The sequence below is a fragment of the Triturus cristatus genome, chromosome 6 (assembly GCF_964204655.1).
Source record: "Triturus cristatus chromosome 6, aTriCri1.1, whole genome shotgun sequence".
Lineage (NCBI taxonomy): Eukaryota > Metazoa > Chordata > Amphibia > Caudata > Salamandridae > Triturus > Triturus cristatus.
Genome location: NC_140589.1, coordinates 1,148,059,390 through 1,148,203,568, shown reverse-complemented (window position 1 = coordinate 1,148,203,568; position 144,179 = coordinate 1,148,059,390). Strand labels below are relative to the sequence as shown.

The 144,179-nt window shown below is 46.3% G+C and overlaps 1 protein-coding gene and 1 long non-coding RNA gene across 2 annotated transcripts in view; one reads left to right on the top strand and one right to left on the bottom strand.

The window, feature by feature from the left end:
- Nucleotides 1-5,844, bottom strand: part of LOC146821118 (uncharacterized) — a 22,567-nt gene extending 16,723 nt beyond the window's left edge. Inside the window, exons 1-2 of the long non-coding RNA XR_014963106.1 lie at nucleotides 5,726-5,844; nucleotides 828-872 (exon numbers count right to left, since the gene is read on the bottom strand). This is a non-coding gene — a long non-coding RNA (uncharacterized LOC146821118). The remainder of the gene's footprint in view (nucleotides 1-827; nucleotides 873-5,725) is intronic.
- A 52,375-nt stretch (nucleotides 5,845-58,219) lies between these two features.
- Nucleotides 58,220-135,534, top strand: LOC146821117 (cystatin-like). Its single transcript, XM_085612075.1, has 3 exons — nucleotides 58,220-58,594; nucleotides 127,911-128,024; nucleotides 135,234-135,534. The coding sequence occupies exons 1-3, from the start codon at nucleotides 58,316-58,318 to the stop codon at nucleotides 135,315-135,317; spliced, it is 477 nt and encodes a 158-aa protein (XP_085468201.1). The 5' UTR covers nucleotides 58,220-58,315; the 3' UTR covers nucleotides 135,318-135,534.
- Nucleotides 135,535-144,179: the final 8,645 nt, after the last annotated feature.

Here is a 144,179-nt window from a genome sequence, read left to right as displayed (position 1 = left end):
GGAAATCTAGCCATTGCCATTGAGAGATCAGTAGACCAATATGAAGACAGCAACGGTTACCTTATCATGCCGATCAAAAAAGTTAAACCCAAGAACTTCTTCAGCTCATCCAGATGTGTGGGAGCCCATGGGTAGCTCTAGAGTGGAGCTTAAGTCTGACACTGTTGCCTCTCAAACACTGTTCAGCATACAGATTAGTCTGCTTAAAAATCTCATCCAAAAATACATCATCCTGAAACAACTGAAAAAAATGTATAGGCAAAAATAATTCACAGTTCACTCTATGCCCTGCAACACCACTAAAGGCAGGCAACACTGGTTGCACAATGTTTGGGTCAACCCAGAGATCAGCCCTTCCAATAGGAAGCCTTGCAGCCCCAGGCTGCAATCCAGAAACCTGTTGCTGCACTATTGGCACACCAGTGTCATCCTCTAAAAGCAGCACTTCATCCACACTGAGAGTGGCTTCATCCTCAGATGATTCCTCTCAGACAGACAATTCACTGCTAGAATCCTGGCCGTCCTCCTTTGCCTCAGATGCAGTCAGTCTCATAATCATGGTCAGAAGAAGACTCAAAAAGTAAACCAACAACTTGATGAGTGCTCATCCTGCGGCTCGCCATAATCCTTAGTTAGAACAGTAACTTGACAAACGAGTCAACAACACCCAACACAGTGTAAAAAAAGTAATAAAGTGCGGATTTATAAAACAAAAGAAAAATTACTGCCATATAACAGTTGCAAGGTAAAGTCAATCAATACAAAGCACACAAAGCCCTATATGCTGAAAACAATACCATTCTCTTCCCAGAGACTGCTACACTCACCAGCATCTACTCTGCACAGACACAGGAAGCACCAACAATATGACACTAGAAAAGAAAACAAAAGAAAATTACACACAAGGCAACAAAATACACATTGTGCACACATTTCACACACATTCAAACAGAAGCTAAATAGGCTGCTATTACTATAGCATTTCCAAAAAACACATCTGATAGAGACTACTAGCCGCAGATTCCTTCACGTAGAATTATCCCTAGGCGTGAGACTGGATCCGGAAAACTTTTTGCCCAGCATCCCTGCGCGCCGGGGGGGACGGCATCACGCGACTTCGCCCAGGCGTCGTCTGTGCATGTGACGTCAGCGAGGTCACATAAGTCCCACCCCGGTGCGCCTACGTCAGTGTTTTCCTTTTCCGCGTGCAACGAGGATCCGGTTTGTGCTCTGGGCCTGTTTAGGCCTTTCCCTTCTGCTATTGCTGCGTGTGTGGGAACAGTGTGCGAATGCCTTTGGGCTTTAAAACTTGTTCGTCGTGTGGCCACCTCATGTCAGCAACGGATCCTCACCCCATCTGTATGTGGTGTTTGGGGGAGCACCACGACTACACTGATTGTGAGGCGTGCCAGCAGATGAAGCTTCTTTCAGCTCATGTGTCCAGGTCGACGTTGTCATCTCGCCCGGCCCCTGAGGAGGGTTCTCGGACCCGTGGCTTCCCTCGCCGACTTCAATCTTCTCCCAGGTCGCAAGTGCGCCACTCACCTCTTGGTAAGTGTTGCAGTTTTTCCCCGAGGGTCGGGTTCTGGCCTGTCGGGGGCGTGGGCTCTCAGCGGGTGGTGCGGCCCCGTGTGTCATCCCCTTATCTGCCGTTTCCTGGCATGGGGGTGACCAGAGCCCAGATGGAGACACATGCGGTGGCTTGGCCGGCCTCGCTGGCTTCACATCCTCCTCCTTCCCCTCCTGGGACATCAGCGAATCCCTTGCAGTGTGCACGGGCTCCCCCGAGCCCCTCTCGGTCCTTGGGACGGGCAATGGCCTTGTCTGAGCCCGAGGTGACACCGCCACGGCACCAGCGGTTGCTGGCAGAACCACAGGGGTCGCGGAGGGCCCTTCTCTCCCGAGTCCCCCTTGGTCCTCAGGACAAGCGGTGGCCTTGTCCAAGGCTGAGGTGATGCCGCTATGGCGCAGGCAGCTGCTGGCCCTGGCAGTGCCACAGGGGTCGGCGGAGGGCCCATCTCGCCCTGCCACGAGTCGCAGCTGGCGGGGGTCTCCTCGACCCTCCCCCGGGCCCTTCTCGTCCCTCAGCACAGGCGCCTGCCTCATCGGAGGTCAGGTCGGCGCCACCCCTTCGCCACCTCAGCTCCGGTCCAGCTCCGGTCTCCTGCACCGTGTGCTGTGTCGGAGGTCGTCCCGGCGTCTCCTGCAGCGCCGGTTGGCAACAGTGTCCTGCCTCAGGTTGCGGACTCTTTGGCGCCGGGCCGGCGTCGGGTTGTTGACTCGTCTTCAGACGCCTCCTCTTCTCTAGAGGTTCAGTGGTTGCTGGTGTCATCCTCGTCGGAGACGGGCTGCCGTGTCATGGCTTTTTCCCTCACATTGTCAAAAGGCGGCTCCTCGCCGTCTCCACGACCGCAGTCTTCGCCGGAGGAGCCGCAGATCCCCCACTCCTCGGTCCCTCTTCCTTCCTTCCTTCCGGCCTTGGTCCTTCCTTCCTCCAGTTGGCTTGGGGGATGGCCGCCTTAGCTTGCAGCCGTCACCTAACGAGGAGCTGCTTTCCCCTCCGTGGGGCCCGATGGAGGCAGGTGCGGCTTTTGCCCGTGCTGTTTCCACGGCTGTGGGAATTTTGCGTATGGGGTATCCAGCTACCCATTTCCCCACAGATCATCTTCTGGAGGTTCTCCATCAGGGCTCTGGTGGTAGGGAACTGTTGCTTCCCTTCGAAGGTTCACTCCACTCTTCTCTCTTGGGGACTTAGGGCCGTCCTGCCACGGGGGACCTGGTGCCCCAGCACCTTCTGCACCTCCACCATCCGGCACTGCGTGATCTGGTGTGCCTTTCTCTTCACCCTTCGACCACAGGCCCCCTTTTGCAGTCTGCCTTTCCTGCTTTTCCGCTGCTGTTGTCTCCCCCGTCACGGGAGGCCCGCTGGCTGGACTCCTGGGGGCGCAATATATTTGCCTCGACCAGTGCGGCTCTGCGGGCCCTTAACACACTGTGTGTTTTGGCTAGGGCCACTTCTTGCTTGTGGGATTCGGCCGAGTCCCTTATGTCTACCGCTTCTCAAGAGGGTGCCTGTGTGGATTTGAGGCACCATGTCTTGGATGGTCGGGAGCTGGCGGCGTTTATCCTTTGCTCCGCTCTGGACATCTCGGAGGTGCTGGGCCGTGCCATGGCTTCTTAGGTTGCCCTTCGTCGCCATGCCTGGCTTCGGGACAGTGTGTTCCCGGAGAATGTTCAAGAACGGCTGGTGGACCTTCCCTTCGATGGTGCTCTTTTGTTCAATGCCCCTGCGGACTCAGCCATCCAGAGGTTCTTGGCGGGGCTTCGTTCTCCTCCTCCTCCCCCTCCTTCTTCTCCTCCTCAGTGACCTGCGTGTTGCTCTGGTTCTTGGAGCTGTTCTTCCATTGGGGCGGGTCACCCCGGTTGTCTGACTGAGGTTGTGGCTCTGTTGGCTGCTGGCCAGCCCTTTTTGACTGTGTGTTTTTCCTTTGGGTTTTTTACACCATGCTGGGCCTGAGATTGGGCCTTCTGCGTTTCCTTTCTGGCTGCTTGATAGGCCTCCTGCGGGTTTTTTTGCCGCAGGTCTTTTTATGTTGTCCTCTGCTGCAGAAGTTTCTTCCTAAGAGGTTCCCATGTCTTGGGATATGATATGCCCTATGTGGGGCAGGGCTGGCTGTTATATAGCCCTGGTATGTGCTGGGGAGTTGTGGTCACCTACGGGCTTCTGCTCTTCGTGGCCTTATGGTATGTTGCGGATGCAACCTTCTTCTTCGCCTTTTTGCTTGAGTGTTTCGTTCTGTGGTGTCCCTGGCATCTGGCGGAGCTTGCCAGTGCCGCCCTCTTTTTCTTTCTGCACCGTTGTGCCTTCTTGGGGCTTTAGTGGCACTCTCATCCTGCCTTCTCTGCTGCTTCCAGTGGGCCTTGCACTCGGTTCTCCCTCTTCTCCCTGTGGGGGGGATGGTCCCTGGCTTCTGGACCCTCTTGCGGGCGCAGTTTGTCCCTGCGGGGTGTTGGACGATTCTTCCCGGGTGACCTTGAGTTCCCCTTTTCGGCTTCTGCCTGCTTCTTGCTGCCGGCGCCATCCTGTCTGGGATTGCCTTTGCTCTACCTCTTCTCCTTGGAGTCTCTAGGTTGCTCTTCTCCTTCGGTGCTCCTTTCCTCACCTTGGCCTTGGGCAGAGGTTTTGTTGCCTCACGTGAGCGTGGGGTGTTTGGCCTCTTTGCGCCTTGCCTAGTTTCCTCTGCTGAGTGAGGACAGGCTGTCTTCTTCTCTTCTGCCCCCCCCCCCCTCCTCCCCCCTTGGGGTTGGTGGCCTGCTGCTGTCGGTGGTTTCCCTTTGCCTGGGGGACGGGGCTCCTCGTCCGGATTTCAGACTCGGACCCCATGCAGCCCTTTGTTATGCCCCGGTGGGTGGGGTCCGCTCGCAGACCCTCCTTCCCCTTGGGTACTGCTAGGGTATCTATTCTACGTGAAGGAATCTGCGGCTAGTATTCTCTATCAGATGTATGAGTTACTTACCTTCGATAACGATGCATCTGGTAGAGACGATTCTAGTCGTAGATTCCTTCACGGCCCACCCTTCCTCCCCGTTCTGCGAGGCCTTGTGATTTGGACTTCCGCAACGGTAGCAGTGCAATTGTTGTTTCCTGTAACTGCTATTCTTGCTCTCGCTGCAGGTTTGGCTGGCGGGCTTAGGGGGCTTTCTGTGGTCTGACGAGCGCCGCGTGTCTGCTTGAGAGTGAAGTCAGAAGGCTTGTCCTCATTTTTCGGTCTTTCCAGCTTCCATCTTTTTCGCATGGTCTTCGGCTTGGTCATTTCTTCGCGTCAGCTCTTCAATGTTGTGAAGTGTGTAGTGTTTCTTTAGCTATAATTCGTAGGCGGAGTGCATCTTCCGTGTTGAAGTTGGCAAATTTGCCGTAGCGAGCTAATCGTTTGAGCCGTGTGATGAAGTCACCCATTGGCTCATCTGTTTCTTGTGACGCCAGATTGAAGGTGTACCGTTCATAGTCCAGATTTCGTTTGTGAAGGAATTTTCTGTTCAGTGCCTCTCTCAAGTATTGATAGGAGGTTGCAGTGGCTGGTGGTAGTTCTTTTATGACTTGTCTGACGTCTTTGCCTATCAGATTGCACAGGGCAATGAGTTGCTGTTTGGGGTCAGTGACCTGCGACCCCATCGTGAAGTGTTCGAAGTCTTCTAGCCAGCTTTTCCATCTTGGACCCATGCCACTGCCAGACGTGAGGGCTAGAGGTTCTGGGGGACGTAGAAAGGATAAGCCTAGCATTACTTGACCAGGTTGTGCATTTTTCGATGTGTCTGGTGCCACTGACATGCTGCTATGTAAATGTGGATTGTTGACAATCTCTGGGGTTCAGCGGTTGCTGTAGGGCGTGCGTCCGGAGCTGCAAGGGTGTGTGGAGCTTTGCTTGGTTTTAAGATGGCCGCCGTGGTATTTGCAGGGTTTGTGGCTGTATGGCCTGACTCTAATATGGCCACCGAGTGGGACACATGTGCACGAGGCTGTGGGCCGAGCCAGTACTGGAATTGTAGGCAGGCAGGCAGGCAGTCAGGGACTTGCTCTGGGCGTGATGAGGCAGCATTCACTGAGAAGTAGTATCAGGTTTTTAGGCTTAATGCGACCTCTTCACGGGTGCAATCCCGCTTGCAGCCAGCGTTATATGCCTAAGGGAGCGCACGCACAGGCATCAGCTGGCAGGCCCTGACTCACCGCTGCAGCGATTGTCTCCAGACCGGGATCGGGTCCCAGCCTTCGTCGACAGTTGTCATGTCTTGAGAAGGAAGGAGCCCAGGCAAGAGAAGGTATGGTCACAACCTTCTTTATTCTCGTACTTCTTCAAACTAACTCGCGCCTCCTCGGCGCTCTGCCCTTCCGCTTCCTCCCTCCATAACCTCTCCTCTCGCCTGGTCCTAGCGCCGCGCGCCGGTGCCAGGCAATGACAATATCACTCATGGTAACACAGTTATACCTGATTTATATGCAGACAACGCAGTTTTACTTTGTCCTACCGACCTTTCTGTGCCGAAATTGTTTACGTTCTTCCTTGATTATTGTGATGTGAAACACTTAACAATGAATGTTTCTAAGACTAAACTTATGATACTTGAACCAAGGATTGAGTTAAAATGCCCCTTCTCGGTGAATAGTGATATTTTAGAATAAGTAAGCTATTTTGATTATCTGTGAATTCGGTATGATTCTAAATTGTCTTGGAAGCAGCAAAGGGAAAAAGCAGCTGCAGTTTCAAGGCAGGCAGCAGCCACAGTTATTATAAGTAAACGAAGAATAGGGAGGCAGTCATTGAGTTCATTACTACATTTATAAGGAGCAAAGACCGTTACAGTTGCGAGATATGGAGCTGAAATTTGGGGATACACTGATTCCTCTGTACTATAAATAATTGATAACAGGTTTCTGAAGGCATGGTTGTGGGTTGGGCTGAGTACGCCTTTAATATTTGGAACTGGGTTATAGAAGTATTTCTGACATTATTGTCCTAGCCCCAGTAGTTTACTGTGAACGCCTAAAGAAAAATCATTTTCGGGGCATACATTTGGCCGAAAGAAGGGAGGTAGCCCATTACCCTAGTCTGCTGGAATGCCCTGATGAAAACATGTCTGCAGTACCTAAAAGCAGCTGAAACTCAACATTATCTATGAGAACCCTACAGCAATTTATTGAGAAATTATAACTAAGGTCAAGAAGGCTTGTTGGCAATATAAGAATTTAATGATGCATGAATTAAGTAAGGACAGGATCCTGGTACAGGGGTACCTAAAGCACGGATCTAGTGCTAGCTTTGAACCCTACTTGGATGACATCTACCCTGAGATATGGTGCTCGTACACAACATTTCGTCTGGGGACCTTCCCATTGAAGGCTTATGTTGCCAAATGGAGCAAGACCAAGGGGATTGATGTAGTGTGCGAATGTGCCAGTGGTGAAATTGAAACTATTGCCCACTTTGTGCTATTTTGTTCAAATTCAGTGAGTGTGCGCATAAATTAGCTTGATCCCATATTTTTCACTTAGAATTTTTTTAGGAGACAAATACCTTAGCTCTCTTTCGCAGGAGTGCTCACCCAGGGATCTAGCACATCATTTTTACATTTATTTGGAGTGCTTGGATCATGATTGGAATGTGGAAAACCAACAGATTTTGACTTATACAGTGTTATATCTATCTTGTAAAAAATGTATTTTTATCGTGTTGCACTATTCTTTTAATCATTCTGTGGCAGTTAAAGGCGAATGAAGAGACAGGAAGCATAGGTTCTTCAAGCGCTGTGTTTATTAGCCAGAGCATCCACAGTCCAGAGGCAACTAACGAACATGCAACACAGTAACCCCAAACCAACAACAACATTCTACATTCCAGAGAAACTGTTCTAGTTTGTCAGAAAAATGAGATCACTACAATATCTCCCTCTCTTACACAAAATACAAAAGAAACAAAATAACAAAAGAATAAAGAAAAAAGATAAGGAAGAAAAACAAAATGAACTTCAACTGCAGATACACAGTAACATCACAAGATTAGGTAAAAGTACAACACTACTTTGTGAGAAAAGAGAAACGAAGGGGAAAATTAATCACAAAACCTTACAGGTTTGGTGATAGTACGACCACTACTCCTCTGTATAGGAGGATGAACATAACCAGAAGAAGAACTGGCATCATGATTGGGATCTTTGACACAAACCCAATCTCTCACACGCACATTTGGCTTAGAGAGTCGCACCCTATAGATCGCATCACAGTGACTTTTCATTTTAGCTTGAAACTTCTCAACACTGTGTCTAACAATTTTATCCACACCAACATGCGATCACTTTTGGCTTGACACTCCCTCAACCATGCAGGTCACAACCTGGAAGCAGGGGCGTACCCCCGCATGATTTAAGAAAAGAGAAAAACCAGAAACGGCATTGGGACAGGACATGTGACCATAACATTTCCTCCATAGCATGACACAACTCTACCTTGTTCTGAACAGCCCCCTGTATACATTCCACCAGGGTGCGGTTAATTTTTTCTACAAGACCGTTTGCTTGTGGGTGATATAAAGCAACGCGTTTGTGTTTTATGGCATTGCTGTCTAGAAAACTTTTCATTTCCCTCGATACAAATTGAACACCATTGTCAGAGACAATCTCTTTGAGATGCCCTTCCCTTAAAAACAAATTACTTAGAAACTTGACAACACCAGAGGTGTTTGGTTCTTCCACAAACTTCACTTCCCACCATTTACTGTAATAGTCCACAACTACAATAGCAAATTTAAATTCGTGTGGCAATATACTGAAAGTACCAATGAAATCAATAGCTAGTTTGGACCATACACACTCAGGCAAACTGACAGGTTGGAGGGGAACCGCTTCAGTTTTGAGACCCTAATCACTAGTGGCACACCAGACACAAGCTTGAACACTTGTAATTATGGCAGAATCCATCCCAGGCTACAAATAACTGTCTCTGATCTTCCTCTTGGTGATGGTTTGACCTAAATGCCCCTCATGGCCATACATGATAATTCTATCTCTCAAACCAACAGGAGGAGGGATTTATCACCACATACGAGCATACCATTATTCTCAATAGACAGTTCATCAGAGACCTTAAAATAAGTCTGCAAACCATACAGTAAGGTTTTCTCTTTCGGCCACCCATCCATGACCAATTTCCTAACGCACTCAAGTTCCTCATCTTTCGAAGCTTCATCAACCCACTCTTGTTCTGTAAAGGTTGTATCATGACAAACATCAATGGTAGCAATTGGACATTCTTCATCCTCTTCATCAACATTCTCTGGATAATCAGTTAAACTCAAAGGTGAGCGGGACAAATAATCTACCCTGCTATTCTTTTCTCCAGGAATATATTCAACAGTGAATTTATACTGTAAAAGCTTAGAGCTTAACCTGGCCAATCTGGGTGTGTGATCTTTAGTGGCAGAATCCCCCAAAATGCTGACTAAAGGTTTGTGGTCGGTCCTGAGGGTGAACTTCCTTTCCCAAGTATAGCAATTGCATCGTTCAACCACCCAACAGCAACCCAAACGTTATTTTTTAATAACAGAAAACACTTTTTTGTTTCACCTCAAAGACCTTGAGGCAAAACCAACAGTCAATTCAGAAGAACCCCTCAGTTGGCAATAGTGGCACCTAAACCATCGTTACTCGCATCAACAGTGATAATGCACTCTTTGGAAGAGTCAAACGGTGCAAGGACACCTGCTGACACAATTTCTTTCTTCAAAGCTTAAAATTCATCCTGACAACATTTACCCCACATAAATATTTTTTTTCTTTTCAACAGTTCTCTTAAATTTACAATTTTTCCTGAGAAATTCAGATGAACTTTGAGTAGAATTCACAGAGACCTAGAAAAGACGCAACATGTTCTTCACTCTTGGGAAAAAGCCTTAGTGATTGCATTGACTAAACCCGGTCTGGGCTCAACCCCCGTCTCAGAGATTACAAGGCCCAGATACTCAATGTCTCTTTTTGCAAATTCACATTTGCTAAGGTTAGCAACAACCCCAAACTTCTGTAGGCTCTTCTGCACAGCATGCATGCGTCTATCCTGAGTGATAATATCTTCACCAGCAACTAGTATGTCATCTTGGAAAGTTACAATACCATCAATCCCTTTTAAAACATTCTCAAGTACACGATGAAAAACTGAAGCCGCCCACGCTAAGCCGAAAGGCATTCTCTTGAATTGAAAGTCCCCACTGGTGACACAAAAGCTGTGAGATGACGTGAAGACTCATCAAGAACCAGCTGATGGCAGGCGGACGCCAAGTCAATTTTTGAAATGAACTTTGCACCAGAGAAAGTGCTAATGATGTCATCAATTCTAGGTAAGGGATGTGAATCCACCCAAATGGCTTTGTTAAGACTCCTAAGGTCTATGCAGACTCTCAATTGGCCATTCTTCTTCCTGGCAATAACAAGGGGAGATAAACACAGAGATGACTCAATCGGTTCAATCACACCATCTGAACACATTTTTTTAAGAATGTTGGCTAACTCATCACGAACACTGAAAGGTACAGTTCTCAATTTGTGCTTAACAGGAGTGACATCCCTTTGGACTTTGATCTTGTGCTTGAACCCTTTGATCGTATCCAACATGTCACTGAAAATAGAGCTAAACATCCCAGTCCACTTTGAACTGTGATCAGCAGTGTCCGAAGAACTATCAGTTTGAGCACCATCGGTGACCAAAGAAATGTGGACATTTTTCCCAGTTCTAAGTGTCTTTACAAACAGGCCCTGGTGGTACCACCCAAGGATGTTCAAACCTTTCTTGGCCACGTACACTTTAACAAAAATAGTGCGAGTTTTAAACTTGAGATTACACTCAAAATAGCCAGACAGTTCAATGTTCCTCCCATCATAAGTTACAGGATTCCTGTCAGGTGGGAGTAATTGTCGGTTACCCCAACCCTCTGAGAATAGCTCATCAGTCACCATTATCATCATTGCACCAGAATCAATGAGAAGTCTCAATACTTTACTATCAACCAAAATGTCTTCATAAGGATCAACACAGTTTGGCTCACTACCTTGTAGAGCCATCACTTACCTGCGAGTGACGCTACAGACAGGGCACCATCGCCGCCACCGCCAAGAGTCTTCAGGGCACGACACCGAGCTCCTTCTTCCGCGTCGCCGCCCCGGGACTACAACTCCCGGCAGCCTCAGCGGCGGCGCGACCAATTTGACGCGGTACAAGCGCCAGGAGGCGCCATAAAGCACAGGCAGACCGGCGGAGCGGGGGGACGACCACTAGAGCCATCACTTACCTGCGAGTGACGCTACAGACAGGGCACCATCGCCGCCACCGCCAAGAGTCTTCAGGGCACGACACCGAGCTCCTTCTTCCGCGTCGCCGCCCCGGGACTACAACTCCCGGCAGCCTCAGCGGCGGCGCGACCAATTTGACGCGGTACAAGCGCCAGGAGGCGCCATAAAGCACAGGCAGACCGGCGGAGCGGGGGGACGACCACTAGAGCCATCACTTACCTGCGAGTGACGCTACAGACAGGGCACCATCGCCGCCACCGCCAAGAGTCTTCAGGGCACGACACCGAGCTCCTTCTTCCGCGTCGCCGCCCCGGGACTACAACTCCCGGCAGCCTCAGCGGCGGCGCGACCAATTTGACGCGGTACAAGCGCCAGGAGGCGCCATAAAGCACAGGCAGACCGGCGGAGCGGGGGGACGACCACTAGAGCCATCACTTACCTGCGAGTGACGCTACAGACAGGGCACCATCGCCGCCACCGCCAAGAGTCTTCAGGGCACGACACCGAGCTCCTTCTTCCGCGTCGCCGCCCCGGGACTATAACTCCCGGCAGCCTCAGCGGCGGCGCGACCAATTTGACGCGGTACAAGCGCCAGGAGGCGCCATAAAGCACAGGCAGACCCGCTTCGCGGGACGCGCGCGGGACGGCGCCGGGCTAAGCCCGGGTAAAGGGCGGGCCCTCTGTGGCCCTCCGTGGACCGCCGAGACCGGCCCCGGCGCAGCACCCTGCCCAGACGCAGAACCTTATGAAAACATCTTACTGTGAGTTGCATCTACATTATTACCGTGGCAATTTGAGCATCTGATACAGTTATAACTATGACCACAAGCGTGCCGAGCCCACTTCCTGTCACGGTTGATAGACTGGGATCCGTAATGAACGGTACTTTGGATAATTATTTAATCAAGACTCCATTCATAGGAACAACCGAGTCCTCTTTAGCTGAGCGACGACTCGAGCGCAGACGCTCTATCGAAATCATTAAAACCAGGGCATTGTCTGAGCTCAGTTCCACAGCTACCCCTGTAAATGATTGCATTCCTGTACCAGCCCTTGCTGACGATACCTTAAGCACAGAAGGTATACCACTTTTGTTGAGAGAATGTGTAGCACCCGGTACTCCCTCTATTGGAACAGTTATTATTGATTCGTCACTTGATTTATCCAGTTCTCCAGGAACCTCAAAAATTGTGCCACCTACCTCCCACAAGTCTAAAAAACCAAGGAAAGCTGTACAAGCAGTAAGGCAACTCCCACCACCTGCTAAAAGGAGATGTAAAGGGGTGGAACTTGTAAAACAAAGGATGAGCCATTCAGCTTTTGGGAAGAAGGTGACCTCTTTCAGTTCTAAAGCTATACCCACTGTAACTACTAAGGGCGTGCCCGGACCAGACACTGTTCTTACACCAGTGCCGATCTCGGCACACACGGAGGTGGCACACAGCACTGAACATTGTCCTAAAGATAATGGGCCCAATATCAAAATTACTAGTAACTTTGTGGACACTTTTGAACTGATATTGCGCTCTTATACCCTAGCAATTGTAGAAAGGTTGGAAAAAATCGAGAATCGACTAGGGAAAATTGAAGCAGACCTTGATAGGAAGTCTTGTCCTATTCAATTAAAGGCTCAATCAGAACCTGATCAGGCCCAAGCTCACTCTTCTGGGGTGAATACTGTTGTTAAAAACCGACCTCCACTAATTGACAAGGGGATAGTCGTAAATTTAGTTCCTACTAATTCATCATTAGGCGACCTGTCCCCTGGTAGTAATTTAACAGGAGTGCCAGTCCTGATCTCTAATCTTACTCCAAGTAATGGTATTACTAATCAGCCAAATCCTCCTGTGTGTAATGCACCAGTCAATACTACTTCCCAATCAACATACCCTGAAAATAATATTACTAACGACATGGGTAAATGTTTAGATGGGTTACTGAGACACGAGGAGGGTGGCAGGAGGCAGATTCAAGGGAATCAGCCCAGGGGACCCTTACCGGATCTTCCACCTGAGGCTGTTCCCTATGTTGTGATCCTAACGGGGGTACCTGAGCTTTCAGCAAATAAGAGAGAAGGTTTCTTCCAACTAAAGAATAAAATAGTACATTGGCTGGCACTACATAGGCCGATCACTAGTAACATTAACGGCGAAATAATTCATGTACGCCGGCTTCAATGGTTGGGGGGTAGACCTAAGGACATTAGGGGGGATGTGGTTGTGATAAACTTTAGAGACCAAAATGCAGTACGTCATGTCTTGAGCTGGCCAGGGGTCAACTCAGGTAGCTGCATTATTCCACGTCCCCTGACCTATTTCTATCCACGATCTGCTGTATTTCCCCATCAGACTAGGGGTTTCACATTACCTAGTATTAAACTCCCTGATACGTCGAATCTCAGGAATTTAGCCATAACGTTAGAAGACCCTGAGTGGAATATGGCACCAACTAGGCCAGGTTTCCCTGCACATAGGAGCTGGGATTACCCGGCACCTTTCACCCCACTGGAAGTTTCTAATCGGTTTAATATCCTTAGTGGTTTGGATACCTGCGATTGAAGTTTACAGCCACCCGGGGAGGAGCCAGTGGGCATGGCTGAGACTTTGGATAGGACTTCATCCACTGATTTAGCCATATCCAATAGTGGTTTCACCCTGGCTGGTGTTACTATTAATGTACCAACTAATTTTGCTCGTAGTATACAACTAACTACTCAAGGAGACTGTATTGACGAAACATTTAACCATGGCTTAATTAATTATGAGATTCATGCTGGGGCTACAGGCTCTTCCATGCCAAGCAATCAGAATGATGATGGTTGTAAAATGAGTCTAGTTTCTTGGAACATTGCAGGCTTGGCAGACAAGATATGTGACCCTGCCTGGCTTGCTTTTGTTAAAAAATATGCGATTATATGTCTCCAAGAAACATGGTTAGAAGAAAATACTGCCTTCATCGAAGGGTACCAAAGCTTCCTTAGGCCAGCATCCCCCTCTACTAGTGGCAGAGCAAAAGGGGGCCTGGCCATTTTTATAAACTTGGCCTTGTCCTGTGATATAACCATTCACCAACATGCAAATAGTAACCTTCAAGTGCTTATATTGAAGAGAGGCAAAAATGCTTTGACTTTAATCAATTTTTATAACGCCACATCTAGCCAAGGGGAGTGTAACATTTTATTATTGAAGGAAATGTTGAAAGAAGGAACAGACCTATTACCTTGTAAAATATTGATTGCAGGTGACTTTAACGCACATCCGTGCGGTAACCCAAGAGATACCCCAATGGGATCCCTTGGGTGTAACAACATGGATGGTTTTCACTTTGACCACACTAGACGCGGTTCCCTCCTTAATGATTTACTCAATGAATATAACTTGTTTGTAGCCATGTCTTTGGTGTCAGAATCCAAAGTTTTTGATGTTCCGACTTTTAAAGGGTCACGTTATGGGTCTTTTATTGACCATATATTATTATCTGCTGACCTTGCAAACCAGATCTCCTGCTTTACTATTCACATGAATATTTACAGTGATCATAACCCCATTTCTATCAATTTGAATGGTGGTATATTTGAATTACGTAAACAATGTAAAGACAGGGGAATTCTACAATGTATAAACGGTAAACGTCGTTTGAAATGGCATAGGGTAAATCAAGAAAACTTTTATAATGATATTAATAAGTTATGTGGTGAGGAATTAGCGACCTGTGCCTTAACTTCTATGTCTCCAAAGGAAACTTTAGTCACTTTTGAAGGTGTAGCGTTAATAGTAAGCTCCATGTTACTGGTTCCAGCAAATGGGCAAGTTGATAGTCACCCTAAATGGTTTGATCATGCATGCTCTGTCGCAAATAGAAATTTAAGGATGGCGTTAAAAAACGAACCTAGAGATCTAGGCGAAATTAGGATCCTCCGCTATATCTATAAAAAAGCATTAGACAAGCGGAAAAAGGAAATTAAGGTCAGTACTTGGGAGTCCCTACTTGACCCAGCTGTCCTGGGAAATAGCAGCAAATTTTGGGAGATTGTCAACAAACCTTTGTTTGACAACCCAAATGATACTGCAATAGGCACAAATATCCCAGAGGCAGATTGGGTGTCTCATTTTAGTGCAATTTTTAAAAGTCATGATCAACTCTCAGATCATGAACTCTTAATTTTAGAGGAGAAGCCACCCTGTTTCTCAATTAACGAAGTAGAAAAGGCAATCCAAGGTTTAACTAGCAATAAGGCACCTGGTCCGGATGGTCTCCCTCCGGATCTTTTTAAATCTAGTATTCAGTTATGGGCTCCTATCCTTACAAATGTAATAAATGCAGCTGTAATATCTGGGTGCCCAAAATCCTGGGGACAATCAACTATTGTCCCCGTGTTTAAAAAGGGTGATCGTGGCAGCCCGACATGCTACAGACCAATATCCTTAATCAACTCTGTAGCAAAAGTGGTAGGGGGTGTACTTTTGAACAGACTTACAACATGGGCAAAAGAGAAAAATATTCTATCTTCAATACAATATGGTTTCAGACCAGGCCACTCAACAGTGACCCAGTGTCTGAACCTGTATTTAATTGTAAGTAAATACACTTTGGCCCGCCAGGGAACCATACACATGGCCTTTATGGACCTATCGTCCGCATTTGATTGTGTGGACAGAGGTAAATTATGGGACATTATGTTGAAAATGGGCATTGATCAGAACTTAGTTTATGTTCTGATCGATTTGCACTCAGACACAAGAGCCAACGTCCGTTACTCACAAGACCTGAAGGTGACAGGGGACATTAGAATTAATAGGGGCGTCCGTCAAGGATGTATCCTAGCACCATTTCTCTTCAATTTGTACATAAATGAGCTGGAGGACTGTTTGTTGAGAACAGGTGCAGATTACCCCTACGTAGGCAAAAAAGGTATCCCAGTCTTACTCTATGCGGATGATGCTGTCCTTATTTCAAGGACCGCAATTGGTCTCCAGAAACTTCTAAATTCTTTTTATGAATTTATGGAGTCCAGAGGCTTAAGTATCAATAATTCAAAGTCCTACACTATGAAAATGGGCCAGGGGCCAGGTAAACACAACTCTTTTCATACAAATGGGGAAAGAATTCCAAACTCCAAAACCTTCTCATACCTCGGGGTCCTTCTCGACGACCAACTAGAGTGGGGCCCAGCTATTGCTAAAAAAAAGGGCGAAGTAATACGTGTCAATGCAGCAATACTTGGCTTTGCTAGAAAAATGGGCAATAGTCCGGTGGCCGCTTTGCTCAAACTATATCAAGCCAAAAGTGTCGCCATCGCCTGCTATGGCAGTGAGATATGGGGTTACTGCCAGACACGAGCCCTGGAGGTTACAGAAAACAACTTCCTAAAGAAGGTATTGAGGCTGCCAAGGGGCACCGGAAATTTCTCGGTACACGAGGAATTAGGCGTACCATTCCTGAGTGACAGAATAGCAGCAAATCCCCTGTTATGTTGGCTGAACTCCTGGCTAAATGATGATATACCTCTCACTCATGCTATACTAGAAGAAGCTCTAATTTGGGACGGTAGGTTTAAGGTTCCATGGCTAAGGTATATTAACGACCGCCTCACTGAAATGGGGCGACCGGATTTGTTCTCATCCCCAAATTTTATAACTAAAGCTGATATAATTTTTGTGAAAAAGACATTCATGTCCACTAGGTATCTCGCCCGGGAGGAGGGCGAGTTGACGAAAGATAGTGTAAGGAAACACGCCCTACTTAAGACATGTTTTCAAATGGAACCATATCTATCCTGGCCTATGTCAGGGTATGAACGCTATCTCTTGATAAGGTTCCGTTTTGATTTATTTCATCTCCTGTTGGCAGTACCAAAAGGAGCCCATCGAGGCCAAGTGTTACCTGCTTGCGGCTGCGACGGGAAGTCTCCGCAAGATTTGGCACACTTTTTATTTGTTTGTCCTTATTACCTAGTACCTCGGAGATTGTATTTGAAGCCTTGCTTAAAGGATTTACAATTTACCCAAATTAAACCAGCACTTTATTACCTCCAACTCCTGAATTGTGATTATACTTTGTTTATATGCAGTTTTCTGAAACTTGCTATCACCTTCAGGAAGAGTATGGAAGGTTAATTATGCTGCTACTATTGCTGTATTTTTATCCCTTTTTAACTCTGTATAATTATTTATATTTTTAACTTGTTGTATCATATGTGTTATCCTGGTTTTAGAATACCCTTGGATATTATCTTGCGTTTTATTGATGAAATGGATGGTTTCTCTTTAAATGAAAGGAATATGTTATGTCTGTATGTTTTAAAATGTACTTTTATGGATGTATTGTATTACATTCGAATAAAGATATAAACAAACAAACACTACCTTGTACAACAACCATAATACATCTCCCTGCACTCTGTTCATCTTCAGAGCTGTCACATAAATCACCATCTGGTATAGCATTGTCTTTATCCTTGGATGACTAACAAACTTTCGCAAAATGGCAAACTTTCCCACATAACTTGCATTTCACATTCTTGGCAGGACACGGTCGACCATTGGGACCATGATTGGGATAACCACACCTGAAACAGATGTTTTTCTGGGACAAAACCCTCCCTTTGTATTCTTTTCTTTTAGTGTTTTTTTTTGTAAGTTTTACTTTGTTTACAATTGGTGTTGTCATTAGCAAAAAAAACAATACCATTATTTTCCCTATGTGTACGTTTCTTACAAGCCTTGCATGAGACTTCGATACCTTTCACCACATCAATAGTTTCTATCAAACTGGAATTTCTCATAGTGAGAAGTCTCTCTTGGACCTTTTTATCCCAGCAATATACTACTTTCTGGTCACGAATAAGGTGATCTGTGAAATTTTCAAACTCGCACTCTGCAGCCAACATGCGTAACACTGCTACATATGTGTCAATTGACTTGTCTTGCAATTGCTCTCCAGTGAGAAATGTGTGTCTGTTTACAATTAAACTTGGTTGATCAAATTGTTTTTCCAATTTTTTATCAGCTAATTCATATTCATCTAACTCTACTCCATCCTGCTGAACTTGGTATGCTGGCAAATGCTCATAAAGAGATTGACCCTCAAACCACAGATTGTGTTCCAATAGAAATCTTTTACGTTCGGGTCGACATCTGTTACCTCCAATAGCTCCCAGGTACTTGGTGAAAGCCCTGCACCAATTTCTCCACAAAACAGGTGGATCACCATGTGATTCAAGAAAAGGAGGAGGAGCATTGACATTTTGCATAGTAGCCATGAGGAGAAAAAAAAAGTGAAAATAAAAAAGAATCTAAAAGAAGTAAACAACAGAAATGTCACTGGCCTAGTTCATCCATCTAATGTTTGTGTGTGTGGATCACAGAAGAAAGGTAAAAATACACTGGATTTCTTTGAAAAAAAAATGTTCTGGACTGCGTGTGCACGTCACGAATGCACAATCCAAGGAACTTGTAGACGTGTGCATATAACGGATGCTCAGGATGCGTTCTGTGAAACCTGGCAGAAGATCTGTTTAGATAACTGTGGATGAATCCTAAGATCTGACACATAGGATTGATAAATGTAGACGCAACCGTTCTAAGAAGGCTGTTGACGTGAGGCTTTATTAATGAAAACGCTTCCTAAAATAGCCACTGACAAGATAAAGAAACAAACAGGCTGATGTTTTGGTTTGGTGAAAGTTTATAAACAATATGCCAGTGCCGTGACGTAGGTATTTCTGTTTAGACAAACTTTATTAGATGTTGGCCGCTGGCTGAGCATGACGAAGTGAGCTGTAATATAGGATGCCTGACTTCCCCATGCTTGTGCTTCCCCAGCTACGCGCCACGGCGGAGAGGAGACCTAAGAGAGAGACCTAATGCCATCGGCACAGCTTTGGGGGCAAAAACGTGCACGCGTTGCATTGCTTGCAATGGCAACGCGTGCACATCTGGCGATTTCCTTGCGGGAGCGCGAGGTGCCATATGGTGGCGCCATATGGTCGCACGCTCCCGCAAGGGAATCTCTCAGGCCCCCTCCCCTGCGCAAATATAGCAAAAGTAAATAAGCATTAGCATAGCCAATAGGTCTCGCTTTTGGGACCTTATAAGTGTGCTTACTTTTGCTATAATCGCGGCACGTAATGCGCGGGTGCCGCGATTATAGCAAAAGTAAAGAAATAGATGTTTTTTTCTATTTCTTTACATTTGCTATAATCGTGGCACCCGCGCTTTACATGCCGCGATTATAGCAAAAGTAAATATACTTATAAGGTCTCAAAAGCGAGACCTATTGGCTATGCCAATGCTTGTTTTGTTCATTGATATTTGCCAGTTCGTTTGAGCTGTGGGTGACGATTATCATAAGCCTAATGCACTTATCAAATGATAACTTTGGGCTGCGGTTGTGTCAAGCCTCCCCCTGTTACCTTGCTGCTTGACGTATGGGCGCCATTTTTCTAAAACAACTAGGGTTGCTTCATTGACAAGCGGCAGATGTGGAGAAGTCAGCTTGCCGTTTCTTGGCTGCACAGCTTAAAGAACGGAACCAGCAGGAAATAGGAACACTCTAGAGGCAGACGCGGGTATTTTTAGCTGCTTCATGGCTGTCACTGTCATGCTTTCTAACCGAGCTCATTTCCCTCATGTGTCGGAAAAAGCAAGCAGCATTAAGCTCATTCACAACCGCCAGCCAGCCAGCTCGGATGCCGCTTCATAAGGTAGCTAGGGAGTTCTGCATGCAAATTTCAAGGGATTTGCCCTTCATTTTCCGTTCTTGGTACAGGCTGTTGATACCCTTGATGAAATGGAATATGCGTCTCTGTGTGAGCCCGTGCAGAATACTGCTTCTTGCCACGCAAATGAATCACCCATGCATCAAGTCCAATTCTATGCATGTGTTGCAAACAAAAAAGTAATTTAGGGCCAGAAGTACTAAAAGAAAAGTCTCAAACGGTGGTTGCAAACTGCGCACTGGCTTTTTGTGATCTGTCTTTAACTTTGCAATGTGACCTATGTTCTGATAAGTCGCATTGTGATATTTCCATGCTATGGGCATTAATTTATTGATGTTTTTGTTGTATTTTTATGATTACTGATGGTCATCGAAATAAAGAGCTTATAAATGAATTCATTGATATTTCCAGTCCTGGGGGCCACAGACCGACCTGCCTAATTGATATAATTAGGCAAGCTGCTGCTTCTTATGCCCTGCTGTTGGTTACAAATAGAGCGATGGCGGCCTGCAAGAAACAACAACCAGCATCCACTCGTTTGCATTTCTTTCCATACGGGAACCTTTGTTTTATTTTTTAAAGGAGCACATGTTCCTTAAAAGAATACGTTCTTTTTTTTTTTTTTATAAATCTTTCAACTTGGAAAAAACTAATAGAAAAGCCCCCTAATGTCTTCACGTCTCAGTGTACCCTTTGCAAACATTTAGGAATCGCTTGGCAAAGAGGGCATAAACAGTTGCCACACTTTCCAATGATTTATCATGGCAGGGGCTGCAATAAAAAATGGCGTTCCCAGTGCATTTGGTAGGATTTACAAACAGAATCCTGCCTCATTAGTGTTAGTGAGGCAGAATTCCGCAATTCATACCGAAAGTTAAATTTGCCCTGCAGTGGTTCAGTACAACTGTCACAGCACAAAATAAGCTCTGCGTCAGAACCCAGCCATGGTTCAAATACAGCAACTGCTTTGCATCCCAGGGGTTTGTACATCAGGCTCTTGATGTATAAGATTGCATTGCATAGTAGGGGTCCCTATGTGACCCACTGCTGTGTGGTGAATGGGAGGACTGGAAGTCAGAGTACTCTTCTTTGGGGTAGTGGATGAGAGGTCCAACAGGCAATCCTGAATTTATTGCACCAGCCAGCTGGCTTTGACAGGGTTGTTCATGAGAAGCTCTAGAAGCATACTGGTGACTAGTTTGATACAGAAGAAACTTTTTTGCCAGGCTGCACGGGTTGAAATTAGCCCATTATTTTCACAATCTGATATATTTACCGTCCCTTGGCATGGTCTTTGTTAGAAATGGGGTTTCTGATTGGCTAGGTTATGCACCCAACCCAGGCAGGACCAACCACTCTAGTTAGGGTAAGGGAGTTACATAACCACGATAACCCCTGCTCACTCCTTTGGTAGCTTGGCCAGAGCAGTCAGGCAATGTGGTAATGTGTCACATTGCCCAGAGGCAATGTGTAAAGCGTTTGCTCAACACACTCACACCAGTGACACAATAAATACACCACAAACGAGACTCCACATAGGAATATATAAAAATACATAGTATATTGCACATATCACATCAACCAAAACATCTTGACTCGTTTTACACACCTGTGCATCTAATATGCTCTCTACAATGAGTAAGCACAATTCGTAGGGCACAGAAACCACAGTGGACCTACTACAGCAATTACAGTACTTTCCGTGAGTTCCGACCTGGGAAGTCACCTCAGGCATTACGATTCCCCCAGAGGCACCTTGATTGTAACCCCAGTCCCTGCGTCACTCCAGCGGTCCTCTCCACAGTATTCACCCCCACCGGAATACTGTATAAATGTAGGTAGGCACCATAGGTCGCAAGATTCTCCCTGCACATCTACTCAATGTAATGTGGTAAATTAAGCAATGAGCACTCAAGCACAGAGAAGTATGGCCCCTCGGTACCGGGAAGGCAACTGTGGCACTTGCAGGCAAGGTGGGCCGGGACACCAGTGCTGTGGAAATACAGATCAAGGGTCCTCCAGGTAGATGCAAGCAACAGCCAGAAGTTGCCACGTGGGTCCCAGTGATCCCAGGAGACCCCGCGGGTCTCTGATCTCAGCCACAATACCTTGGGTGCGCTTCGGCACGGTCAGTCACCCACTCATAAGGAACAGCACTGGTGAACGGCCCAAACGCACAGCACTTCTCCGGACACAGGGTGGTTCTCGCACCACTAGGAACCCCTTCTTCTCACTAGGGCAATGAAGACCTCTCGCCAAGCGGTGAGCCTGAATTTCTTGCAGAGTTGCACAGGCATTAAATTCACAGCTTGTTGAGCCCAGCCGATGAGCTGGCAGCGCTGGCTTACGTTTAAGCATAAAACTCTTGGTCCTTGAAGGGTGGTACAACAAAAAGTGCTCAGGACGCGCTACACACGCAACTCCCTCTGGAAGGTAAAAAACGCTTGACGCACACTGGCTTAAATAAATACCTGAAGGTGCCAAAAGAGCAGGAAGGGACAAGCCAACCCTTCTCTGGAGAACAGTTGGACGCAAGCAGGAGACAGGCCAGAAGAGAAAAGCAGCTTGCAAGATGGCTTATACTCAAAATATCTTTGATGTGGAAGTAACTTCAAAGAAATTGTAGGAGTGCACAACACCCCCATTCAACTCCAGCCCTGGCTCCAGACAACGGTAGAGGGTAAACACGCCCTTTGTGTGAGGGCAGGACACAGCCTATACAAATGGAAGTGCACTCCGACTCCCTCTTTCCCAGCACAGGAAGACCATTCAGTATGCAGATGCAACCCTGTTACACCCAACTCTTCCAGTGTGATGGCTGTCTGGAAAGTATGTACAAAGCCTAGCTGTCACTCTAACCTAGATGTGGATTGGAGTTAGACTGCAAAGCTCAAAGAATCATAAGCACATAGAAATGCCCATTCCTCCAATAGTAATGAAAGATCCACCTACACCAATAAGTAGGATTTAATTTATCACCGCCATTCCAAACATACAAAACTTGGCAATGCTGCTCCTTTAAGATCAGAAATTCCCACTTACAAACATATAAAGGAATTCCCAATGCTAACCTATGAGAGGAGCAGCGCTCACTGTTTTGAAAAACAAAATAGGGTATTTATCACTACCACGACATGCCACACAAGAAAGACACATGTCCTACCTTTTACTTACACAGCAAACTGCCCTTAGGGCTATCTAATGCCTACCTTAGGGGTGACCTATATGTAGTAAAAGGAGAGTTTCAGGCTTGGCAAGTAACTTTAAATGCCAAGTCAATGTGGCAGTAAACTGAGACAGGTTTGAAAGACTACTTCTGTGGGTTGTGCAAGCAGTGCTACAGGCCTACTAGTAGAATTTAGTTTACAGGCACTGGGTATATGGGATACCACTGTACAAGGGATGTACAGGTAAATTAAATATGCCAAACAGGTGCAAGCCAATCAAACCATGCTTTAATAAGAGAACACATGCATATAAGCACTAAATAGCAGTTGTAAAGTGGGGATAACGGTGCAAAAAGGGCCAAGGCAATAGCCTTTAATATGTAGATGTGACCTATAGCCCAGTTGATCCTCCAATCTTGAAGCCAATGTAAGTTAAGTCATATTTTCATGTAGACTTATCAGTAGCAATACCATGAATGTTGAGTATTCTGTCAAGGCTCCAAAAAGTACTAAACAGAGCAGCAATGGTGATTTCAACTTTCATTTCGAAAACCACATCACCCTCCCCTTAAAAGCCTACACTTACTCCTGGGGAGTTAGATCTAAATTAATATTGTCTGTGGTTGCAGACATTTGGCACAGGCACTAATTTTTGGGGTCCTGGACTTGTGTTTAATCTTCAGACTGTGACCCAGAGAAAGCGAGCGAAAGGCAGAAAAGGGCAAAAGAAGGAGGAAAAGAAAGAGAGAAAAACAGAGAGAAGGATGAAAGTGCCTGGAAAAGAACCTGCACAAGTGAAATAAAGAGAGAGAAATGTAGGGTGAGGGAAGGAAGAGACGTGAGGTGGAATGAAGACCAGGATGCCTTTGCTGTTTGGCAACCATCACTCAGCAGTGCTGGCTGAGGGCTCCTAAGAAAAACTTTGGGTGCTGCACTTTTTATTTGTTTTTTTTACAAACCCTCTCACTCTCTCTCTGTCTCTTTCTATGTTGTCTCTCTTTCTATCTATCCCTCTAGACCCCACTCTTTCTCTCTCTCTCTCTCTCTCTCTCTCTCTCTCTCTCTCTCTCTCTCTCTCTCTCTCTCTCTCTCTCTCTCTCTCTCTCTCTCTCTCTCTCTCTCTCTCTCTCTCTCTCTCTCTCTCTCTCTCTCTCTCTCTCTCTCTCTCTCATCACAACAATAAGAATATATACATACATAGGTGCCGATTCAGATCCTGGAAAACCGGGTACGAACCGTCGGTCGGAGCGTTTTCTCCGTCCGACTCGTACCCGGTCAAAAAACATTACAAAAATGCAAGTACGATTCATATGGAAACACTATTTCTGTACGATTCGTACAAAACACCGACCGACGAAAATATACATACAAATGTGATCCGGGCAAGCGCCGATGTGACGTCGGGACGCATTCAGGCTGCGTTTCATGAACCAGGAAGTACGATCCGCACCGACGTCACCCCGCACGGATTATATTCTCCGGCTGCCAAAAACTGCCGGGAAATCAGGACGACACGCACAAGGAGCACCTGTACGCGACATACAGCCATGGACCCGAACCTACGTGTCATCCCAGCCCTCATAGCAGTCCACCTGCTCTACAGGAACCGACGCAGTCGCCGCAGAAGGTCAGAACACCACCCAGGGGCAAAGGGGGGGGCAGGGGCAGGACACATAACCCCCACCCAAGTCCCAAATCAGACATGCCCTGGACATACCTGACCTGCAGGACCTGGTCACCTCGAGGGGGTGGGGGCGTGTCCAGCAACGCAAGCGTCCGCCACAACGGATGTGGATGTTGACGCGAACCGGCAACACAACAATTCCGGTACGTACCGTACCCACACCTTAAGAGCGTGGGTACGGGTCGTACCACGCCCACTCCTACGTCACTCCAACAATGGCGGTATGGCCCGTACCCACGTTCTAAATGCCTGGGTACGGGCCGTACCAGCATTGTTGGGGTGTTGTAGGGGTACGCGTGGTACGACCCGTACCCACGCTCTGAAGGCCTGGGTACGGTGCGTACCCCTACGGCACCCCATTGGGGGTCCGCACCGTACCCAGGCCTTAAGAGCGTGGGTATGGGTCGTACCACGCATACCCCTACGTCACTCCAACAATGGCGGTATGGCCCGTACCCACGCTCTTCAGGCCTAGGTACGGTGCGGACCCCCAATGGGGTGCCGTAGGGGTACGCACTGTACCCAGGCCTTCAGAGCATGGGTACGGGTCGTACCACACGTACCCCTACATCACCCCAACAATGCTGGTACGGCCCGTACCCAGGCCTTTAGAACATGGGTATGGGCCGTACCGCCATTGTTGGAGTGACGTAGGGGTACGCGTGGTATGACCCGTACCCACGCTCTTAAGGCCTGGGTACGATGGATGCGGACCCCTACGGCACTCCAACAATGGTGGTACGCACCGTACCCACGTTCCAAAGGCATGGGTACGGGCCGTACCCAGGCCTGCAAAGCGTGGGTACGGGAATGTACGGAGCATACCCCCACCCGTGTATGTATGGAGCGTACCCCCACCCGTGTATGAATGGAGCGTACCCACACCCCACCAGTGTATGTACGGAGCGTACCCCCACCCATGTATGAATGGAGCATACCCACACCCCACCAGTGTATGTACGGAGCGTACCCCCACCCGTGTATGAATGGAGCGTACCCACACCCCACCTGTGTATGTACGGAGCGTACCCCCACCCGTGTATGTCCCGAGCGTACATGGCCAGACATAGGAGGGGTGGGTGCAGAGTCCTCCCAGCAGTGCCAAGACACAGGAGGGGTGGGTGCAGAGTCCTCCCAGCAGTGCCCAGACACAGGAGGGGTGGGTGCAGAGTCCTCCCAGCAGTGCCCAGACATAGGAGGGGTGGGTGCAGAGTCCTCCCAGCAGTGCCCAGACACAGGAGGGGTGGGTGCAGAGTCCTCCCAGCAGTGCCCAGACACAGGAGGGGTGGGTGCAGAGTCCTCCCAGCAGTGCCCAGACACAGGAGGGGTGGGCGCAGAGTCCTCCCAGCAGTGCCCAGACATAGGAGGGGTGGGTGCAGAGTCCTCCCAGCAGTGCCCACACATAGGAGTGGTGGGTGCAGAGTCCTCCCAGCAGTGCTCAGACACAGGAGGTGTGGGTGCAGAGTCCTCCCAGCAGTGCCCAGACATAGGAGGGGTGGGTGCCTATCACTCCCAGCAGTGCCCAGACATAGGAGGGGTGGGCGCAGAGTCCTCCCAGCAGTGCCCAGACACAGGAGGGGTGGGTGCAGAGTCCTCCCAGCAGTGCCCAGACATAGGAGGAGTGGGTGCAGAGTCCTCCCAGCAGTGCCCAGACACAGGAGGGGTGGGTGCAGAGTCCTCCCAGCAGTGCCCAGACATAGGAGGGGTGGGTGCCTATCACTCCCAGCAGTGCCCAGACATAGGAGGGGTGGGCGCAGAGTCCTCCCAGCAGTGCCCAGACGCAGGAGGGGTGGGTGCAGAGTCCTCCCAGCAGTGCCAAGACATAGGAGGGGTGGGTGCAGAGTCCTCCCAGCAGTGCCCAGACACAGGAGGGGTGGATGCAGAGTCCTCCCAGCAGTGCCCAGACATAGGAGGGGTGGGTGCAGAGTCATTCCAGCAGTGCCCAGACACAGGAGGGGTGGGTGCAGAGTCCTCCCATAGGAGGGGTGGGTGCCTATCACTCCCAGCAGTGCCAAGACATAGGAGGGGTGGGTGCCTATCACTCCCAGCAGTGCCCAGACATAGGAGGGGTGGGTGCCTATCACTCCCAGCAGTGCCCAGACACAGGAGGGGTGGGCGCAGAGTCCTCCCAACAGTGCCCAGACAATCAATCAATCAATCAATCAATCAATCAAAGGCATTTATAAAGCGCACTACTCACCCGGAGGGTCTCAAGGCGCTGGGGGGGGGGGGGGTCCGCTACTGCTCGAACAGCCAGGTCTTGAGCTTCTTCCTGAAGGAGAGGTGGTCTTGGGTCAGGCGTAGTTCGGTGGGGAGGGCGTTCCAAGTCTTGGCGGCCAGGTGGGAGAAGGATCTACCTCCTGTAGTCGCTCTGTGGATGCGGGGGACGGCTGCGAGGGCGAGACTGGTCGAGCGGAGGTGGCGTTTGGGAGCGTAGAAGTTGAGGCGGCTGTTGAGGTAGGTCGGGCCTTGGTTGTGTAGGGCTTTGTGTGCGTGGGTGAGGAGCCGGAAGGTGATTCTTTTGTTGATCGGGAGCCAGTGCAGGTCTCTCAGGTGTCTGGAGATGTGAGTTCGTCTGGGGACGTCGAGGATGAGTCTCGCCGAGGCGTTCTGGATCCGCTGGAGTCTCTTCTGGAGCTTGGCGGTGGTACCGGCGTAGAGGGCGTTGCCGTAGTCCAGTCGACTGGTGACGAGGGCCTGGGTGACTGTTTTCCTGGTCTCGGTGGGGATCCACCGGAAGATCTTACGTAGCATGCGCAGGATGTTGAAACAGGACGAGGAGACGGCGTTGACTTGTCTGGTCATGGAGAGGGAGGAGTCCAGGATGAAGCCCAGGTTGCGTGCGTGGTCTGTCGGTTTGGGTGCGTTGCCCAGGGCAGGGGGCCACCAGGAGTCGTCCCAGGCGGAGGGTGAGGAGCCCAGGATGAGGACTTCCGTCTTGTCTGTGTTCAGTTTCAGGCGGCTGGTCGTCATCCACTCGGCCACGACAAGCTGACAAGTGCAACAACCGAGGCTCCCTCCAAGTTGTGCTTTGGGTCCTGAGAAGCCCAACCCTCGAGCAGCATCTGCACCAAAGGTGAGCCCTCCAGCATCTCCACGATCTGCGTGGGGCCCTTCTGCATTTTGCCACTCGACGCGCCTAACCGGTTGCTGGCCCGCTGGCTAGTGGCCATCTTGGCGACGAAATCTACGACAAACACCGCTGGTCTGGTTGCTCCAGACTGGCCCTTGCTCCCCTCCAAAGGAGCAATCCCTCTGACCTTGCTGGTCAGAACCAACAGCTGATTTCCGAATCCTCCTACAATTGCTTTTGCCAAGGCTTGTTTGCTTCGATCAAGTCGCCGACACCGCCGACAGCGAGAGCCTGCGTGGGACAGCTCGTGAGCCGACTCCTGGACGTCGTCGACCTTCAGGGACCACGTGGCTGCGGAGACAAGCTACCCCTCATCACCTGTTTGCACCCGACATCGCCTGGTACCCACCTGGTGCCACGCTGGTCACTGGCTAGTGACTGTGAACACTGTCCCCTCTGCTTACAGGTCTTCCACATCTCCGATCCACTCTTGGATCCACTGCATCTCTCCCGGACCGACCGCCTGCAGCATCTTTGTCTTCAAGCTCCACGGAACAGATAGAAGAAACCCGACGCACTTCGAGGCCTATGCACCCGCTTCCTGTGGGTGAGGTAAAGCTGGCACACCTGTGCCCAAGTGTAGTATTACATCTCTAGTGCCTGTGTTCCAAATCTTGAGTTCCTAGTCCATCCGGAAGATCCTCTTTGCAGTAACTTTGTACTTTTTACGCACCCATTGAAACCTATGGGAGCACGCGTGTGACTATTTGCTCTGCACACGCCACCCGTGGACCTCCTGGTCACTAACTGACGTTAGCTCCTTGTAGGCCCAGCGATTCTAGAGGCCCTAGGCCTTTTCCCTTTTCTGTTCGTGGTACTTATACCACTATTTTAGTATATGGTTTGGGTGGCCACCAGGGCCTATCCATATAACGTGCAACTTCTGTGTATTCTGTGATAATCTTGTTTGACGATTTGTGCTCCTGTGCTCTTAAAGAGACTAGGGGTTACTTTGAGAAATAAATACATATATATTTTGAATATATATCTGTGTGGTGTCCTTTCATTGGTATAAAAGGGGGTTCCTCCCCAGCAGTGCCCAGACACAGGAGGGGTGGGTGCAGAGTCCTCCCAGCAGTGCCCAGACATAGGAGGGGTGGGTGCAGAGTCCTCCCAGCAGTGCCCAGACACAGGAGGGGTGGGTGCAGAGTCCTCCCAGCAGTGCCCAGACATAGGAGGGGTGGGTGCCTATCACTCCCAGCAGTGCCCAGACATAGGAGGGGTGGGTGCCTATCACTCCCAGCAGTGCCCAGACACAGGAGGGGTGGGTGCAGAGTCCTCCCAGCAGTGCCCAGACATAGGAGGGGTGGGTGCCTATCACTCCCAGCAGTGCCCAGACATAGGAGGGGTGGATGCAGAGTCCTCCCAGCAGTGCCCAGACACAGGAGGGGTGGGTGCAGAGTCCTCCCAGCAGTGAAAAGACATAGGAGGGGTGGGTGCAGAGTCCTCCCAGCAGTGCCCAGACACAGGAGGGGTGGGTGCAGAGTCCTCCCAGCAGTGCCCAGACATAGAAGGGGTGGGTGCCTATCACTCCCAGCAGTGCCCAGACATAGGAGGGGTGGGTGCCTATCACTCCCAGCAGTGCCCAGACACAGGAGGGGTGGGTGCAGAGTCCTCCCAGCAGTGCCCAGACATAGGAGGGGTGGGTGCCTATCACTCCCAGGAGTGCCCAGACATAGGAGGGGTGGGTGCCTATCACTCCCAGCAGTGCCTAGACACAGGAGGGGTGGGCGCAGAGTCCTCCCAGCAGTGCCCAGACACAGGAGGGGTGGGTGCAGAGTCCTCCCAGCAGTGCCCAGACATAGGAGGGGTGGGTGCAGAGTCCTCCCAGCAGTGCCCAGACAGAGGAGGGGTGAGTGCAGAGTCCTCCCAGCAGTGCCCAGACACAGGAGGGGTGGGTGCAGAGTCCTCCCAGCAGTGCCCAGACATAGGAGGGGTGGGTGCCTATCACTCCCAGCAGTGCCCAGACATAGGAGGGGTGGGTGCCTATCACTCCCAGCAGTGCCCAGACACAGGAGGGGTGGGTGCAGAGTCCTCCCAGCAGTGCCCAGACATAGGAGGGGTGGGTGCCTATCACTCCCAGGAGTGCCCAGACATAGGAGGGGTGGGTGCCTATCACTCCCAGCAGTGCCTAGACACAGGAGGGGTGGGCGCAGAGTCCTCCCAGCAGTGCCCAGACACAGGAGGGGTGGGTGCAGAGTCCTCCCAGCAGTGCCCAGACATAGGAGGGGTGGGTGCAGAGTCCTCCCAGCAGTGCCCAGACAGAGGAGGGGTGAGTGCAGAGTCCTCCCAGCAGTGCTCAGACACAGGAGGTGTGGGTGCAGAGTCCTCCCAGCAGTGCCCAGACATAGGAGGGGTGGGTGCCTATCACTCCCAGCAGTGCCCAGACATAGGAGGGGTGGGCGCAGAGTCCTCCCAGCAGTGCCCAGACACAGGAGGGGTGGGTGCAGAGTCCTCCCAGCAGTGCCCAGACATAGGAGGAGTGGGTGCAGAGTCCTCCCAGCAGTGCCCAGACACAGGAGGGGTGGGTGCAGAGTCCTCCCAGCAGTGCCCAGACATAGGAGGGGTGGGTGCCTATCACTCCCAGCAGTGCCCAGACATAGGAGGGGTGGGCGCAGAGTCCTCCCAGCAGTGCCCAGACGCAGGAGGGGTGGGTGCAGAGTCCTCCCAGCAGTGCCAAGACATAGGAGGGGTGGGTGCAGAGTCCTCCCAGCAGTGCCCAGACACAGGAGGGGTGGATGCAGAGTCCTCCCAGCAGTGCCCAGACATAGGAGGGGTGGGTGCAGAGTCATTCCAGCAGTGCCCAGACACAGGAGGGGTGGGTGCAGAGTCCTCCCATAGGAGGGGTGGGTGCCTATCACTCCCAGCAGTGCCAAGACATAGGAGGGGTGGGTGCCTATCACTCCCAGCAGTGCCCAGACATAGGAGGGGTGGGTGCCTATCACTCCCAGCAGTGCCCAGACACAGGAGGGGTGGGCGCAGAGTCCTCCCAACAGTGCCCAGACATAGGAGGGGTGGGCGCAGAGTCCTCCCAGCAGTGCCCAGACACAGGAGGGGTGGGTGCAGAGTCCTCCCAGCAGTGCCCAGACATAGGAGGGGTGGGTGCAGAGTCCTCCCAGCAGTGCCCAGACACAGGAGGGGTGGGTGCAGAGTCCTCCCAGCAGTGCCCAGACATAGGAGGGGTGGGTGCCTATCACTCCCAGCAGTGCCCAGACATAGGAGGGGTGGGTGCCTATCACTCCCAGCAGTGCCCAGACACAGGAGGGGTGGGTGCAGAGTCCTCCCAGCAGTGCCCAGACATAGGAGGGGTGGGTGCCTATCACTCCCAGCAGTGCCCAGACATAGGAGGGGTGGATGCAGAGTCCTCCCAGCAGTGCCCAGACACAGGAGGGGTGGGTGCAGAGTCCTCCCAGCAGTGAAAAGACATAGGAGGGGTGGGTGCAGAGTCCTCCCAGCAGTGCCCAGACACAGGAGGGGTGGGTGCAGAGTCCTCCCAGCAGTGCCCAGACATAGAAGGGGTGGGTGCCTATCACTCCCAGGAGTGCCCAGACATAGGAGGGGTGGGTGCCTATCACTCCCAGCAGTGCCTAGACACAGGAGGGGTGGGCGCAGAGTCCTCCCAGCAGTGCCCAGACACAGGAGGGGTGGGTGCAGAGTCCTCCCAGCAGTGCCCAGACATAGGAGGGGTGGGTGCCTATCACTCCCAGCAGTGCCCAGACACAGGAGGGGTGGGCGCAGAGTCCTCCCAGCAGTGCCCAGACATAGGAGGGGTGGGCGCAGAGTCCTCCCAGCAGTGCCCAGACACAGGAGGGGTGGGTGCAGAGTCCTCCCAGCAGTGCCCAGACATAGGAGGGGTGGGTGCAGAGTCCTCCCAGCAGTGCCCAGACACAGGAGGGGTGGGTGCAGAGTCCTCCCAGCAGTGCCCAGACATAGGAGGGGTGGGTGCCTATCACTCCCAGCAGTGCCCAGACATAGGAGGGGTGGGTGCCTATCACTCCCAGCAGTGCCCAGACACAGGAGGGGTGGGTGCAGAGTCCTCCCAGCAGTGCCCAGACATAGGAGGGGTGGGTGCCTATCACTCCCAGGAGTGCCCAGACATAGGAGGGGTGGGTGCCTATCACTCCCAGCAGTGCCTAGACACAGGAGGGGTGGGCGCAGAGTCCTCCCAGCAGTGCCCAGACACAGGAGGGGTGGGTGCAGAGTCCTCCCAGCAGTGCCCAGACATAGGAGGGGTGGGTGCAGAGTCCTCCCAGCAGTGCCCAGACAGAGGAGGGGTGAGTGCAGAGTCCTCCCAGCAGTGCCCAGACATAGGAGGGGTGGGTGCAGAGTCCTCCCAGCAGTGCCCAGACACAGGAGGGGTGGGTGCAGAGTCCTCCCAGCAGTGCCCAGACATAGGAGGGGTGGGTGCCTATCACTCCCAGCAGGGCCCAGACATAGGAGGGGTGGGTGCCTATCACTCCCAGCAGTGCCCAGACACAGGAGGGGTGGGCGCAGAGTCCTCCCAGCAGTGCCCAGACATAGGAGGGGTGGGTGCCTATCACTCCCAGCAGTGCCCAGACATAGGAGGGGTGGGTGCCTATCACTCCCAGCAGTGCCCAGACACAGGAGGGGTGGGTGCAGAGTCCTCCCAGCAGTGCCCAGACACAGGAGGGGTGGGTGCAGAGTCCTCCCAGCAGTGCCCAGACATAGGAGGGGTGGGTGCAGGGTACTCCCAGCAGTGCCCAGACACAGGAGGGGTGGGTGCAGAGTCCTCCCAGCAGTGCCCAGACATAGGAGGGGTGGGTGCCTATCACTCCCAGCAAGCAGTGCCCAGACATAGGAGGGGTGGGTGCCTATCACTCCCAGCAGTGCCCAGACACAGGAGGGGTGGGCGCAGAGTCCTCCCAGCAGTGCCCAGACATAGGAGGGGTGGGTGCCTATCACTCCCAGCAGTGCCCAGACACAGGAGGGGTGGGTGCCTATCACTCCCGGCAGTGCCCAGACACAGGAGGGGTGGGTGCAGAGTCCTCCCAGCAGTGCCCAGACACAGGAGGGGTGGGTGCAGAGTCCTCCCAGCAGTGCCCAGACACAGGAGGGGTGGGTGCAGAGTCCTCCCAGCAGTGCCCATGGAAAGAAAAGGGTGGAGTACCCACAGATACAATGGCCACAAATGTCAGTCCGGTGCCCAAAGACCCTGCAGAACACGTAACACATGTGTGTGAGGCTGGGAATACACATGCATAGTATGTAAAAGTGAACATGTCCACATGAAGTAATGTCAATAAACTCCATACACAAGTACAGTGACCACCAAGGATGCCACTAATGATGCAGGTGGAGACATTGCCCAGCATGCATGGCCAAAGTTGAACGGATCCGTCACACACCAAGGAAATGTAGACACAGCTCAGCACAACATATTGGAAACACCTTGCAGGGAAGATGTCAGGGTCCACAGAGGAAGGAACACACCTTGGGACAATTTCACCATACAGTAAGAACACACATGACCAAAGATTATTTGCAGAGCCCTTGTGATGGCACACAGATACCAGGGTCCACCCCATGAGCAGCACACCACAACATTTCCCAGACACCTAACACATTATCACCACCCCAAATCATGGAGCAGCACCACCAACAGCAATACCAGAAAAGCAGTAGTGTACAAAGGAAAAATAAAACATTGCTTTATTCAGCATGAAAAGAAAAAATTGTTAATAAAAGTTCAATATGTACAAGGCCCATAGGGCAGTCCATAGTCCAATTCCTGGTGGGGGACACATAGGGACGCGTGTCCCCTAGCTTGCCTGCACAGTTCATACCTCCTTTGATTCCACAGGGGGGGCATCCTGTGGGGGGGAAGGACCAGGCACCGCAGGGACAGGAGGGGCAAGGGTAGGTGTTGTGGGTGCAGGGACGGAGGACTCCACCACAGGGGGTGGGGCAGCGCCAAAGGTGGTGGTGAGAATGGCGCTGCACACGGTTGCAAAGTCACCCAGCATCTCCCCTGCACCCGAAGAAACCACAGGCCCCAAGGAGGGGGGGGGGTCAGAGGGATGGGTCGCAGCGCTACTGGGGGAGGGTGTGGACAGTGGGGGGGGACTCAACCACCCTGACCGGGGACTCCTTTGACCGCCTGCGGGGTGGTGTCACTTTGGGGCTCAGGGACAGAGCGGCCATGAAGGAATCTTTGTTGGAATCTTGGCCAGGAGAGCTGAGGGGAGTGGATTCGGGGGGAGTGGGTTGTGAGGAATGTGGACTCCCACTGTGGCTGCGTGTCTTCCGTTTGCCCCCCGACCCAGTGGGTGTGCCTACTTCACCCTGTGTGTGCGTGAGAGGAGGTGTGCGCTTGGCCTTCCCTGGTGGTGTGGTGCCTGTGTCTGGTGGGGTGCGTGCATGGTGATGTCTGGGTGTGCGTGGGACAGGCATGGGAGGGGGAAGTGTGGATGGTGCAGGGGTGGGGGGGACGCAGCGCTGCAGGAGATCCACTGCTGCAGTCAGTGTCGAGTCTATGGACCTCAGCAACTGGCGTTGGTCAGACTGCGCAGCTGAGATGCCCTCCATGTATGCCTCCATCTGGGTGAGCACTCGGGTGTGGCCATGAAGGACATTAAGCTTCGCAGTCTGACCAACCTGCAACTGGCGCAGGGTGTCCACAGACTCGGCATTCACGGCAGCAGTGGAGACAGGGGCAGGGGGTGCGGTGCCTGGCAAGAAGGAGACACGTGGTGACCTAGCACGGCGGGAAGGGACCCGAGCAAGTGGGAGGCCGGTGATGGTAATGGAGGGGGCGGGTAGAGATTGAGTGCTGCTTTCAGCTGTGGGAGCTGCCTCCGCCCCCTCTGTGAGCTCAGCCTCGGACCCGTCAGCGTCATAGTCGGTGGTGGGACTGGACAGGTCCTCCGCCTCACTCCCCTCAGCCTCCGTGCCACTCGATGCGCCAGACAAGACAGCACTGGTGCTCGATCCCTCCTCACGGTCCATGCCAGTGTCTCCCTCGGAGTCCCCCGACGATGCTGTGGGCAAGGTGAAGAGACAGGAAATAATCAGACACCTGTATACATATGTCACATGAGTCAAATCTATATAGGTCAAAGTGCATAGCCTGAAAAGCAACATGAGTAACATCTACAATACAAGGTACATATGTAGGCCCTGCAACACACAGTTGGTTGACCCACCATGCCACTGAGAAACAATGGAGAGCATGACACAACAGCAAATTACTTGATATCAAATTGGACAGAGGAGCCAGTCTCTGGGGACAATCGTGCACAGCATCTGCACCACACAGCGTTGCCAAAAAAGGGATGAGCAGGAACCATGTCTATTAACTTTTTGCACATGCTGCAAAGCTAATACATTACACCATGCCCAACATGACTGGGTCACTGCACCTTGAGTGTATGTCCAGACAAACATCACACACAGGCCAGACCTAGCAAGGAGACTTCAGATTTTTTCATGTATGCCTTGCCCGCACAAACCACCCCCTACCTGAGACAATGTGATTGAGACAGAGGAAGTACTTACACCTCTTACTCTGGGATAAAAACACATGGCCTGCACTAAATCCTGATTGTACACAAACTACCCCTGGTGCGCCTGTCCACATATATCATTGACAATCAACCATCATCAGATTGTCGTACCAAGACACACAGGCACTGCCCACTGTGAGTATGCACAAGCAAAATTGGGTCACACTGTACAGTGGACACATGTAGCACAGTTTACGTAAATACAGATGAGGCCAGGGTACAATGCCACAGAGCCCAACCTATGCCGAAGACACAGAGAATGTCCACATTGTTGGATGACACACATGATACCTAGGAAAAGGTGCCCCAGGGCACGGTAGTGGCCACACTCCTCCATGGTCCTGGATGGATATGACTGCAACTGAAGCAACCGTCCCTGCACTATGCATTACTCCCACTCATGCACATCATGTCAGAGGGCACAACATTGGACATGTATGCTGTAAGGCAGTACACTTTTAAGACACACTCCTATGTCGGGACTCACCATCAGTGCCAACTGACATGGATCCCACAATGACTGAACTGGCCAGGGCACAGGCAAGGTCCCAAAACCTGTTACACACCACCCCCACACATGATGCTGCAAGCATTGGGCACTTGGATTAACTGCCAGCCTAGATAACCTTGTGCAAGAGTGACTACACACAGACCAGGGAACACATGGCAAGGAGGGGAAGGGAGGAAGAACAGCACCGGTTTACTTTGGGGAACAGGTCATGCACAGCACATTTAAACCCTGGCAGTGTATCCATGCAACTGCGCACTTCCAAAAGCTGGTGACACACAACAAACACACATGTACCTACCCCCTTCCTGTAAGCGCTTCTCCAAGTCGGGGAAGACCACCGCCAGCACACGCTTATGGATGTGGGTCAGACGCCGGCGCCCACGGTTCTTGTGGCTCTCAGGGGAGTCCCCCAGCAGGACCCGTGCGATCCTCCTCGTCCAGCACTGGATATCCTGCCAGCGTTTCCTCACCTGGGCTAGGCGCCGCTTCCGACCCTCCGTCTTCCTCACGGCCCTGACGGCTTGCTTCCATATCTCCCCCTTGGCATGGACGCCTACCTGTGAGGATGCAAAAGTCTGAATACTTTAATACACCTGAGCAATGACACAGAAACACACATATTAATAATTTGTCTTGTTTGAACAGGCCATGGTATGCAGGCAACTCATTGCACCTTTGTCATAGGGACATTATCCTCTGGAGAAGGCCAAATGTACTACGTGGCATTGAAAGTACACAGGTGGCATGAGGGGTGCCACACAATCAATGATCCTGGATCACACTGTGCATCACAAGCTACACCAGGATTATGTACAGCACCTCAAAGCAGTCACATGCCCCAGCCCACTGACGCAACCTCAGCAGAGTACACAGACACACACAGGCACAGGACAATCACCTGCCATTGCCAACTGCGGGAACAAACCTCACTCTGCCCATGTGCCACTAGACTGGGGGGTGTCACAGGTGTGGGGCTGGCTCAGCTCGGCAGTCACACAGCACTGCTCCCTGCTCACATCAGATGGGCAGGGTATATCCATCCCTCATGCAGCTGGCGTGCAACACTCCACATATGCAATCACCCACATGACAGGGGACTCACACACACACACCAATGTCCAGGGGACAAACACATCATTTGGACACTCTCAGCACAGGTACACTAAACAAACACACAAATATGGGTACTGTCACCTGTCACACTGGGGGTACCACAAAATCACATCAGGACTGTAGAAACAACATTCCCAGGAGGAGTAGCCAGGCTGAATGTGGCATGCACCATGCATTGATTGTCACAGTAAGCACTATGCAAGTGAGGAGTGCACACAGGAACTACAGCATGCTCTGCATGGGAGACATGAGGCATTCCCCACCCTGGGACCCACTCTAAACAACATTGCATGTCTGTCACACATGGACACAATGCCATAAGTCGCAGTCACAAAAAAGGGGCACAGTCTAAGCTAGTGGAGTCAGCACCCACCTGCTCCCCTGGTCGACCATACAGCATGGTGTACTGTGGGAGGATCACATCCACCAACGCCAAATTCTCCTCCATGGTGAATGGCTGGGCCCTCTCCACAGACCTGGACATGGTGCCAGAGGAATCACGAGCAGCAGCAGTGTTGTGGAATGAAAGGATGTGCAGGCAAGTGCTCTCTCATGGGACCTGGCTGCCTTATATCTGCCTTGCTGGCCTGTTTAATTTACAGGAGTACAGAGTGATTGGTCAGTCACATTAGCATCCTACGTTTCCTCCAATCCCTTTAAACCTACCCCAGTGAGTGGCTTTGCATGGTTCAAAAATTGAGCATGATGTCAAGTCAACAACCACTTTGCAACAAAGTATATTGTTTCCAACCGACTTCTGCTGGCCATCTGATGCAAAAATGCAAACTTTAAACTCGGTCTCCATGACAACCAGCATGCATTTAGGCCCTTATACTTGTCCCTCATGTGCCCCCTATGTTATTTCAATATTTACACACAGGTACGGTGCGTTCCACGGCCCTAGGGCACCCCAAATGCAGTGAAACGGACCGTACAGGCGTGTGTAGGGTCCCTATCACTGTGGGAGTGCTCGCGTATGCGTATGCCATAGTAATACGGACCGTACACACGCGTGCACGGTCCCTATCACTATGGAAGTGCTGGCGTATGCGTACGCCATAGTAATACGGACCGTACAGGCGTGTGTAGGGTCCCTATCACTATGGGAGTGCTCGCGTATAGTGATAGGGACCCTACACACGCCTGTACGGTCCGTATTACTATGGCGTACGCATACGCCAGCACTCCCATAGTGATAGGGACCCTACACACGCGTGTACGGTCCGTATTACTATGTCGTATGCATACGCCAGCACTCCCATTGTGATAGGGACCGTACACACGCCGTCAGTGCGTATGTACGGTGCGTTTCACACCTGACAGTGGGGACAGGCGGCACACAGACAGGAATAGAGCTGTCATACTTGACCAAGGCTGGACATCAAGGCATTGTCTGTGCAGTACTACATGTGTCGGGCACAGGTGTGTCAAGCTGTGATGTGGCACTTTACTCCTGAGGTGTGAAGCAAATAAATGTATGATGAGCTGTGTACACATGTCATGTGTGATGGTGCAATATGTGCCACACATCCCCTTCACTCCTTTGACATGTGTGCATGTAGTACAGACTTGTTGAGCCATGCGTCACTGGCATGGCACAGTCACCGACACCCGCAACTGTCCCCTGATGCCAGGTACACGGAATGTTACACCTGAGATGTGAATGCCCGCGTTGCATGCTGTAACTATGTCATGTGTGTGTCATATGTTCCCATAGGTTTGCTGTAGGTGTTTGGTCAAATGCATCTGCAGTTGCTGCAACCAACATGTGTCTGTGTGTAGATGGGCATGGCACACTGTTACGCACACCAGCCCACATGTGTAATCCGACGTAAGGTGTGTATGTATGCATCGACACAGAGTTTCAAAACAAGGACATATCTGCATACTCTCAATGTATGTGTGATCAGTCTTGACATGTACTCCTTCATGGCAAGGTGTGTGGTCTGTCCTTTTTATATGACATGTGACCTGTGCCTCTAGTGTTCCGCAATCTGTCTGTATGATTAACATACTTATTCTACACATATGCGGATGTCTGGCACTCCTGTGATGCGTCTGCCTTTTCACTCACACTGGCCCACCGCTCGTTTCATGCCATGTTGAGCTTGAGAATCCACGTTTGTGGCTGGCTCTTGGTAGGAGTGTCACCTGCCTGGCATACGTGTCCAGGGCATATTGCACAGACCTGACTCTGTATGTAGCATATGTGTATTGCCTGTTGAACATGTGCTCAGTACATTGACATTGGTGGTGTACTGTACTCACTCTTCGTTGTCCCTTCAAATTCACTGCAGGGCTCCGCCTCTCCCTCGACCAATTCCGGACTTGGCTGACCTGAGGGAACATGACTGTATACGCCGCTACCGCTTCCCCCAACAGTTGATTGAGGACTTGACGACACGGCTGGCACCACACCTCCAACCGCTACACAGGTATCCTACTGCACTGACACCCAAGATGAAGGTGATGGCAGCCCTACATTTCTTTGCCACGGGTACCTTTCAATATACCATTGCTCATGTTGGTGGCATGTCCCAAACCATGTTCAGCCGTGTTCTGCATGATATTTTAGAGGCCATGTTGGATCACCTGGATGAGTTTATTAAATTCCCAACTCCTGAGCAGTTGACAGGTGTCAAGCGTGAGTTCTATGCTCTGGGAGGGATGCCCCATGTCATTGGGTCCATAGATGGAACACATGTGGCTTTGGTACCACCACAGGCACAGGAGGTAGCGTATAGGAACCGCAAGCGTTACCACTCCATTAATGCCCTTGTGGTGTGTCTTGCCAACATGGTGATTTCACATGTCTGTGCTCGTTTTCCAGGATCAGCACACGGTGCCTACATCATGAGGCGTAGCGGGGTGCCTGAAATGATGCTGCAGCTGCGCAACGAACGAGCATGTATTGTTGGTGGGTATACTCTGGCAGTCCTGTATTTAATGTCATCTTCCTGTCTTACTGCTTCTCCTGACCCACTTTTGTCCATGATGTTTCCATGTAGGGGACGCTGGCTATCCCAACATGCCATGGCTGATCACGCCTCTCCGCAACCCCAGCACGGCTGCCGAGCACCGCTACAACAACGCCCATGGGCGGACCAGGCGAGTGATAGAGAGGACGTTTGGCCTCCTGAAGAGCCGATTCCGTTGCCTCCACAAGACCGGTGGCGCACTCCCATATGCACCGGTGAAGGTCTGCAAGATCTTCCTCGTGTGCTGCATGCTGCACAACATGGCAGTGGAGAAAGCTGTGCCACTCATCCTGGATCCGGATGAGCAGGACCATCCACTCGTGGAGGATGAAGGGCTTGGTCACGAGGCAAATGATGTGGAGGAGGAGGAGGCGGTAGAGGACATCCGGAGTCGGCTCATACGCAACTTCTTTGCTTAGTGGTGAGTTCCAGTGTCTGAGTGTGCATGCATTGGGCCGTGTGGGGCATGTGTTGAAATGTGTGTGTCCATCTGCATGTCTGCCAAGTGAGTCAGAGGTGTGTTTGGATGTGTCACTCGAGTGATGGTGCAATAGAAGAATGTTTTTCCAGAGTCATCATTGTCACCTAGCATGTTGACCACCTTATACGTGTCGAGTACATGCACATGCATGCGGATGTGCTTCTTTTGGCTGACTTCTGGTGTGTTTCTCATCCACAGGTACTTGCGCATGCGGTCTGCTGGTGGCATTGTTGTGCTCCTGCTATTCCTCATGAACACAGCAACATGTGCTGAATCAGCGTTGCATGCACGGACAAGTTTGAAAATCTCCTTAGGGTAAGGGATGCAGCACGTTTTTTTGGGAGTGGTATTTGTTTTGAATGTGTGTGCACTGCTCCTGTTCATGTTTGGATACTTTGCATACATGCAGAATCACCATGGGGCACATGACATGAAGCTGAATTCACCTGAATTGATGGTCAGACTTGGTGCCAGTCATCTGTAATGGGATTGTGGATTGTGATGAAGCCATCAATGTGTGTAACACTGCCCTCGGAAACATACGGGTTGCACCGGGTTGACATGGTGTGTGAATTCCCCATTAGAGGCTCACTGGTGTATAGCAGCCTCTCCGTGAGCAGCAGGGGGTGTTTAGCTGTAACCCATCACTTGTGTGCCAGTTCTATGGATTTCCAGCATCTGTGGTGCAAAGGGGGGTGCCAGTGTCGGTCCCACATGTTCATCCACATGACCTGTGTATGTGTTGACAGAGTTGCATTAGCATTCCGACACACATGACTAATAAAGGTGTCCCTCTGCCTCCAAGGTGCCTCATCTCTGTCAATGGTGGTCTGTTGCCACTGTGCATGCGGCATGTCTGGCATAGTTATCAGAGATAGTGCATATGAGTCTATGTGTAGAGTAGCAAGATGCAAGCTGTTTGTCAGGGATTAGAATCTGTATTGTGCATGATGTCCATGGCTGTGTAGGTATTGTGGCATGTCAGTCTCCACGACGGCCACTGTGCTGCATGTGCATCCATTGTGTGTGTGTGTGCCATGTTGAACCAGACATTCCTTCCTTGACATACACCTTTTGCATAGTTCCTTCCTGAGATCCTTGTCTTTGTGTGCAACTTGTGGCATTGTTTTCTTGACATGGCGCATGCTGCTGCAGGCCCTGCAGCAAGGGCACCCAGTGTCCATGCAAACAAGCTGGTGTTCATCATGGATTGCTTGCTGACATGTGCTATGCTGATCAGCAGCATCTGTGCCTCATGCTGCAGCACACTCTGCATTATGCACAAGATCCCCAGTTCCATCCACCTCAAGGCAAGAGAGACCATCCCCCAGGTCAACTACGACATCCGTGTCTAATCCTACCCTGCACTCTGCGGACATGTGCGTTACAACTCCCATGATACTTGTCCACATCCAGGGTGCATCTGCACAGCTCTGCTTCTACTTCCGGCGACCAGGCCACATCAACGTCCAACAGAGATGGGGGGAATGGATCACTGCCAGCTGCAGGATGACCACCTCAATCCACGCACACACTCAGGATGCAGCCCACAACCACAACACAACCTTGTGGCACTGTGATCCAACACCCCATTGTGCCATCTTCATGCATCCAACCTTGGCCGGCCCACCATTCTCCACATCCACCTGACTCAAGCATGCAGGACATGGTTCTGCCACGTGTCTACACATACCTGGGAGTAGCACCCCAGGACACTTCACATGATCCCTGACCTCTGCGCATGACTGTTGCTCTTCTAAATAGGTCTGTAGGCACAGTTGTGCGGGCACCCCCTCAGCTGGTTGGGCCCATCACGGGTGAGTATGGTGCTCCATGTCTGTATTGGATGATACATTGTGACCCATGTGTGTCCTGTGCCAGACTCAGACCCCAGGGTATGGATGGTTGGAGTTACTTCTGAAATCAGGCATGGTTTGACTTTACAACACACACATGTAGTGGAATAATGCAAAATGACGGCATCATCTTGTGATTGTGATGATTTTTATTTGTGGTGGGGTACGTGTTTGGGGGGATGACGAGGTGCTTTGCGGGAGTGTAGAATCCAAAGTTCACAGGGGGAGTTGGTATCCTTGCCATTGGAAGTCATCAGAGTCTATGCCACAGTCTTTGTCAACATTGGTCAGACAGTGACCAGCAAGTCCATGTGCCAGAGAATGTCATGTGATGATGTGCTGCTGTTGGGCCAGAGGACCAGGTGCCAGGCCAGGTGACCTGGGAGATGGTGATGTTCCGCTGACTCTCACGGTCTTTTGCGTGGGCGACCCACCTTCCTGCGGGGACCCTCAGAAGCAGGCCGTGGCGATGCTTGTGATGCTCCGTCGGATGAATCCTCCTCCTCCTGATCCCTCCCTGTGGGTGGTGATGTTCTTCGCCTGGTGGCACAGGGAGGGTTGCCCATGTTTTCGGCAATCCGACGGAGTACACGGGTCATGTCCGTTTGCACCGCCACGAGCTCAGCCTGTCTTGCCTCCATCCGTCCTTGGTGTCGCTGTTGACAGGCATGTTGCTCGGCCTGCAGGGTCTTCATCTCCTCGAGGGTTCCCTTGATGTCTGTGAGGGTGGATGCAATCTGGACCATGCCCCTGGTGTCACGCCGGTATGTGTCCAGGATGTTGCTGACGTGTGACATTACCGGTTCCTGAGCCAACTGGTCAGGTTCGCGCCTCCGCCGTCCTCCACTCCCACCACCCCTGCCCACTTGCACCTGGCCTGCCGTTGTGGGCACATCGGGTCTCCGGGACCCCTGAGGGATGGCATTTGCGGTGTCGCCTGCCTCCTCCTGGGTGCCCGGAGAACCTTGTCCCTCCTGGACAGACTGGCTGTGTTGTTGTGTGCGGGCAGGGCTCCTGGGTGTCTCCTGGGATGTGGCAGGAATGGGCATGGTGGTTGGCACAGTTGTACCTGACGCAGGTGCTGCAGGTGGTTGTACACCAGAGGGGCCAGGTTGGTCTGGGTCATCCACGGAGTGGTGAGAGTCGTCGCTGCCAGTGGGGTCCTCTTCATGCAGAGCCTGGTCCTGTGAGTCTTCCCCCCCAGTGTTGGGGGGAGATCGACGACGTTGACCTGTGTGTGAGAGAGACAATGTTAATTGTGTTACATGCGACATCCATGTTTCATTCATTTTTGAGTTGGCACAGTTCCTCTGGGTGGTTGGATTTGGCTTGCATTCCTCTCACAGTGCACTTGTGCATGGGTATGTCCCTTGGCCACAGCTTTCGACACTTTACCTATGTGTGACACAATCTTAGTTGATGCATCTTTTTGGAACGCAGTCAGCAGTGTAGTGAGCGGGCGTAGCAAGCCATGCAGAGCCGCCTTACGTGTTGCACTGTACGTGGCCAAATGGTGTTTTTTCCATGCTATTTGAGAACGCAGGTAGGTAACTTAAGCATTTGTGACAGGGTTCTGACAAACACAGTGGGTGGGTATACTGGGTGTAAGGTTAGGTTTGTGCCTGCAGCACGGATGTACTCGTGCACAGATTGACACATGGCCCAGTGTTTATCAAAGGTTAAAGGGGGGGTTCACGCACTGCCAAACCTTGTCTACATGCACACAGTCCACCTGCTGACGAGCGGACATGGCCACACCACCCAAGGGTGATTTGGTCTCCCTCTGTCTCCCTTTCTCCCTCCCTCTGTCAGCCTCCTCCCTCTGTCCGTCTCCCTCTATCAACCTCCTCCCTCTGTCCATCTCCCTCTGTCTCCCTTTCTCCCTCCCTCTGTCAGCCTCCTCCCTCTGTCCGTCTCCCTCTGTCTCCCTTTCTCCCTCCCTCTGTCAGCCTCCTTCCTCTGTCTGTCTCCCTCTGTCTCCCTTTCTCCCTCCCTCTGTCAGCCTCCTCCCTCTGTCCGTCTCCCTCTGTCTCCCTTTCTCCCTCCCTCTGTCACCCTCCTCCCTCCCTCTGTCTGTCTCCCTGTAACCACCTCTGTCTCCCTCCCTCTCTCTCCCCTTCTCCCTCCCTCTGTGTGTCACCCTCTGTCACCTCAGCCCAGCTTCCTGGGCACACACAGTTTGCAGGTCTTTCAAAGGCCATTGGCTTGTTCATGTGGGTTTGTTTCTTATCTCTGGGCACCCATTGGGCGGAGTGTCTGAGTCTGCGCTGCTGCTGTGGCGGTGTGTGCTGTCTTTCAGAGTGATGCGTCTTCATTAGCTGCTGTTATGTGCAAATTGTGCCTTCATACCCATGTCATCCTGCAACGCGGCCACCATTTGCAGGCAACACAGTACTGTGTGGGGACACACTGTTTGTATGGCTGTGCCCTAGGCCATATGGGCTGAGGGCATTGTTGCGTGCTTCAGAGTTGCTCTATGTTAGTTTTGAGGCCCACCCTCCCGGCATCGGGGACATCCTGTCTTGTGTTGGTGTTTTGTGTGGCCTGTGACTTGGCATGGCCTTGCTTGGGGCATGGGGCATGGAGGCGCTAGTGGCATGTGTGTGTTTTTGGAGTGTGGTTGTGTCCGGTGCTGGCTTTGGGGGGGTTGCGTGCATGATTGGTATTTTGGTTGTGTATGGCGTTCCCCCCATGTGAGGTGAGTTGTTTGTGTACTCACCAGGCTCTCGGACTCCTTCTACTCCGTCTACTCCCACCGGCGGCAGCGTGGCCATCACCTTCTCCTCCCAGGGATGGTAGTGTACCGGTCTGCGGGGCGGCCCTCCTCCAGTGATGTTCCCCTGGTTGTGATCGTCCGTCATTTTGCGGCGGACCGTCCTTCGCAGATCGTACCACCTGGCTTGGCACTCATGCCTGGTCCTTCTGGTGGCCCCAACAGCATTCACAGAATTGACAATACTCTGCCACATGGCTGATTTTTCGGATATGCTGGTCCGTCTGAGCAATGTTCCAAAGAGCTGTGGCTCGACTCTGCCGATTTCGTCGACAAGGACCTCCAGCTCCTCCTTTGTGAACTTTGGATTCTTGTTAGTGGGCATGGTGTGGGGTGTGGGTGTGGATGGTTGTGGGGGTGTTGGTGTGGATGGTTTGGGTGTGTGAGTGTGGTTGTGAAGGTGTGTGTGTGTGAATGTGATGAGGAGGTGTTTGTGATGGTGGTTGTGTGAAGGAGTGCAAGTGTAAGGTGTATTGATGTATGTTTTTTTTTGTTTTTTTTAAATCTTTATTTCGGTCACTAGGACCATAAAAGAATACAACATATACAATTATAAGTTCTACAATAAGAAAATTACATATGAATGGAATACAAGAGTCGTGAGACAATCAACTAAGAGCGTTCAAGATGTACATGCAATCATATTAAACTTAATATGGTAATTGCGAATAAACCACATTGCTGTTAGGAATTTAGCAACTGCAAATACAATAGGGGCCGATAAATCTGTCTTTAAGATCCTATATGCTGGTGCGACGTTCCTGAAACCTAAATTTTTAAGGAGAGGGATAAGCCAGTATTTCCGAGCTATGCTATAGGCTGGACAAAAGAATATAATATGTAGATAATTTTCTTTGGAATGTGCACACGCTGGGCAGTGGGCTGTAGAGTGTGTTTTGTTCCAATGTTCAGTGTGTGCCCTCAAGGGGAGAGTACCATATCTCCACTGCATGTATATCTTCCTTGTTATAGAGGGACCCACATCGTCAAAGACAAGTTCTAAACGATAGGAGTCTTTAACAGCAAGGAAGTAATTGGATAGGGAACCCTTTTGCATAGTCTCAATTGTTATTTGGAGCTTGTGATCATAATAAGCCTTTGCTAAGGATTTACGAGAGATCCTGCAGCAAGCATATTCCGGGTTAGACCACAGGTCCGGCCTTCCCAGGGTTTCAAGCGTGTGCTTAATATATTTTAGCCATAGTATGTGAGAAGCCTTGGGTAGGCGCAAAATCTCTGCCAATTCGGCCCTATAACTAGCAAGCTCCGGCGCGCTCCAGATTTTACGCCAGAAGGTCAAAGGTTTCAATCCCAGCTCCTCCTTAATAGGTCTTAGGCCTAAGTCAAATCTTAGGGGGAGGAGTGGTGTGCTGGATGGTAATGCTGTCAATTGTCTTAAGAAACTGTTCAGTTGTCTGGAGTTTCTGATCAGCAGTGTGCCCCCATATCTCCCCCCATAAGTTGCTGCCCCTCTAGCCTGTGTTTTATAAATTTGGAGCGGTGGGTCCAATGGTTTATAGGTCGACCTGGTTAGCATCCTGCATATGTCACCCGTAAGCTGCACTAGTTTCATGTTCGCCTTGGTTCTATGCGTTTCCCAGGTCATGGTTAGGTTGAGGGTTAACCCCAAGTAGTCGAACGTGGTAACACGCTCCAGTCTAGTAGCCCCTATCATGGGATTTGGGTGGGATGAACGGGGCGGGTTGAAGATCATATACTTCGTTTTAGATGTATTGATTTCCAAACCGCGCTTTTCGCAGAAGTTTGTAAACCCGTCCAACACCCGTTGTATACCCCTAGGGGATTTGGAAAGCAGTAGGGTGTCATCTGCAAACATAATTGCAGGCACCCTACTACCATTAAGCTTGGGGGCGTCGGCTTTGTCAATCCCCGTAAGATAATTAATGACCCCATCTACGAAGAGACAGAACAGGGTTGGTGCAAGCACACAACCCTGTCTGACCCCCGTGTCTACTGGGAAGCTGTTCGAAAGGGCTCCCCCTCTGCCACACCTCACCTTAGCAAAGTTGCCCTGATGTAATCTCCTTAGCATGGATAAAATATCGACAGGGACTCCTAGGTCCTTTAAAACAGTCCATAGTTTATCACTTGCAACTAAATCGAACGCCGCACGGAGGTCCACGAATACCGCGTACAAAGTGCCTCCTTCAATTGCCACAGTCTTCCAGTATATGAGATTGAGGCAGAAAATCTGATCTAGAGTTGAGACACCTTCTCTGAATCCAGCTTGGTACGTGCTCAATATATCCCGTTCCTAAATCCAATCTTGAAGGCGATTGAGTATCAGTCTGCCAAAGAGCTTTTGGGGAACGTCGATAAGACTGATAGGTCTATAGTTGGATGGGAGCAGAGGCGATCCCTTTTTGAATATTGGGACGATCTCTGCGCCCAGCCAAGTATTAGGGACCTCCATGCCTCCAAGAATGAAATTAAATAGTGTTAATAGGTAAGGAGCCCAGACATCGGGTTCTTGTTTGAATAGATCACCCGGCAGTCCGTCCAGACCGGGTGCCTTTCCTGATGCCAATCGCCCTATAGCCTCTCGGACCTCAGTTAATGTGAATGGTGCCCCTTTCATTTCATCACTATCGAAATTGATGGAATTAATTTGAGCTTCGTAGGGTGCACTATAGAGAGACTGAAAATGGTTTTGCCATACCTTTGCAGATATATTAGGCTCAATTGCAGTAGACAGGACTTCAGTTCCCGTATTCACAAAACGCCAGAATGCCCGAGAATCTCTGCATGCCAAGGCAGTTGTTAGATTCTCCCATTTATCATGCTCCCATTCCTTTTTTGCGTTAGTGATCAGGGACTTATATGTTGATCTCCTGGCCCTAATCTCATCACTCCCCTTCCCTTCCTTAATCGCGGTCAAGAGGTAGGTTTTTGCCTTCCGGCATGTGGAATTGTACCAGGGGGGACAGAGAGGACGTTCGTTTACCCCCTTTGGTGTGGAAAAAAGGATTTCAGACGTAGCTTGGATAAGGTCCTCATGTAGCAGGCCCCTCAATCTGAATGTGTCTTGGGTGTTCTCTTGGTCTATTAATGCAAGGGCCTTAGTGAGTGTGGGGATTACCCGAGCGTAGAGTCTGGCTAACTTCTCTGGGTTAGAGGCTAGCCTTTCCCACTTCACTCTCCGTCTATTGTTCGTAAGACCTAATCCCGGCACAGGTATTGTTCTCAGTGCTCTCTTAGCATCATGATAAGGGAGGTTATATTCCATTTCTAGGGCATTGTGGTCACTGTCCACCCTCGGAAGTACCCGAAAGTCTATGACATGCGACCATGCAGCCAATGGAACGAGAATATAATCTAGTTTTGACTCCCGACCCCCTCTGTTGTATGTATATTTTGGGGGGGATATCAGATTTTATCCTACCATTGCACGCCCGAACTCCGTATTTTAGGGTTAAAGATGTGATTTGGAGCGCTAAAGGCATCCATGCTTTTGGACCCGGCGCCTCCAATTGAGGTATGGACCAGAATGCCTCCTCCTCTAGGGCTAGTCCATCTAATGAGCCATAGAGCGGTTCATAATGGCAATTTAAGTCTTCTCCTATTAAAAAAGGTGTACCATCTGGAATTTCGCGTATGACATCTGCGAGCTCCTCGATGGTACGGGACTCTGTCGTAATGTTTACTGGTCTAGAATAAACATTTACCAGAATAAGCTTGTTTAAATTTGGCCATTCGAGGAGTACAACTAGAATATCCTCACTGCTTGATGGAAGTTGGTCGGCCCTACATCCTAAATCAGTGGCCACCCATGTTGCTAATCCTCCCGAGGGACGTCCCTTGCCAACCCATTTCGCATTTGAAGAGAATGTAGCATAGCCAGTATATGCTAACTCTTCACGTGCCCAAGTTTCCTGGAACAAGCATATGTCTTTGCCCTGGATGTATAGATTCCATTCAGGGCAATGTAATTTATTAAATAAGCCCGCCACGTTCCAGGAGAGTAACTTCAATACGGAGCTGGTAACGCTTTTTGTTACAACATTTGAAAGCGAGCCCTTACTTAGGTGCAGCCCCAGACACGTATTAGCTGGTGTATTACTATCTTGGGGCACCTCTACCTCATTTATGATAGTTAGGAGGGATGTAAGACGGGTGACTGACTCGCCGATGGGATAGTTTCCCTCGAGGTTAACTTTTTCTCTAGGGCTAGGTATACAAGTGCTTGTATCTTGTGGGCCAAGCTGACCACCAACCTCCCCATTCAGTGTTGTGCTCAGTCAATCTACCATGTCAAGAGTCGTATATCTATTATGAATAGGGAGTTGGTCATAATACTGTGTTCTGTTTGAATAGGGGATCCTATTCTCTCTATTTCCCCATTTAGCCCTTCTTCTCTGTACTAGTTCCCAACCTTCCTTATCCTGTTCTTGTCTTGGGGGTGGATAGAAAAATGATAGTGGTAACACTTGGATAACAGTCCCCTTGTCACAGTATGGCCAATTGTGTATGTACGAAACAGTCAAGGGGTCCCTGAAATTGATCAAAATGCAATCCCCAGCGATAGATTTCTTAGTTGGGCCAAGCCACGGAACTCTTCTTACCATTAAGACTTCACTATTTATTTCTTCAGGGAGTGGTCTGTTTGTGGAAAGCCAACTAATAACCTTATTTTTGAGTGCTTCCACTGGTTCCCTCTGGGATTGATTTAATTCGGGAACACCTGCCAAGATGATTGTATATGGGCTTGCCTCCGGAGGTAGATTATCCTGTGTGTATTATCGTTGCCGCTAATCTGGTCCCTAGTTCCCATCACAGACGATTTTTCCTGTGTGTTAATATTTGCTGCATATTCTGTGGCTTAATGGCTGGGAGGTAATGTTTTTGAGGACTTAGGGACAGGGCCCCTTTCTTTAGCTTGGGGGCTATTTTGGTCATTTCACCACTAATACTCTGCCCTGTTCCTAATAATTGAGTATCTTTCATGCAGGCAACTGATAAATTTGAGATTCCCTTTTCAATGTTAAGTAGGGAAATTTCCATCTTTATTAATCGCTCCTCCAAAGGTTTGAGCATTACCCTTATCAGAGTGCGAATGTCTGAGAGGGTAATATCATCCTCCCCTAAATTTGTGGTAATACTAGTGGGTATTTGCTTTGGTAGGTGGGGGGGTGATATCTCTTTGTTTGATGGCAAAGACTGACTATAAATAGGTTTGGCATTTGTGTTACCCTCATTCAAAGGGGAATTCTTAGCGATTTTTGACTTCCTCCCCCGAGAGCTCTGAGCCTTCCTCTTATTTTTCGGGATAGCTCCCTCCCTCTTTCTCTGCCTTTGCAGTGTGGGCTGATGTACCCCGGTAGTAGTTCTTTTAACTGCTGACATAGTTCTGTTAGGTGCAGTTACAGGTGGAGGTGGCTCTGGTAAAGGTAAAGATAAAATACTAAAGTCTATCGGGCCGAAGTATCACAGTCAATGTCAGGTACAGTGGAACCACTCAAAGCTGAAGTAACAAACATGTCATCACTTCCCCTGGGACCAGCGGCTGGTGATATACATTCCAGTCGCTGTTCGGGGGTAGTTGCCTGTGCAATAGGGCCCATAGATGATCTCCGTACCCAATCAATTTCTTGTGAAATGCGACGTTCTAATATGGTGATTTCATCAATTAAGAGCGAGCCAGCTTTTGCAAAATAAGTGTCCAAAGTACCTTGAGGCTTCCCAGCGGCCAACGAGGTCTTGCTTCTTGTCTCTCTTGAAGACATTCTCTGGTTAGGATGGTGGGCTGTGTATTCGGGAGTGGGGACTTTTTGGAGCAGGGGGAATGGCCCAAGCCCGATCTCGACCGTTCTCGAACGGCCTCAAACGGCCCGCACTTTGCCCGGTCTTCGCCCCGGGCCGCGCCCCGCACGCGTCCCGCTAAAGGGCGGGACCGTGATAATGAACAGGAAAGCCGGAGGAGGAGGAGTCAGGAAGAGGAACCAGGTGCAGCCGGTAAGTTGTGAGCAAGGCAGCCTGGTCCTCGCAGTCCCGAGTGTGTTAGGATCCAAGTTAGAAGGAGTAAAAACAAGTAAGAACAAGGGCCCCCAGCAGCGGCAGCGTAGCGTCCTCAGCAGCCTTCAGCGAGAGCCCAGAACAAAGCCCAGCCGGTTGTCAGCGAAGTCTCAGCCTACGAGCGGCACCCGCAAAGCGGGGGCCGCGAGGCGTGAAGAGGCTGGCGTGGGAGGAGTCGGGAAGAGGAACCAGATGCAGCCGGTAAGTTGTGAGCAAGGCAGCCTGGTCCTCGCAGTCCCGAGTGTGTTAGGATCCAAGTTAGAAGGAGTGAAAACAAGTAAGAATAAGGGCCCCCAGCAGCGGCAGCGTAGTGTCCTCAGCAGCCTTCAGCGAGAGCCCAGAACAAAGCCCAGCCAGTTGTCAGCGAAGTCTCAGCCTACGAGCGGCTCCCGCGAAGCGGGGGCCGCGAGGCGTGAAGAGGCTGGCGTGGGAGGAGTCGGGGAAGAGGAACCAGGTGCAGCCGGTAAGTTGTGAGCAAGGCAGCCTGGTCCTCGCAGTCCCGAGTGTGTTAGGATCCAAGTTAGAAGGAGTAAAAACAAGTAAGAACAAGGGCCCCCAGCAGCGGCAGCGTAGCGTCCTCAGCAGCCTTCAGCGAGAGCCCAGAACAAAGCCCAGCCGGTTGTCAGCGAAGTCTCAGCCTACGATGTATGTAGTATGGTGCAGTGCGTTGTCTCTGTGGTCTGGCAGTAGTGGATTTGTTGCAAAGGATCATGGTTTGTGTGTGTTGGGCCTATTTATTGGTCCATTTGTGGGTGTGGCTGTGTTTGAACTTTGGGTGGGTGTGTTATAAGGAGTGGTTGTGTTTTGGGCCTCTGTTTAGCTGTTTGGCAGTTGCAGGTCAGTGTATAGGATGTATTTGGGCTTGTTGGACACGTTTTGTGGTGTTGTGTGAATCGAATTGACTCTCCTTGTGTTGTTTTGGTTTGTCCTGGTTCAGTACGAGTGTTTTTGGCGTCTGTACGGTGCGTACATGGGCCATGTTGTTGTACAGTGCTGTTCTTTGCTATGGCTTAGTACGACTCGTACATGCGCGATGTTGGGTGAGGGTGCTGGTGTAGGGGCCTGGGGTAGGGTGCGTACAGACACGGGCAGGGTGTTGGTCTGCATCGTCCATCGGTGGTGGTGTTTCGCACCGTACATACAGGGGGGGCTGGGTGTACGCTCCGTACATACACGGGTGGGGGTACGCTCCATACATACACGGGTGGGGAGTTGGTACGCTCCATGCATACACGGGTGGGGGTACGCTCCGTACATACACGGGTGGGGGTACGCTCCGTACATACACTGGTGGGGTGTGGGTACGCTCCAATCATACACGGGTGTGGGTACGCTCCGTCCATACACGGGTGGGGGTACGCTCCATTCATACATGGGTGGGGGTACGCTCCGTACATACACGGGTGGGGGTACGCTCCGTACATACACTGGTGGGGTGTTGGTACGCTCCATTCATACACGGGTGGGGGTACGCTCCGTACATACACTGGTGGGGTGTTGGTATGCTCCGTACATACACGGGTGGGGGTACGCTTCGTACATACACTGGTGGGGTGTGGGTATGCTCCATTCATACACGGGTGGGGGTACACTCCGTACATACACTGGTGGGGTGTGGGTACGCTCCAATCATACACGGGTGTGGGTACGCTCCGTCCATACACGGATGTGGGTACGCTCCATTCATACACGGGTGGGGGTATGCTCCGTACATACACGGGTGGGGGTACGCTCCGTACATACACGGGTGGGGGTACGCTCCATTCATACACGGGTGGGGGTACGCTCCGTACATACACTGGTGGGGTGTGGGTACGCTCCGTACATACACTGGTGGGGGTTCGGCACGTACATCCGCGGCCGGGGGGGCGTTTGGCACGTACATGCGGGGGCTGGGGGGGTGTTCTGCGCGTACATACGGGGTCTGGGGTGGGGTGTTCGGCGCGTATGCGGGCACATGTCTCCATGGTTGCTATAGGAGTTCGGTCCGTACTGTGTTTTTTCCATACGGTTGTGAAATCGGAAGGACGGGACGGATCGTACTTGCGCGGTCGGACTTCATTTTTCCGATTCGTACGGTAAATCGTCCGGGGATGTGTCGGACACATTTTCCGACCCGAGGACGTGTGGGGAAATTTTCCCAATGTGATTCGGATGGACTTTTTCCCATACGAATCATACTTGGCAGTTTATACGCTACTTGTACAATTCGTACGGTAAAAAATCCGGATAAGATTCGTACGGGGAAAATTTTTCCAGGATCGGAATTGGCCCCATAATGTGCAGGGGTCAAACAGTGCTCAGAAGCAAATCATACAATGCTAACTCCTCCACCATATATTAAATATTCCTTAGCTGATATGCAGTTCACTGGAATGACAAAAATCTATTTCACCTGTGGTTGTAGGTTTCAATGCTGGGGTCAAAATAGAGTCCTCCACATACAAGATGACCGGGAGGCGTGGCCAACCCGTGAAGATGGGGGATGTGTTGCTTTAAGGCTCCTGGTTGGAGCCCGGGAATCATTTAACATCCGACAAGACAATGGGATTCCACTTCATCAAATTGGACTGCATGCTGATTAAATACAGGCCGTTGCTGCTGTGACAATCCCAGCCCGACTGAATGACGCTGGTGTGCACCTTTCAGGCATGGAGTGGCCTCCCATGTGGTAAGCGGGCCCGGAGTTGTAAAATCCCAGAATCAGCCCTTACTTGCTACCAGCTTTGATTGTGGAAGGGCTGCGGCTGCCGATTAAGAGGCCAGGTCTGTCCTGCAGGGTGTTCAGACAAAATATTGAGTCCAAAATATTGAGTAAAAAATATTGTTATATGGTAATATCGTCAGCAAGAACATTGTTGTCAAGAATATCAAATTTAAGGTAAGTAATATCATTTTTTTTAAATATCTAAGGGGTCGATAATTAAATTATTACCATTTCCCCCCCGCTACATTACAATGGCGGGGGGGACCCCGGCGTTACCTTGCGACGGGTGATGCTTGCAGCACCGCCCGTCGCAATGTAAGAAATGTGGGATGCGCTCGCCAGTGTGGCGGACGCATCCTAATGCCACTGGCAGGACCCCCGCACCTTCGGCGGGCGGTCTCTGGCTCCCTTGCGATGGCGGGCGGACAAAGTCTGCCCACCATCGTAATGGGCCTCCAAGTTATTAATATAGTTTGCAAAACTAGAGTTAGCTATAATTTCGTTTTTTAATTAATGTTCTGTATTTTAGTATACATTTTAAATGTATATGATGTACATTTTTTGTATAATTATTGTGTATGTTTTTTAATATAGTTATTACATTTTTAGTAGTTATTACATTTAATTGAACTAATTTTTGTGATTTTTAGTACCGTGTCAGGTTGTGGGTTTATAGGGGTGCAGGGTGGGGAGTCATTTAATTATATAATAACTTAATGATTATTTGAATTCATATTTATTTAATTGATAATTAATTGTTCTAATTGTGCAGCTAGTTTTTTTAATTGTAATTGTTATGTGTGGGTTGTTGGGTTTACAGGAGTACAGGATGCAAATTAATTTAATTTTAATTAGTTAATAATTAGTTGTTAATTTATATTAATTATTCAATTGATAATTATGTTAATTGTGGATATCTTTTTTTTAGGTGCGGGCTGTGTGGTTTATAGGGGTACACGGTGGTGAGTACATTAATGCAAATCAATTAATAATTAGTTGTTAATTATTATTAATTATATAATTGGTAATTAATTATGCTAATTGTACAATTATTGTTTTATTTTAGGTATGGGTTCTGGATTTATAGGGGTACTGGGTGGGAAGTAAATTAATTTCAGGTAATTATTCATTATTTAATTGATAATTAATTTTGTTAATTGTGCAATTAAATATTTGCAAATTAAAGTTTAGGTGTAAATTGTGGGTTTTGTCGGGGTATATGGTGGGAGGAATATTAATTTTAATTCGCTAATAACTAATGTTTTAATTGATATTACTTATTAGATTGATAATTAATTTTCTTAATTGTATAATTCATTTACATTTTTAGGAGTTTGTTGTGTGTTTTGGAGGTATTTTGTGGGAAGTGAATTATTTATATTTAATTCATAAATATTTTTTTATTAACCTCTTCGATCGGAATGTCAGCACTGCGGGAGCGCTGCGGCGGAATTTGCGCCGCAGCGCTGACATTCCGATCGCGGGCGTGGTCATGACGTCTGCCGGCCGTCGTCCGCACACGCCCATCGTGACTCATGACGGCCGGGAGACGTCATGAGCACCGAAGAGGTTAATGATAATAAGAGCCTGATTATGATGGTGTTCGGATGAGTGTCTGACCGCCATCCTGTCGGGAACGGAATTGGCCGTCAGGGAGTCGGCAGTCCCGCCAGACAGATTACGATCCGACAGCCTCTTTGCATTGAGGCTTGTACTGTGGCCCAAAAAAGGGCAGCAGCACTAGCCTCACGGCTAAGAGACATGTTTGTAAACATCCCTGTAACTTGTGAGAGGCACCATGGGGTGCCTGCCACATGGTGCAGGGATGTTTAGAGGGGCACCATAGGACCCATAGCTGAGGGCCAGGGGGGCCCTCTCCACCTGCCTTTTCATAGCGGGTGGACAGCATGAAATGGCAGGCGGAAAGGGACATTGTATCCCTACGACGGTGCCTGAGCATGCACCACCACTATTGTAGGAGTGCAGTCCCTCCGACTGTCCAACGGGCTCGTCGAGCCGGTCAGGTGCGTAGCGGACGTTGTCTCCACCAGCCCACCATCCGCCCGCCATCTTAATGCAGTGGGCAGTCCTGCAGGGGCCGATGGCGGTGGGACCGCCGCTGATGGCCTGACGGTGGTGGTTGCACTGCCATCGTAATCAGGCCCTTAGTTTGTTGCTAAATGTTTATTTTGATAGTGTAAATGATTTAACTTTTTTTGTTGTTTTAGGCGTGGGTTGTGTGTTTTGTAGGGGTATATGTGGAAAGTAACTAAATTAAAATTATTTAAGAATGTTATTGTTAATAAATAATGAATAAATAAAAATATATATCTACATTAAAATATTTTTGTTTTTTAATTATAATAATATTTGTAGTTATTTATTCTATGTATTTAACATTATAATATGCATTTATTTTATTTAGTATTTAATATAAAATATATTTTTTTATTTATTTTAACATATTCATATTTTTATGTTTTTACTATGTTTTTGAAATTATTTTATTGTGTTGAAGAGAATTTGTTTGTTTCTAATGTTGCATTGACTGCAGTGGGAATAGTAAATGTTACCACTCCACAATCCAACACTTTCCCTTCTGTTGAACTGACTGGAGTGGCAATAGATAATTTTATTTCTTCGCAATCCAATACGTTCTGTACTGTTGTATTGAGTGTAGTGGGACTTGTAAAATGTACACCTCCTGAGTACGACACCTTGTCTACTCTTGTATAAATTGTAGTGGGCATAGTATATATATTAATTTTAACATTTTAAAGTTGACGTTATATTGTTGTAATTTATATTAATATGTTTTTGGTTATTTAAAATGATATTTATAATTAATAATGGTTTAATATTGTATTTCTCTTAGTAATTTTTTTATTTTGCTTTATTTATTTGTAATTAAAATTGATATATGTATCTATATTTATTTTTTATATTACATTTAAAAATGTTTTAAATTATAATATAAATTAAACATATTAATTTATTAATATTATTAAATTAGATGTATGTAAAACAATATATATATATATATTAATATACATGTTTGTTTTAATTTTTGAAGATAATAATACTTGTTATATTTCTCAAATAAAATAAATAAATATATTTATTATATTAAAATTATTATTTCATTTAATTAATGTTTACTATTTCAAATGATATATATTTAAAAATCGATATTTTAGACAACTATATTAGTGACAACGATGATTTTTTACGAACCACCCAATGGACGGAGGGTAGGGCGAACAAGAGGGTCAAAAGATGGCAGGGGTCTACCTTGACCACAATCGGGCCTCGCCTCATCGCCTTGGAAGCCACCCAACCACACTAAGAGAATGCGTGCGTCTCAGCCGTGTGGATAGTGCAAGAGGGCGAGCTGAAGGCAGCACAAAAGGGCACCCAGAGAAGAGTATCCTAGGTAGAAGAGTTGCTCAGACGGTATCCTTGGGATGCCTCACGGCAGTTTCATAGGGGAGCAGATGACAGCACACAATGACAGCCAGAATAGAAGAGCTTCTCTGACATTGTCCTTTGGATGCCACATCACAGGGACATGTGGCGCAGGTGAGTGGCCAGCAAGGGTCCAGGGAAGCGGAACAACACTTACAGCCCCACCTGTGTCTGATGGCCGCCCACAAGGTCGGTAGCAAAGTAAGCCTAGAACCCTCAGAATCCGAGACACCTGCAAAAGAGCCATCGAGCAGGGGCAGTGCTGTCAGCCATCAATGGAGGTGAAACCAGTGGACAATATGCAGAGTGATAAGTGTGTTATGTAAAAAACAAATTTAGATCACGAATGACCAAGCAGTAAGTTGTGTGATGTAAGATCCATGTTTTGTAACAAACTGCGGCCTTTGTGCACCACAAACTGCTGTCCCCTGAATAATTGGCGGGAAGCGGAGGATGCATTGTATGGCCAAGAAGGATGGGGGGAACTTGCACGCCTGTGAGAGGTTATCTGTCGCAATGCCATAGCAATGGTGGTGACCATTATATGAATGCCAATAGCTTAACACAACTTGTTGCACCAAAGCTCTACAAAAATATCAATGCCCTTCTTTTATCAATTGTCAACATCTGTGGTCTCTGTGAAACGCCCTAGTCCATAGCTTTCTTTAAAATATCAGACCCTTAACAAAACCCTGCTGGTGACGTTGCTTTCGCTTTATTAACAGATCAGAACACAGTGTTGCTGGCTATGTGCACACCCTTGTTCATCCAATTTCTCGGTAAGATTCAGTATAGAAGAACGTCATAAAATTCAGCTCTGGACACGCGCTTTCAAAACCAAGAAACATTCCACTTCACTCTCCTCCACCAACAGAATAGCAACCGCGCAACAAATTCCTTTAAAATAAACTCTCGCGTGAGTGAGGCGACCATTGTTACATTACGCGTGTTTATAATTTCCTGTCCGTAGAGTTCAGGTACCAAAATGGAAAAAAATGCACTAGTCTGGGAACTTTTTTTCCTTGGTTTAAAAAAAAAACGTGAGGGGAAGGCCTTAGATCAGATGTAGATGCTCATGTAATCTTCACAGGGTACAAGACTGTGAGATTCTGCAGACCGCTGGCCCCGGGCCGTAGGTTAATATTTAGTTTAGCTGATCTTCCTCTCTAAGCCTCCAGCTGTATTTACAGTTGCATAACGCTAGGCAGATGACTTCAGGATTGACTGTCAACCCCCGTTGCGTTTTGACATCTGAAAGAAAACATGAGGCGAAGGTGTCATGGGATGAGTTTGGCAAGCCGTGCTTGCAAACGGACTTAAATAACCGTCGAGTATCTTGCGAATGTGTATTCACGGAGCGGGGAAGGAGAGCACGAGACAGCAGGGGAGACTCACGGAGACAGAGAAGATGGTTGGCGCGTGGCAGGTCTCCTTAATGGCCGTCGCGGTCCTCTACGCCACGGTGCCTACGGCAAGGTGTATGCCGGGGAGCTGGCAAGACGTTGATCTGCGGAACGAGGGTCTAAAGAAGGCCATGAGCTTTGCCATGCTCGAGTACAACAAGGACAGCAACGACATGTATAGAAGAAATATCATCAGCATTTTTAAAGCCAAACGTCAGGTGAGCGGGGGCATATTGTGATTGAAGCACCTTGCCCTGATGATTTACATATTTATTTATTTTGAAGTGGTATATTGATGCTAACGAATTCCCGGGGGGATTGGCTTCGCGTTATCAAATGCAAGCACAATACAATATATAACATTCATCTAAAAGTTACGTGTTCGTTCCGGTACAATGGGCAAGAGAAAAAGACAGCTTTGATTTTCATTGATATACGTTTCTATAAGTTACTTAATGTAGAAATAGCTTTTATGGCAGTCCCAACATTTTCCCAAATCTGCATTTCTTTGCTTCTAGCCCCGCCGGAGTCCCTTGAGGTGTCCACCTACTGAGATACATATTCAGTAACATTAAGGTAGAGAGCCTCGCATGTTACACAGGCGTCAGCGAGGAGAGCCGGTCGTTGCAGGTAGAGAACACCGGCACAAGTTTTTGGAGACCGGAGTTTATTTTTCCTCAACAGTCTTGCACCCAGAACAAGAGAGAGACAAACTCAAAAGGGTGAACAAAAAGAGAAACGAAAGATGGAAAAACTGCGATAACGGGATAAAGCAGAGATGTGAATTAATGAAAAGCCTAGCTGAAACACAAAGCTAGCCATTAAAGGTGACACACTTGCAGTTGTGTTTTGGGGCCTATGTTTTTTATCATACGTGGTTTTTTAACAGTGTGCAAATGGTGTTAGTTTGTCATTGTTGCTCTCTGTCCAGAGTCATTATAGGCGGACCAGCATGTTGGGTAGTGGAGGTGTGTGTAGCATGACCTCTGTGGGAATATGCGTGTGAGGTCCTAACATGAGATTTGGTTGTGTTGCAGAGATCCTGGCACTCCTGGTATGCCTGCGAATGTCTGCCAGGTGTGTGGGAGAAGTAACGCACGTTTGACACCGGATGTACTATACACACTTGATTGAAGAATAGTACGCTGGTGGCCAGAGGCGCAACTAGAGCCACATTTCGGGGGGGGGCTAAGAAAAAATTTCGGGGGGGGGGCTGAATCTTTTAAGCCATAGGCAGAGTGGAGCTGCAGAGGCTCTTAGAAGGGGTGAAGGCCTCATTAACATGCAAATGGTCTTTTAAAGACCTGTGAAGTGCTCGGGTGCGGCTTTGTGTGCGCCGGGAAGCTGTCTCATCCCGGGCTGCCACATACAACGGGGCGGGGGGGGGGGAGGGGGGGGCTGAAGCCCTGTGAGTCCAATGGGTGTTGCGCGCCTGCTGGTGGCTATGCTATACCCTCCCCGTTTGGATGGTGGTACGGTCCCAGCAGTGCATCCAGTGTGTCATGGGCCCTTATGAAAGAAAGGAAATGAGCTACCTGACTGATGAATTCTAGATTAGAGCAATAATCAGGGTTCAGTGGACCTCTCAGGCCTTTGGGGTCCCGCACCTGATGCACCAACGGAAGCTGTGCCCAGGTACCGCCTCGAGGGTCTGAAGCCCTAGTATATTGATCTATGGTAGTTGTCTTTAAACTTTGGGGGCGACTTCCAGGGGATTTACTGAATGCTGGGGATTAGGGCCAGAGATTCACAGCATAAAATGCATTCTGTGTGCCCGGAGGTATCTGCTCCCTCGAACAATTTACTGATACACACTTTGTTTCCCGCTAAGAAGCATAATTAGTGATAGGAACAGAGGCACCACCCTTTTTTAATGGGTGTTTTTAACAAGTTTTTGTCTGAATTGTTAAGCAGAGATAAGTGCCTAATTTATGAAATTTTGGCATAGGGCAGCGCAGCAAGGCACTATAAAGTAATGTCAGGAATACTGTGCCTTCATGCCCTTTCTGCTTGCTCTGGTGCTGTTTTGGCACTCTAGAGTCAATGTAGGCACCCTTGCACCATGGTGCAAGGAAGCCTCCATTGCAGGCAGGATTGTTTTTGTGCAGGAAGGGCCCCCCTCCTGCACAAAAACAATCCTACTATGCATTTTCCTCTTTCTATATGTGCTGCTGAACACATGGAAGAGGAAACAACAATGAGAAATGACCATATTTCTCTTCGTTACGCCTCATCTCAGGAAGCGTACTGATTTGATGCTTCCCCAGATTTACATCACTTTGTGTATCAGGGACAGTGTCAAATTCCGTGGGTGTTCCATGAGGAAACCCACCACGACTCCCAGGAACTCCTCCAAGGAGCAGAATAAGATGACGCAACAATTTGCACTGTGTCAGCTTACTCATGATTCATGAGGCCTCTCAAAGCCACGATGGGTGGATGTTGCATGGCTTCATAAGTCTTTATGAGAACCCTGTGTCACGCATGTACCACTTTACGTGGTGCAAAAAGGATGAAGGGCTCTCATAAATAGGTCCCTAAGTGTCCAGATATGAAGTAAAAGTCTTATATTGTATTTTATTACAATCAATGCAAAAAAAATCACGGACAAAATGCCACAGCAAAACAGTTAACCATGTCACATAAAATGGATTGCTGGTTTTAAAAATACAAAAGGTAGGGGGCGTGGCTAAGTGCGCAACAGAGATGGCGGCATTCCTTTGAGCTCCGTAGTATCACCGGTGCGGAAGCTCGATTAAAGATGTCTTTTGGGTGATTTTCGAGCACCCTTAGACACGGAACAGCGGCGGAACGACCCACGACTTCGGGAGGCAGCTCACTGGTGCTCTAAGTTGCCTCTTTGGGTGTCTTTTCTTGTGAGGCATTCCTGACCACGACAAGAATCGGATATGACGCCTCATATGGCAGTCACGGCTCGCCGTTTAGAGGTTTGAGCTTGCCTATCTGCGCTTAACGGCTGCTTACCTCTTATGCTGAACATGAGGTACTGTGCACATTAACCCTTTCATTATTAGACCTCTGGTCTTCAAATTTACAGTTTTTCAGCCAAGGGAATACTTGCTTCAACGCCGTTAGAGCATACAAGATGGCGGTCGCTGACAGAAACTCCTCCATGGGATATATTTCTTTTTTAAAAAACACAAAGACTACTATTTTTGGTGGCATTTACTTTAATACTGCCGGCCAACCACTGAGAGGAATATCGGACAGAACGCCCATATGGCAGTTACGTCACAGCTCGCCGTTTAGAGATTGGAGTTTGCTTATTTGTGCTTAACGGCTGCTTACCTCTTATTCTGAACATGAAGTACTGTGAACATTAACCCTTTCATTATTAGAACACTGGTCTTCGATTTTCCAGTTTTCAGTTAAGGGAATACTTGCTTCTGATGCCGTTAGAGCATACAAGATGGTCGCCGCTGACAGGAACTCTTCCATGGGATATATTTTTTAAAGAAACACAAAGTCTACTTTTTTTGGTGGCTTTTATTTCAATACTGCCGGCCTACCTCTAAGATATATTTTATCTGTGGCATTGTATCTCAAAGCTGTCTGCCTTTACAACTGTTTTACCGCTAAATATTGGCTGCCCATGTCAGGTCCTTCACTGTATGCGCATAGCTTGCTGGTAATATCTAGTTTTAGTTGCGAATTATAAGTCAGCGCTTGATTTAATTTTACCATGTTTTCTTCAGTTGGTTCGCTCCCTGGAGATTTATTACTAATACCGCTCCTTTTTTTGTACAAAACCTGCGCTTCACGTGGGTGTTACAGTGTAACCTTGCTACACACAGCAGGTATTTCTTTACCCAAATTTTTATGGCCATATATCACCTTACCTGCTCCTTCTATCAAAACTAAGGTTATTGGTTTGTTGCTGTCACAACCTTATCCAATATTGGAAGGCATGGGTGCTAGCACCAAAGACAGACTCAAAGAGTAATTTGAAACGCTCTAAGCAGACCTCACCTACCCGGGAATCAACAGCTAAAGGAAGTCCTGACTCTGCCTCAACTTTAGAAGCTAACTCAAACATAATACTGTTCATGATATAGCACAGGTTACCAAACCGAACACAGATCTGCTTCAAGTAGAGGTGGCGGCAATTCGAAATGACCTAATAAATCTCCCATTACGTGTTTCCAATGCTGAAACGCATATAAGTAGTGTAGAACACTTTACAAACAAACAAGCTAAATACATCCAAAGTTTGGGGTGCTCCATGGTTTCATTAGGAAGGACTTGAGGAAACACTATCCCTATACTAGGACACAATGGTACAACACACATAAATAAAACAATCATTGATATGAAAAAGGCACCAAATGTTCATTGCATTTATTATTTAAAAATATATGTGGAATTCATAAAATCAATTGTGCATTTACATAAACTTAAAAACACAAAAAACAACATATACAGATTTTCACATTAATATAATTAACAACCTGTTATGAGCCCGCATAACAGAAGATAATGGAAGACAATACACTTTGTCATAAATTACGCATCCTGACGGGTCTTATATATAAGACTATGGTTGGTGATATGTATGCACCGTTATATCTACTAACAATCAACCACAGTTCTCCCTTGGATTGCGTTTTTTAGATGCGTCGACGCGTTTCGATGGTTTTTCTTATAATTCCATCTTTATCAAGACAGGTGATAGGCTTCAGGTCCTCTTCTATTGTACAGGGACCTACATAAGGGAAATAAGTTCTTTTATTAGACTCATCTTTATAATTAGTTTTTACAGGGAGCTCATATGCTCTCTCTAGTTAACTCTCTTAAGGAGTATATTCTAAGGTATATATCTACTCTTGTTATAGGTGTTCATATCCATTAAAATAAGGTTATTCTTCACCTGATTTGAATAAAACGCGTCGACGCATCTAAAAAACGCAATCCAAGGGAGAACTGTGGTTGATATCACCAACCATAGTCTTATATATAAGACCCGTCAGGATGCGTAATTTATGACAAAGTGTATTGTCTTCCATTATCTTCTGTTATGCGGGCTCATAACAGGTTGTTAATTATATTAATGTGAAAATCTGTATATGTTGTTTTTTGTGTTTTTAAGTTTATGTAAATGCACAATTGATTTTATGAATTCCACATATATTTTTAAATAATAAATGCAATGAACATTTGGTGCCTTTTTCATATCAATGATTGTTTTATTTATGTGTGTTGTACCATTGTGTCCTAGTATAGGGATAGTGTTTCCTCAAGTGTGACAAGTACCCCATTCCCTTTAAAAGACAAGGGGTCTCTCTCGGTCATTTGTACAAATTCATTAAGAAGGAACCTAACTGAGCAGGAAGATTGGAATCGTAGAAGTAATCTTCGTAGTTTTGGATTAACGGAGGATTGTGAGAAATCTGCTCCTTCAGTGATTGACTTCTTACTTACTTGGATCCCAAATGGTCTGAATATTTCGTTCCAGAAGGATTTTGAGATAGAAAGTGCTCATAGAGTTCCAACTTTTAAACCTAAAACGATTTCTTCTCCAACACCTTTGATCTTTAAACCTTTGCTTCACCAACATGCTGAGCAAATTCCGGCACAAATGAGGAGGATTAAAACAATACAATAGGAAGGTCACGAATATCAATATCACAAGACTTTGCCAGGGACACTGAATTTCGTTGCAAAGGATTCTTGAATTTACGCTAGAGACTCATTGATATGAACATTCCATTTTACTTTGCCGGTCCCTCAAGATTCAGAATAACTTTCAAAGGTCGTCCACAAATTATTTATGAACCTTCAGATCTCTCGACATTCTTGGACAATCAATCTAAATGGCAGATGGATTCAGACTCTCTTCACGTTGCTTTTCACCCTTAACGATGTACAGCTATTGATTTGTCTGTCCCTAATGTTTCTCATTCAGCTATTACACATGATGGTTCTCTGTTTTTTGTGCCTTGCCACAATCTTTGTGGTTATTGCTGTTTTTCTGAGTTCTTCCTACAATTGGTGATTACACACTGAAGTTTCATTCATCCTAGATTAGTTATTATCTATTAACTGATTTTCCTTTTTACAAGATAATGCATTTTGCTGAACTATTATTAATGTTATTTCGGATCACATCCCATGCATGTTATGTACAGTCTGGATGATCTACTTTTCTGGGGCTTTTCTGTAGGTATATTTTTAAAACTGTACTACTGTCAATGTATATCTACTTTCTTACTCATTTCTATCTTTCTTATCTCCTTGTGTTTTATTTCTTTTGCTTTTTCCAATTTCGATCTTGCTACTTACTCTGTTCTTCCTCTGTTTTGTGGTCACTTTAGACGGTAATCTCTTTAAATAGATATATTATTTCATGACATCTTTCATCACCAATGTTATAATAGCTATACATATATCTTAGATCATAGTTATGAAACCTCATTGGTGTAATAACACTTTATAGTTGGACTTATCATTACCATTCTCTCTCTTTAATCTCATGACAAAGGTAAGTATCTTATCCTCTATTTCCATATTCTATTTTCTTTTCTTTCCTTTATTCTACCTTTTACTCGTTTTTTCTATTTGGCTTGTTTATTGTAATTTCTGTTTGACTTTTTGTCTCTTCTTATTACTCTACGTTGGCGATAACCTATTTATGTGTGCTTATTATTTATCTGCATTATTGTTCATTATTGACATTTCAAATTATTTTGCTGACTCTTGTTTTATATGCACAATTTTAACTTATCTACTCACTTGTCGATTTGACCCTTTTCTTTTATTGTATATTTATCCTGAACTTATGAATTGCATCTAATGTTAGATACTCTATTTAATTCTTATTGTCTAAATGATCTAATTGTTCCTGACTTCCATCAATTTATAGTGGACTAGATATTTTAAATTCAATATTTTGTGATTATCCTCTTTGCATCTTACTTATATTAACTTTATAGGCTGGTTTATAATACCTTATAATGCCTCATATTGTTATTTATAATACCTTAGCATGATATTTATCTGCTAATATAACCTCACCTTTTCTATTTTTGACATGATATATGTCTTTTTCAATGTTCAAGTATGTTATACTTAATGAATTTGCATTATTTATTCTTATTGATGGGTTATAGGCAATATTGTAATACACTGGTATTAGTACACTTGTTTTGTCGCTTAGCGACATATTTATTGTTGAGCAGTCCGCACCGTAGTTGATGGCCTCTGCTGTTGCTCCTCCTCGTTGCTTCCCCCATCTAATTTGTCACCTACAGATATCCCCTGGTGGGGTTACACTTTTTTAATGCTTAATTTTTTTCTAGGGTACTCTTGCTCTTTCTTTTTTCTTTCTAATCTTTACTCCCTTCCTTTCTTTTTATCCTAATTCTGGGACATCTGCTTCATTTTATTTTGGGAGTTATGTTACACTTCCTTTCGTTTTTAATTGTTTCTTGACTTCCCTTTTACCTCTTTATCAGATGTACTCAATATTGTTGCTCCTTACGTATCTATGACGGGCTTAAATGAAGTTTCACTTAATGTTCGGGGATAGAATCTTCCAGTTAAAAGGAACAAAATTTGGAATTACTGTAAATGTTTATCTGGTGATGTGTTTTTACTTCAAGAGACGAAGATAGCCTTTAAAGAGGCTCTTCTTATGAGGAAAGATTGGGTTCTTGGTGTTACTTGTTCTGAGGCCTCTGGAAAAAAAATGGGGTGGTCACTCTTATTTCCAAGAGCTCCGGTTTGTCTGTGGTTGCAGCTGAATATGACACCAGTGGTAGATGGCTACTTACCCAATTGACTTATGGTTAGGAAGAGCTATACATTATGAATTTACATGCCCCTAATATTGATGGCCCACTTTTTTGGTGCACCATACATAAAAACGTACTGATATTACACAGGATTCTAGAACAATTGTTGTCGGGGATTTTAATCTTCCCCTTGATCCTATTTTAGATAGACACTACGCATAAACACTTACTCAATATGTGCTCGTTTCATCATCTGGTTGATGCATGGAGATTGCATATTCCTACGGGTAGTGATATCTCGTTTTTCTCCTTGACACATTCTAGCTTTTCTCGCATTGAATATCTTTTGGTAGATGCCTCTCTTTTAAAACATACTATAAATGTAATGATTCATCCGATAGTTGTTTCTGACCATGCGGCGGTGTCTTTAACTATTCTTAATCTCACAGATACGATAGGCCTCCATAACTGGCGTCTCAATACAGAAAGTTTGGAAGATAATAATGAAGTTAAAGATCTTAATGTGGAAATTGATAATTTCTTTAAGATTATGAATCTTCAGTGAACTCTTCAATTGTTTTGTGGGATGCATTTAAATGTACTATACGGGTTCATGTTATTAAATAATGGCCAAAAAGAACAGTGATATTAGAAAATCCCTTCAATCTATGGGGATGTGATTAAACGCAAAGAGGAATTATTTAGACAATCAAATGACAAATCACTCCTGCAGGATATCAAAAACCTGAAATACTCTTTTAATTCCATAGTCACTAAATGAGCTCATATTGGTGTACATGCCCAAATATCTCGTCATTTATTGTTACCACATAGAGCTGGTAAGCTCCTGACTGCCACGCTAAAATATCAAAACACGAAAGTCAATATAACCCAATTTTCTTATATTACTGATAAAAATGGTTCAAAAAAATTCCATACCTAAGAAATTCTTGGGGTCTTTCGAGAATTTTATGAAAAATTATACACTCCTAAAGATCAATCTACCAAGAGTACTTGTGAACAGTTTCTTCAGTCAATTCCTACTAATATTATTTCCCATACTGATATGATTGAATTAGGGAAACCAATTGAGATTGAGGATATCATCCAGGCCATTAAGGCTACTCGCTCGGGGAAAGCTGCAGGGCCGGGTGGTTTTCCTACCACCTTTTATAAAACTTTTACTCCTTCAATTATCAAATATCTTAAGATGATTTTTGATGATTATGTTGTTTCTGGTAAGGTTTCTGGTTTGGCTGCTGAGGCTACCATTGTAGTTATACCAAAGGATGGTAAAGATCATGCTGATCCTAAATATTATCGTCCAATTTCATTATTAAATATGGAAGCTAAAATCTTTGCCAAGGTCTCAGCTAAACGTTTAGAGTGTCACATTCCTAATCTCATACATGATTACCAGATGGGTTTTTGTAAAAGAGAGACTTGCCAGAGACAACATTCGGACCTTTTGTCATATATTAGAAAAAGCAAAGCTTTCAGTATTGCCATCGGCTGCGATTGCCCTTGACGCCGAAAAGGCTTTTGATAAAGTCTTGTGGCCTTTTCTACAGGCAGTATTAGAATCCCATAACCTTGGCGATTCATTTATTAATATGGTCATGTCTCTTTATGAGCAACCAAAAGCTAATATCAGAATTAATGGTGCTACATCTTCCTTTTTTGATCTTTGTCAGGGCACTAGCAAGGGTACCCTTTTTTACCCCTTCTCTTTCTCCTATCTATAGATCCGCTTCTTCATCTACTTAATTTGAATCAGGGCATTAAGCAGTTTCAATTTGGTTCGTACATGCCTAAAACAGCCGCGTATGCGGATGACGTTCTTATTTTTTCAGAAGATATTGCACCAGCAATCCCCATTATCTCTAACATCATAAGTGATTTTTGACTCGTCTCTGGGTACACTCTTAACAAAGAGAAGAAGGAATTGTTCCCTCTAAACGCATTGTGTTGTCCTGTTCACATGGGTGATTCAGGTTTTAAATGGCAATCGACTTGTTTCAAATACTTAGGGATTTGGTTCTGTAAGAACCTGCCAGATACTATCACCTATAATGAATCTCATATCATATCCAAGGTTAAAGACCTTTTATCTTCCTGGTCTTCTAAATACATTTCTTGGTGGGGAAGATTACAAACTCTTAAAATGATGATAACCCCTATTATACATTTTTTTATCTTCCATGTTACCTATAAAACTTTCTTCTGCCTTCTTCCATGAGCTTGATTCAATCTCTTCAAAATTCTTATGGAGAGATAAGAGAGCTAGAATTGCCTCCTAATACCTCAGAAAATCTACCGAGTTGGGTGGTTGTAATCTTCCGGATTGAAATCTATATCAGATTTACTTCCTAGCATCTCAAGGTGTTCTTTGGTTCTTACCAGATTGACAACTGGTATCCCCTTGGATTTATATTGAAAGGAAACTTTTCACTTTTTTTCTGTCCCTTCTTTTCTCACAGCTTCTAAGCTTAGTTTTGACCATTCTCAACATATTATTAGACATGATTAATGCATTAAAATATGTTGATAAAAAAGTATTTAAATCTATACATAAATCAAGATGGTCTTCTTTATGGCATAATCCTAAACTTTCTACTGACATTGACCCTAGCATAGCATCTTTGTGGGCGGCCAAAGGTATTAGATTGGTGAAGGACCTATATGACTCTAATCATGATCCGCTTCCCTTTTCCTTTTTAGCCAAGAAATATCATCTTTGTAATATGGACTTTTATTCTGTTTTTTAAACGAAAGTAAAAATTGCTAAAATACCCCTGTCCACAGATTTGAGTATTGTCTCACTCCTTTCTATGTGGTTACATTCAGGCCATACTGCGTCTAACATCTATACATTCTTATCCGCTTCACTCTCTTCACAGTCTACAATTACTTCTGATAAATGGTCTCACCATTTCGCAGATGACATTTTTAAACATATTTCACAAGGTACTTGGTATTTGATTGGGAAATTATCCCTACACAATAACATTGCTCCTTCGCTTATCCAATCTAAATTCTTCACATTAAATCTTCTACATTGGACCCCAGTTTGTTTACATAAATTGAAACTCGTGACAGTGATCTATGTTGGAATTGTAATCTTGTACCAGGCACCCATCCACGCATGTTCTTTGAATGTACATTATTAAATTCCTTTTGGGGCCCGACACAGAAACATTTATCCTTAATTTTTAATACACATATAGAACTTTCTTTGCCTATGATTATACTAGGTCTGTGGGCTGCAGTTATTCCTTTACACCTTACGGATCTGGAGTTATTAGATCTACTTTTATCCGTAGCTGTTAAAATTATAGTAACAGAATGGAAATCTTTTCACCTTTTATCTTATCATACCGGGTGGGCAGGGTCTCATATTTACGTGGAGCTCATACTTTTGTTGAGAAAAAACATTACTCGCCTTTCATCTCCAGTAATTTCTGGCAGTCTCTGGACAACTATATGAATTTGTCTTCTCAGGGGTTGGTAGCTCAGTATACTTTTGATGCCATTTCTTAATTTATTTTCTTCCATTGGAGCAGATGTCCCCTCACACCTCTTTGATTCCTTTCTTTTATTTCTCCTGTCTTTTTCTCAGTATTCTCCTTCTTCTTCTTTTTCACTTTTCTCCCGGCTGATAATTTTTATTTATTAAGCAATACAACTAGTATATGTTTTTGTCTTGATATATGCAGTTGCTTTGCTTGACTTATATCTATGGGATTTATATTATTACTTGATGAATTTTAAAACATCTAATATATGTCATGATATTTATTTGCTTACATTTTAAATAATGATATGTTTACCATCCTTTTTATCCCAGTCCACTGAATTTTGCTATGGAATCTTTTTATTCTTATTTTTTTTTCGGAACTGATATCATTATATCTCACTTTGTACTGTTGTATTGTTAGTGTATTACAAATGTATTTCTCTTTTAATATGCAATAAAGATATTTGAACAAAAAAAATACAAAAGGTAAATATGAGGTAAAACATAGCTTTCACAAAAACATGACTTACCGTGACAATTTTTAAAGTGTTCTATAAACTGCATTAAATAAGTTAAAGACTGAAGCACAAATTACGGTTGTTGCACCTGCTAAACATATTCCACAGTATCATGCAGTTCTCATTCTGCTTGATTCAAAATGCTTTTTTAGGTAAACTGTTTGAATGAAAATTGTTATTATGCCAACCCACATAACAGGCAACATACATTTATTATCAATTACAAACAATCTGGCCTTATTAGTCCCACTTTCCCATAATTGTGCTAAAACTAGCATATTGTAGCACGAAAGAAAGATATTTCTTACTAACATTTGGTCACAAAAATGTCATTAAGTAACTCTGTTGAGTTGAACTGAAGTAAATGGACTCACGGATGGGCATTTATGTGGTCTTGGGAAAACAATTGAATATTGGGGAAGATTTACTAATATTTTGTGCGCAAGTGGCGTATACTACCTCAATTTTTTTTATTTTGGGTTAATCTTTCAGATGTTTACTTGTTTAACGCTGGACAATTGTCTGAAAGTAATGCTTGCTTTGCTCTACTTTGAAATTACTTTGCATCATGGTTATGTTCAATGGGTGACACATGGGCATGCATGCAAGCACTCATGGTTTTTGACTCGGAACCCTATCTAGTAATGGTAGAGAGGGCTTTTCGCCAAGAAACTATGCCCCTTTGAGGCAGGTGTTTCAAAGGACAAAATGTTTATATTTCTCTAAACATTTACTTTGTTGATTTGGTACGTGTGCTGCACTGTACAACACACATCCAAAGTGAGGACATTTTTTAAGTTTGTCAGAGCATAGTATTTCTTCCTTCCAGTATAAAAGATATGCTAACTATCACACAGACCTTTTTGCACTACACTGCAAATGTGTGTATGTGGCGCTAGGTGGCCTGATTGTGTGCTAGTACTTGGGAAGAGGGCAGGCTCGCCATATCTTAGTAGATATGGTGCTTTCCTTCTCTCACCCTCACATGCAAGATGGCACAGTAACTTTCGAAACCTTTCCCGATGTGTCTATCGCTTCACAAGCTAGCCAAAAAGAAAAAATATTTGATCTATAAGAGTGAAGTGCGTCAATCTTGTAGTGAGCCACCCAGGTCAACCCCAACAATGTTGCACACTCAGCTTCCTGGGCCGGGCCAGGGAGTATAAAATAAATGTGACGTCAGTGCTCCTGGCTGACCGCACAGACCAAGTACACCGAGTAGCTGTCCCTTATTTGCTGTGCGTGAAATAGGCCAGAGGCCCCTAGATAGCCCCACTATAAATCTGTCTAGCACCTTGGCATGCTAATAAAATCTCGTATCGTGTGCCACTGTTAATTTTGTGTTAGGAGAGAAACCAGTGGCGAATGTTAACGAGCTGGTTCACCCAAATGAATTGTTGTGAGGGGAAACAAACATGAACCGAAATGTATTGTATGCATGAAAGTATATGTTCATAACTCAAACTATGATATCTTTTCAGAGCTCACAAAAGACACTGAATTATTTTTATGCACTTAATATTACTGCTTAACTCAATAATGTTCATTTTATACTTTCCTGAGAATTTAGGTTAGACTTTGTCCTGTAAGGATTCAAATCTATGCCAAGAAGGTCATATGTAGAGGTTTGCCGCAGTCACATGGCCCACTGATCTATGTTCCAGGATCAGAATTTGTTACATAGAAGGACCACTGCAACAGGTGCATGAACTCAATGTGCTATATTACTAAGATTTGAGCTGTAATGTAACATGCTAGCCTGTATGCTAACAATGTAATTAAGCTGAAAGAATTTAGTTACAGGTTGCACGTAAAGCATATACAAATAAAAGTGTTTACAAATGTATATTAATATTTGAACACACACACACAGACACGCACACACACTCACACATACACACACGTATATATATATTGCTGCCATATGTGGCCCACTGTTCCGGCTGTTCCGGCTTACAGGCACTCTTTGGCGGTGCACTGAGGTACAGCAGAGCCTCGCCGTTACGTCTTCTTAAACATTTAATTCCCGACTGGGATTTCTCCTGCACTCGCCAATCCCCAATTATCCCACGGTAACAATATTGACCTCTTTCTTGAAGCGGTAATTAAAGATTTATATCAAATGAAACATACTAAATACACAGACAATTTATCCAAAGAGGAACAAATGGCCCTGACCACGCTTAAAGCAGATGACAGCATTGAAATAAAATGGCAGATAAGGGTGGCATCATCATCATAATGGACAAAGAACAATATGTATCAGAAGCACACTCACAATTAAGAAACAGAGGTTTCTATGAAAGACCAAGGAAAATCCAACGAAAAAATACAAATGGGATTTAGATAAAAAAATAACTTTGTGGAAATGCAATAATCTACTGGATGAGGAGGAGGCAAAATATTTTACCACAGAACATCCTACAACAGCAACTATATATTTTCTCCCGAAAATCCATAAACACCCCACCAAACCGCCGGGCAGACCAATCATCTCGGCAAAGGGGGCCCTTCTGGAACCCATAGCAAATTACTTGGATATCTACTTGTTACCACAAAAAATTAACATCATATTTACAAGATACTGGCGATTTGGTACGCCACATACAGGAAATTCCATGGGCACCATCATACAAACTAATATAACGATGGATGTAGTATCACTCTACACAAATATTACAAATGATATTGGTCTGAGTGCTTGTGAATTCTTCTTAAAAGAACGTAATATCCAATTTTACAGTCACAACCAAATGTTACTAGAGATGATACGAACATGCCTGACAGAAAACATATTTATGTTTGGAGAAGAGATCTATAGGCAGGTGAACGGTACCGCGATGGGCTTTGCATTTAGTCCCAGTTACGCATGACTCACCATGGGATGGTAGGAGCGTAATCAAGCTTGGAGTGCCAAAAATGATTATTTTGTGAATAAAATCGTTATGTGGCTACGCTACATTGATGATTTATTCATCATATGGGATGGAAGCAGGGAGGATTTCGCAAAATACTTTGAAATTTTAAATAATACGAATTCAAATCTGAGATTTACCTACAATATAAGTGAAGAGCGAACCATCTTTCTAGATACGGAGATCTATGTCTATGAAAATCAAGTCCATACTACATTGCATCGCAAAAGTACAGCCACAAATGCCATTCTGTATGCTGAAAGCTTTCATCAATCTAGCACTATTAATACTATTCCATTCGGAGAATTCCTGAGGATTCAGAGAATTTGCTCCCAAGAGACCGAATGGCAGAAAAACAGCAAAAATTAACACGAACTGAACTGATCAAAGTCAAAAGTGAACAACAAAAACAAGAGGAAAGCAACCAAGAGATTCGTCTTATAACAACATTTTCCACAGAAAATAAACAGATCAATATGATATGACGTAGAAATTGGAATATACTACAACTAGACCCCACAGTGGCAAGGATAGTGGGAGACTCGCCCAAGGTGACATATCGAAGGGCAAATAACTTAAAGGATCAACTGGTGCATAGCCACTTTGAAAATACATGACCAAAAAATTGGCTGAAAACGACTGGCTTTTTCAAATGTACCCATTGCAAAGTCTGTACAATAGCAAGGAATATGAAAGAAATTGAAATGTCCAACAAAAAAATGTGGAAAATAAATCAATTGATAACATGTAAAAGTCAATTCGTGATTTACACAGTGGAATGCCCATGCCCATTAAAACACATTGGAAGCACCATTTGCGAGTTAAAAAAACGTATACTTGAACACGTAAGAGCGACGATCAATATTGATAGAAGCAACGCCATTGCTAAGCATATGTAAAAGGCACATGGTAGCAATTGGAACTAATTAAAATTTTACGCAATTGAGCAAGTGGAAATGAATGTAAGGGGCGGTGACCTTAGAAAAGATTTTGCGACAGAAAGAGTCCAAGCATATCATTAACTTTCACTGACCCCGATGGGATTAAATCAAGACGAAGAATTACACTCACATTTATAATGACTCAATGACCCAGACTCTCAGATGATTAGAGAAATATAGAGACAGGTTGGAGCAACCCTTTAGAACTCGCACTTAAGGACTATACAAGAATTACTGCTCACATTGGTTTCCCTGTTATGATTTTAATTTTCTTATTCATAAAATTCATATTTTTATATAATTATATCTCTAGGAATATTGAATTGAGATTGGATTTGGATATTACTGTTGAACTGATAGAGTGGAAATTTGAGAGCATGAGTAAAAGGATAAAAAACGATCCCTTATGACCCACTGGAGGGTTGAGTAAAAGATTATATATGGCGTATTTCAATGGAAACATTGAGGTGATATTATTGCTACAAACGATTTGTGGTTTTAGTATTAAGGCCCACTGGAGGGCTGGACCTCGATGACCAGTAATAATCTGTGCAAAACAAAGAGACATGGATTATATCTTTGCTAAATTGATAATTAATTTTGGTCTCTAATCAGAAGTTTAATGATAATTACAACATTGTTAATTGTTCTGCTCAATATGTATGAATGTCTCTTAATTTGGAAGAAAAAATCAGAGATAATTGTATAATACAGACTAAATATGTATTACTAGTGTAAGAAATGTTTTAAAAAACTACAGATACCATAATGCAAAGCGAGAGGTTACAGGAAGTGATGTCGACCTGTTTAAATAGGATGCAGTAATGGTGCGCTTTGTTTGTTTTTCCCCGTAAGCAAGGTCCCGGTGGAGACCGAAACGCGTAGGGGTTGCAGGCATACTTTAAATAAACATCTATGAAAAAGAACGACGGAGTGGAGTAAACTAATGTACGGATAACTGCGAGTGCATGAGGAATCCCAGTCGGGAATTAAATGTTTAAGAATATATATATATATATATATATATCAACACAACGCCGTAATTCCTCGTCACGGACAACAGCAAGCTGCGGACACATTGATGCTTTCAGGCGGTGATTTATTTTAAACAAACGCCAACCAACTCGATGGGTTTTTGGGAGTAAATCCCCTTGTTCACAAGTGCCGTGGCGTTTCCTTTCTGACATTAAATAGTCGTGATATGCAAAAAGTGAAAATAGACATCGCAGTTCTGCATTGCTTCACGCTAACCGCTAAACAATAAATTTAAAACATTCACATAAATCTTACATTGTGCTTATCTCAGTCACTAAATTGAAAGGTGTAAAAAGAAAACATAGCAAAACCAAAGGGGATGATGGACGGAGTGTTGAACATTGCAAGCACTCACCCCCAGTCAACTGATCTGGGTTTAATCCATCATCATTCTTTAGCTCACTCCGCCACCCCAGTTCAGACATGGCCATATGCAAATCAGTCTGACCCTGTTCCTCATGGGAACAGTCCAGCCCAAACTGCCAAGCCATGTCTTCCCTGGACTGCAAACAAGCATCCTGGGACCGGTTTCTGGCTAATCAGCCGTCATCAGCCAGGCTAGCTTGAATCCAGTGGCAAAGTGAGCAAGGGACCAACGTCTGGGCATACCCTGCCAACTTATGGCGAGCAAAGCAAAACCAAAGAGGACCCATGGGAAACAGGTTCAGACTGATTTGCATATGGCCATGTCTGAACTGGGGTGGTGGAGTGAGCTAAAGAATGATGATGGATTAAACCCAGATCAGTTGGCTGGGGGTCAGTGTTTGATTTGCTCAAACGCTTCGTCCATCATCCCCTTTGGTATCGCTTTGTAAAAAGAAAACATCACACTAGATACACACAGCGCATTGGCAAAATGAAATGTGAGCAAAAATGAAACCGCATGGAGGCGTCTCCATGGCAACTAGATACATTTGCAGGTATAAACACTGAACAGGAATAATTACGAAACATCTAAGGGTAATCTTATCACACCCAGACGTATTCGTATATGCAGGCAAATCGATATTCGCACTCAAAAGTTCGAATGAAAGAGTCACTCAGTAAAAACTCGTGCTCACTTTTGCAATGTCAAACCAAGTGGGAGACATACCATCGAAATTGTGCCCAAGTGGGCATGCCTGCAATAAATTTCAATGTCAATAATTGTCAAAAAATGTCCAGTTCCAATCTGCATACCTAGAATGTAATTGCTGACAATATGCTCACAAAACAGTTCTTCCCAAGTGGGCTAAATAGAGACATTTTCATTTTTTGGCATTTCTTCTCTGTGACCTGGAACACATCCTCTGTAAAAAAATGTGAATAAAATGTATATTATTATGTGTACAAAATTCAAAATTTCAACCTTAACCTAACCCCACAGTGCATATGTTAAAAAACGCTGTTACAGAAGCAGTGGCTTTCTTCTATTGGAAAACAAAGATAACTGAACAGGAAATCCTGAAGCATAAGGGGAAATTGCATCAAAAATCCTCAGCCTAAATGGACTGCGAGTTCTTTGTCGCAGTTATGGCCTATTGGTGCTAGGGTTCTGTATTGAATTATTAGCTTGGACACAAGGCGTCGTAGATCTTGTACTCTGTTCCCACCTCTCTCATTGGCTTTGACTGTATCTAACTATTACAAGCTTAAAAGGTCACTGTTCTAGCTGTGATGGGTTTGAAAATGTCGTGCCACAGGGTATTGTTTGTCCCCATGTTTAATCAATCAATCAATCAATCAAACATTTGTAGAGCGCACTGCATACCCGTGAGGGTGTCAAGGTGCTGGGGGGGGGGGGGCGCTACTGATCGAACAGCCAGGTCTTGAGCAGCCTCCTGAAGGTCAGCAAGTCTTGGGACTGTCGTAGGTTCAGTGGGAGGGTGTTCCAGGTCTTGGCGGCGAGGTGGGAGAAGGACCTCCCGCTGATGGTTGTTCTTCAGATGCGCGGGACGGTGGAGAGTGTGAGGTCGGCGGAGCGGAGCTGGCGGTTGGGGATGTAGAAGGAAAGTCGTTTGTGGAGGTAGGCTGGGCCGGTCTTGTGGAGGGCCTTGTGTGCGTGGATGAGGAGCTTGAAGGATATCCTCTTGTTGACGGGCAGCCAGTGCAGGTTTCTCAGGTGGGTGTGATGTGGCCGTGGCATGGTACGTCGAGGATCAGTCGTGCCGAGGCGTTATGGATGCGTTGCAGTCGTTTGATGAGCTTGGTCGGGGCTCCCGCGTAGAGGGCGTTTCCGTAGTCGAGTCTGCTGCTGACGAGGACCTGGGTGACTGTTCTTCTTGTATCTATCGGGATCCCTCAGTAGATCTTGCGGAGCATGCAGAGGGTGTTGAAGCAGGAGGAGGAGACGGCGTTGACTTGCTTGGTCATGGAGAGCGTTGAGTCGAGGATGATTCCTAGGTTGCGTGTGTGGTCAGTGGGTGTCGGGGCTGCCCCCATTGCCGTCGGCCACCAGGAGACATCCCAGGCTGAAGGGTTGGAGCTGAGGATGAGGACCTCCATTTTGTCCGTGTTCAGCTTCAGTCTGATGGTCTTCATCCAGTCAACGACGGCCTTCATTCCTTCGTGGAGGTTGGCTTTGGCGGTGATGGGTTCCTTGGTGGGGGGGAGGAAAAGTTGAGTGTCGTCGGCGTTGGAGATTATGTTGAGGTCGTGCTGTCAGGCGACGTGTCTGCCAGCCGGGGCCATGGGAATGTTGAACAGTGTCGGGCTGAGGGAGGAACCCTGGGGTACGCCACAGATGATCTCGGAGGCTTCGAATCAGAATGGGGGAGGCGGGAATGGCGCAAAGATGTTCTAACACCCTTATCTTGGCCTTGTGTATAGTACTGCCAATGTAGGTCTTTTCTCAGGGACAAAACAAAGCATAAACTGCGAATTCTGTGTTGCACGAGGTGTGTTTCATGATTTTGTAGGGCTTATTCTCAGGAGATAGATTACATTCTTTGCGGTTCTTGCTGTGTTTACATGCTTTACATTTTCGACAGGTGTAAAATCCTTGTACACCTGAAATCCTCGAGGTGGATGGTTCTACTGCTCTACAGAGTGTATCTCTCAATGATTTTGCTTTCCTGAATGTGATCTGTGGAAAGGTTTCAACACTTTCGGCTAAGTCTTTATCTGTCTGTAACACTGGCCAGAATGTTTCAAGACCTTTTCGTACCTCATGTGTCTGACTGTTATAAGTGATAATGAACCTGATTTTATAATTAGACTCTTTGTTTCTGTTCACTTTTTCAACTAACAGTGAGACTCTTGGTCTTTTGGCTACTTCTGCTTTTGCTTTATTGATGACTGATCAAGAGTATCCTCTCTCCAGGAATCTCTTAGTCATCATTCGTTCCTCTCTATTATAGCTCTCTTGTGTACTGCAGTTGCGCTTTGCTCGTAATAATTCTCCCAAAGGAATACTGCTGAGCAAAGGGCTAGGATGACAACTGCGGGCGTGAAGAAGGCTATTGCCCGCTGTCTTCTTTCTAAACAGTGAGCTTTTTAAACAGTCTTCTTGAATAGAGAGTGAGAGATCAAGAAATTCAATACTCTCTCTTGACCACTGACTTGTGAACTGGAGGTTAAAACTGTTCACATTAAGAGTTTCAACAAATTCATTAGCTTCTCTCTCATCACCCATCCATACACAGAAAATATCATCTATGTATCGCACCCACATTGCTACCTCTACACCTTTAGTGTCAAGTTATTTTACCACTTTCTCCTCCCCAGTACCCTAAATAGAGACGCGCAAAGCAAGGAGCAAAGCAGGTCCCCATTGATGTTCCGAGGGTCTGTTTAAAAATGTTATTGTCAAAAATGTTTTTTTTTGTTTCAGACAGAAAGTCATCCTTTCCATCAACATTTCCATGTGAAAAAGGTATGAAATAGATCTTTCGTTAAGAAAATGTCTGCAGGCTTTTAGTCCCAGATTGTGGGGAATACAGGTGTAAAGACTCATCACATTAAGAGATAAAAGCGAATAATTGCTTCTCCATTCTAAGTTTTCAAGGCACCTGAGGAAGTCTCCCATGTCCTTGACATAGGACGGGAGTTTCCTAACGTATGTTTGAAAGAAAAATCAACGTACCTTGAGGTGTTTTCCATACAGCTCCCCCTGGAAGAAACAATAGGTCTACCAGGGGGATTCTGTAGGTTCTTATGAATTTTGGGATGCATATATAAAGCGGGCAACTTCGGGAATTTGCAGAACAGAAAATCAAACTCCTCCTGCTCTAACAAACCTTTGTCTCGCCATTCTGATAAAGTAGTTTGAAAAACTCTTATTGAGTGTTCATATTCCATTCTATTGCTCCTATGATACTTGTCTTTATCAGAAACTTGTTTCATGCCTTCTTCTATGTATTTGTGTCTAGATTGCACAACCACGTTCCCACCTTTATCAAATTTTTTAATGACTATTGTGTTGTCATTCTTGAGATCGTCAATGGCCTCTCTCTGAGCTTGTGTGATGTTCTTCCACCCATACCATTTTTTCTTTGAAAGTTTAACAAATTCTTGTGTGACGCCTTCCTCAAAAACCTCAATTGCCTCGTTCTTAACTTGTGGGAGAAAGATGGATTTAGGCTTAAAATTACTCCTAGCACTTAGGTCAAGGGGAACAATCTCATTAATGAGATCAATAAACGGATCATTCTCAACATCTCTCATCTGCTAATGCATTTGCTGTATGGAGCAATTCAACACCACTAATGCTGATAGTACTTGGACAATCTTTGCTATTCCCCACATTCGTTGAAACCTTTGTTGCATACCATTTCTTAATACGCAATTTTCGTGTGAAGTAAAATAAGTCTATTCGACTTTGTGTATAATTAAAATTGTTTGACGGGCAAAAAGTAAGTCTCAAAGATAAAAGTTCTACCTCAAAGTCACTTAGCGTCCGTTCTGATAAGTTGGTGACTGTCTTCTTATCCATTACTTCATCTTGATTTGGCTCCTTGTCTGCTTCCCACTGGGCTTCCAAGTTCTCCTAATGTTGACGTATTTCTTTTTCTTGCGCCTTTGTTTCCTCTTCCATGACCACAAAAGTTTCCCTGTTGTTTGCTCGTCTGCCTTCCTTACTCACTCACACATACACACACTAATATATATATATTATCTACTGGCGGTCGCCAGTAGATAGTTATAGTTAGGACCTATTTTCCATAGGAAATCCGCAACATTCTATTCCCAATAAGTCTGGTGCCAATTGACGAATCTTCGTGAAATTTTCCAAACTTTTGGCCAGCTCCGCTCCTACCCTGAAAGTTTTGCAGTGATTCGTCAAGCGGGGGCCGAGAAAAAAGGGGGGTCCCAAAATGCGTTTTCCCCATGCAATTTCCCATAGGACCTGTTGTCGCAGCTACAGCCCGAACTGCTGAACGGAATTACACCAAATTTGGCAAAGAGGTAGTCCTCAGTTCAGACTCGTGCCTTTTGCTTAAATGATGTAAATCCGTTCAATAGTTCCTGAGAAAATTGGAGTTAAAAGTTAGTGATATCTATGGCCGAGGAGAATCTGCGGACCCTCCCCACACCCAGCACACACACCCTGCTGTGCACGAGCTGAATGCTAATTGGCTGTCAACACTCCAGATCAGGAAGTGTTGGCAGCCATCTTGTGCCTCGGTAGAACCGAGGCACAAGAAGCCCCCAAAAAAACATCGCAAAACACGAAAAGGGGCAGGGTAGAAACACCCTGACCCCCTAGGCCTGCTCAGGGGGTCCCACAAGGACCCCCAAGGCCCAAAAAAATATGTTTTTTCTTTTAAAAATCGCAGGATGCGCGTAGGGTCCGCGCATCCCGCTGAGGAAAAAAAACCGAAGCGCGGGCTACCGCGCTTCGTTTACAATTAGCCCCCGGGGGAGCCAAGTCCCGGGGGCAATTTTTCATAGTCATGGGGGCCCAGAGGGGCCCCCAGCCCCGGGGACCGCCATCCCCCGGGGCTTATCTTAATGTATGCGGGGGGGGGGCTCATGGCCCCCCACACGCCCCGGGGGACCGCCACCACCCCGGGGCACTACATATTTAAAGTAGGGGGTCCGATACGGACCCCCAAACCCCGGGGACCACCACCCCTGGGGCTTTAACTTAAGTGGGAGGGGGGCCAAGCAGCCCCCCTCCTGGAGCCTTGTCATGGCCCTGGGGACCGCTACCCCCTGAGGAAATATGAATTTTGTGATCAGTTATGTCCCCTATCGTAGACCCCAACGGCTCCATGTGCATGCTATAAGTACATGTATGTTCCCTCCTGCTCCAGTTTTGAAGACGCAAATATATGTGCGTCCACCGTCAACATGTCCTCTTTCAGATCCGCCATGAATGGGTCAGATATTCCATTCCTAAGTATGAAAGGCCACCGACTTTATGTGGTTCACTTTCCACATTTTACAGATTCAGGCGAGTAGGCCCGAATTCTGTCATCAAGCCTTTTCCTGCCTTCTGCTTCTGAAAGCTCCAGTCTGAGCCTGCATCTGTATCCATGAACTTTGTCCTACTCCCTGCGCGGCTAACGGTGCCTGATCCAGCCTGTCGCCTGCCAAAAACTATATTTCACCTTCAAGATTATCTACTCCGCTCCTCATCCGATGCATTCCTGTCTAGTAGTTTAGGTAAACATTCCTCCAGCTACCGTGCAAAGGGCCAGGCCTTGCTGTCCTCATGCAAGTAATTCATAGCCCCGTTACCATGGAATATTCCTACCCCCTCGCATCTAGTGTAGACACTTAGACGCTTGTACACGCACTAACAGTCAGTATAGAATAAATTCTATCCTAGAGACCTCTCCTTTTGGATAACACAGTTCTTTAAACATAGGATATTAGATATGATTTGGGATTAGGTTGACATGACCCCCAGACTTCTGTCTCCACATGTAGAGCTAAATGTCAAGTCCCCTTCACCCTCTAGTTGCACGTCAATCACACGTCATGCGGCTGCGCGCGCATCTCTGTCAAATATTTCTGCTGACATTGCAGGATTCTCTTATGGATCCACCCACTTGTGACATCTTGTATGATGACGTTTATTAAATTACGCCCATACATCCGCCTCTATTAGTTACGTATGCACCTTTTATCTATACTATCAGCTGTTATGCCTCTTGCATCTGTTTCACTGTAATGTATTTTCTATAAAACTGCCTATCTGTCAATAATGTATGCCCTTCCTTCCTGAACTTTCGTGGTGATGGAATAGAATGCCTACAATTCGAATTGTATTCCTTTGTATAGGAATAAAGCCTTTTAAAACCTCTAATACCACGGATTCTGCCTCTTATATTTACTGAGTTATTCTTAATAGACTTTACCGCATAAAAAATAGTACCGGTAATGAAATATTTACCACATAAATTGGCGCCCGAATAGGGACACTTTCTCATCTCACGCGCCGGCGGTGCGTTGCAGGCCCGGTCTCCTGCCACAGCTGAACGGACAAAAACGCGTACCTGCAGGATTTCCTGTATCTCCCTCCGGCCAAGCGGGGACGACTGAGGCTGCGATCAACACCCAGACGAGGCGGTGAGAAGTGCGAAGTATCCCGACCAGAGCCTAGCTGAGAGAGCAAGATCCGAGGTATACAGAGGCCCACCAGGTTCCGAAGTTCCGAGTCCAGTCGAGTCCAGTCCAGTCCGGTCCAGTTTCAGTTCCGTTCCGAGGCCTTCCGTTCCGAGCTACCCGGTGAGTACCATTACCGGGGAGGCATTTAACGTGCACATAGTCTGTGCCGGTCAAGACAGGTTTGGGTACACAAATCCGGTCTGCACTGTGTTAGCAGTGTATCTGTACTGTTTAGCAGTATATATAGTATGTCTTGCATATAAATAAGTACTATCTAGTGTCAGTATTATGTCAGTAACTAGTTTTCTATTGGTTATCATTGTTCGTAAAACTGTTAAGTGTTAAATGTTTTAAATATGTTCTATATATTGTGGTGTGAATGACTGTTCATTATTGTGTTTTCTTGTATAAAGTGTGTTCTAGTAATAAGGTCTAAAATAAAAATGCCGCTCTTTTCGAAACTAAGACAGATCAAAACTAGAAAAGGTGTACTCGAAGAAGCTGTACCCATCCCACCTAGGGACACTCCAGGGTACTTTATGTATCATAAGCATGGCCTAGATGCCGTATTATTTCTTGATTTATGGGTGGACTATACCAAAGAATTATCAGAGAGTCAGAGATGGCCCGCAGCGGGGACCTGGGATGCAGACTGCATCATGAGAGTAGAAGAAGAATTATGGAAAAAGAAAGCCAGACAGTCACAGAAAGATGCCATTGAATTATGGCGTAAAGAATCATATAGACGTACAGAAAAAGCACTCAGACAGGAAGAGAATGGTAGAGAGAATTCAAATAAAACCCGAGAAAATCTATTACTTGAGGAAGGTACCCGAGTAAAATCAGAACAAATAGATAGACAAAGAAACACTCTTATGAATGGTATGTATCCTCTTCTGGCCGAAGGGTTACCTAAGGCTACCGCGGAAATACCAAAAGACTTAACTCCTCCATTGCTCCCGATAAAAGCACATCCCAAAACACATCCCAAAACAGCAAAGGACGTTTTCCTTTCCTCCTATTTAGATGACGCAGCTCCCGAGTATGCTAATGCCATACCACCCACACCGCTTGCCGATGGTGTTCTACACCAAGAGCATTCGTCTGTATCCCCGCAACTACAAACTCCTACACAAGTTCCAACAGGCCCGTCCGTTTCTACAGTTTTTCCCGCATCTACAATCTCTATCCTACGCCCAACGAATCCTTTCGTGCCTAGCACCTCAGATGGTGCTACAGGAGGTACGACAGACATGTTTGCCACACCGCCGCGAAATAAACAGACCCTTAGAGATTTAGCACTCCAACGTACACCCCAACTAGCGACATCCGACATGTTTAAAGAACAGCTTGTGGATTGTAGATACGACCCAGTACCAGGTAGACAGGATAAATTGCTCATATCATCACTACGTATAAGACGAGCTACATTATATTTAATGACGATACCAGGAATGGGTGAACACCTAGACGAAATATATCGCTTTGTCCAAACAGGGCGAGGTCCAGAAAGTATTAACGAAGCTATGGAATACCAGAAAGTGGATGTCCAAAGACAACTACTACGTTTTTTCATAAATTGTGTAATTAGGAATCAAGACAGGCCTGGGACAGATCACGATACCATGCAAAGACTTGCCAAATGGGGTCAGAACATATCAGAAGAGAAACATGATAGACAGGCGTGTATAATCGCCATGTGTCGAAAGATCCGCAAGGAAGTAGAACGAATACATAAAGAGAGACGAGAAATAGACAGAGTAGAATCAGAAGAAGAGGAGGAGCAAGAATCAGAGCAATTAGAAACGATAGCTTATGTAGGTAGAGGAAGACCCCATAATAATACCAGAGGTTTTAACGACCCGATACGTCCAATACGTCCAGAATATAATAGACATTTTCCAAACCCTATGTTAAATACAAAATCCCCTGAACACCTATTCCAAGCCGCTGATAAATTACTCCGAGATCGAAGGGGGTACCACATGCTCGATTCCATGGACGAACAAGAATTAGCCAGGTCAGCAGTACAATGGGCTGACAGTCCCAGCGAATACAATGATGATGTAGTTGCACACATGTTTCTGAATCTTGACCCATACGAACAGCGTTTAGCTAGTATATACATGATTCAACACCTCCTTATATTATATAAAAGCCAACACTCCGATCCAGGACCCTTACCTGACATATTGACAGAACTACTCACGAATATATGGAGAGGGTCAGGTACTGATTTGATTAAAGAGATTCTAGAATCCCGAAACCAATATTTAAATTTCGTATGCCCAGAACACGTTTCAGTTCCCATAATGGGAAGAAGAATGTATCACATAGATAGACAGAACCCGTTACGCGAAGTGCACCCAATCAGAGGTGACGGTGATAATTTTACACGCGTATTTGTGTACACGCCTATAACTAAACTGGAATTATTAGAAATGAAGAAAGTAGTACCCAGCCATGACAAGGACCCAGCAGGTTTCCACCGTGAGATAAAAGACATGTTACTCATGGGAGAGTATACCTACCCCGACATTATGAAAATATTAAAAGTCCTATTACCCGCCGGTGTTTATGAGAAACTCAAAGAAAAGGAATGGGAGGTGGGAGACCAAAAGATAGATTGGACAGCATTAGAAAACGAAGAAAAGGCCCGAGCTGCAGGAGCAGGGCTTGGGGAAAAGACTACAGCACTAGCAGGATTACTAATACAGGTACTGCCACGTTTATTAATTACGAAAAAGGAAGACTGGGGTGCAATCTCAGCCTGTAAACAAAAGCCAGATGAAGACACTAGTGATTTCTATTCCCGATTTGAAAAATGTTTTGGTATAAATAGTGGCATAAAAGCCAGTAGTGAGTCATATCCACATCTGTTTGTGACAAAATTAGTTGAAAATTCTCTGCTGCAAGTCAAGAATAGAGTATTGAAGTTCGAAAGTACCTGGCAAGGTAATACCCCATCACAGATGTTACAGATGTTACAATATCACCACAATAGAATTAGAGAAGAACAAGAACACGAACAAAGACGTATGAAAGATACAAAAATGAAAATGCTTGTTGCACAGTCAGTTCCAGCCGATGGTCATCAAAAGGGTGATTCCGCAGGTCCTGCGAAAGGGACATGCAACTATTGTAAACAACAAGGTCATTATATACACGATTGTCCAGTCCTGAAACATAATATTGCCACAGGTAGAACGCAGGAAAGACCACGTCCACCTAGACAGGATCAGAATCAACAACAAATCCCTCAGCATGCACAACCTAGGTTAGCTCCGCAACAACTAGCTCCGCAACAGGCGGCTCCACAACAGATCGTAGCACCACCACAAGCGCAGCCTATTGCTGCAACACAAGCAACGACACAACAGATGTATCAGTACACACAAACAGATTATCCCGATTATCAGCGATACTCATGAGATAGCCTAGAGAGGGAAGTTGGCTTACCCCTTATTGAGGTTCCTGTAGACCAAGAGGGACCTTATGTACATAGTGAACTATTAGGGGAAGACAGAAAGTTTTTACTTGATACAGGGGCAAGCAGAACAACTATAAGACGCAGTGAAGTTCCAGGGGCACCCCTCTCAGGCTCACAGAATATTTCCCTTGGATTCTCAGGAAAACCTATAATAAATGACGTAACACAACCTCTTCCACTTACGGTCGGTCCATTGACATGTACTACAGATTTATTGCTTACTAAATCATGTCCAGAAAACTTGTTAGGTATAAAAACATTGAAAGCTCTAGGAGCCATAATATGTTGTTCTCCGGAAGGAGTACGACTATTTTTACGTGACTTTAAAGGTCACTACGTGTCCAGAGACATGGATCACCGACTGCAGAATTTACCTACACATTTATGGGCACAAGGCCCCACTGATGTTGGTTGCATGAACATTACACCATATCGAGTCACACTGAAAACAGGAATAGTACTACCACGAATGCGACAATACAAGTTACCACCAGATGCTGTAGTGGCTTTACTGCAAATCATTGACGAGCTCATTGCACAAGGAGTGGTTGTCGAAACCGTCTCCAATGTATGTAATTCCCCGATAATTCCGATTCTTAAAAGAACGGATCCAAAAGCACCACCAGTATATCGATTAGTTATTGATATGCGCGAATTAAATAAATGTATCGTACCACAATACCCTGTGGTCCCAGATATCTCTTCATTACTCACAGCCATTGACTCAGAAGCAACGTTTTTCACTGTAATTGATCTCAAGAATGCTTTCTTTAGTGTCCCAATCGATCCGGAAAGTCAATATCTGTTCGGATTCAGTTTAAATGGACGAAGTTTTAAATTCACACGCGCACCTCAAGGATTTACAGAAAGCCCCAGCATCTATAGCCAAGCACTGAAACGAGAACTTGACAGTATCCACATGCCAATTCACACTGCCTTGCTTCAATATGTCGATGATCTGCTGATCACCGCCCGAAGCGAACCTGAATGTGAGACAGCGTCACTGACGGTTTTAAAATTTCTGGCCGACAAGGGGCACAAGGTGTCCCCTTCTAAGCTGCAATTCTGTGTCCAGCGAGTTGTTTACCTTGGGCACTCGCTGTCCAAGGAGGGAAGGCAGCTTACACCCGACCGCATCCAGTTAATTGCCAACATGCCACCACCCAAGACACAAAAGGAGGTGCGGGCTTTTATAGGCCTCACTTCATACTGTAGGCAGTGGATCCCTCAATATGCATTTCTAGCAAAACCACTCATCCAGTTGACAACACAGGAGGCAGCCACATCGACTGTCCTCCCTTGGACTCCAGAACATACACACGCCTTTGAAAGCTTAAAGAAAGCTTTATGCCAAGCACCTGTCCTAGCAACACCATGTTACAGTAAACAGTTTACACTCTTTGTTACAGAACGCGAAGGTACTGCCTTGTCAGTACTCACTCAGGAACAAGCAGGATCACACAAACCATGTGCTTATTTCTCTAGTACATTAGATCCAGTAGCTCAGGCACTTCCTGCGTGCCTGAAATCGGTGGCAGCAACAGCTTTAGCAATCAGACAAAGCGATGCCATAGTGTTAGGACACCAATTGACAGTACAAGTACCACACGCAGTAGAGGTTCTCTTGAACCGCACACAAACACAACACTTGACCATAGCGAGACTCACCGGTTACGAATTAACATTGTTTCAGCCACACATAGAAATCAGACGTTGTAATACGTTAAATCCTGCCACACTGTTACCAGTAGGCGGAACAGATCCATTGGCACATGATTGTGTCGAAGTCATTACTATCACGACGAAACCTAGACAAGACTTGACAGACATCCCTTTGTCAGATCCAGACTTGACATTGTATGTAGATGGGTCATGTATGAGAACAAGTACAGGAGAGTTAGTGGCCGCTTACGCAGTCACAACAGACACTGAAGTCATTGAAACAAATTGTATTAACACTTTGTCAGCTCAAGCAGCAGAGCTCACCGCTCTGACACAAGCCTGTATTCAAGCCAAAAATAAGAAAGCCAATATATACACAGATTCACGTTATGCATTCGGAGTCGTCCATGACTTCGGCGTACTGTGGCGAGAGAGAGGTTATTTAACTTCTCACGGTGCCCACATCCAACACGGACCCCTCATTCAAGCCCTATTAGACGCGATTCATCTACCTACTGCAATATCGATTATGAAATGCAAAGCCCACACAAAGGTTACCGATATCATTTCTCAGGGTAATGACCTAGCTGACAGAACAGCTAAACAGACTGCTCAGAATCAGACTCACACAACTGACATGACAAAGACAATAGTTCCGACACCAACACATTGCATGACAGTTAAGGATCCCGCCCTTGATGTAATTGACATACAGACACATGCTACACCAGAAGAAATAAAGAAATGGACTGAATTAGGAGGGATCCAAACAGATCAAGGATGGATGACGAAGGAAAAATCTATATGGTTTCTTCCCGACTCAATGGTTCAAGTCATCATTAACACTATACATAGTCCAGCGCACCTAGGAGAAAAAGCTATGCTAGACAGCATTCAGCACATTTGGTTCAACAAACACTTGCGAGCAGCAGCTAAACAAAAAGTTCGTACCTGTATGATATGTTGTCAGTTTAATCCAGGTAAAAGCATCCCCGTAGAGCAGGGTGGATTTCAACCTCCCGATCATGCTTTTGAAGTCCTCCAGATGGATTATATCCAGATGGAACGATGTCGAGGATTCAAATATGTTCTCGTAGTTGTCTGTGCTCTTTCCCGTTGGACAGAAGCATACCCGGTTTCAGATTACACTGCCCCGACTACTGCCAAACAGTTAGTTCGAGAATTCTTCCCACGGTACGGTTTACCACGTGTTGTCTACTCAGATAACGGCCAGCCGTTCTCATCCGAACTAATGAAACACGTTTCCCTTTTATTAGGCTACCAATGGAAATTCCACTGTGTCCGACATCCCGAGGCAGCAGGTCTCGTGGAACGCCATAATCAAACTCTGAAAATTAGATTGTCCAAAATATGTAGAGAAAAAGGAGTCGATTGGATAGTAGCCCTACCAGTTGCGCTCTTTTACATGAGAATGGTAGCACATTCTCGAACAGGGCTATCCCCGTACGAGGTGATCTTCGGTAGACCACCAAATATGTGGGGGACGCCTATACCTCGCAAAAATCACTGATGTTGACTGTAATATGCTGACAGATTACCTGGCTTCCTTGATGTCTGCACTACAATCTTGTCGTTCACAGGTAACCGCAGCTTTTCCCGATAATACTGAGGTGAAGCCCCATGACGTGGTTCCTGGTGACCTGGTTCTGGTCAGGAATTTTGACCGGAAGACCCAACTGGACCCTAGGTGGAAGTCGCCGAAGTTGGTTCTACTGACTACAAGGACAGCCGTGAAGATCGAGGGACGGAAAGGGTGGTTGCACTCGAGTCATATCAAGAAATTTTATGGACTACCATCCAGTGTGAATACTCAACCCTGTATTCCCTCACAGACAGACTCAAAGCTCCCCTTGGTTGAGCAGTCAAAACCAGAACTTTACAAACTAAAATTAAGGTCTAGTAAGTCAGACAATTTGATTGTTTAAGTCCTCTCCAAGGTGAATCGGTTGAATTTGTCTCTGACATGTATCCTCTAGACCGGAATAGAGAAAGAAATCATCAGATGCAGCTTAAGAAGCATGCGTATTGTAAATCATTTCGTAGTTACTGCACAGTAACATTATTAATTTTGTTTTTTCTAAGTCTTCTGATCATCATTGTCAGCATACTATTGCACATGTATTACCCTATTCTTAAGCGTGCTTACAATGTAACTGCAGAACATTCTTTTAGCGAATTACCTCCGCATGAGTTGTCCTATAGATTTGCGCTGCGCAACAACACATTCATTAGTATGTTACATCATTCCCATCAAACCAGCAATGCCACAAATTGTTGGATATGTGGCCGACTCCCTCCCTATCAGAACTATAAGGGAGTTTTGCCCCTCTTTCCCTATCCGTTCACACACAATGGCTCCTGTGGAGCATGGTTTAGTTTGATTAATTCCCTAGATTCAAATTCCGCAGTTTATCAAGACAACTGGGTATGGGGAAACCTGAACTTAGTTTTGCTTAAAGTCTGCTACCCTAACAAGGAGGGACTTCCCAGAAGAACAGGAACTGATCTAGAAAATGAAGTATATGGATTAGGTAATTTTACACTTACCCTTATGATCCTGAACGTTGAATCTGAAGCTACACCAATCTTGCCCGCCATGTCAGTATTCCCAGTAAAAGGGGAATTATGTGTAAGAAAGAATGGTTCCATACACATGGGCCATAGTAAATGCACCACTGTAATAAAATTCAGTGATCAAGGCAAGTCTACATTTAGAGCTTCTCGCCATTTCTACTTTATATGTGGCCAGACCGCATATATACGTCTACCTCTAGATTGGGATGGTACCTGTTACATAGCATTCCTTCTACCACCTGTTTTCCTAGCTCCTCTTGATTATTATAGAAATACCCATTTAGTACACAATAGACAGCAGAGAGATCTCCCAATTGTCGATTACACTGAAACAGCATGGGAAAAATACACAGATTTCAATAAAGGTTTCTTTCCCTATATAGGTACAGTCACTAATAGTAAGCTGATACGTAGATTAACCAGAACCCTTGAAGCAGTAGTGAACGAAACTATTTCCGCCTTAGGCAATTTAACAGAAGAGCAGTCTGCTATGCGGATTGTTGTGCTTCAAAATCGTCTTGTCCTTGACGTCATCCTGGCCGATAGGGGCGGAGCTTGTAGGGTCATCGGATCAAGTTGCTGCATTTTCATACCAGAAAATTCGCCGTCAGTATATAAAGCCATAACTCGCCTTCATAAGATTGTAAGCCAGATACATCAGAGTCCAGGCACCTGGACTTGGTCCGGTTGGTTCTGGGGCCTGTTGTCAGCCTGGGGATGGAGAATCCTATCCTTCCTAGGTATTGGCTTTCTCATACTATTCAGTTGCTGCTTATGTCTACAATGTGGGCCAGCGATTTGTGGTCTGTGTGCCACCTCGTGTATCCCACATCCAAGTTTTCGTTCGAGATCCCGGAAGAAGAAAGAAGAACAAATGATGTTATATGAACAGATCGATGGATTGATGAAGATCGATATCTCCTGAGGGTCCGTAGGGGACAAGGAGGGAATGAGGAAATATGAATTTTGTGATCAGTTATGTCCCCTATCGTAGACCCCAACGGCTCCATGTGCATGCTATAAGTACATGTATGTTCCCTCCTGCTCCAGTTTTGAAGACGCAAATATATGTGCGTCCACCGTCAACATGTCCTCTTTCAGATCCGCCATGAATGGGTCAGATATTCCATTCCTAAGTATGAAAGGCCACCGACTTTATGTGGTTCACTTTCCACATTTTACAGATTCAGGCGAGTAGGCCCGAATTCTGTCATCAAGCCTTTTCCTGCCTTCTGCTTCTGAAAGCTCCAGTCTGAGCCTGCATCTGTATCCATGAACTTTGTCCTACTCCCTGCGCGGCTAACGGTGCCTGATTCAGCCTGTCGCCTGCCAAAAACTATATTTCACCTTCAAGATTATCTACTCCGCTCCTCATCCGATGCATTCCTGTCTAGTAGTTTAGGTAAACATTCCTCCAGCTACCGTGCAAAGGGCCAGGCCTTGCTGTCCTCATGCAAGTAATTCATAGCCCCGTTACCATGGAATATTCCTACCCCCTCGCATCTAGTGTAGACACTTAGACGCTTGTACACGCACTAACAGTCAGTATAGAATAAATTCTATCCTAGAGACCTCTCCTTTTGGATAACACAGTTCTTTAAACATAGGATATTAGATATGATTTGGGATTAGGTTGACATGACCCCCAGACTTCTGTCTCCACATGTAGAGCTAAATGTCAAGTCCCCTTCACCCTCTAGTTGCACGTCAATCACACGTCATGCGGCTGCGCGCGCATCTCTGTCAAATATTTCTGCTGACATTGCATGTTTCTCTTATGGATCCACCCACTTGTGACATCTTGTATGATGACGTTTATTAAATTACGCCCATACATCCGCCTCTATTAGTTACGTATGCACCTTTTATCTATACTATCAGCTGTTACGCCTCTTGCATCTGTTTCACTGTAATGTATTTTCTATAAAACTGCCTATCTGTCAATAATGTATGCCCTTCCTTCCTGAACTTTCGTGGTGATGGAATAGAATGCCTACAATTCGAATTGTATTCCTTTGTATAGGAATAAAGCCTTTTAAAACCTCTAATACCACGGATTCTGCCTCTTATATTTACTGAGTTATTCTTAATAGACTTTACCGCATAAAAAATAGTACCGGTAATGAAATATTTACCACACCCCCAGGGCCGGCCCCTGCAGTGTCCCGGGGTGCCCACCCCCGGGACACTGCTATTTGCAATGGCAGGGCGGGAGCCTTGCGGCGAATATATATATATATATATATATATATATATATATATATATATATATATATATTACCTACTGGCGGTCGCCAGTAGGTAGTTATAGTTAGGACCACGTTTCCATAGGAAAACCGCAACATTCTATTTTTAATAACTTTGGCGCCGGTCGACGAATCCTCGCGAATTTTTCAAAATAGGTGGGGCGCTACGCTCCGCTCCTACCCTGAAAGTCTCGGGGGGATTCGTCAAGCGGGGGCTGAGATAAAAGGGGGGTCCCAAAACGCGTTTTTCCCATGCATTTTTCCATAGGACCTTTAGACACAGCTACAGCCCGAACGGCTGAACAGAATTACTTGAAATTTGGCAGAGAGGTAGTCCTCAGGTCAAGGAAGTGCCTTTTGTAGGTTTGGTGTAAATCTGTTCAGTAGATTCTGAGAAAATAGCATTTAAATCAATATATATATCTGAGCCAGCTTACGGTGCGCTTACGGTGCGCTTACCGTACGCGTACGGTGGCGTGCGCGAGCACGATTTTGATTGGCTCTAAGATCTTAGTAAACATTCGAATCGGTCGAAACCAGGAAGCGGCGGCCGCCATTTTCTCTCTCGCTCTCAGAGTTGGGCAGCAAATATGAAGCCCAAAAATGTCTAAAGGGGCAGTTTCTTCAGATCCTAACCACCCATCAATGATATAGGGGTCCCCAAAAACCCCCCCAAGCCCCAAAAAAAAAATTTTTTTTTTTTCGGAAAATCGGCGATTACGCTTACCGTACGCGTACGGTAAAAATTTTAATACAAAAAAATTATCCACACTCTCCCCACCCCGTGTGCAAACGGTGCCCGAAGGTGCACCATTTGCGCATAGCCTATTACACACATGAAATTAATAAGAATACATTTCTCAAAGATGCGCATAATATGTCCCCCATGTGCGCACGGTGCGCGAAGCGCATCGTGCGTACATGGCCCATCCCGACCACCGTGCGTGCACGGCACTAACTGCGTAAAGTGGGCGCGCGGTGCGCGAAGCGCACCGTGCGCGCACGCAACGAACTGCGTTAACTGGGCGCGCACGCCACGAATGGCGTAAAGTAACTTAGCATTTAAAAAAACGTACAAATTCACTGAAAAAACCATAGGTTTCACACACGTTATAGTTAGGAATTAGCATTTAAAAAACCTTGCAAATTCACTGAAAAAACCATAGGTTTCACACATGTTATATTTAGCTGTACATTTCACTCGTAAAAAACCAATGAAATTCCCCCGTTATAGTTAGTGCAGGCAACTATAACTCACGCGACCGCAATCTTCTGCTGATGACATATGTGTCTTTATGAAAAAAAAATATTTGTAATATATGTATAGCTAAAATTTAATGGAAGAAGACATGGGCAAATAAGTGTTTAAATACAGTATTAGCATCAGCAGAGGATTGCGGTCGCGTGAGTTATAGTTGCCTGCACTAACTATAACGGGGGAATTTCATTGTTTTTTTACGAGTGAAATGTACAGCTAACTATAACATGTGTGAAACCTATGGTTTTTTCAGTGAATTTGCAAGGTTTTTTAAATGCTAATTTCTAACTATAACGTGTGTGAAACCTATGGTTTTTTCAGTGAATATATATATATATATATATATATATATATATATATATATATATTCACTGAAAAACCCTAGGTATCAGGCACGTTATAGTTAGAAATTAGCATTTAAAAAACCTTAAAAATTCACAGGAAAAAACATAGGTTTCAGGGCCGTTCTAGTTAGTTCAGCTAACTATAACGCATGCATCCGCAATGCACTGCTGATGACGTCACATATTACATCAATCATGACATGGTCAGTGAGATCACTGATGACATCACTGATTACATCACTGATGACATCATCCAGTGACTGTGTTTTTCTTTAAAGTTTAAATATGTATTATATATATGCCAAGCTCTATTGAAGAATGAGTGGGTGTATATATTGAAGAATGAGTGGGTGTATAAGTGTCTGGATGGAGGATTTAGTACGTGCTTGACTGACTATTTAAGTGAGTGATTACATATGTCTTAGTGAATGCATGGGTTAGTGACTAAACTGTGTGAATGTCTGTATCAGGCTGTCTGTTGTTGTATGAGCTGCTGCATGGGTTGGTCAGTAGCTACACGAGTGTCTAAATGGGTTATCGATAGGTTGCCTGAGTATTTGTATGGGTGCGACTCTGTGCATAGATGTTTGAATGGTTGATTCACTGTGTGTATGGGTTCAAGAGTGTATGTGGAAACAGCTTTATGAGTGGGTGGGTGAGTGTGTGTATTGGTGTGTTGGTGAGTGAATGGGTGTCTCAATGGTACATATCCAAATAACTACATATGTAAAAGGCAGTGCATGTGAGAGTTGAAGTATATAAATGACTATACGTGAGAGTCAGTTATTGTGAGAGTGGCTGTATGGACGAGTGTGTACCTGTATCAGTGATTCTATAAGAGAGAAAGTAAGCATTTGTTTATGTTTGAATAAGTGATGTGGTGTGTGTATAACTGTGTAGGTGGGTAAATGGGAGTGTGATTGATTCTTTGCATGACTGACTACGTGTGTGAGTACCTGGATGAGTGGTGATGTGTGAGTGTCTGTATAGGTGTATGAGTGCATATGATAGTGTTGTAACAATGAGTGACTGCATGTATGAGTGACTGTATGGGTGAATGAGTGGATGTGTGTGTAGACCTAGGAATCAGTGAGTGCGTATGTATTAACAGGTATTGGTTTGTCTATGGTTTCGAAAATGGTAGTCTGTATTTTAGAGTGGGTGTATCAAAGGTTATATTGGAGTGTGAAGAGGTGCATTAGATTTTCACGTGGATGATGTCATCAGTGATGTCATCAGTGATGTCATTTGAGATGTCATCAGTGATGTCACTGACCATGTCATGATTGATGTAATATGTGACGTCATCAGCAGTGCATTGCGGGTGCGGGAGTTATAGTTAGCTGAACAAACTATAGTGGGGGAATTTCTATGGTCTTTACAAGACAAAATGTCCAACTAATTATAACCTCCCTGAAACCTATGTTTTTTTCAGTGAATTTCTAAGGTTTTTTAAATGCTAATTTCTAACTATAACATGCCTGAAACCTATGATTTTTTCAGTGAATTTCAAATGTTTTTTAAATGCTAATTTCTAAGTATAACATCCCTGAAACCTCTGTTTTTTTCAGTGAATTTCAAAGGTTTTTTAAATGCAAATTTCTAACTATAACATACCAGTCATTTCCAGAGTGGCAGAGAAAGGTGAGCAGGGCCTCCAAAACACCTCTTAGCAATCCCACTGTGTGGGATTTACTGGAGGTAACAAGAGGAGTAGTTAGCCCCAACGTCAACCTTGGAGGCCAACTATCCCTTTTATTACCACCAGTAAGTGACACACAGCAGGATTGCTAACTTCTTATTTCAGGCCCGCCCCCTCCCTGCACCACTGTGCAAACATGCCCCCTAGCATGTTGTAAGTTGGGGGATTAATTCCCCTTGAATCCTGAGGGTCCCTTGGGTCCAACTAACCTACCAGGGCTGTGTGGCCCTTCCCTATTTTTGGACCCTGTAGACCCAATCCCCCAGGACCTGACCCTATTTTATTAATTTATTTTTAAAAATACTGGAAGGGGGCCTCGTGGCCCCCCCTTCTGAGGCCATTTTCGGCCCTGGGGACCCCATCCCCCGGGGCATGGCCAGTATTCATTTATGTATTTTTTAATATTTGGAAGGGGGCCGCCTGGCCCCACTCCTCAGGCCGCTTATAGCCGGGCCGGCCTATCCTTTTTTTTAGGGGAGGGGGCCGCATAACCCCCCCCCTCCCGGGCCACTTCTAGCCCCAGGGACCCCATCCCCGGGGCCTGGTCACTCCGTTGGGGACCGTGGGGGGAGCCCCAATGCTTCCACAGTCCCGCCGGCTCCCCGCCTCCACATTGTTTTTCCACACGGGGAGCTGCTAACATGCAGCACCCCTTGTGGAAAAGCATTCTGCTTTGGATTTCGGAAGCGAGAGCAGGAAACCTGCTCTCGCTTCCAAAATTGGAATCCCCCATGCATTTTTTTAACAGCCCCCGAGGAGGTGATGGTCCCCGGGGCTGCGGGGGCCCCCACTAATGAATTTACCATGCCCCCGGGACCTGGCCCTCCCGGGAGCTTTTTTTAAACAAAGCACAGGAGCCCACGCTTCGTTTTTTTAAAATAATTTTGGTGGGATTCGTGGCCCCATCACGATTTCCGCCAAAATTATAAAAAGAAAAATGCTTTTTTTGGCCCTGGGGGTCCTTGTGGGACCCCCTGAGAAGGCCTAGGGGTCAGGGGGTTTCTACCCTGCCGCCTTTTCTTCTTTTTCAGTGTTTTTTTCTACTGTTTTCTTGTGACTTGGTTCTACCGATTTACAAGATGGCTGCCAACATTTCCTGGTTTGGAGTGTTGGCAGCCAATCACAGTGAAGCTTGTGGTCGGGAGGGTTCGTGAATCCACCGCGGCCATCGATATCGAAACTTTTTCTTTTTTAAATTTCTCAGTAACTACTGAACGGATTCACACCATTTACCAAAAAGGACTCTTTCTGAACCAAGATCTACCTTTTTGGCAAATTTGGTGTAATTCTGTTCAGCAGTTCGGGCTGTAGATTTGTCTAAAGTTTCCTATAGAAAATAACATGGGGAAATCGTGTTTTGGGACCCCCCTTTTTTCTCGGCCCCCGCTTTACAAATCAACCCGAAACTTTCAATACAGGAGCTGACTGGAGCGGGCCACTAGTTTTGAAAATATCGCAAAGATTTGTCAACCGGCGCCAAAGTTACTGGGAAAACAAAAAACGCTTTTCCTATGGAAAGTAGGTCCTAACTATAACTACCTACTGGCAACCGCCAATAGGTAAAAAAAAAATAATAATAATAAAAATAAAAATATATATATATATATATCCCATAGCGCGACACTTTGAGTCCCATCACCAAAGCAACCCGGTATTCTTACAATATTCCTGTATAGCGGAAGTCCCGAGGAAAAAGAGGGGAGGGGACAGGGAAAAGGAATTAAGGAGATTGGAAACATATTTCATCCTAGAATTTAATTGCAGAGAACCACAAGGATTAAATGTGGATGAGGATCTCTACACGTGTCTGTCTTGAAGTACTCAGAGAGGAATAGAGAATAGGAAACTACACACGGTAAACCATTGATGATATGGGATTTTTTCTTTTCTTGCCCTTCTTGTTTTTAATGGTGAAAAGTGGCCAACATAGAGGTCAATTCAACATGAATAACCGCTCTGCGAAAAAAATATCAAATATGATCTTAATATTTGCAAATATGTATGTACGTGTGATAACAATCCCTACTTTGTTTTATTTAATTGTGCCGGATTGAAAAAGTAAATAGGTATTTTAGTTGATAAATGCCTAAGTTTACATAAGCACTTGCACTTTAAAAATGTCATGACAATCATTATTAGGAAAAACTGTTTTGATAATTTATATATTTTTTTCTACAGAATGTATATAAAAAATGGCTTTTTGTTTTGCTTTAATAGAAAAAAACCATAGTATGCTATATAGACCAATTATTTGTATATAGTAGAATAGGGATTTCTTGCGTAATTTACACAATAGGCACTAGCACTTTAAATTACCAATTGTTATAAGGAAATGAAAAAGGCACTTGCCGAGTATATTTGTTAAGAACAAATATCATTTGCACTTGCACTTTGAAAAAAATCCTAAAACTTTATAGAAATGTATGGATATTCTCGACCATAATTGACTATTAAGAAAGTATGCAAGGAAGTGTATTCCTGCGGTATAAAAAATAGCTTCAATTATTGGGACGTGGAAAAAAAGGGAAAAAATATATTTCTTTTCCCTTCTCTCCCTCTTTTTATAAATTCATAGAGGAGTAACACACTCTAACATGATTGCAGAGAGAATACGAAAGGAGGAGAGGGGAACAAATGTAATGTGCAATATATAAACATGTTAAAGGAATAGGAACGAACATGTTAAAAGATGGCGGCCAAAGTGCACCAAGCAGAGCTGGTGATTTTATATGTTGAGTCCCTCTTTGATGTTATTCACCAATTGATGTGTATTTTATTGAGAAAAAAATGGTGCACAAACATCGTGAACAAGGCAGCGTGAGTCTGCTGAAATGCGTTGATGTTACACCTCGTTCATCAAAATAAAGACCGAGTGCCCAATTTTTACTTCGGAGTGCTGGATGTTTATTTCGTAGAAGAAATACACCTATATTTGGATATATATATATATATATATATATGTATATATATATCCATCCACCCACTGTAGGTCTGTTTCAGAAATTCCACAAAGCCGTTCCCAACGACGATGTCATTCGGCTTCCACTCGGCTCAAGAAACAGAATGCAGCACATCCAACCCGGCATCCAGAGCTGATTTACTTTTAACTATTTTGCATTACACCAAGTGCATCATAGCAATACAAAGTGGCCTATGGATTTCGTCCATAGCCTTCCACTGGGCCATAGAGACGTGCATATAGAATGTTTATTTAAAGAAACACAGCGCTCCACTCCACTCCCACGTTAAAAAACTCTATTCATTTCCATTAAAGACACATGACCTTTTTCATTTTTCATTATTAATCTTTCATTTTTTTCCGCTAGGGTATGAGCAATATTTTATTCAGTGGGCTAGAGATTATATTGTTGCACATTTCGTTACCTAAATCACTCCAATGCATGTTTATGTTTAAACCTAGGTATGCAATCCTTTTAAAAAATGTAATACAATATGGATTTTTTGCCTACTTTTTACTTGATTATAAAGTACATGCTCCATGCACCCTTCACTTTTTCCAAATACAAATAAAAAAAAAGACTAATAACAATATGCTTATCCTTTAACACCATCACTTTTCTCAAAATGATGAGATGATAAAGATGAGAGGAGACAAGCAAAAGTGAGAAAAAGTGTGAAGAAGGGGAGAAAGAGGAGAACTGGGAGAAGTGCTTGGTAAAGTACCTATGCACATCATGCATCACCTATACTCTGTTTAAGTCCTCTTTCTGTGACATAAAAGTATACTGTAGCCCATCTATCAATTTCAATTTGCAAGCAGTTCAAAACCCGTTTTTCTTATTGCTCTGACTTCCAGAAGATCATAACCACATCTTTTTATCCTTCTTATAATTTATAATTTATGCTACTGCATAAGGCCCTTTACCACAAAGTCACTGACCTAAAATGCTATATGCTCATCTATATCATTGGATGAAGTGTTATGAGGCAACAGCACCCAACTTATTATTTACCCTGAGTCCTATTCATATTTACAGAAAGTGCAAGTAGATCTATCAGTCATCATTTGTACAACTGATCTGCAATCCTTTGTGACTGCTTTTCATATATATGTCTTCGAGAAACGAGGGCATGATGTCAACAGTTTGAGCAACCAGATTTTTAAAAAAAATATTGCCTTAATCTATTGTGTGAACAGGTTTCACAGAAATCTGAGATAGATTTAAAGTGTCTTGTGCTATTCGAGTGAAGTTTTCGAAAAAGATATAAAGTTCCATTTTGCTGGATAATTAGTCATAACATGCTAAGATTTAAAGTGAATTGTGCTAGTTTGATAAAGTCTGGAACTGATCTAAAGTGTGCTTGTAAGTTTTTAAGTTGCTTGGATTACCTTAATTTGCTTAGCAAATTCAAAGTCCATCATGCTCACTGATATCTTAGTCAGTTACTGTTTCCATAAACCAACTTGATGATGTGCTTAATGCATACTAAGGCTCTAGATAAACAAGGAGAGGAGAAAGAGTTTGCCATGTCAGAAGACGTCTTGCTGGAGTAGAGATGTCTCCATTTGTGTGAGGAGCAGAGATGTCCCACCGGAGGAGAGAAGTCCCACTGACTCTGTGTCCTGTGGGGTGAGGTGGACGAGTTCTACTACAGGTTCCTAGTTACCTTGTCCAGTGCTCCACGGATGATTTTCCTTCTTCACTGCTCATTGCTTGAACACATTCTGTGCACTCCGAGAGAGGGATTTCCTCAGGCCCCCTCTCACACATCCTCACAGACACAAAACGAGGGAGCAGCACTGTGCCCAGCCCAGTGCCCTTATCACCTCGCAAAAAGAAAAGCTGATCAATGAAATACTAAACAAATCAAACATTCACCCACAGTCTTAGATCTGGGTTATATCCATAATTCTTTTGCGTGCCACACCATTCCAGTTTAGACCCAGCCACATAGAAATTAGTCTTGACCATGCGCCCTGTGGGAACAGTACATCCCGAGCTGCTAGGCCAGTTCCTCCCTGGCCTAGAAACAAGCATCGTGGGATTGGTATCGGGCTATCACCCCTCATCAGCCATGCTAGCTTGAATCTGCTGATGTAGAAAGCACAGGGCCCACGTCTTGGCATACCCTTCCCACTTATGGCGACAAATGCAAAATCAACAGATGATGGACAGAATGGTGAGCAAATCAAACATTCACCCCCAGTCACAGATCTGGGTTAAATCCATCGTTTGTTTGCACGCCATTTAAGTTTTGACCCATCCAAAGGCAGGCAGATCCAACATTTAGCTAAAAAAATAGCCCGGCTGCCCGCACCCTGATGGCGGCTGCTGACCAGGGGTGCCCTCCTATCCCTCTGGCTTTGGCAGCACAGTTTGTGCCAACCACTAGGTAGAGAAGGGGGCAGGAATACTATCTACACTGTTAGTTAATAGTGATTTGCCCACAGCTGTAAGTATCTAAAGACACTAAATGGCTATGGCTAAATGGTGTGTTTTCCCCTACGGTTGTCAGTTCTTGTTTGGGCATCTAGACTCTCTTCTTTTCATTTAGGCGCTACTAGGAACAGGTACATCAAAAACAATAAAAAGCATCAGGAATGGTTCTATGAAAAATATCGTCTCTGATACAAGTGCAATGTGTGTGTGTGTGCACATGTGGTATAGCCAGTAGTTTAAATATGGCCATTCACACGTGCAAACTATCAAGTTCAGACACTGTCATGTTAAAACAGAGTGTGCACATCTAACTGTGAATACAGAGTTCAGAAAATATGTGCCCGTATAAATCTGTATTCATATTTCAGTGTGCACACATAAATGTGAATACATATTTCAGCCAGTATGTGTTTGTATTACAGATAGCACGCGCCACTATATATATATGAATTCACATTTCATTATGTTCCCATATCATATACATTTATGTTTCAGATAGTGTATACATATACTTGAGATAGTATGTCAATTATGAAGAATTTTCACTTTAGAAAACAGAATTCATATGTAAAACACTATGGTGTCCATTACGATGTCGTTCGGAAAGGCTCTGAATCGGATTCAGGTCTGCCGAATCCGATTCGGAACCTGTCTTTCGTCCATTTCGGAAAGCTTTCCGAGTGACCGATTACGGTGTTCGGAAAGCGTTCGACCTGTCGGAGTCGGTTCCGGATAGCATTCGGAGGAATCGAGTCATTCAGAGCCGACTCGTACAGGTCTACGGACCGCGTTTCTGACCGAGCGATTACAATGTCGGATTTGGACAGCCTTTCAGAATAATTTTTTCCAACATGGATTTGCTGTTGGAATCGGACTTTTGCTGGCCTGTAGCACGTCCCCTTTCACTCGGAACCTTCCAATTGCGGTCCATGGGGGTACCGAAGAGATCCCCCCTGTCAGACCATGCACAGTGTGGCATGCACCTAAAGGTGCCCGCCACAGGGTGCACGATTTTCACCAGCCACCCCTTTCTTCAATGGGAGCATGTGTATTTGGGCGGAACACAGGCTCCTATTGAAGTAATGGGAGTCAGCGATTCCGAAACCGATTCGGTTAGTATGCTTTCCGACTGACATCGATATCGAGCCCTATGTGTGTAGATAAACATGCATTTATATTCTAGATACAAACATTACACAATTGATTTTACATTTCACTGCGTGTTCAACTACAAACCAGAAGTATTTCAGAAAATATGTGCACATATTTCAGAATTTAAGACAGCATGTGCAGATATAAACATGAATTCATATTTCAGACGTATGTGTAGACATAAATATGAATTTATATTTCAGAAAAAGTGTCCACCTATAAAAAAGGCTTTAGTGTTCAAACAGTATCTACAAATATAAATCTAGTTTCGTATTTCATAAAATATGTGCACATATAAACATAAATTTGTATTACAGGCAATATGTGTCCAGAGAAACCTGAAATGTCATTTTACGTAGTATAAACATGATTTCGTATATATCAGACACCTTTTGCATGTCACCTGATTTCAAACTTATGCTTGAATATGCACATGCAAACATAAATTCACACTTATGCTTGAGTATGCACATGCATGCTTGAATATGCACATGCAAGCTTGAATATGCACGGGAAACATGAATTTGCACTTATGCTTAAATATGCACATACAAACATTAATTTGCACTAATGCTTGAATATGCACATATAAATATGAATTCACATTTCAGGCAATGTTATCGCCGTTGAGGCCCACGTTCATTGTAGCACCCTGTCCTAATCCGAAAAGAAAGGCTACCACTAAATGAATTACCATTTTTATTACGCATTGTAATTAATAAAAAAATGTGTTTTCAGTTCATAGGTACAAGCAATCACAAAAATATTTTAACATATGTCCCATTTTGTAGGAAAAGCCATGTGCCTACACCAAATATGTTTTTGACACCCGCCCATGAACTTCTTTCTTATGTTTGTGAACAAAATCCTCAAATAGTGTAAGACAGTGCAATGTCACGTACATTCACTGATCGTGAGGAAAGGGCCGAGGCCTCCTTGCCGTCATGAGAGGCAAACACAATGTGAAATGTACATTATTATCCTAATCTATCTAGAACTGTAAATGCGCACAAACATATAAACATAATTCAATACAATAAATCATGCAGAAATAAGTAAAGAAATAAGTAAAGCCACACATTCACATAAACATAGACACACATACCCATAAATGCACATGCAGGCAATCACAAGGAAGATAATTTATACTTTAGCAGCTTTACTGTGTACACCATTTGTTTTCTTTTACTGTGTGTGCACAGACAGACAGACACTCTCACACCCACTTGCACACACACACACAAATACAGACACCCTTATATCATTCTGACACCCATACAGACATTCTCACAACCACTCACACACACACACACACACACACACACACAGAAAGTCACTCACACACCCACTCACAGACCCACATAGACACTCACACACCCATTCACAGACTGACACAGGGAACCACACACAGACCTACAGGCACTCACAAACCCAGTTATAGACTGACACAGACACACACACAAACCCACACATATACTTATACACCCACTCACAGACCCATAGCGCCACTCGCACATTCTCGCACAGGCCAACAAAACCACTCACACACCCCCTCACAGACCAACACAGACACTCACACCCACTTATAGACCCACACAGGTACTCACACACCCACTCCCAGACCCATACTGCCACTCACACACCAACTCCCAGACCCATACTGCCACTCACACACCAACTCACAGGCCCATACAGCCACTAACACAGTCATTCTCAAAAGTTACAGTTTATAGTTAGGAATAAAACAAACTTTGGAATTCACTGAAAAAACAAAGCTTACAGAAACATTATAGTTCGTCTCAGATATTACACGCACAAAACCATAGAAATTCAGCAGTTATTGTTATCTGAGCTAACTATAACTGCAATGCACTGCTTATGACCTCACATATTACATCCCTCATGACATGGGCAGTGACATCACAGATGGCATCATTGACAGAGCCACTCATATACCCACTCACACCTGCATAAACCTCTCATACACCCACTCACATACCCACACAACCACTCACATATGCATTTACAGGCCCATACAACTATTCACATACCCACTCTCTCATCCCTAAAGCCAGTCATATACCCACTCACTCACTCATACAGGTAGTCAAAGAATCACTCACTCACCCATGCAGCTACTCACACAACCGCTCACTCACCCATACAGCCACTCATACAGCCACATCCTCACCCATACAGCTACTCACACATCCACTTATTCATCCATACAGCCACTCACACACCCACTCACTCACCATACAGCCTCCTAACACAGCCACTCACTCACCCATTCAATCATTCACACACCTACTTACATACCCACACAACCACTTACATACACAGTCACACATCCATACAGCTACTCACATCCCCAGTAATATACCTGTGCAGCCACTCACACACCCATATAGCCACTCACACACCCACCCACCCACTCACCAATACAGTCACTCACTTAGCCACTCAGTTACCCATGTAGCTATTCACACACCCATTTATACACTCATGCAGCCATCACATACCCACTCACACTCCCATACAGCCACTCAGACACCCAGTCACACACAGATACACACTATGTGTTAAAAGTAGCTGTTGGACCCGGCCTCGTGGCGTGGTCCTGACTTCCCTGGGATTGGGCCCGTTCCCCGCCCTGGCCTCCACGGGCCACCCGTTCGAGCCGCACGAGGTCACCTACACCTCGGGGCTCCACCATTTTGTTGCCTGCCACGTGACCCTGCGCACCAGCCCACATGACCCCGCTCAACCCGGCCTCGGCCCCAGCAAGGCCCAGACATCGAGGCACCAAGAACTGGCCAGGGGGTATCACGTGCACACTTCCTCGCCCCTGGTGGAGGGCGGTATCGATGGGACCCCCAACCATCCCTACACACCGAGGTGCGATCGGCCTCCATCTCTCCTGGGCCGGGCGCCTCTCCTGCTGGGCGTCTGGCCGCTCCCAACCCGGCCTCTCCGCCCCCCCGGGCACAAGGGTCCGGACATCAAAGGACCCCGGACCTATATCTGGGGCGACCCCGGACCTATATCTGGGGCGACCCCGCAACAGACCGGGAGTTGTATCCCGGAGTCGAGAGCCCTGCTGATCGAATCGCGGCCGACCCTACGGAGAAGAACTCTTGTTGAAACCACCACGAGCCCTGCAGACTGCGTCGCGGCTCCTTCTTGCGGAAATCTTGAAGCCCCCTGGAACATCGGGGCCCTGCTGACGCTGTCGCGGCCCAACCTCGCTGAAACCTCCCTCGGAGCCCTGCTGACGACGTCGCGGCTCGAGCTGAGCAGAAACCATCTTGAGAGCCCCGCTGACCTGGTCGCGGCTCTCCACGAACTGAACGCCAGAGCCCTGCTGACGCCGTCGCGGCTCGACCCCTCCGAGATCCGGAGGCCCTCCAGCTTGAGGATAAGAACTGGGCCCCAGGTACCCTCGTACCAAACCCCTGCCAAAGACTGTCCCGCAACCCCTTCCCTTCTAAAGAGACACTGAGACTTTTGTGGATCCCTTGATCCCTTTCGTTCAAATATTGATCCCGTAATCTTTAAGTGCTGATAAAGTATTGCTCGTCTTGAGACAACCTCCTTGAGTCCTGTGTGGTGGTGTTACTGTGCTAGTACATGATAGGAGAAGGACCTCCCTGGAGGCTTCTCAGCAGCGCTCGGCTACTTCGTACAGTGTGGGGGCCCCTCTGGGTGGTCTCTCCGACTCCCCGAGGTCTGCCTTCCAACATTTGGTGGCCAGCGACGGGATCCGAGCCGAACGCAGTACGTACAAGCCAGTAACCCACTAGCTACCCATCCAGACAAACGGAAGTCATGAGCAACCAAGAAAACAACGCGACCACGGAGTTCCAGCCCGAACGGTTGGAGGAATACACGCACAAAGAATTGAAACAGTTCTGTAAGGACAAGGGCATTGCGACCACTGGCCTAGGTACCAAAGAAGAGATGCAGAAAGCCCTGAGGACCTGGCTAGAGGCCGAGGCGGGCCCCTCCCAGGACGAGGGTCCCCTGCCCCTGACTGTGGCCACATCAACCGCACCGACTCCGGCAACCGGAGGACGAAACAGCCTAGAAACCGGCCTCTCCGAAGGGGAGATACGAGAACGGGAGAAGGTCCGGAACCACGAACTAGAGCTCGCACGACTGCGGCTGGACGGCGAACTCCAGCTGGCGGAAAAAAAACTGGCCCTAGAACAACTACGGCTCCAAGAGGAGATAGAAGAGAAAAGACGGCATCGTGAGTTGGAAGAAAAGAGACTGACCCTTGAACACGAGTGAAGTCTCAAAGAACTCGAGCTCAAGGCAAAGAAAGGGGGGACCGACACCCCCAGTAACGGAGACACCCTACCACCTGCCGAAGCCAAGGTACATATCCCTAAAGATGTCGTCAAGGAGTACTATAAAAATGACGACATCCAACAATGGTTTAAGGCATACGAGGTGGCCATGACCTCCCACCGGGTGCCCCGAAAGGACTGGGGTGCCGGCCTGTGGGGTCGGTTCCTTAGTGAAGGTCGAGACACACTGCTCCAGCTGCCAGAAGAGAGGATGACCTCCTACGACCACATGAAGGAGGCCCTGCTCACCCGCTACGGGCTAACCGCGGAGGTGTACCGCCAGCGGTTCAGAGACTGCAAGAAGATCCCTGGTACCACCTGGGTGGAATATGTGGACTTTTTCAGCCGGGCCCTAGAAGGGTGGATCACGGGTAGCAAGGTCACCACCTACGGGCAGCTGGTCGACCTCATTGTTTGGGAGCATCTCTCCAACAACTGTTTCGTGGAACTCAGACAACACCTTCTCGACAGCAAGATGACCGACCCCCGAAAACTCGCAGTCGAGGCCGATCGATGGGTCAACACCCGAGTCCCCCGGAACTCAACGGGGGAGTACCAGAGGAACCCCGCCGGACCCCCCCGCCAACGCGGTGGAGGGGGAGGGCCGAACCGGAACCGGGACCCCCCCACCGGGGCCCCCCGGAGCCCACCTCGAGGGCCGCCTCAGCAACACCTCTCCCCGAGCCTAGCCCGAAGAGGAGCGACCCCAGCCAGAACCGGACCACGGCCCCCAATAACCTGCTACGGCTCTCAACAAACCGGGCACTATGCCAGCGACCCGGTCTGCCCCATGAACCGAAGAAACGGGGCCGGCGGGCCCCCGACCCGACAACTGGCGGCCGCCGCCCTGGGGGAAGGAGAGGAGGAGGAAGAACCCCTCGACCGAGGAACCACCGAGTGGGAGCCGGCGGCCATGTCCCTGGTCTGCCTGGGCAGCCGAGAAATGGTGCCCCGCACAACCATCCCAAGCAACACCCAGAAATACCAGCAGCAGGTCTCCATCAATGGACGACGTGCCGAAGCCCTGCGCGACACCGGCGCCAGTGTCACCGCTGTCCGCTGCCACCTGGTGACCCCCGAACAAATCCTACCCAATGTGCTGTGTCCCGTCCGGACGGCCGACAACAGCGAAAGCCTGTGCCAGATGGCCCTGGTCCCCTTCGAGTGGGGCGGGGTGACAGGCCTACTAAAAGTGACTGTCCGCGACGACGCACCAGTGGACTGCCTCCTGGGGAACGACCTAGAGAGTTCCCCCTGGGCTCAAGTGGAGCGACGAGAGCACCTCCGCATGCTGGGACTATCCGAATGGGCCTGCGCCATCACCCGGTCTATTGCCGCCCAGGCCCCCCGCTCGTCCCTGGCCTCCGGTTCCGCCAAGCCTGTGGGGCTCGCACCGCCCCCCGCTTGCAGCGAAGGAGAGGCGGACGCCGACACTGGACCTACGGAACCCTCCCCCGAAGAGATCGCTTCCCTCGGCGCCCTACCAGAACTTGCGCAATGGCACCACGAAGGGGGCCCCACCCGAGAGCAGTTCCAGCAAGAACAGCAGTCCTGTCCCTCTCTCGAAGGGGTCCGACAACAGGCGTCCGCGCAAGCCAACGGTGACCAGACCGGCACCCACTGGGTCTACTGGGCCGAGGGCCTGCTGTACAGTGAACAGAAAGTGGCAGAACTCGGGGCCAGCCGCGTGTTGGTGGTCCCCCTCCGCTTCCGGGAGTTCCTTCTCAAACTGGCACATGACGTGCCCCTCGCCGGACACTTAGGGCAAGACAAAACTTACAGCCGTCTGGTGACCCACTTCTACTGGCCCAGGATGCGGAGAGACGTGGACAACCACTGCCGGTCCTGCCAGACCTGCCAAGCCAGCGGGAAGACGGGGGGTCGGGTCAAGGCCCCCCTCCAGCCCTTTCCAGCCGTCAGCACCCCGTTCGAACGGGTCGGGATCGACATCGTGGGGCCCCCGGACCGCCCTGGGCCACCGCTTCATCCTGGTCCTCGTGGACCACGCCACCAGGTACCCGGAGGGTGTCCCACTGAGAACTGTAACGGCCCCCGTGGTGGGCCGGGCCTTAATGGGAATCTTCTCAAGAGTGGGATTTCCCCGCGAAGTGGTGAGCGACCGGGGCACAAACTTCGTCTCCAAGTACATGCGGTCCCTGTGGCAACAGTGCGGGGTCACGTACAAGTTCACCACCCCCTATCACCCTCAGGGGAACGGACTGGTCGAGCGCTTTAACAGAACCCTAAAGGGGATGATTCAGGGCCTGGAAGAGCCCCTCCGGCGGAGATGGGATGTCCTACTACCCTGCCTCCTGTTCGCTTATCGGGAGGTCCCGCAGAAGTCCCTGGGGTTCAGCCCGTTTGAACTGTTGTACGGGCATCCGGTCCGCGGACCCCTCAGCCTGGTCAAGGAGGGCTGGGAGACGAAGCTCCAAGGCACCCCCCCTGACGTCTACCGATACCTCCTGACCCTACGAAACCAGACCCGCAAGTTCCGAGCCATGGCCGAAGCCAACCTCGAGGCCAGCCAGGAGGACATGAAGCGGTAGTACGATCGGAACACCTCTACGATCGAGTTCGAGCCAGGCCAGCGAGTCTGGGTCATGGCCCCTGTTGAGCCCTGCGCCCTCCAGGACAAGTGGACCGGGCCCTTCAAGGTGGTGGAGAAGAAGAGCCCCGTCACCTACCTAGTCGACCTGGAGTCCCCCCGGAACCCCCTCCGGATTCTACACGCTAACCGGCTCAAACCCCACTTTGCCCGGATCGAACTGAGCCTGCTACTGGCGACCAACGAGGGGGGCGAGGACGACTCCGAGCCCCTACCCGACCTCTTGCAGAGCGACGTCCACGACGGATCCATCAAGGGTGTCCAACTCGCCTCCTCCCTGACCCCGGAACAGCGTGACGACTGTCAACAACTGCTGCAGGACTATGCAGCCCTCTTCTCCCTCACCCCGGGGGTGACCCACTGGTGCGTCCACGACGTCGACACCGGGGACAGTCCCCCCGTGCGACACCGAGCCTACAGGGTACCCGACCGAGTCCGGGCATGCATCCAGGCCGAGGTAACAAAGATGTTGGCCCTCGGGGTCATCGAGCCCTCCGACAACCCGTGGGCCAGCCCTGTCGTCCTGGTACCGAAGGCCGCCGCACCAGGCCATCCCCCGGAGTTACGATTTTGTGTAGACTACCGAGCCCTGAATGCTGTGACCAAGACGGACGCCCATCCGATACCCCGGGCCGACGAACTCATCGACCGCTTGGGGTCCGCCCACTACCTAAGCACGCTGGACCTCACCGCCGGGTACTGGCAGATCCAGCTCACCCCCGGCGCCCAAGAAAGATCCGCCTTTTCCACCCCTGATGGGCATTACCACTTCCGGGTGATGCCCTTCGGCATGAAGAACGCCCCGGCCACCTTTAAAAGACTCGTAAACAAGGTTTTGGCCGGGCTCGAGGCCTTCAGCGCGGCCTATTTGGATGACATTGCCGTATACAGCAACCACTGGGCTGAGCACCTGGGTCACCTCAAAGCAGTCCTGGCCGCCCTCCAGAGGGCCGGGCTCACGATCAAGGCCAGCAAATGCCAGATCGGCCAGGGATCGGTGACCTACCTGGGCCATCAGGTGGGAAGCGGACAGGTGGCTCCCCTCCAGCCAAAAGTCGATGCCATCCAGGCGTGGGAACCCCCCACTACCCAGACCGCTGTACGGGCCTTCCTGGGCCTCACCGGATACTACCGGCGGTTCATCCGGGACTATGGGAGCATTGTTGGGCCGCTCACGGAGCTCACCTCAAAGAAACAGCCCAAGAAAGTGCACTGGACTCCCCGCTGCCAATCAGCTTTCGAGACCCTCAAAGCAGCAATGTGCACTGCCCCTGTGCTCCAGGCCCCTGACTACAGTAGAGAGTTTATTGTGCAGACAGACGCCTCCGAATATGGGATCGGGGCCGTTCTGTCTCAGGTGGATGAGAAGGGACTCGACCGACCAGTGGCCTTCATCAGCCGACGACTGCTGCCCCGGGAGCAACGCTGGAGCACCATCGAGCGCGAGGCCTTCGCAGTAGTGTGGGCCCTTAAGAAGCTCCGGCCCTATCTCTTCGGTACCCACTTTCGGGTCCAGACCGACCACCGGCCCTTGCGGTGGTTAATGCAAATGAGAGGCGAGAATCCCAAGCTGCTGCGGTGGTCCATTGCCCTGCAAGGGATGGACTTCTCTGTTGAGCACCGGCCCGGCAACGACCACGCCAACGCTGACGGCCTATCCCGCTTCTTCCGCCTTGACGAGGAGAATCCCCAAGGAGATGGGTGACTCTCCCTGCCTTCGGCTGGGGGGACGCCTGTTGGACCCGGCCTCGTGGCGTGGTCCTGACTTCCCTGGGATTGGGCCCGTTCCCCGCCCTGGCCTCCACGGGCCACCCGTTCGAGCCGCACGAGGTCACCTACACCTCGGGGCTCCACCATTTTGTTGCCTGCCACGTGACCCTGCGCACCAGCCCACATGACCCCGCTCAACCCGGCCTCGGCCCCAGCAAGGCCCAGACATCGAGGCACCAAGAACTGGCCAGGGGGTATCACGTGCACACTTCCTCGCCCCTGGTGGAGGGCGGTATCGATGGGACCCCCAACCGTCCCTACACACCGAGGTGCGATCGGCCTCCATCTCTCCTGGGCCGGGCGCCTCTCCTGCTGGGCGTCTGGCCGCTCCCAACCCGGCCTCTCCGCCCCCCCGGGCACAAGGGTCCGGACATCAAAGGACCCCGGACCTATATCTGGGGCGACCCCGCAACAGACCGGGAGTTGTATCCCGGAGTCGAGAGCCCTGCTGATCGAATCGCGGCCGACCCTACGGAGAAGAACTCTTGTTGAAACCACCACGAGCCCTGCAGACTGCGTCGCGGCTCCTTCTTGCGGAAACCTTGAAGCCCCCCGGAACATCGGGGCCCTGCTGACGCTGTCGCGGCCCAACCTCGCTGAAACCTCCCTCGGAGCCCTGCTGACGACGTCGCGGCTCGAGCTGAGCAGAAACCATCTTGAGAGCCCCGCTGACCTGGTCGCGGCTCTCCACGAACTGAACGCCAGAGCCCTGCTGACGCCGTCGCGGCTCGACCCCTCCGAGATCCGGAGGCCCTCCAGCTTGAGGATAAGAACTGGGCCCCAGGTACCCTCGTACCAAACCCCTGCCAAAGACTGTCCCGCTACCCCTTCCCTTCTAAAGAGACACTGAGACTTTTGTGGATCCCTTGATCCCTTTCGTGTAGATATTGATCCCGTAATCTTTAAGTGCTGATAAAGTATTGCTCGTCTTGAGACAACCTCCTTGAGTCCTGTGTGGTGGTGTTACTGTGCTAGTACATGATAGGAGAAGGACCTCCCTGGAGGCTTCTCAGCAGTGCTCGGCTACTTCGTACAGTGTGGGGGCCCCTCTGGGTGGTCTCTCCGACTCCCCGAGGTCCGCCTTCCAACAGTAGCCACTTGCCATCACTTGTTTTGTCTTTTGCTATAAACGTATTAGCAGACTTCATCGGGGCTATAATACAATTATGATAATATTATAAGGAGGGGCTCTAAGAATAGTTTTAGTCCTGCTACCAGGGTCAGTGGCCCAATAGGCACCTGACGTGTGCTTCGTTAAGTCCTGTTATGTGGCGCTGAGAGTCGGCCAAATGCTATAACTAGGTGCTGCTGAAGGGAATGTGGTATGTTCATTATAGAATTGTGTGTAATATAGACCTATAAGACATATTGTCTTGATTTTCACCATACTTAGACTTTTCTGTAAACAGTTGGGACTGATACATAGGACCTCCTTTTACTTTACAGAGCATAATTTGCACTTTCTTATGATTAATTTGTCTGAATGAACTGTACAGATTTTTTAATTTCTCTAAGAGGACGAAGCTGAACATAAAACAGAACAAGGTGAGCTACACCTCCTCTATATTTAGTGTGACGGCCACCACAAGTAACAAAACAAGTCACAATTTTCTGCATGTCCTGAGATGACTAGCTCAACATACTAGTATTGAAACAAGCCATGATTATAATGTTTTATACACTATTGTACTTTTTTGCACTTTTCTTATACTTCTGACTAATCCTCAAAATGGGTCTATATAACACACTATTTCATAATGAACACACCACTTTCCCCTCAGCACCACCCAGTTATAGCATTTGGCTGACTCTCAGCCACACATAACAGGACAGAACCAAGCACATGTCGGGTGCCTCTTGGGTCACTCACCCTGGTGGTGGAACTAAAACTATTCCTTGAGCCCCTCCTTATAATATTATCATATTCGTATTTTTGCCCTGATGAGGTCAACTATTACGCTTCCAGGAAAAGGTGAAGCACGTGTTGGCAAGTGACAAGACCAAGCATGAGGGCAAAATTGGATATTTAAATAAAGAACAGCTGATACCACAACGTTAATGTCAAAATCTTTTTGAGTGCTCAGAGAACTTTCTTAATTAATTTTGGAATTCCTTCCAGTAGAGGAAGACCAGGTATCTTTTTCCCCTCCAGAGCACCAAATGACATATGGACACCTATTGTACCGACTCTCATGTGACTTTTCATATAGAATAATTTTGGGTGTGCCTATGCTCCCAGCCACCATTTCTATTTTGCAATATGTGTTAGAAGTGGTATCACTCATAAGTAGTACACTTAGTATGCAAATGTAGCTTTTGAAGTTGCTTAGTATAGTTGTTCAATGCTCATAAGCTCTTGTAAAATACTTATAATCACTGAGATGTCATGAGTGATGTCACTGATCATGTCATGAGTGATGTATTATGTGAGGTCCTAAGCAGTGCATTGCGGGGGCGCAAGTTATAGTTAGCTCAGGTAACTATAACTGTTGAATTTCACTGGTTTTGTAAGAGTGAAATGTGAGCCTAAGTATAATGTCTCGGTAGCCTTTTGCTTTTTTCAGTGAATTTCAATTTGTTTTTAATTTTAGTTCCTCATTGTAACCTGTAAACTTTGAGAGTGTGTGTGTGAGAGGCTGTATAGGTCTGTGAGTGGGGTTGTGAGTGCCTGTATGGGTGAGTGAGTTGCTATATTGGAGAGTGAGTGTATGTGTAAATGGTTGTATGGGTGAGTGAGTGGATATGTGAGTGCTTGTATGGCTGTGTGAATGGATATGTAAGTGGTTGTATGGGTGTGTGAGTGTGTATGAGTGATTGAATGGGTAAGTGGATGTGTTTAGATGCTGTATGGGTGAATGAGTGGGGTATGAGTGGCTGTATAGGTAAATACGTGGGTGTATGAGTAGGTGTGTGGGTGAGTGGCTATATGGGTGAGTGACTGGTTGTATCAGTAGCTGTATGGGTGGCTCAATGGATGAGCGAGTGGGTGTGTGAGTGGCTCAGTTGGTGAGTGAGTGGTTGTGTGAATACATGTATGGGTCTATGAATGTGTATGTGAGTGGTTGTGTGGGTGAGTGCATGAGTGGTTATATGGGTGGTAGAGTTGTTCTGTTCAGAGTCTAGGGGTGAGTGAGTAGGGACATGAATGTCTGTATGGTTGATTTAGTGGATGTGTGAGCAGCTGTATGGGTGAGGGAGTAGCTGTATGAATGACTTTCTAGATGAGTGGGTGACTGTGAGTAGGTATATGGGTAAGTGAGTAGCTATGTGAGTGGCTGTATGGGTGAGCGAATGGGTGTGTGAGTACCTCCAAGGATGAGTGAGTGGGTGTGTGAACAGCTGTTTGGATGTATGAGTGTTTGTGTGGGTGTATGAGTTGATGTGTGAGTGGTTCTGTGTATAGTGTCATCATTGATGTAATTTGAGATGTCATGAGTGATGTCACTGACCATGTCATGAGTGATGTAATATGTGAGGTCATAAACAGTGCATTGTGGGGGCTTAAGTTGAGTTAGCCCAAGTAACTATAACTACTGAGTTTCACTAGTTTTATTGGAGTGAAATGTGAGCCTGAATATATTGTTCTCATAACAATTTGTTTTTTCAGTGAATTTCTAAGGTGCGTTTAATTCTATTTCCTAACTATAACATCCTTGTGACCTTTGTTTTTTCAGTGAATTTCAAACTTTTTTAAATTGTATTTTCTCAGTGTACCCTGTAGACTTTGAGGGTGGGTATTTGAGAGGCTGAATAGGTCAGTGAGTGGGTGTATAAGTGCATGTATTGGTCTGTAAGTGAGTGTCTGAGTGGCTGTCTGGTTCTGTGAGTGGGTGGGCAAGTAGCTGTATGGGTTAGTGATTGGGTGTGTGAGTGGCTATATTGGTCTGTGAATGGGTTGTGAGTGGTTGTATGGGTTAGTGGATCGGTGTGTGAGTGCCTGTGTGGGTCTGTAACTAGGTCTGTGAGTGGCTGTGTGGATCTGTGAGTGGAGCTATGGGTCTGTGATTATGTGTGTATGTGTGTGCACCTGTGTGGGTCTGTAATTAGTTGTGAGTGCATGTGTGGGTCTGTGAGTGGTGCTATGGGTCTGTGTGTGGGTATGTGAGTAGCTGTGTGGGTCTATGTGGGGGTGGTGAGTGCCTGTGTGTGTCTGTGTGACTGGTGCAATGGATTTTAGGCATTTGCATTCCTAGGGTATTTAAAATGGAGAACCATGAATTCTACTCTCGTGTGGGTACAACAAGAAACAAACTACTTGTCAAAGTTGCTAAGGATCATATGGCGCTGCAATAGACCAATGATTAATTCACGGCCAATAAAGATTTCATATTGTTTTTCAAGATAGAATACAAGAGGAAACACACTTGCTTTGCCTTCGCCAAGCCCAAGCAATTAGGATTATTTGTGCTTTACTGAAGTGGATCTTAAACAGGGGCACCTGCTATGTTTATATTTGTAATTGCTTCCCATTGAGGTTTAATTTCAGTTCAATGAGCAGAATGGCCATTTGGGCCACAAGGACCCCATCCCCCGGCCACATTTAAATGGGGGAGGGAGGCCCCTCATCCCCCTCCCGGGCCAATTTCAGCCCCGGGGGCCCATACCTGAGGCCTAGCCTTGAAATGCTTGGTGCCCTTCAGTCTACCCATTGCACCTATACAGCACTGTTGGGGACTGTGGGGGAAAGCTGAATGCCCCCATGATCACCGGTGACTTCCCACCTCAAGCAGGAGCTGGGATTGCTCTCACACACAGGGAGCTGCTAAACAAGCACCTCCCTGTGTGTGAGAGCAATCGTTTAATCTATTTCCCTGCCTGCCAAACAGATGCAAACTCCACTCCCAGCAAGTGGGAGCACTTTGACAGTTCCCACTTGCTGGGAGCGGAGTAAGTGTTTGCTCTGACTTGGCGAGAGCTTTCACAACTCATGCCAGCTCTAAGCAAACAGCTATGTCCCAGGGGTGGGCATCCTGGGTCATAGCAGGAGCCAGCCCTTGGGGTGGCAGTCCTCAGGGCAATTAATTTTTCCAGGAGGGGGGCCATATTGCCCCCTCCTTCTGTGTTCACTTGCTGGCCCTGGGGAGGTGGTGGGTGCTGCAGCCATATATGGCCAAGGAGGAGGGCCATGTGGCCCCACTCCCAGTATTTTTTATTTTAAAGGCCATAGGGAGGTTGTGGTCACCAGGGTCTATGGGGTACATGCAGCCTCCGCAAATTGTTGTTTTTATAGCCCTGGGAAGGTGTTGGTCCTCTGGGCTTTCAGGAAGCCCAGGAAGGGGTCCATGCAGCCCCCCTCTATTATTAAACATAAAGCCCCGGGAGATGGTGGTCCGCTGGGCTTCTCCAAAGCCCAGGAGGGGGTCCACACGTCCCCCCTCCATTTTTATAAATAAAGCCTCGGGGAGGTGGTGGTCCCCTGTGCTCCAAGAACCTTAGAAGGAGTGGCCCTGTGCACCCCTTTTTCTTTATTCCTTACTTTTTTGTGACTCGGCTGAACCGAGTAACAAATTGCTGTCAACACTTTCTGATTAAAGTGTTGGCAGCCAATCAGATCTCAGCACAAGGTCAGGAGGATCTGCGGAGCCTTCGCGTCCCTAGATCTACAAATTCATCTTTTTCTTTAATTTCTCAAAAACTACTGAAAAGATTTACAACAATTCACAAAGGGGTCACTTTCTGTACCATCTGCTACCTTTCTGCCAAATTTGGTGTAATTTTGTTCAGCGGTTCGGACTGTAGTTTTGTCTAAAATTCCTATGGGAATTAATATGGGAAATGCACATTTTTTTACCACCACACCTTTTTCTCGGCCCTCTCTTGACGGATTGCCCAGAAACTTTCCATGTACAACCGCCATACTTTTTTGGGGAAATGTTCATAAAGATTTGTCAAACAGCACCAAAGATGTAGGCAAGTTAAAAAACACTTTTGGGTATAATCACAAGAACGTGTGCTAAACATCCCCCAAAAATGTTAACGCAACTTTACACATCGCAGCCTATGGCGGGAAAAGAACCCCATGTCAACGTGGAATTCACAACAAGGCGGTACCATGCGATAGTCTGCAGAAACCTCGGACAATGTCCGTGATGCATCCACCTCGACGGAGATAAAAACACAAACCACAACACCAAAAAACCTGTGATGGGCCAAAGCGTGATGAGGAAATCAGCGATAAGAAGCACCAGGCCTGCAACACACACCTGGCCGGCGGGAAAAATCACCATAAAAGTAGAAAAACACCCAAACACAAACTGACCAACACCTAAGCACCATGGAGGCAGCCGGAGCAGGCGCAGAGGACGAGCGCAACCCCACAAGCACCCCGGACGATCAGCCCGGGACCTCGGGGACAGGGAAGGGCAAGGACAAGAAAAAGAGTTCCGTCCGCAGGGGAAGAGGATCATAGTCACGGATGTGATGGAACACCATCAACAACTGTTCGTCACCTCCAACGTGTCATTGGGCACCAAAACTGGAATATGGCGGGACATCGTGGACTAGGTGAATGCCGTCGGAGAGCACAAGAGGACAATGGACAAAGTCAAGAGCCGATGGAATGACATCAAGCGGAAGACCAAGGAGAAACTCGCATCCAACCAGAAGGCAGCAATGCAGACTGGAAGTGGGGGCCCAGTGCCACAGCTCAAACTGGATGACATGGAAGAGCTGGTGTCAACAGTCATCAGTGTGGATACTGTGGCCGGAGTCGGGGGACCAAACACTGCTCGACAGGACACAACACAACTGCAACAGGGTGAGGGACCACCAGGTACTGGGGCGGCTGGAGGAGATGGCCACGATGGCACACATGCACAATCAAGCAGAGCACAGTGCACACCTTCAATGACTCTGGGTCATCGCCCAGATCCATAGACTGTCACAATGTACAATGCCATGCTGTCTGAATGTCAACATGTCCCATGCGGCTACATACATGTGGACACATTGCAATACACCATCTCCCCTTCACATTGCAGGCCAGCATCAACAACCCCCTGCAGAGCAGTCCCTGCCACTTTTCACTGATGACGAGGACGACAACCCCAGCATCGACACCAAAGCCGTCCTAGACATCATTGACATCATCCGCGAATCACTTCCAGGATCAGGGCTGACCAGCTGCATCGAGGAGACCCCACCCACCACCCAAACCACCCAGCAGGAGGCACCCACAGCCCGCCAGTCTCCCAAGACCCCCTGGAACAACACATGGTCTTCCAACGCCGTGTGCTGGAGGCCCAGAGGGAGACGGCTGAGCAGGTGCGAGTGGGGTTCAACCTCATGGCTACCAAACTGGACGTCATCCATGGGTGTCTAGACCCGCTCCATGACCTCCAACGAGCCCTGACTGACATCGCTGGAGTCCTGACGTGGAGAGAACACCTGTCTGCTCAGAGGGGCTCCAGCGATAGCAGCCATGAGCTGGCACACATGTGGAGGCTCATGGAGGACATGTTGCGTATGGAGGCGGTAAGGATGGCACTGCTGCACATCAGCCAAATGTAGTTTGGATCTACCATGCCCTGCAGATCATCATCATGGCATTGCTGCCGCAAAGCATGGCGCAGATGAATGCTGCTGACCCCACACCATCTACATCTCCGCCCCCTGGTGTGTCTATGCCCCACAGTGTGGCAGGCGTATCTACTCCGTCACCTGATGTGTCACTGCCACATAGTGCGGCGGACAACCCTCCTCCAGCCCCTGATGTGTCAGTGGCACACAGTGCCTCAGCCTGTACTGCAACACCCACAGGTGGGGCAGATCACACATCTGGGGATGAGGACGTGGGTAGGTTTGTGATCAGGAAGCACTAGCATTCATTTCCACCTGGCCTGTTTCTGTTTGGTTATGCACATGGCCTCATGACCTTCCACTGACCCCCGATACACTTCGAAGCACTCACCTTGGACTGCGACATGGACTGCCATATCCTGTTTGATGACCAATGACACGGCAACCAGACTGCGGACTGTACCCTTCCTCTTCCACAGTACTTGTCATCCCCGGATGGACTCTGACTGGCCCTCCACGGGCCCATATTGTGTAGTGTGCTCGGCATTGCCCTGTACCACTCCAGTTGCAGGACTGCACTGGGTGTGCAATAAACATCCAGTGACGTACTGCTGTGTTATGTCTTCCATCATTCATGTATGAATGTGTGGGTGAATGTAGGGACAGTGATGTCCCTTGCGTCAATGATGCTCATCCTGTGGGATGCCAGTCAGAGGGTGCTACATTGCATATTGTGTACCAGGTCCCATGAACACTACAACAGGGACACACACATCAGTCACTTCCATATCCGGACATGGACTGAATCATGCCCAGATCCCATGAGTCATTGCTGCAAGCCCTCAATCATAAAGGGACCATGAGTTGTTGCACACAGGTTAAGTGGCACCCGAGGCCTTGCAGCCGTCACGGGCCTACTACCACATGGCGCTGACTGGGGTTGCACAGGATTAGTGGCACCTGGAGCATTGCGGCTGGCACAGGCACCCCACCACAGGACGGCGACTTTGGGTGCACTGAGTTAGGGGCACCTTGAGCTGCTGAGCGGATGTGCAGCCTGCGATGATGCCCCGTCCTGGCGGTCCGGACAGCTCAGGCTTTGTGTGCCCTACTGGACCGCAGTGTAGGCCAGAGCCAATGGGCAGCGCGGGGCTACTGCCACGTGACGTCGCTTCGGGGATCACAGAGTTGGTGGCACCTATTGGGTTGAGCAGGTGTGCAGCCTGCGATGAGGCTGGGGGCACTGGTATGTCCTCTGCCATGGAGTAATAAAGAACCAGCACCAAGCGTGGGACATGGTGGCCTGCAGAGCGGGGCAGCATGGTGTGGAGTGTGCCATGTCCGTGGGCCCCGGGCTTGTGGCTTGCAGCATCACATGGTGGGACCTCCTGTCTGCATGTCAGTGACGGAAGGTGAGCAGTGTGGCCTGGGTGTGCATGGGCGCGCGTGCTCTGATGGGTGGCGGGAAGAGCTGGGGTGCCTCTGTCTGGGTGTGAATGGGCGGGCAGGTGATGTTGTCTTGTGCAATTGTGTGTACTGTGCCAATCATGTATCTGGACTCTGTTTCAGATAACGGGTCTGTCTCAGATGTGTGACCTAATGAACTGCACTACATGCCGGCAAGTGGTTGGAGATACACCAGTGGCAGCAGGTGAGCAGTGTGACCTGGGTGCGCAGGGGAGGCGCTTTCTCTCTCTCCCCCTCTCTTCTCCCCTCTCTCTCTCTCCCCTCTCTTCTTCTCTCTCTCTCTCCCTCTCTTCCTCTCTCTCCCCTTCGCTCTCTCTCTGTCCTTTGATGTGCGCGGGACACACCTTCTCATCATGATTTTTGTCTTGCAGGCTGCGAACTACGGATTGGCCCGAAGGGAGCAGCAATGTGTCTTCATTTTATTTCAGTGTTCATTTTAATAAAGTTTGATTTGTTGCTTCGGAAATAAATGTGTGATGCTCATTTTTGTGACGACACATGCATGTCACCAGTTGTGCTTCTGCGACATCATGCGGATAACTTTGTACGTGATTGGGTGTAGCTGATGTGGCATGTCTTTGGTCGGGGGGTGCCGGGGAGGGGAGGTACTGGGGGGGTTGCGGCGGGTGTTGTTTCCCTTTCGGCCCACCGAGCTGCATGTTCGGTTGCCCGGGTGCATCTGTTGTTCTTCAGGTGTGGCTCTGGGCTCGTCTCCCTTTTTTGGTCCAGGCTGTGGTCTGCCTTAGCACCAGGTCAGAGCAGGTGTTATTTTCCTGGTGCTAACGCGCCTTATCGCCTGCTTCGTGTTCTTATCACAGTCTGGCTGTTCGTTGTGAATGTTGTGGAGTGGTGTTGTTGCGGCTTTTGGCACGAGAACGCCTACTCTGCATCTCATTAGCGATAGTTGCGGGGGTCATCCGCGGCGATGTTTTTTGCGGCTGCTATAATGGGTAAACTGGTGCTGTGGGCTGTTAACACCAGCTTGTGATTGGGGCAATAAATTAATCGCAACTTTGGCAGAAAATAAAGTGCCACTGACTCTGCGATAGAGCCTTGTGAATATGGCCCTTTGTGTATGGTGAAAACTAGGTCCTACCTATAAATACACCAGTTGGTAGTTATAGTTAGGACCTAGTTTCCATAAGAAAATAGTTTTTTGTTTTGCCAATAACTTTGCCACCACTCGATGAATCTTCAGTAGATTTTCAAAAAATTCCCTTTTTTGGTTCAGAAGCTGTGTTTCGGGGTGGTCTGTCACGCAGGGTCCAAGAAAAAAGGGGTCCAAAAATTTATTTTCCCCATGCATTTTCCTGTAGGGATTTTGAACATGAATGGAATTACACCTAATTTGGCAGAAAGCTAGATGTAGTCGAGAAAGTGTGTTTTTTATGATTTGGTGTAAATCCGTTCAGTAGTTTTAGAGATATTAAAAATATAGCTTTCTGGCAGTGCAGATCTTTGCAGTGGAATCGCGAATCCTACTGAAATTTGATTGGCTGCCAACACTTCAACCAGGAAGCGTTGGCAGCCATCTTGGGACTCAGCTTGAAGCCGAGATTCGCACAAACAATTTAAAGAAAAGGGGGCAAGGTAGGAATACCCTGATGCCCCAGATATGGTGGGGGGTCATACAGGGACCCCGTCGGGGGTTAAAAGCATATTGTTTTGCACTTTTTTTTATAGGAAGCCCCTGGGTTGGCCAAATCCCAGGAGCAGTGTTTTATAACTATGGAGGGGGTGTCAATACAGCACTTCCCGCACCCTGTGGACTGCCACTTCCCTGGGGCAAACAATAATAAAGTGATGCGGGAAGCCCGAACAGCACTCGAGCATTTATTAACTTAGTGTGGGAAGGCCCATATTGCCTCCCCCGCTTTCCCAAGAACAACCACCTCCCCAGGGCTAATGCAATGGGGGGAAACACCTCCCTGGGGCTTAATATTTTTGACATGGGGTGCCTCACGGACCCTCAGGCCCCAGAGACCACCACCTCCCGGGCCAAACTCCATTTTTGAAATGGGAGGGGGGGCCATACATGGCCCAGAGAACCCTAAAACAAGGAAGGAGACGGGCCGTGAGGCCTCCCCCTCCTGGAGCTATACAGGGCCTGTTTCTGCTATGTTCTGGGGTGCCAAACTCCAGGACATTGTTGTTTGCTATGGCTTGGCAGGAGTTTTATCGCTCCCGCCAAGCCATAGCAAACTGTGCTCCGCTTCTACCAAGCGAGAGCAGAAAAGAATGCTCTTGCTTGCTAGAAGCGAAGCACAACTGCTTTGACAGAAAGGGAGCTGCATGTTGAGCAGCTCCCTCTCTGTCAAAGCAATGCCGGCTCCCGCAGGAGGCGGGTAGCCAGCAGGGACTGCGAGGACCTTCAGGTCCCCTTCACGGTCCCCATCAATCGACAGTGGGGGCTCTGGGTGAGACCAGAGCACCCACAATTGAGGTCCGGCCACAGTGGATGGGGTTCCCGGGGCCCAAATCGGCCAGGGAGGGTGGCACATGGCCCTTCCCATTATTATTTTTGTTTAGAAAAAGAGGCCCAGCCCCAGGGGATGGAGTTGCCAGGGCCCAAATCATCCCGCCTCCCTATTAGTTTAAAAAGAATAAATTATTAAATAAAGGGTAGGCACTGGGGATGGAGTCTTTGGGGCCAAAAACGGCCCAGGGAACCCCCTCCCCTAAAAAGTAAAAAAATAGATAGAATGGTATGGGTCTGTGAATGGCTACATGAGTGGTTGTGTGTATGTGTGTGTCAGTGGGCATACAAGAGTGGTTCTATGGGGGTGTGAGTAGGTGTGTGAGGGATTCTGTGGATGATGTCATCAGTGATGTCATTTGAGATCTCATTTGATATGTCATCAGTGAGCTCACTGACCATGTAATGAGTGATGTAATATGTGAGGTCATAAGCAGTGCATTGCAGGAGCCTACGTTATAGTTATAGTTAGCTCAGTTAACTATAACTGCTGAATTTCACTGGTTTCATATGAGCCTAACTATAATGTCCCTGTAACCTTTGTTTTTTTCTGTGAATTTCTAAGCTTTTTTAAAATTCTATTTCCTAACTATAACATTCCTATAACCTTTGTTTTTTTAAAATGACTATATATCTATATATATATAAGATTTGGGAGGGTTCTATACTCGCAAAGTTATGCACTCCTGTGGAATGGCTTGATTAGATTCTGATCTTGCCTCGGTCTTGGTTGCATTATCAATGGCAAATTTTGCTATGAGGCTTAAGAGACTGTGGCTGGGATGTTGTCAAAGTGGTTCGTAAAGGCATCCTTTTTGCCTAGCTCTCCAGTCCACAGTGGACTAGTAGAAATGTTATAGTGAATTTCGAGGTAGAACTCCAATATTTGAAGACTGAATAGAGGCAGTCTAGTTTCTTGAACACTTGGATAAAAATCCCAAAAATACAAGGTCCTCTAGCCTTTATGTTATTCATTGACAATACTGCACCTTAAACAAAAAATCTTATCACTTCTACAACAAACTGAGTGCCCCGTTTGAGCATCAATTACATGCACAGAATGAAGCGACGTATGCTGGAAATGCTCACTTTTGGTGACTCACTCATATTAGATGAAAAGAAGGCTCTGGATTTTTGAGTGTCTCAAAATAATTGGATATGGGTGATCCATTACCTGAAGTGCTTCAACAATCCTCTCAACAACAGAGGTAGCTGAAAATAGCCATTGACTTTCATAATATTAATAAAGGCCTAGTAAAAGATGGATTCTGAAACATTTTTATAAATAACATGTACCTTTATAAATAATATATACCTTTTAAATTGCCTTTAATTCAAATCAGTACCAGGCTACCCTCATGGGTGATAGTGCGCTTTATAAACACACACAACAATGCCCTTGTTGACCTTTCTATTCAACTGCTTCACATGAGAAGTACGGATAAAGCCTCATTGGTCGAAGTGTTCATTGCCGTCATTGCCAGGCTGGTAAATAACTTATATTGAGCTTCTTCTAGGCTGATTGCCCTTGACATGAACCTGTATACAATAGTCCTAGGGCACTGCCCAGAAAGTCCTCTACTTATGCTTCCATTCTGGATTCATAGATAGTTATTGGAAATAAAGATTAATCAAGTCATTCATTCATTTTACAGGGCTGATTACCTCATGCCCACTATTTAGGGCTTTGAAGAGCAAATTAAGGACACGTATAGTGTGATGAATGAAAATCTGTACCAGAAAAGTGAAGGTCTGGCCTGAGCTTCATACTATTTTCTAGTGTTACCAACTTCTGCTGAACAGAAGTTATTTGATTGGCTACATAATTAAGTCTCTAATTCACTATGATAACTGAAGAAGTATTGGCTCCTGATTAGCTTACTTTAAAAACCACTGATTCAAGTGGGGCTTTCTTTTCCTGACTTTTACCTATATTACTAAGCTGCACAGTTCCCAATATTAACTGAATTGTTCAAGATTGTTTTCAGCAGCTGTGCACATTGCACTTTGGCCGGTTCCATGGATCTGCTTAGACAATAGGCTATCAAACTTAAACATCTGCACCTCATTGTAGACAGTCCTGAAGGTATGGTACAATAGACTGAAAGAAGACATGGTTTGACTTCTCTTAGATCCTAGCACATGCCAATTCACTTCTCAAGAGAATTGTCATCAGCAGTGTCAGTAGTACACTTTGACTCCTTTTGATAATCAATTGCTGAGTCATCTCAGATATTTTTGAGAAGGAAAAGATAACTTATTTTGTTGAATTTAAATGTGACTTTAGAGTCAGAGTGTTAGAGAGGTTACACTATAACCAGAAAAACCACTGGTCAATGCATCAACTTGTATGCCAAAGAGAAGTAAAGGTACAGACAAGATTTAAGGAGTTTATTGCAACAAATCCATGACACAGTTGTACCATATAATATCCTCCTCAAGTACCTGTTTTAGGGCCTACTGAAAAACAAATGGCACTGTTGTGAAGGTATTTTGTTACCGAACTGGGACTTTCTTTAAAATGAAATTTTCTGGTATGAAAATTTCTCATAACAAAGAGGAACGTAACAAGGCACTGTGTGAGTGGCAGTACCGTTAATCAAATGCACCCCACGGCAAACATGTTTTGATGCACACTGTGGCAATATAGGGGGCACCATGAATTAAAAAATGAAGGGGTCCCCTGCAACAAGATGGCTTGCCCAAGGTAGGAATAATACAAATGAATTTCAGAAAGCAATCTCAGGCAAGCTATTATAAAATAGGGTAAAGGGCACAATCAAGGACACACGACAAAACAATCATAATAATACAAAAATAGAAAATCATTTAAATTCTATAAATAAAGATGTCACCGTATCAATGAGAATAATTAGGACTCGAGAAAATATATACATTATATAAATAGTATGTGAAACCAACAACAGACATACTGATTTTCATTCATACCCATACATTCATCCACTTCTCATCTTGTATAGTATTGATATATATCAAAATATCAATATATTTGTGCACTCGTATTTTTGTGGCCAAAAGACTGAAATCTATCTATATAGAATTCAGTCCTTTGGCCACAAACTCTTACCTCTGTTGCATCAACAATTCCAATATCTTGGCTTACTATAATTTGTGAACACAATGAGTGCACAGATGTATTGATTTTTCATATTGGTAAGTATAGATTTACTATTTTTAACTCCAAATCTACTATATTGAAGATATGTTGTCAAAGTGCAAATCTTTCTGATGGAGTTCAGTAACCTTTATTTAACTTGTCTAACCTTTGGTTGTCAATATTTTGCCCACAATATTATGGTACCACAATATTACTGAGATTATATTCTGGTAGGATAGCCCACTGTTCGATGTAGCACAGGAATACCCTGGATATAGTGAGTCAAATCAGGGATACATCATTCTTTGATATGATTTGTTAACTGGTTCTAGACTATTTATCGGTGGGCTCACCCAAGCCATGCTGCTTTGTCCAACTACACTTTGATCATTGGATCTTATCTTGCGTTTAATATGACAAGCCCGACTGTGTCACCACTACAAGCCTAGTTTTTGACAGATCATCTGATTTATTTGCATATAAAAGAGCCTTCCTTCTGAAGTTCTTGCATTGTCTGCAATGTCTCTATATTGACTCGGCTACAATTTCTTAGTACAATGTCTAAATCCATTTTCAAAGGTGAACGAGGGCCGACCTGGGGATGATAGCTTAGCCACTGCATGTCATATATACTTTGCTATTCATGAAGCTCTACATGAAAAAAAAACATGTGCTCTGCCTGGCCTCATGGTGCCTTGAGAAAAGTTTGAATAAAGATAATTAAAAATATTGCAAGTATGACTCAGGTGACTCTTCTCACCAAAGGTTTGGGATTGCACAAGAGGCTTGGACGTGACCCTGTTTGGAGTTCCTCAGTGACCCCTTGGCAATGCTTATGAGAGGACTGCATAGCCCACGCCAACCCGTGGCAATCCATGGACAAGGGCCTCAAGGGATTTCCATGAGAGGGGAGACCCTCTAAGAGAAATGTGTCTGTGGCTGCTCCACGACAGGTATCAGGACACAATGAAAGCACAGATGGAGACTGGGTCACCCCTAAGACTGTCCTATGAATGCCTGTGCACCAGAGTCCAGATAGCAAGAGTACATCAACCCTGAAACAACTACTCTTGAGGCAGAGCAAGTGACTTGAAGGTGGGACTGGTGGCGATTACTCCATGGCCCTATAGTGTGGCATGGAAGGGATACTGCACAGTCCACACAGTCCTGTGGAAGCCTTGTGAAAAGGGCCTCAGGGGATTCCTGTGAGAAGGGAATCCTGGTAAGAGAGTGAACATTGTAAATAGACTTCCACACTGTGAGACCAGGTGGGACAGGACCCTCAGTGCCCAGTTGGACTGTAACAACATGGACTTCATCCACACTGCTTTTTGGCCCAGGGAAATCTTGTTAAACTACTGAGGCATGCCGTGATGCCTAGTGCTCCCATCTATGCCTATCCACTCATCCTATCCTGCCAGCAGCCTGGATAGACTCAGTGGAGCTTTTCTTTGTTATTTTGGTCTCTCTCACAAGTTGGACTCATTGTCTAATTTAATAAAGCTTGAGAGGGATGTAGTGACCGGCTGGTCATGGTCTAGTGTTCCTACAAATGCTGTGCTTCCACCAGCCCCTCCTTGAGGCGTGGCTTCGACACTCACCCCACACCCATCCATCACATGTCACCGATCAGGTGACACTGCTAATAAAAGGGTCTGGGTGCACGTGCCCTGGGCCAGTTCCAGAGAGTAAATCAGTGTGTCTGTGTAATAACTGTAACTGCATGGGGGCCAAAGGCCTGAAATGGTTGTTTGATCATTCTATTTTTCATGTTTGACTCCACTGCCTCTCAGCAATGGGGTGATGCTCCTCTGCCATAACGGAGGAGCTGGCCCTGTGTGTAAATTACATACTATGTATGAACATGCATTCTGGGAGGTATTTTTACATCATTTTCTCTCCAGTGATCTAATTTATATGCCATGATTTACTTTTGTTAATGCATTTTAATTTGCACCATGCAAAAGAAGAAAAAACTGCAATGTTCAGCTTATTGGAATGTGAATCTCTGCTCGTACATTCTATGTCAAACTCATGGTTCATTCAACTGATCCGTTTTGCTTAACAATGTGGATATGTGTTTCTGTTCGCAGATTAAAACCAATGTATGTTAATATGTTGCAGAGGAATATAAATATTGCTCTATTTTCCAAATTTGCAGATCGTCGCTGGGATTAACTATGAAGCGGAAGTTGTGACGGGTCTGACAATATGCTTACAAACAGCCCCTGAAAATGAAGAATGTCCTTTTCACACCTCTCCGGACATGCTAAAGGTACAGTCTGCAGATTTCACAAAAAATATTTTTTGTGGCAATTTATAGAGCCTAGAGCTGCCATCGGTGTGGCTTTGTAGTGCTCAGAGAAGGAAAGCTCTGTATGGGCGACAGTGACTCGTTTTTTTTTCTGGGAGAGTAGTCCTATCTGGACACTAACTGGTTGAAATCAAAGTGTCAATATTGCACAAGGTATCTGGAGAACCACCAGCCTTAGAAGAAGTTCACACCAGAACATGGGCTTCTATTGGAATTCTCAAGGGCATATTATCAAGCCCATTATCGCTGCTTTAGTGGCAGTTTCCTGCCGCTAAAGAGGCGATAATTTTAACGCTGTTCTTGATAATATGCCCCTCAGTATTATAGGTGAACTTGTAAAATGTAAACTCCTGCAGATCATCGGACTAAGGAAGAAGCTGAGAGATGAATGTAGGAAAGAAAATAGCACGAATCCTGATTCTTACAAAGGATTCAAACCAAATTAAGACAGCATCATAGAGGGTATAATGTGGGGGCAGTCAACAATTACCTGATGGTTGACATTGTCAAATACTGCTTAGAGAGCTAGAAATATCAGGTATACATATCATTCACATTAGTAACCCAAGAGGATAATGCAACTATTCTCCAATATGAATTTGCCAGTATGAAGAGAAGCACACATTTAGTGTGCGTTATTTGGTGCATTTTTTTGGGGAGGATCAAACTGATCTTTACTTTTTAAGTGCACCTGTTGTGTTCTGTTATTCAATGTTCTGTACGTTCGCTCAATAACTCCATCTTATTGATCAGTCAATATTTGGCTTGGTTACCAAGGTCCAGTCAATTCTTCTGCAGTACAGTGAAAGGTCTTCTATTAGTGAGAACTTTTCAAGAAGAAAGAAGCATTCGCCTCTTAAAGCTACCTGCTTAGGAGGCCGACATCCATTAACTCTTTGAGGGTCTCACTCATTAAGAACCTCCACACTTGTGGCTGAGGCCCCCCAGTCGTCGGGACTCTCCGAATTCGGGGGTAATTTCCACAATGAGAGTTGTCATTGTAGAGATTCCACTTCGAGTACGGAGACTCCCCCACGACTGAGGGGCCTCCGCCACAAGTGTGGAGGCCCTTTGTGAATCAGGCCCTGAATGTTTAGGAGGCGATAAGCTTTGTAATACTCCTGAGCATCAACATAACCACATAGGGCCTTATATACAAGACGTTCCCATAGGGCAGTGCCGCAGGCCTTCCTGCTACACTGGGCTGCCATATGGCAAAAGAAAAGAGTAGGAATGCGCCTATCCGATACGGCGCATTGCTGTCCTTTTCCCCTGTGCTGGTGCACAATGGACTTCTATACACCAATGCACACACCTTTGCGCCATGGTGCAAGGGTGCCTGCATTGCAGGTATTATTGTTTTTGTGCAGGAAGGGAAATCTTCCTGCACAAAAGCAATCACAAGAATCTTTTTCCTCCTTCTGTGTGTGCTGCAGAATGCATCACACATAGAAAAAGGAAAACTGAGGCGAAATAAAGATATTTCTCCTTGTTGCACCTCCCTTACACCTCCCCTGGGGCGTCGTACATTTTTGGCGCTGCCTTAGAGTTACGATTCCTCTTAATCTGGATAGTGTCAAAAAACCATCTGTGTTGCTGGAACGTCCACAGCAACACCCATTGCATGCCCCTTTAACACAGAAAACTGCGTTGAAGGGAACGATATTTACAAGGTTGCATTAAGCCACTCAAAGTGGCTTAGTGCTATCTGGTAAATATGGAGCAGTACCCTGCCTCACCGAAGCGTCGCAAAAAGTGACGCTCCGGTAGGCGCAGCCTCATTGTAAATGAGGCCCATAGTGCATGAGAAAGAGTACTGCAGCGTGGACTCATAAGAAAAGATTGAAATAAGAGAGCATTTGTACATTTTTTCCAATATCTCCGGATTAACTAGATTGAACTGTGTTGCTGTGATTTTGAGCCTCTCAAGTGCATAATTGACATTTGCACCAACTCACCCTGACCAAAACAACATTTTGCATGATTGCTCAGTCTGAATGTTGGTGCAAAAAGGTAGTGATAAAAGTGACGCATATCCAATGAAACCCGGGGGAATATTGACAAGCCTGTATCATCACGGGAACGTTACTTTTTGCGACATGCCTGCAGGGCGATTGGGGCTTTGCCTTATTTACAAGGTAGCGTTAAGCCACTTAACAAGGCATAATACTGCCTTGTAAATAAGGCCACATTTCTCGTTGTACTTAGCATGAAAGAGGAGGGCCATGGGTGTTGCAGTGGGCATTCCACTGCAACACCCATTGAATCTGAGCTGCCCCCTATTTACAAGGAAGGCGTGAATAGGAGGCAGTGCCAGAATTAAGACCAGGCATTTAAAGATTGGTTATGTGCAGGAAGGGGGACCTTCCTGCACACAAACAATCTTCCCCTGCAAGAAGACACCCTTGCATGATGATGCAAGGGTGCCTGCATTGATGCTTGGCTGCTAAGTGTAGCACCAGCGCAGGGGGAAACTCAGGGCTGCACCATAATCTTGTAAATATGGTGCAGCCATACGTTTATGAAGTGGCGGAGTGAGGCGCTAAGCCTGGAAGACTAACGCCTCAGTCTGCCACTTCCCTTGTAAATATGCCCCCCGGTCTCGTTATTCTCTTCCCAAGGAACAGCAATCAACCTTATCAATACAGATCAAGAATAGGGTAGAGTGGCAAGCACAGCAACTGTGCATAAATCCTTGCGCACATGAAATCAAAAGTATTGGTTGAACCTCACCAACATTACACCAAATTAAAGATTTTTATTAACATTAACTCTGTTCCAAAGGATGCGAGGAAACTCGCAAAAACAGTGCTAATTTCCTATTTAAAGATAATCTTACAGAAATACCATATTTGGGACATTAGCACAGATTTACCAACAAGTTCTGAAGGAAGATCTCGGTTGAATGCCACCAGAGCCAACTCAGTAACAAAATCAGGTTTTCACATTTTTTTGAGTTCAAATAATTTTATTGAAAGAAAAGACAAGGTGTCAAGAAACATTATACAGTGTTAAGCATACATCAATACATTCCAAGTTTACTACATAAGAAGTATAAAGAATTGGACTATTAACGCATAACTAAGGGTATGCAAGAATGGACTAAAATAACTCAATGAGGCTATTTAAATAACTGTATAAAGAATCATGGAAACATCAGGGAAATCAAGGTGGCTTAAGAACTTCCTGTTGGGGAGGAGTAGGTAAAGAGAAACATTTGGCAGTAGCGTCAATATATGTTATGACTGGTGACCACAGATCAACACGCTTTATAGCTAAATGAGGGGGATAGACGAAAGCAGTATCCAATCTGTGGTTATGGCAAACAGTAAACCACCAAGCCTTATAGGAAATGTTTGTAAAGTCTTTCCAGTTAGCAGTGATCTGCTGAAAGGCTATCGCTAATAACAAATCAATAATTTTAACATTAAAAGAAACATTATCCCAGATGGAGGTTAGACTTCCCAGAAAAATGTGGGTAAAAGAAAAGGAAAATGCAGTATTAAAAATATAGTTAATCCTGGACCATACCCGCACTCTTTTACACAATTTGGCCGGTGTGAGTAAAAGTCTGTTATAAATGAAGAATAGTGTTTGCGTGGTATTTGCTGCTCTAGAGGACTTGCGTATTTTAATCCATATGTCTTTCCACAATGATAACAGCCAAGAAGTATCAAAGTCTTGTTCCCAAGCCGCTTCGATTTTAGTCTTCTGTCTATTAATATCAAAGCTATGCAAAAGATTGTAAATAGTTGAAGCGGTAGGTTTGGTCAACAATACTGTATGAAGACCTGAGTGTGGTTCTGGATTAAGAGAGGTATCTTGTGCGGTTAGGCACTGGGAAACAGATTCCAGCACAGTTTTCTTGAGTATATTATACTTATGAAAAAAAGAAGTTGGAAAAGAGAAAGTCTGCTTGAGAATATTGAGGGATAAAAATTCGGAGTTTGAAAATAGCTGGTGGATCCATACCAAACCCCAATTTCTCCAGCTTCTCCAATAAAAAGATTTGTTTTTAATCAGTAAATTTTTATTATGCCAAATGGTAGAGTTCAGAAAAGATTCCTTGCTGATACCAGCAGTATGAGAAGGCCCGACAAGTAGCTTGGAGGTGTATTTTAATATGGGGTAGAGATGAACTGTGGTTAAGAGAGATATTCACGGAAAGAATAAGGGGAGAGAAAATGGCGCTCAATTGAAGTCCAAAGGGGGCAGTCATCTATAGAATCGACCAACCAAGAAGAAGCTTGGCGAAGTAAAAAAGCTTTGTGATATACCTGAAAGTTCGGAAAATTAACTCCGCCCTCGAACTTAGGGCGAATTAATTTTTGCAAGGACATTCAAGGTATCTTCTTCCCCATAAGAAAGCGGATAAGATGGAATTGATTTTCTTAAAGAATTTTACTACAAGTGGAGTCGGGATATTGGAGATAGTATAGAGAACAATGGGCGATATCATCATCTTGATGGTGTCTAAACGACCCCACCAAGACAAGTAGAGAGGATGCCATTTGGTAGTCAAGTCAGAAATCTGCTGAATGCATTTGTTCATGCATAAATCTACAATTCCGGAAATCGAGGGTGTGAAAAACAGACCTAGGTACTTAATGTGGTTAGGGCTCCGTTTAAACTGAGAGGCTTGAAAATCCAAACTAAACGTATGCGCAGTTAACGATAACATTTCACATTTATCATTATTTAATTTATATCCAGAAATGAGGGAGTAAGATTTCACTTCTGCTAAAAAAGCTGGGATCGAATCCTCTGGTCTGGAAACGAATAACAAAATGTCATCCGCATAGGCTGCAAGCTTGATATGAACATTTAATGTTTGAAAGCCGTAAATAGCAATTTAGACAAAAATGGTTCTAGAGCTAGGTTGAATAAAAACGGGGAAAGGGGACAACCTTGATGCACACCCCTCTTCAAATTAAAGAAAGGGGAGATTAGGCTGTTAGCGCAGACCGCAGCACGTGGATTAGAATAAAGGAGGGATATTAAAGTTGTAAAATTGGGGCCGAAGCCAAACCATTTAAGAGCGCAGAAAAGATACTTCCATTCGACCCTGTCGAAAGCCTTTTCGGCATCCAGCGCAATTGCTGCCAACAAGTGATTCATATGTGAAGACTTGGATAAAACGTCAAAAAAGAGTTGTGTGTTGTCTGTGATGACACAGCCCTTTACAAAGCCGGATTGTTCCTTTCCTAACAGGTTTGGTAGATTAGAATCGAAATGTGTGGCTAAGGCTTTAGAAAATATTTTGTAGTCAATATTGACTAATGAAATAGGTCTATAATTTTTGCAATATTTAGGGTCTTTGCCTTCTTTAGGAATGAGACAAATATGGGCCTCTGAAAAAGAACCAGAAGAACTTGCGGAGGAGTAAAAAAAAGTAAGAAGCGAATGTAATTTGGGTATCAGGAACTTAGAGAAGTGAACAAAAAATTCGACTGTAAAGCCGTCTGGACCCGGTGCCTTATCCTTTTTATTTTTCGAAGCGCCTCCAACAATTCATTCTGAGTAAGCTCAGACTCTAGGTGAGAAAGATCCGGAAAATCCTGCAGGGATCTTTGGATGGTTGAGAAAAAGTGCGATAGAGAATGATCCGTAGGTTGAATCTCCGAAGAATATAAAGATTTATAGAAAAGAGAAAACTCATTCAAAATCTCAGCGTCTTTGAATTTTAAGACCGCATGTTCGTCGAAGACAGATTCAATATCTAATTTGTTGGAGCGAGTCTTTAAGTAATTGGCTAATAATTTCCCTGCTTTATTTTTACCCCCATAGAATTTCGCACTAGATTTCAGTAAATAAAGTGAAGCATCATCTGTGGATTTTCTGTTAAATTGCATCTTAGCCTTAATAAGGGAATTTAAGCATTCCTCCGATTTGGAGGTATAATACGAATCTTCCAGTTTCTTAATATGTTGGAGAAGATCTGTAAGAGTTTGACGTGCTAATTTACGTTTCTTTGCTACATAATGGATGATAAAATCCCTCGCTGAAGCTTTGAAAGCATCCCAAATGGTGGAAAGAGACAAAGATTCTGTATGGTTCCTCTCGCAGTAGTCAGTGAGGAAGGTAATAAAGGATGTAGAAAATTGTGGATCTAAAAGAAGAGCATTGTTAAAGCGCCATCTTCTGGGAGCGTCCTTTCTAGGCAATACATCGAAGCCTATTGATACTGGCGCATGGTCCGATAAAAGAATTGGGCCAATATCTGCGTACGTAAGAGATTGTGAAACATTGTGGGAAACAAAGTATGATGGGCCGGGGAATAAAAAGAATATTCTCTGGTGGTGGGATTACAAAGACGCCAGGCATCTAACAATTTATGTTGGGTAATAGTGTGAGTAAATGACCTGTGTGTTTTGTTGGGAATAAAGGGTACCTTAGAATTCCTGTCTATAAAGGGGTCAAACACTTGACTGCAATCTCCTGCCAATATAAAGTTATCATCAATACAGGTAGAGATTTGCTTAGCTAAAATAGACCAGAAGGAAACGTCTCCAATGGTGGGAGCATAAACATTAAGAAGAGAAATCGGAATATCTTTTGGTAGTAATTTAACAAGGAGTCATCTCCCCTTATCATCAGATTCCTGTAATAACATCGTAATAGGGAGGGATTTGAGACACAATATCGCAACACCGTTTCGTTTACCATCCCCAGGAGAAAAATAAACTTCAACCACCCAGCCCCTTTTCAATTTCAATGACTCAATATCAGTAAGGTGCGTTTCTTGAAGAAAAACAATATCAGCATTCAATTTAGCCAGGTGGGTCAAAACTCTTTGTCTCTTTATAGGAGAATTAAGACCCCTAATATTCCATGTGATTAATTTAAGTGCCATAGATTATTAAGAAGTGGAAAAAAGAACAGTCGCATGAAACAATAGTCCAAGTCAATGATTTGAAAGAATATAAATACAAAAACCAGGTTTTCACATTTGATTAAGTAATTAAATTAAGTCTTTAAACGCGTACCCGTGAGGTTTTAACGTGTGGAAGAGTCCAGCTTGTGGCCTCATACTTTGTAACATCAGGAAGCGCGAGGCGAAGCTCTGCAGCCATGTTATGTGTGGGGTGGTGCATGTTCTCACCACTACTGAAGCTATCTATATACGTATTTTTGTTACTGAACTTGATTCTTTATTTCTTTTTACTGCAGAGATCCACGTGCACCTTCCGCGTGTATGTTGTTCCTTGGCTCCATACAATGAGACTGTTAAATAAAACATGCAACCAGGAATAAGGAAATGGAGTGCAGCTCCGACGTTCATGAAGCTCTCTATATGCGCAATGTTTCTGCAGATGGAAAGTCTAAAGTTTTTACGTTAAAAGGAATTTAATGTCTATTTACATACTCTTATCCTTTCGATTTCATTTTTTCTGTACTTTTAAAGTGTACTGTGGAATTTAAACTGTAATATTTTCTGATTGAAGAGCAATAAAAAAGTATTTGTTCCGCAGCCATTTTTGATGACTGTTCCATTATATTAAAGATGATTCTAGCTTGAAAAGTCTTATGTTCCGCAGGTTCTTCTTCTGAAGAAATTGTTCTTAGCAATTAGCATACTGTGGATCGCTGCATAACCATGAGCTGTTTTTTGGCCAGTTGAGTGTGAGTCTGAGTGGATTTTGTCGTTTAGTCATAGTGTCTTGCATTCACATGTCCGCTTGGTGGTGCTGGCTGTCTTGGTTGGTGTTTTCTGCTGGATGTCGATACCACTACTATTGTAGCTCCTTAGTTAGACTAAGCGGCGATAATTTTATCGCTTTATCAGCAAGGTCACGCTATCGCGTGAATCCTTGCCTTAGTGCCCTTTCCCGTAACGCCCACCTTTGCATCTCTAATGAGATGCAAAGTGGACGTTCCATCCCAAAGTAACTGGAGAAATGTCGCTAACCGACATTTCTCCAATTATCAATGGGCATGGTAACAAGCATAGCGATAAGAAAAGTAGCGCTAACCTTGGTTATCGCTACTTTCCTTACGCCTACTTTTCCTTTGACTAAACAATGTTAGTCAATGGGTGGTGGATTATACGGTTGAGACCACCCAGCCCTATCAACAAGGATATCGCCATTTTTCATGGAACATCGCTGGAAAACCAGCGATGTTCCATGGAAAACATCACTATCACAGGAATAATTATCGCCATTGGGAATACAGCGCTAGCATGGCGATAATTATCTGCGATAGCCGGTGATAAAATTCCTCACGCTAAGGGCGGCCAGCGATAATTATCGCTGCCGCTTGTTGATATGCCCCCAAGTCAGTAAATAGGATGTTCTGTTGTCCGATGGTCTGAGCCTTCCTGCTCTTCTGCTTGTACCTCATTTCTCCAATGTCTCGGTCTCCTCCGCTTGAGTGTTCATGTCTGTGACTCTTTGGCCAGTAGTTGATGTTCTTGTTTTCCTGAACCCCATGCTTTTTGGCAAAAACACAAGTTCCTACCTCTCCTTGGCACATGTTACTCACTCACCTGGTCCCCGAGGTCAATAGAATGTTGGTCTTGGGAGACTTCTGCCATTTCATCAATCTATCCCAGCTGCCCCATATTTAATAAGACAAAAGGGGTTGTTGAGGGTCGTAACTTTAACCAATGGATGAAGGAGATAACTTGCATTAAGGGACATCTCCCTACTTGTTGTTCGAAATATAACCTGTGGGTTTAATTGTCTTAGTTCTTCATTGTACCTTCTATCCTTTTCTGATCATTGAGCTGTCAGAATCATCCTGGCCTCAAATAGAGCGAAACAAAACCTTTGTCAAAGACCGGGAGCCTTCTGCGGCTTCAGAAACAATATGTGAATTCAAAAACCTTTATGGGATTGCCTATTGCTGTTTGCAGCCTTTAGTCTCCAGATATTACTTTACATGTATGGTTTCAAACGCTGGTGTACATCCGACAGCCTGCTCAAGCAATTCCTATACTTCTAGATGCGCTGCAAGGATTTGGTGATCTATCCGGATTAAAAGTAAATCTGGGCAAATCGAAACTACTCCCGATTGGACGGCTGTCCTCGGATCCATGAGAGACACGGTCGGAGGTGGGATTCCCATCGGCAGAGACCGAGTCCAGATATTTGGGAATCAGATTGGCAGCTACGCAGGAGAGGTGCCTGAACCTTAACATAGGGAAGGTAATAGAAGGAATAAGAGGCTCGGTGCGTTTTTGGCAGGAGTTGCCTCTGTTCCTTATGGGAAGAATTGCTATTACAAAAATGATCATTCTACCCCGATACTTAAATACGATGCAGCACTCCCTTTATAAAATCCTGCAGCACTTTTTTAAAATACTTGATAACCTGTTAATAGACCTGCTATGGGGTGTCAAACATAAGAGGGTGAGCCTGACCACTCTACAGAGAACATAGCAGATGGGGGGGGGGTTGGAGGTACCGTGTTTTGAATTTTATTATCTGGCCTCTCAGCTGCAGCATGCGGTTCATTGGCTGGATGACGCAGAGAACTGGGAGAAGAGACTGTTAGCAGGTACCTTCCCAGGAGGCTCACTTCCTGAGCTCTTGGTGTTGGGGAAGGGGTACCACCCGCCTGCTTCTAAATAATGCGTCATGTTGCAGAGGCATGGGAACATACAGTTAGGAGGGTCCTGGGTCATGCACCATATGCCCCAAAGATGTCGCTTTGGGTGATTCAGCCCTTCTCTAAAATTGTAGAGTCTATGTCCGTCCGTAGATGGAAGGAGGGGGGATGGCTAACAATGGGGGATTTATTTGAAAATAAACAAATCATCACAGGTGAAATCGCAGAGACTGCTTTTGACTTGGGGAGGAGACAGTTCTTGCAGTATAGGAAGAAATCCCAAGAAACCCCGGAAGTATGGCCTTCGTTCCCAGAAGCACCCCCTGTTACAAATGTATTGCAAGTAATGTTATGTATGGCCCAAGGACGTTGTCTGATTTTGCACCTGTACCCGGCGATCCGGGAGGATAAAATGTTCCGGGTGCTCCTCGTTCAGTCAAAATGGGCATCAGTAGTGGAAGCTCCCTTAAAAGAAAAAGATTGAATTAAAATACACGAGGGGGTTAAACGAGTGAGCTTGAATACATGCTTTAAACTAATACAATACAATGTTGTGCATCAAACCTACCTTACCCCCAAACGTTAAATAGAATATACCCAGATAAGTTAGAGCAATGTCCCCGCTGTGGTGAAAGGGACGCAGATTTTATACATATGACCTGGGCTTGCTTAACGTTGGACCCCTACTGGACAGAAGTCTTAGCCAAACTAAAAGAAGCCACAGGATGGGTGATCCGTGTTGGACCTGACAACTTTTGGCGTGGGCTCCCCCTGACCTTTTTGGCTTCTGACCTCCTGTTTGGACGTTGTTTTGCTGGCGTAGGACTTTGAGTGCCTTGGGCACTGCCATTCAGTGTCAAAGAACCGTACTTGCCAAATGCATACTGGTGATTGGTGTATACATGCTTCACTGATTTGAATGAGCTGTAAGCCTCTTGGCTAAGGGTAAGACATATACCTAGGGCATGTAACTCAAATGCTCCTCAGTGGGCCTGCAGCACTGGTTGTGCCACCCACAGAGGTAGATCTTCAAACGAGCCACAGGTTTGCCATAAAGGGGCCTGTGTGCACAAGTTACTGTTACTCTGCTTGGAATTTAAAAAGCTACTTGCCAATGTTTTGCACGGCTCTTGCTATATCAGAGTACTCCCAGGGGACAGGGTGCAGTGTCAGGAAGAGGTAGGAAATGTGCACGAGTGCGCTACATGCCCTAGTAGTGAATGGCACCGAATTGTGTATTTGGTACAGTAGAGTCTGCTTCTAGCATTGGATTTACATGAGGCATTTTTGAAAAGGCTATTCAGATGTATTTCCTATGTGCAGTAGAGTGACAGTATAGTCTATGATGTCAATAGATTTGTAATGGCAAATCCTCTCTAGTGGTGCTATTAGATTCAACATTACTAACGTGGAAATACCCATTTGAGAAAGTGGGCATTTTTGTGCATGTGGCTCTGTGTGCCTGTCAACCTGTCTCCAAACCTCATCTGGGTGCTGGGGGACAGCTACATCTTTGCATTCCTGGGAGGTTTGCCGAGTCCAAGGGACCCGTGCTTGCTCTCGGAAACCTGTGCTACGCTACCTGTGCACTCGTAGCGTGTGGTGTCCGAGGGGTGTTGGGGGAAGTTGGCTGAGTCTGCAGGACCCGAGCAGGCAGCCCAGACTGTCCCTGTCTTCCAGGTCAAGAGCACGACAGTGCCTGATATTGTGGCCTCAGTTCAAAGTCGCTTGCTCCCTCTCCCCAGATCCATGCCACCAGGTACTCTGTTGTGGAGAATATTGTGCCTCGACCCGAGGGGTCTCATTTGCGCCTTGTGGTTACTCGTGGCTGCCTGGCGCAAATGCAGCTTGCAGCTCCGCCGGAGGGGAAACATTTCTCCAAGTGGGAAGAGCACCAGCTTCCGATGTCAGTCTTTTGCCGATGGGGGGGATAGTGATTCCGCACACGTGAAGACGCTGCTGGGTGTTTAAAGACCTAATCTGAAGGAAAGCAAACCAGTAACTGTTTCCTTCCACTTTAGGTGGTCCTGATAATCAAATCAAAGTGTTGCCAGCAGGGGAATTGTGTATTTTTGGCTAGTGCCATATTAATGACTGAGGGGCTGGGTCATGAAGCGTAGTTGATACCTGTGATGTCTTGATCATTGCAACTGTATGGGGTATGCAATATTGTGAATATTAGGTTTTATGTATACCTCTGAATAGTGTATATATGTTGATGCCATTCTGCTGCTAATGGGAGAGTTATAGAATTTCATGTAACTATAAAGTATATATCCAATGTGTATGTTGTGTTGATTTCAATGTGTGTGTAATACAAAGACCAGTGTTTTATACATACGGTGTGGGGTCACCTTTTGTAGGTATGCAGTTTGTTGCGTTGGTGATGTTGTGCCAACACTTTACACTTTGATTTTGAGGATAAGGCTGACTACTCTGTGCCTAGCTACCCAAGGGTGAGCACAGGGTATCAGACAAGTGTATCATACTCATACACAGGGGATTCTGTCTGGCTTCGAAGCATCCCAGCCAGCCGGAAACCGCTGGGTCAGGCTTTCCCTTAAACCCCTAAGTTTTGCCCTTTATGGAGATCAAGGTTCTCCTAGTGTATTGTCACCACCTGGTCAGCATCATTGATACTTATTTTTAAAGTAGAGTAGCTAAGTAGTATTATGGCTGTAAGCACTGCATTACTAAATCTCGAGGGTAAGATCTGACATCATTGGTGTGGTACTCCTCCAAACCTTTTGCTTTCACTCCTCCTGTTTGCGCAATTAATTTTTGCTGGTGTTAGGACTCTGGGCACTTTGCCACCACTATATAGAATAGAAACAGGACCCTCTGTTTTGCAATTATGGTTCCTAGGGTAGGGGAAAAACAAATTCGAAGTAATGAGTCCACTGGTAACCTTTTTCTTTCCTCAATAAAACATCATTCACTCATGTATCCAATATGTATGTGGCCCATGTAACAATGTTTACGTTTTTATTTGTATATCTATTTTTTATCATGCTATGTCCTTCTGTAGAACATATTTGAAATGAATGTGTTTTTTTCAATATAAACTGTCCTTTAAACACTGTACATATAACTTCTAATAATCATCCTTCCATTTTTAAATGCAGAATAAAGGTAAAAAATACAAGACGTGCATCTCCTTTTTCTACTTAAAAAAACATACCAAATTCATTCATCTGCCACTTCTTCTTCATTCAATCCAAGCATTCACACTCATTCCTCAAATCCACACTTATTAAAACACATTAATCAATAGGAAATTGCAATGCAAGTTTTCAATATTCATATCAAATTCAACATTTTCCATATATAGGTTTCTTCTCTGTTATAGCTTTACATCAAATCTATCGCTTTTACAGCCAATTTAATATGTGGCTCATGCATTAAATCATCAAATCAGTTGTAGTTTTACATCAAATATTTGGCTTTTAATCCCAATCAAATCTGTTGGTTTTGGATCAAGTCAGAGCATTAAATCAGTTGTAGTTTTACCTTCCAAAAAATGGGAAAATGAGTGTTATAAGTTATATGTACAGTGTTTAAAGGAAAGTTTATATTGAAAAAAATTTGAGATGAATTTCACATATTTTGGCAATAAAAAAAAAAACTTAAACCTTGTTTCATAAGCTGCATATATATTGGATAAATTAGAGAATGATGATTTATCGAGGAAAGAGAAAGGTTGCCGGGTACTCATTCTTAATAACACTTTACCACTGCTAACCAGTGGTAAAATGCTTGTGCTCTCTTTCTAAAACATGGTAAAACTGGCTTACTCCTAATTGGCACATTTAATTTACTTGTAAGTCCCTATTACATGGTACTACATGGACACAGGGGTTGTAAATTAAATGATACTAGTGGCAGGGTAGCACTCCTTATGCCACCCACTGCAGTAGCCTATTAAAACATGTCTCAGGCATACCACTGCAGCCTGTAGTGCTAGTTTAAAAAACACAATATCTCCTTATTGGTTTCATAATTTGCAAAAGAAACAAAACAGCACAACAATCTAAGGCCACAGCGTGTAGCTATATAGTGCATTGCTGTAAGGCTTTGTTACAGCTATCCCCCCATCTGACATAAAGGGGGCATATTTATGAGGAGATTTGCATTTCTCTTGCACCACGCAACGTGGTGCAGGCACGACACAAGCCCAAAATGCAATTTATGAAGCTACGCAAGCCCACCATGCGTATCCCTTAGTGGCTTCATAAATCTGGAGTAACGCAATGCCATGCAGTACAAATCGCTGCCTTGTGTTACTCTGCCCTTGGAAGGCATTCCATGGGCATTGCGTGGGTGTCCCCATGCAACCATGCAACCATGAAAAGGATCTCAGAAAGAGACATGGTAATCTCTACGGAGTCGCCCACCTCCGCACCTCCACCATTCAAGGGATACGATTCCAACCGACGCCCGCAGGCGGTGGTCTCCCCTGGATGGTTTTAGTCCAACCGCCTGCATCATAATGCAGCAGTTAAACCAAAGGGCTGTCTGCCGATGGGACCACCACCGACAGCCAGTCGGTGTCGGTCCCACCCACAATGTAATGAGGCCCTAAACGAGCCTTTTGAGCTCTTTTGTGTCTTTTTTGTCTTTTGGGTAACAAATTCTCTCAGCTGTTTCACATTCACAAAATAATGTTCTCTTCTGATTTATACCAGTTGTGTTTCTCTTGAAGTGGGGGAGGTATAAACAACCATTTCCTTTGTTACCCAGTCCTATTGAAAATTATTTTTAGCAGCATGTTTATTCATAATAGCAGACCTACACCGATGAGAAAAATGTATCTATGGAAAAGTCTTGAAAACATTCTGAGGGGTAACAATATTTTCCTTTGTTTAAATAGTATATGAATTCTAGAGGCATGTGACTGCTTAATAAACTGGAAGACCATGATTTGCACTATTTGTAATGACTATTGCCACTCGTTCTGGTCTAGAATTCTATATTTTTTCATATGGTTGTTTTTTTTCCATTGTCTGCCACCTTCTGTATAGAACTATCAGTATGTATTTCTCATTGATAGTAAAGGGTCAGGAAACAATTTGAAACTCAATGCTAACACGCCAGAGATTGCTGTAAAATGTACCCCTGTGACATGCAGTTCTTCCACAAAATTAAGCAATTGGCTCAGTGGCAGCTGATTAGGGAAAAGGGTTTATAAACATAAAGTGGGTAATAAAAAGTTAAGTGGTATAATGACATTTGCAATGATCAAGTGGTTCTTACAATGAAAAATAGGATAAATGACACTTTTCAACAACTACGATGTGCACCTAATTGGATAACCACTAGGATTGCCTCCATACTGAAGATGCAGAAGCAATTATATGAAAAAGTTGATCAAAGCTAAAACATAAAGTCTGTATGGAAATATCTTGAAGCGGTTATTGAAGGGCGTTAACATAAATATAGATATGACATTCTGAAAATGTAACCACTGTAGGTAGGGTTAAGGATGTATGACGTGGATAATTCAATATCTGCATGATGATCGTCCTGGAGCATTAAGTTGCTGTACTGTACTGTATACCTCCAGCTAACAAGCCCACATACTAAACTATTGACTAGTCTCTCTTTAAAGATGATAGCCTTACCAGACATCCAATGATCTGGGTCTTTACTTCTTTTGTGGTCAGGTCCAGATTGGGAATAGAAAGCAGGCTGGCATATTTTGTGACATCAAACCCCATTTACCACAGGGGCAGCATGTGCAGCCAATGAGGGGGACCACTGAAGAGGAATTTAGACAACATGTTCTTGCCTGAAGAATTTCTTTTTTTGAATAAATGGCAGCGACAACACCAACGCATGTGACACCATCCAGTAAAGGGGGGATTTCAACCCCCACAATCCTAAGTGCCAGGAGGCGCTGAAGCTGTTCTCACCGCGCCCGGAGGCGCTTAAAAGCAATTTGCGGCTCCCACAGCATGGGATCCGCCAACACCAATGCCTGTGACATCATCCAGTAAGGCGGGGACTTCAACCCCCAACAATCTTAAGCGCCAGGAGGCACCAAAGCTGTTCTCACCACGCCGGGAGGTGCTTAAAAGCAATTTGCGACTCCCGGAGTGCCAAGGGTGGGTCCATCTGCGCCTGCCAAAGCCCGTAGGAGCCTAGGCTGGGCTATCCCTCTGACCTTAGTTTCGCCGCTGCATATATATTCATCGATTTCCCGCCTAAGGATTAAGGTACTGTTTATTGCCGTCTGACAGTGGTAATTTTGCTACTAAAATATCCATTCGGGACCTTATATTTGAAACATCTCAGTGTGACTTTTTCAAGTCCCAGAATTGGAAAGTGAAAGGCTAAGGAGGAGGGTGCGCAGGCTATAAAGCAAAAGCTGGCGAAGAAGAGTAAAAAAGACATGACCAGTACTGAGGGCTAAAGGAGCTCATAGCATTCTGGATGGGATGAGGGGGACAAACCAAATAGGATGGTGTACCTAAATCCTCTAGTTCCAAAACTGGCAACAGCCCCACCAACAAGCACCTCATATCCACGAGCCGATAGGTACTCCTCACCGAATAGTAGAAACAA

Bases quoted from the DNA above. Each gene is read 5' to 3' on its own strand.
- LOC146821117 (XM_085612075.1), top strand. From the start codon at position 58,316: ATGTGTATTCACGGAGCGGGGAAGGAGAGCACGAGACAGCAGGGGAGA. The intron at 58,595-127,910 runs GTGAGCGGGGGC...CCAAATTTGCAG, and splicing joins TTTTTAAAGCCAAACGTCAG to ATCGTCGCTGGGATTAACTA. The intron at 128,025-135,233 runs GTACAGTCTGCA...TTTTTACTGCAG, and splicing joins CCTCTCCGGACATGCTAAAG to AGATCCACGTGCACCTTCCG.